We start from the raw sequence: 144,179 nt of genomic DNA on the forward strand, positions 1-144,179 counted from the left end.
CGGAAAGGGATGTTGACCACACGTGGGATGCGGGTAACCCGACGGGGACACCATATGGCTACAACGCGACGGGGTCGACGCAACGGGAGGGATATGCGGTATCAAGCTCCAGGAACACGAGAGCAGGCGGAAGTAGTTGGGAATCGGACCGGATGTACCACGGGCCATACATGCAGCCTGATAGGATACGCGATGCCCCCTATTTTCGCGAAGGAACTGCGAGGTACCCACCAGTTAAGCTGCCGGTGTTCACTGGTAAAGAAGACTGGGCCACCTGGCTGGCGCAGTTTGAAGCCATAGCCGGTCGTTTCCGCTGGTCCGAAGACGAGAGGCTTGATCAGCTACTGCCTAGGCTGGAGGGGGCAGCAGCACAATTTGTATTTTCCCAATTAAAGCCTAACACAGTGAATAACTACAAAGAACTTATTATTGAGCTAAATAGTAGGTTCAGGGCCGTAGAAACAGCCCGGTCAAATGCTGCTAAATTTAGCAGACGGACGCAACGACAGGGGGAGACAGTAGAGGAGTACGCATCGGACCTCAAATGCTGTACGACAAGGCCCACGGGTTTAGAGACCGGAAGACGAGGGACGAGGACCTCGTGCGGCGGTTCTTGGACGGGGTCACAGACGAGGAAATGCGGTTCGAGCTGGAGTTTAATAAAGAACCTAGGACGGTCGATGAGGCAGTTTACTTTGCAGTCAATTGGTTACAGATTCGGGGAAGAGATAGAGCTGACAGAAAAGGGCGTTATCAAGCAAGAAGAGCATACGAGCCGCAGTGGGACAAGCATAATGGTGACCATAGGGTACCCGAACGGCGAGACACCTCAAGACAGTTCAATGGACAGAGGAAAGAGAATGAACTAGGGACAGATCAAAAGCGAGATGAGCTGCAAAATAGTCTACTGAAAGAACTGATAAACCGGCTCGAGCGTTTGGAAGGTCACGTTAACGCTGACACAAAGAAATTAGACACCAAAAAGAAAGTTGAGTGTTATAACTGTCACAAGCAGGGTCATTACGCACGTGAATGTCCGGACCGGAAGGAGCGAAGGGTAAATACCAGCCGACCGCTGTCAAACCAAAATGAAAACCGTTTAAACGACCAGGGACCACCCCGAATGGCCTAGGGGAGGTCCACATCAGCAGTAAAGCAGGCCTTAAAGTTACAGCCATAACGCAGCAAGAAGACGGTGAGGGGACGACAGTGGGGAGTGAAAGGACCGTGAGGAGGAGCTCTATTGCAGACGGGGTATACGTACGAGGGTCTGTTAACGGAGTACCGGTCACGTTCACTGCGGACACTGGCGCCTCACGGACGATACTATCTACACGGGCGTACGAAGCTATACCAAAGGACAAGCGGCCGCCATTAGAAAGGGCGTACTGCTTAGTGGGTGCGGGGGGCAACCCGATTAAGAAGGCAGGTAAAGCCAAATTCAGCCTGAGTTTAGGGACTCTGGAGCTTGAACGAGAGGTTATTGTGGCCGAAGTTGAAGACGACGCTCTACTGGGGTATGACATCCTAAGGGGAGGGGAGAGCGGTCCCGCAGACATTCTGCTTAGCCAAAATAAAATACTCTTAGAGGGAGTTGATGTGCCAGTATTTCAGGTGGGGCGGGACAGGAAAACCAGACGGGTTACTGTAGCCGACGACATCAGCGTCCCTGGACTTGCAGAGTCGGTGATAAGTGTGTATGTAGAAAGGTACGAAGAAGATGACACCGTGCAGGCTGATTTTATTGTTGAACCAGTAGATAACTTTAGGGACAACTATCCATTACAAATGGCAGCTACTCTAGTGGATGTAAACCAGGGGCCAACTTGTAAAATCAGAATTCTCAACCCATTCCCAAGCGATTTCTTGTTGCGACAGAACGCCGAAATTGGGAGAGCCGAAAGGGTTGAACGAGTGGTCAGTGTGGTTGCGGCCGCTGAGGACGACGATGGTCAAGGGAATATGACGTCGGTGAGAAGAATTAGGCTAGGGGAGAGGTCTTCACCGGCCACTAACCAATTTACTAGGGCAACGGAAGCGGAGGTACCAAAACACCTCGTCGACTTGTACCGGAAGTCCACGGCAGGGAAGTCGGACTATGAAAAAGGCGTGGTTGCCGGTCTCCTCCAGAAGTACCAGCAGAGTTTTTCCACTGCCGAATGGGACCTGGGGCTTACGCATTTAGCCGAGCGCACAATTAAGACGGGCGACGCCCCGCCAATAAAGCAACGGCCGAGGCGCGTCCCACTTGCATACGCAGAGGAAGAGAAGAAGGCCATAGACGAACTGTTACAAAAGGGGGTTATCCAGAAAAGCACTTCACCATGGGCGTCGCCTATTGTTTTAGTTCGAAAGAAGAACGGTTCTGTAAGGCCATGTGTAGACTACCGACAGGTTAATGCGCTGGTAAAACCGGACGGTTTCCCGCTCCCGAGAATTCAAGACTGTTTAGACGCAGTCGCAGGAGCCACATACTTTAGCAGTTTCGATCTGACAAGTGGATACTTTCAGATACCACTCAAAGAAGAGGATGTCCCAAAGAGCGCTTTCTGTTGCAAATACGGGCACTTCGAAATGACACGTATGCCATTCGGTTTAAATAATTCAGCCAGTACCTTTCAGCGCACGATGGAGATTGCACTGCAGGGCCTCCAGTGGGAAACATGCTTGGTGTACATCGACGATATAATCGTCTACGGGACCACTTTTGAACAGCACATTCACAGGGTGGAGCAAGTACTAGATCGCATGAAACAGGCGGGGTTGAAGCTGAAACCCGAAAAATGTAACATGTTGCAGCACAAAGTCTTGTTTCTTGGTCACGTGGTTTCAAATGACGGAGTTCTCCCAGATCCGACCAACACCAGTAAGATAGTCGACTGGCCAGTACCTCAGAACACAAAACATGCGAAACAGTTTGTAGCCACGGCATCTTATTATCGAAGGTTCGTAAGGGACTTTGCCACCATGGCCCGACCCCTAACGGAACTTACCAAGAAGGACCGGAAGTTTGAGTGGGGAGATGCTTGTCAGACTGCCTTCGAGAATTTGAAAAGGGCACTGACTGGGCCGGAAGTAATGGGGTATCCATTGAATGAAGGGGGTATCTTCTACCTAGATACAGACGCCTCCGGGGTAGGGATAGGCGCGGTCTTGTCACAAATGCAGAAGGGGAGAGAAAGGGTGGTCGCCTACACCAGCAGAAGTACGAATAAGGCGGAAAGCAACTATTGTATAACCGAGCAAGAGTTGCTGGCCATAGTTTACTTTATGCAGTACTTCCGCCAGTATCTTCTAGGCCGCCATTTTGTGGTTCGCACAGATCACCAAGCTCTGGTCTGGCTGTTTAAGCTCAAGGAGCCCAACGGGAAGATTGCAAGGTGGTTGGAAATCCTGTCCCCCTATGACTTCGCTGTTGAGTATCGTAAAGGGCAACATCACGGCAACGCGGATGGGTTAAGCAGATGTGAAGACCCGAGGGAGTGCCATTGTCACATCGTGGACATGAGTGAGCCGCTCAAGTGTGGCCCCTGTGCAAAGTGTCGGCGACGGGCGGAAATCATGTGCCATTCCGAGATTCAATGCGAAGGACCGGAAGTGAGCGTGTCAGATGATTTGGAAGATGCATGTGTACTCATGGACGCTGACGTTGTGCCTAAAACTCCGACAGGAGAGACTGTCACTGCTAAGCGGACGCTTGACGAAGAAGACGTTCCGGAAGGTGCTACTGAAGGGGCCGGAGCTCTGTCGAAGCCTATTGTATTAAAAATTGAGACCCCGCTACCAGCCATAGCTCGAGCACTGACGGTCGATGACGAACAGGAACCATCTAATCAGGGTGACGAGATATCGCGGGCAAATTGGACACATTCGAATAGTCTTACTGAACTGGGAAGGATGCAAGATGAGGACGCGAGCATTGGGCCGGTTTTGAGGGCAAAGCGCGCCGGTGTGAAACCGAAACCGGAAGACATTGTTGCCATGTGTCCTGAGACGCGCCATTATTTCATGATTTGGGACAGTCTAAGGACCGTTGACGCCGTGGTCTACCGTAGCTTTTATAAACTAGACCAGACAGATAACTACACGCAGCTGATTGTGCCACGCGTACTGAGGGAGGAGGTTCTTAGAGGAGCCCATGAACCAGTCACTGCCGGACATATGGGGGTTAAACGAACCAAGGGTAAACTCGCACGGAATTATTACTGGTTCGAAATGAAACAAGATGTAGAACTGCACATAAGATGTTGCGACGTTTGCGAAGCCGATAAAAAACCACCAAAGACGCCCAGGGCTCCCATGGGACACGTTAGAACCGGTGCCCCGTGGGATATAATAGCCCTTGACTTCATGGGTCCATTTCCGGTGACGAGCAGGGGTAACCGCCATATATTAGTATTGACGGATCTCTTTACAAAATACATAGAAGTTGTCCCAGTACCGAGCCAGACCGCTGAACAATGTGCAAAAATAGTGGTTGACAACGTGGTTAACCGCTGGGGAACCCCATTGGTCATCCACTCTGACCAGGGAACGGCTTTCGAGAGCCGGCTCTTTAAGGAGCTTTGCGAATTATTGGCAGTGAAAAAGACCCGGACTAGCGCACGTAATCCACAGGGAAATGGTCAAGTGGAGAGAGCCAATCGGACTATTGTCAAGATGGTTAGAGCGTTCTTGTCCGAGGAGCAGGACGACTGGGATGTACATCTTGGTTGTATCGCCAACGCATACAGGGCAACGCCTCATCAGGCTACTAAACTTAGTCCAAACATGCTGGCCCTCGGTAGGGAGGTAAGACTTCCGGCGGATCTTCAGTACCCTACAGTAAGGGACAGTGATGAGCATATCCGTAGTGAGGCAGAATACATTGTTAGTTTAAGACAGACTATGCAGAGGGCCCACGAGGTAGCGAGAACACATCTAGGTAAGGAGGCCGAACGCAGTAAGGAGGTGTACGACCGGAGGTTAGCTTTCACGAAGTACAAGGTAGGCGACATAGTATGGTGCCTACACGAGACTCGTCGGGTTGGGGTAAATCCAAAGCTCCAGAAGGCTTTCGACGGGCCATTCGTTATAATAGAAAGTCGATCTGCGTTGAACCACGTGGTTCAATTGGACAAACGCGGCGCAAAACGTTTGCTCCACCATAATAAGCTTAAGTTGTATAGGGGAAAAACTGCACCGAAGTGGGCTAGCCAGTTGGCATCGCGGTTGCGGACCAAAGAGTAGCTATAACTTTACGCTTTTCGCTTCCCGGTCGTTTAACCGTACTTATTCTGGGCGACTGAGATACATTTGACTTCAAAAATGACGGACTTGTGGCTAGCCGTTGGCACAGCATTGGTAATATTTTAGGGGGCAAACCTTGCATTTTTATTTTATATTTTGTAGATGAAGGCATCCAACGGCGGTATTATGTGGCAGTGCGCCAGATGTGGCAAACAGGATAGGAAGAACCGGATGGCTGCACACATACTAAAAGACCACATACCTCTACATCAGGTGCCTTACCACTGCTTGCTGTGTCAGTTCAGATGCCAGGACAGTAGCACATTAAGAGACCATGTGAGCCGGTATTCACGGCATGTCAACCAGGAGAAAAACATGAGAAAGCCTATAAATTATGCGCAGTACCTGATCAAAGCAGAGCGACCCATCCACGTCACAAGCCATGACATGTTTCAGGTGGCCGATCGCTTGTCGATAGATCTCCTGAGGGATGATTCCGATGGGGAAAACCAACCACCGAGTATGTGGCCTTCCTGGATGGAGCCTGAATCACCGAGAAGCACGAGCGGACCAGTAGGCGCGAAGGGGGATGTGGTGAGCATACCAGACCTTGACCAGTTGATACGGGTGTTGGAGTATGGCGAGACATCAAACGTCGGTGGTTCGTTTCCCGAGCTACGCCCAGCCAACAGGACGAATAACACCACTTACGCGGAAAGACCGCCGACAGGAAACCCTGTTAAAACGACCCCGGGAAATGTCTTTTTTTGGGGGATTGGATGGCCCATCACCGTCAGTCGAAAGAATGGGAACACCCAATAGGGCCCATACATACTCCCGAATCCAGGGTTCTGCCAGGTCGACGGGCGGTAGTTGTGACCAGGTTATTGAGGACACGGCGGTCCTCCCAAGTGCAGAGGACCATCTCGATCTGCTATTTTGTGGGTTTGACGCTCTATCGCCAAGGACACCAGCGAAGACGCCGCCTCCGAAGTCACTGATGATGCCGAAGGGCCTAGGGGGAAGAGACCAAGCGACACAGGCAGGGTGCAGCCGAAAAGAAGACACATCAACACAAACAACCCTAGAAGACCGCCTGGCTAACGTATTTGAGGCCGGCATGAAGAGAATAACGCAAGCAATCGATGAGGGGATAAAAGCTGTGGTAGGGTCACAAAGAGCTGCAGAAGCGACCCTGCAGGAGGTGAAGCGTATTGAGAGGAACGTTGGCTACCTATACAGATCAGTCGCTAAAGATGAGGAGGAAGAAAACACCGAGGAGCCGAAAATCAAAAGCGTGGTGATGAAGCGCAAGTCTACCACAGAAGAAGATGATCGTAAACACAAGAAAACGCGATAGAAATGACATTTATAAGTGAAATAACAGTTAAAGTGTTCATCTAGTTGTAGTGTTATTTAAGTTTTTTTATCTCTATTGTTAACGTCAAGTGCAAAAGTGTTAAAATGATTATCATATGTATATCTCATACTATTGATCTCAATGTTATTAAAGGCAGCAGGAGCTTAGCCTCTATTTGGAGGGGGTATTGATAAACCCCGGCACGCGTTGCTCCATACTGCATTTATCTTTATTAATGTAAAATATATGTAATTCATACTTACCTTTGTCTATTCATGGAAAGATAGTTTGAAGTTTTCAAAACCTTGGCATTTTAGGCCAGTGCTTAGCGCCATCCTGATATTACAGACGGGCTAGCCCTGTGTCCATCATGCCAAGATCATTAATAGTCACTAAGTGTTGTTAGTAATATTATCCTGGATAAAGTCTATTTTTTCAAGCATTGTTCATGCAAAATATTTAATAAGTACCAAGTTATTCAGTAAATTATTGATGTACAGGTTTAACATTATTTGCATAACATGTACTGATCTCAAACCTGTTGTTTTATGGCACTAACACAGCAAAACGTAATAACTCTTGTCGGGAATTTCACAAAGTTCACATATTTTCTTTGTAATTCAGCGTGTACACCGCCATTTTACCTTTGAATCTTGGGTAATCCTGAGATAGTTTTTGACCTTTCAAGATTTCAAAACTTGACAAGTTATTCTTACTTGAGCGTTTGAATCATGTCGTTCCACAAGGTGATAATGTCTCTTAGTTAATAATCCATTATTCACATGAAATGCACTGATAATTTATTGTTGTAATCCAGTGTGATGCTTTAAATCCTTTTTCGGAAACTTCACGGTCATTTGACAGTTCGTCCGCCATCTTGAATATTTTACAATGGCTGTCAGCCAATCGGGTCATTTGACCCGATTCTGGGTCATTTTCGGTCGGGTCAATTTGGGTCAGGTCATTTTTGACCGAGATTTTCGAGTCATTTAACCATAGGAGTATATAAGGCCGTGAATTTTCAGTCTCAGGACAGTCGAATTTGGATCATTGAACAAGCTGCCTGCATATTATTCTTAAAAGGTTAAAATCAACCTGAATATTTAAATAGACAATAAATAAGTAAATAAACTACTTACAAGTAATAAATTAACAGGCATCGATTTTATATTGAGTTTGTAAACAACTTTATACTGATAATAATATTTTACTGTCTTACTTCGACGTGCTGTGCCAACGTTCATAAAAGCCAACGCGTTTTGCTGTGTACGGTGCCGCTGATTACTACCGTATATTATATCTGATGTTTGATGTCCTGATGCATATATTTATTTGCTCCAAAAATAAAACGTAAAACGTTCATTGCGTCGTCATTTTGGCTAGGTCGTCACAATTATTGCTTCAAATACTTGGTCACCCTAAAAGGGACGGTTGATAGCGTTGACGGACCACGGGGCTAGGTCGTAACATTTATTGCTTCAAATACTTGGTCACCCTAAAAGGGACAGTTGATAGCGTCGACGGACCACGGGGCTAGGTCGTAACAATATTCAGTATAATAAACTGTCTAAATCTGCCTGATCATAAATGATAGAGAAAGGCAACATAAGCATGCTAAGGCACGGCGTTACTGAATTTTCCAAGGCATGCTACGTCATGTAGATGATTGAACGATGCATAGCATACTATTACATGCTTTGACTGGGTGTTCAGTAAGCATGCTAGGGCAGAAAATGATAGGATGGTACGTTAACATGCTATGTCTGAACGTTAATACAGCAAGTATAGCAAACAAGGTAACATACAAATACAATTTAATCCAAAGTCAAGTTTGAGGGCCATGGCAGCAGGCATTGTCGAGTTATCACTTGGACAACATTTTACCATTCAATGTCGCTGTGACCTTGACCTTTGACCATTTGACTCGTTAAATTAATAAAGGTCATCTACTGGTCAGGCCCAACACCCAAGTTTGATGATTAAATGTTCAGGCATTGTTGAGATATCACTGGGAGAAGATTTGTTAACTCATTTGCGTTAAAGGTAACTGTGTTCTTGACCTTGGCCCGATGACCCCTAAAGTCGAAAGGGGTCATCTACTGGTCAGACCTGTTTATGTCAAGTTTGATGACCATATGTCCAGGAATTGTCGAGTTTGCTCTCAATGACACTATGACCTTGACCTTTGACCCCTTAAAATCAATGGTGTCATCTACTGGTCAGGTCCAACCTCCAAATCGAGTTTGAGGGCCATGGGTGCCGGCAATGATGAGTTATCACCAGGACAACTTTATCATTCAAGGTCACAATGACCTTGAACTTTGGCCCAATGACCCCTAAAATCAATAGGGGCCATCTACTGGTCAGGCCCAACCTCCAAGTCAAGTATGAGGGCCATAGGTGCATGCATTGTCGAGTTATCACTCGGACAAACTTTCACCATACAAGGTTACTATGACCTTGACTTTTGGCCCGAGGGTCTACTGGTCACGCCCAACTTCCATATAAAGTTTAATGACCACAGGTTTAGGCATTGTTGAGTTATCACTCGGACAAGCTTTTAAAATCATTAAACCATTTAAGGTCACTGTGACCTTGACCTTTGACCCGATGAGCTCTAAAATCAATAGGGGTTATCTACTGGTCAGGCCCAACCTTCATGATAACTTTCATGACCATACGTCAAGGAATTGTTGAGTTATCACTCGGACAAGCCTTGGTCTAATGACGGACCGACCGACCGACATGCATTTGCAAAACAATATAACCCTCTTCTTCGAAGGGGGGCATAAAAGTATATGTTTTTAGAGTTATATTCGTCATGAATGAATAAGTGATGTCAATAGTATATTGTGTCACAGTAACATCTCAAATGATAGCATGATGGATAATGGAACCGAATATGACTTGTTTATTTGTCGAATACAAAAATCAAACATGTTTTTCATGAAGACATAGAAAAAAACTTGATGATTATTGTTTCTTTTAGTGTAATATCGTTAACTATTTCATCAAGTAGGCACCAAAAGCTATTCGTTCATGAGTGGCATAGCTAAGGGTACACTTTCAATTTTGATGTTGACGTGGTACACTGAAACAAAAAAAAAATGTAGCATATAATCATCTAAGTGTAGTGTTATAATAAGTAAAGAACCAGGTGAAATGATAGGAATATGTCACTGCCGATAACAAACGGAAACAGGAGTTTTACATGGACATATACTTTGTGTTAACTACAATGTGTATAAGTCCTCTTTAATAAACACCAACCTTGTTTTGTCCCTGTTCTGATGTGAGGAAATCGTATTGCATCCGTCGGCTCCATAGACAGCCAGCATAGCATTAATAGCATTAGAGGTCCCATCTTCCACCCTCTTCATTATCTTGCTAATGGTGCTAATAGTATTTCAGAAAAATGGCAAGTGCCGTTTCACAGAATCTGGTATTCCTAGAGATCGCCTCGGTCTCGAAATATGTCTTCTTTCTGTTAAAACGAATAAGACTGCATATTCATGTGTTACAACAATTGAATATTTAGGAATAACAGAGAAAGTGAAAATTATAACTTTTTTTGTCAGCTTAAACAAGGTTTTCAAAACGTTAACACGGTTCAGAGTTTTGAAGATATTTAATAAATTCTCTTTCACGAAATAGAGCATAAGTGTTATGACTAAAATAAAATACTAACCGGTTAAAGCGTTATATTATTATAAATATATCAAAGCAATATCAAAGACCTTTAACCCATTCCAGCGCAAACTAAACATGACATTTTAAAACTTTACGTGACAACCGTATGACAACTGCATGAAAGCTTGATGAGAAATATCGATGATTATTAAAATAAGTTGCTTCGTTACTTTTATTTTTGGCCAGGAACTTGTCATTTGGCATTAAATATATCTATTAGTGCTTCTAGAGGTAAATAACACACCATAATATGAGAAAAAAAAACACTTACACCCTTCAAAACATATAAAAATATTATCACTAGCGATATATTAATGTATTTAATTATTACAATCACATTGCAAATATGCTGAAATGAAGCTGTAACTGGTATATTATAATAAAACGTGTTTTCATGAAACATAATTTTCACAATCTTGGTGCGATACTATTTTATAGACATCAAATCGGATTAGATCAGGAACATCCTTTCTAGATACATACATCTAACGAGATATTTTCTGACATGCACTGCACTTATCCTCAATAAGGAGACACAAACATGCAATTTGATATGATAACACATTACGTGCACGTCGTGTTTTATGGAATATAAACCTGCAAGGGAAGCTACACGTTCAAGTTTACGTGTACGTCGTGTTTTATGGAATATTTACCTGCATGGGAAGCTACACGTTCATGTTCACGTGCACATCGTGGTTCATGGACCATTTACCTTTAGTTGAAGCTACACGTAGAACGCATGTGCACGTTGAGTTTCATGGAACAATTATTTGCATGGGAAGCTACACGTTCATGTTCACGTGCACATCGTGGTTCATGGACCATTTACTTTTAGTTGAAGCTACACGTAGAATGCATGTGCACGTCGAGTTTCATGGAATAATTATTTGCACGGGAAGCTACACGTAAAAGTGCACGTGAATGTCATATTTCATGAAACATTTACCAAAACGGGCAACGCACGTACAAGCTCCGGTGCATGTCGCGTGTCATGGAACATTTACCTGCACGAAAAGCTACACGTAAAAGTTTAAGTGCACGTCGTGTTTCGCACCGTCTCTTAAACCGAATAAATACTTCAGACTGGGCATTCCGCGGTGTATCTTAGATCATTTTGTACAAATACATGTTATGTCTTCAAGCACGAGGCGAATCAAATTATTAAAGTTTCCCAAATCCAGGCACATATTGTGATCATTTATAGCTTCAGAAAAAATGTTGTCTAATAAAACAAATTGCTGTTTTATATAAGTTATTTGCCATGACGCAAATGAGCTTGATTTTTTGTTTTCCTTTGAAATCAAACATTTTAACCAAGATCATCAGATCATCAGTTGAATAAATAAATTTGAAAAAGTCTTCCATTTCTCATCATGTAAAACAAACATTTGTTCAGACTTAAGACTACACATAACTTTTATGACTCATTATTTTAATTTCGTATGAAATCGGTTTAAATGTTTTAAATTGATTTATTTAAATTTGGTATATACTAGTTTAGTATTAAAATAACATGTCAATATGTAGAAAACGGTCGTACGTACGTTCCTGTTCATATAAATTATTTTTTATCCTCTTGTATCCTGCAGACGAGTCAGAGAAATCAAAACGTGCTCATCACTCAAGTCGATTTTTTTGAAAATAAAGGCAAGGTGCTGTGTTAGTCATACTTGGGAGATATCGGGGATTTCCATTGTACATTAGGCCGTACTATATTAAGTTTATTGCTGTTAGCTTTCTGAAGGCTTAACATTATTTTGGATATTTATATGACTGTGAGGTAATACTGTCACATCAATACAACCAATCATCAGAAGCTTTTCAAAACGTGCTATACAAGTTTAGATCTGATACAATCAGAGCATGTTTGAATGTTTAATAACGCTTTGACAGATGTGTGTCCAAAATTTAACACTTTGACAGATGTTAGTCCAAAATTTAACACTTTGACAGATGTTTGTCCAAAATTTTACGCTTTGTCAGATTTTTGTCCAAAATTTAATACTTTGACAGATGTTTGTCCAAAATGTTTAAACTAAAGTATTGATTTCATGACAATTGTTAACAATGTGAATATTAATTACTCGTATAACTTTTTGAACCCCTGTTTTTCTGATCGGTCCAAAATGGAACCCCATTTTTTCAAATAAATGCATTGTATGCTAGTGTGTTTTTCAGGTTTGTTTTTATACGTTGTTTTGTCAGTGTCCGTTGGGCCAATGTTCGACTACTCGGCTTGTTGCAGTTCATTTGCTACACTTGCCTTCATCTTTTTCAATGTCAGTTTTACTTCATTTCTTTTTGGAACTGAATTAGTAAACCTGAGACCAAAGATGTTCTGTCAGCTATCGAGGAATATCACGCCTTAAGGCCTGCATATGTACGTTTTACAAGTTATAATTATTTATAGTTATTCTGTAGCAACGTGAAAAATAATGACCAATTAACGAAGAAATATTTCTTTTAGTGAATTTCAAAATGATGGACTTGAAAGATATTAAAATAATTATTCTATAAATCCTTCTTTTGACTTAAATGCGTTGTCCTTACTGTTATGGTTTATATTCATTGTTTTCCTTTTGGTTGAAAGGCATTTCCTGTATAATTATGACACTTTTTTCATTATATACGTCATATATATGGTAATGCAATTTATGAAGATGCATTCATTTGAAATTAAAAAAAAGTTTTAAAACATTGGCAGACATTATTTTGTTCACCTCTCATGGCATATTTTACTCTTCCAACATGTTACCGAATGCATTATGCAAAAAAGCTCTTTAATATGCGCATTGATTATGAGAGTTTAGAGTTATAAATTAAAATTAAAGAGTTGTCCTTAAACCAAATTTGAGTTACATGCGACGCATTTAATAAGTACTAGTGTTCTTTCTATTTCATGAAATTCAAAATGGGAACCAGTATTTTTGAAAATAAGATAAGAGTTTCAACATATATTTGGATTTTGCGTAAGATGTGTACAAACATGAACCTCTGAAATGATTGCCAAAGCTTGATTGTTGTTATTTTATAATACTTGAACTATATCCTGTAAAAGGGTTCTTTGTGTCGGCTTTGTTTGCCATTACAGATGTAACATAAATTGGATGGTTTATCTGCTTGATAAATATGTTTATAGGGAAAAGTTCTCAACTGAAACAAACATTGTTTTTCCCTTTGCCTAATGTTTTTTAGATGTTCTACTTACAAATTATGATGCAAAGAAATTATTACATAATGTATTGCGGTGATTTTCCCTGTTATCGTAATTGAATTAATTATCATATTTTAACCGTGATCATTCATAAATTATACTTACCGTGCATTAAGTAGCCTGAGTATACATAATTACAACATGTCACAGCACGCACTGTTTTTATTGCAGGACAAGTGACGATATGGTACAAAACAATCATACATTACTCGTTTTTTGTTAAGCTACACAGCTAAAATCACGTATTACATATGATGCACACATATTGTCTTAATATTTTGTATATCTTGTATGAGGATAAAGAATACTGATTAAATAACCAACAATCTAAGACGTTGTTTTGGTATTGAGGTTACAGAGTAGAAATATGTATGGTACTAGCTATCGTTTAAAGCTTCCCCTAACAACACTATCCAATAGTTTGTGTTCAATATTAACAAAAAGACATTTGGTACAATACTGTTTGTTAATTAGGTTATACAAATTCCACTATTGTTTTATAAATGTACAAATTGGTAGGTTCTAAAACACGGCTAATAAAATAACTGATGTATCTATGACACAAGCTCGTCCTAACAAAATATTGCCCACTATGTATGGTATGTTGTTTTAATCCCAAGGCTTAAAAAGGCTGAGTTAACTAGTCCTTAATTCATTTTGTATAGGTAAACATTAATCGTGACATGTCATATGTTTCAGCATAAATCATGACACGGTATATGTGTAAGCCTCAAACGTGACTTGTTATATGTGTAAGCCTCAAACGTGACTTGTTATATGTGAAAGCCTAAATCATGACGTAATATATGTGTAAGCCTGAACCATGTCATCCTATATTCGTTATCCTGAATCATACACTGCTATATGTGAAAGCCGGATTATGACCAGCTATATGTGTAGCCTGAATCATGACATGCTTAATGTGTAAGCCTGAATCAGGACATAATATATGTGTAAGCATGATTCATGACATGTTATATGCGTAAGCCTGAATCATGACGTGAAAGACTGAATAGTGAATGAAAGTCACAAAAGAGACCATGAAGAAAATAGATGGACACCATGAAGTACATATTCCATTGAAAGAAAACCAAAACTGCCAAATAACTGCGATATGGCACTTACGACATTGAAGTCAACTGAAAGAAAATAGCCATGAAGGAGTTGTATTGTAGAACAATAGACAAGTACTTGGAAAAGTGATATAAGTATATAATGGAAATAAAGGAAAAAGAACATGATCATGATTATCATGTGCGTTTGCTGTTCAATTTAGTTTCTTTATCTTAATAGTCAATCCTCGAAAACAGATTGGGTAATACACCCGTGTTCTCATTGGTTAATTGAACGGTTAAATGACTAGCGTGGTTACTGTATGTTTGTCGAATGCAAAAAGAAAAACACGTATAAAACATGTATGTGTAAGAGTTCAGTTTTGGCGGCCCCCTCCCTCCCACCCCTAGCAAAATAAAAGAGAGAAAGTTCCTCTGCCCGTAAATTTGGAAATTTTGTCCACACCAGGAATGTAGTAAACAACCGTTAATTTAAAGTTCTGAGATGACTTCATTTAGCATCGGTTCATGTCTGTCGTTTTGTCTGCAATATGTCATGCCTACATTTATAATGCAATTGTTACTATATTGATCAACCCAGAAGCCAAAACCTTTATAAAATCAAAGTGCTCAAAGCTTTGAATGGCTGTCGGCCCGCAACGTTTTTTGAGTATAGTCACGTAATTGTAAAACATAATTATTAACATAAACATCTAAAGATAGTATATGCTCGATCATAATTTCCTTCACCAAACACCTTTAGAGTTGTATGTTGATTCTCAATTAGATCATGTAGTATAAGTCACTTAAAATGTGAAATACGCCAAATAATTACTTATAAAGTATGGAGTTACTTCATAAATCAATCATCAACGTGATTTCAAGGATTTAAAGGTATGTGTTTTGTACGTATAATAATAATAATAATAATAATAATAATAATAATAATAATAATAATAATAATAATAATAATAATAATAATAACAATAATAATAATATGTAATAATAATAAATAATAATATTATTTTATATTGATAAATATAATGAATGATGAAAATAATGTTGTTGTTGTTTTTATAAATATCACCGTCGTTGTCATTCGATGTCGAAGACACATTATCTGCAACACATAATGAAAACAGACAAATAATGATAGTTTTCATTATGCTTGAAATAATGTCCCTACAATGTATTTATAAATGCTGCTATATTATGTGTTTATTATGTTAAAACGCTGTTTAAGTTAAAATGAAATACGATACGATATTGTACTTGAAAGGAATCATATTTGATTTCACTCAAGTATTTGTTATGACATCTCCGCTATTTAAGACGTGTTCGATGTACATTTTATTATACGATTACTTTGCAGTTCGAATTTCAATAGTGAATCGTTAGGACAATATTGTGTCAAATTAAACTAGGGCATTTAAAAGTAGAGTAAGTTCATCGCTACAGCATGTGTAAAATTAAACTAATATGATAACAAAAAAAATTCACTCAAACAATGCAAATATCTTTTCTGTTCAGTGACATAAAAGCTTTAGAAGTGTTTAGGTTAGAACTTAAAATGATGGCCGGTTTATCTTTCAAAACGCATGTTAACACTCACCACATTTATGTATATAAACACTGATAAACGCATGATGAAATTCATGTGTTGCTATGGAATGCAGGCCACTGATAAGATAGTTCAAACACAGGTATATGAGATATTGATATAAATAAAACCTTCATCGGATATGACAGTGCATTTTGTCAATTGAGGCTTTGATAAAGCGAAGCTGAGCGCCACACGTCTTTGTTTTAATAATTTCTTCCCGGTGCATTAACAACTCGAGCACGTTAATATGTCACGAGTCGCCATTTAAGTAATAGTTACTGCACTCACAACACGGTTTATAAGAAATAGATACGAGCGTTTCAGCGCGAGTGTGTGATATCGCTCATGGGTGTAGTGGGTGAAGTAACTGTTTAGCATAGACGTTGATGTATAGACGAAAAGCAAGGAAACAATTTCTAATATGGTACCGTACAGCACACAATTGTACCATTCTTGAGATTGTTTCTTTGTTTTCGTCAGTATGTTAACTCACATATGGGAACGGTAGTAAGCGAAGCTTAGACATTCAATGTGTAGCGTGCAAATGTATTACAACGTTTTTAACATAAACAGCACGCCAGTTATTGCACGTTGTCCGTGGCCGCATTGTACAAAACAGTTACGTCAATCAAATTGATGCCATCCAATTTTCAATAAATAAACAATTAATTTAACGATTAGGACAACGGCAGTTTTGACTGGTCGATAAGTAACTAATATGCGTCTATTCGTATTACAGGATAAAGTCACGACGAACTAAGTTTACTTTAAATATAACCGGGAGACAAAAATGAGCTTCGTTTGTAAGATGAGTACAATGCCTTACAAAAAGTGGCTACATTACACACTGACACGGTTAAGACATATAACACAACTTAGATATATGACCCCAGTAGCCCAGTCGACAAGCCTAATGAGGTACCGAGACAGAAATTTTAAACATTAACATAATTATATATGTCGGCCATTTTTCGTAACATCTTCAACAGCTGCATAGCAGATATGTTAACATTAATTTCACATCTACAAGTCTAGTAAAATGCGACTGCCGTGGCCGCCGGTTGTCTCTGACCCATTTAATGGACCGCCACGACCCGTATGTGCGATGTTTTTTTTGGAGAAATATTTAATACAAGCCTCTTGGCGCCGTAGTTGTTAAAAGGTGAATGTCAGGGAGACCGCCAATGTTGAATAATTGTGACATAGAATAGAATGTGTTATTTTATTTCTATATATCACGCCGAACATATGACGATAAAACAAACAATTATGAAGAACAACACAAGATGACACACAGGCCAGTCTACAACGTTTCTCACCTTGCTTATAAAGATGAGTTTGATTGTGTTATAACTAATGAGTTTTTTTGACTGCATTTATCTTGTCAGGACCTTACTCTCATGATTCAATGCACGTACAGTCACCTCGATTTTAGATTATTAAGCTTCCTGGTTTAGGAAGTGAGAAATATAATTTTTAGGACAGCCTTGAATGAAAGTATGAATGCGCTGGTATTGTAAATGGTTATACAAATCAATATCTTCATCCGACTATTGATAATGTTGATACACGTAAATGATATCGTATTTTACACCCGTTGTTTTATTCTCTAGTTTTTCATATAAATATTAAACATTCATTAAGCAAAAAATGTATAGATCTTTTCAATTTAAATGGTTTATTCAATAATAAAATGGTATAAAAATGCATTCCGCATTACTTAAAGAATACAGACGTGTCAATACTATTTAAATAATATAAAGGGCCTATTCGAAACTTCATATTTAACTATGACATTCTCCATGAGAGTGTTATAACTCTGTGTACCGTTACGACGCTGTTGGTCATGTAGTTACTGGAGATTTTAACTTAATTTGAAATAATTTACGAATAAAACACTTAATAAAGTACCAAACTATGAGAAAGATTATTGAATTAATTTCAATACATGTTCATGCCGTGGATTTATAACATATCTTACCTAATAGATAAGAATATTGAGATTTTAAGAAAAATCCATAAGCCCTCTCCATGAAGTTTATTGAGATAACCCTAAAAAAAATATGACTTCAAAAAAATGAATCTTTGTTTCAGCTGACAAGGCAGCAAAAACAATGTAATCATATATTGACGTTTATATTATGTTAACACTCGCGTTGATGATTAGCGATCTTCTAGAACTTACTTTCCTTCCCTACTCGATATGAATGGACTCGCTTACGTTTATTGACCAAAACTAGATTTCTCGATAATGCATCCTAATCACTAATTGTTTTATTTTGTAATTATTTTTGTCTATGATACCGAAATTCCAGCAATATACAAAAAAATATTAAAAATATGTTTTGGCTTTAGTTGGGTGCGAACACACGCCGGTAAAGTCAATAAAAGTGTAAAAATCTGACGCCTAAGCCACTAGACCACATGGACTTACAAAAGTATATTTTGACGTTGATAACCTAACGTGATATTGTCAATCAACTAATTACGACACAAATAATCGCTAAATCCCGTTAGTATCGGCATTCAAAATTGTAGTCGTCAAAGACGATACTTCAGCAATTATCAACATTTGTCGAACGGTTCCATTCAATATCTTAGTTTTAACTTAGTTTCGTTAAACATTTTTGTTTGTAACAATTGCTTACAAATCATGCGTGTGTCCCTTATACAAACCGATTGATTCCAATGTTAAGTTCAAGTTTTATTGAATGATGATCATAAAAACAGTTCAATTTCTTGTACTACATAACAGGTTTTATGTTGCTTAATCTCATTAACTGCGTTTAAAATGCATATGAAAAACATAGTAATACGTTTATGGCTCTGGAATTAATCTATTTTGGTCGATCAACGATTCTTTAGAAGTAGTTAATACTATTGAATAGACGATATGAAGCCTCTGTGTTGATACGCAGATTATCTGCTTCGACTTTATATTTTCAATACTTTGATATTTCAATGCTGTTCCTAGTAAGTACCTGTGTTGTTTCAGCATTAATTCATCACGTTTACAAAGGTCGTTTGAGAATAATATATGAGCATATATTTGGGTTTTAAAGCAATGATGACACTATTCAAACCGTGTTTACTTATGGCGAGGTTATCTCATAATTTTGCAATCTTTATTTGCATTATCAAAACCAAAAGAGATATTGAGTACACTTCGTCTTAATGTTTAACCTCGTTTCTCTGAGTACTTCGTTATACATTCTCCCGCTTATATATTAGCTTACAGTAAGATAAAGTGCCAGGATACTCCTTGAGATGTCATATTATGTAACTCATACCTCTATCAATCGTTTTAAAGCTGACACGTAGTGTTTAACTTACGAACATATTGAAGTATAATGAAAATGATTATGTATTGTTTGTCACACAAATTATTTGAATACAAGCGATTGAATTCATTTTTTATTCTCATCAAAGATCTCGGAAAAAAAGAATTAAATGTGACATTTGTTTTTGTTGCCGAAATTATTTAAATAATAGCTATGGAATCCATTTTCTCATCATTTTTTCCCTTTTTCCTTACATGAATGCTTGACAACAAAATAATTGAATGTACCATCTATTACAGAAGACAACTTATTAATGTAGCTCTTTTGTTACGAAAACTGCAGAGAATGGCTACTGGGCTTGTATTGGAAACTATCATTGCATTATTGTACAATAAAGACTAATTATTTTATTGTAACGTGTTTTCTAAACTCAAACCCCGGTTTAACTAGGTGATAAGGCCTTTATCCGTTAATATTATTAAACACAAGTTTCATAATCACAACTGACCTAAACATTTTTTAGCAAATTCTGTCCCTTAAAACACCTAAAGTAAGGGATTAATTCAAATGTTAATATATTTCTATAATAAATATATATCGGGTTTGTTGAGTCAGATTATCTACTATGAAATTTTGAACAAAGAAGTCTCTCATGTTTGCTATGAAAGTAACATAAAACTTGAGTATTCAAACACTCCTTGTGCAATCCACACATGGTAAAACCCCAAATTACGCAATATAGTTTTAACATGAACAGCCCAGTTTGTTTTGTTTGGATTATATATCAAAACAATTGAACCATTTCTTTTTTTCACAACTTCATATAAAAAAGTATAATTGAATTACGGACGTTTTAACGAATGTCCGTTTTTTCCCTTTGTAACTGTAGTGTTAAGAAAACATGCCAACAATTAACAAATCCGTTGTATTTGTAATTGGTGATGTCACATTTTTAAATGTTGTTAGGTTTCAGGTTTCCTAAATATGGCTTTTATGCTGCATTTATAATTTTGCCGTCACCCAAACACCATTTAACTTGATGTCATTTTTCCTGTCTTCTTATTTTTTTTAAATACCATGTGCGTTTGATGTTCGATTTTAGTTCATGATCTTAATAGTCAATTGCACCCATCCTCGAAAACAGATTGGGTAATACACCTGTGTCTTCATTGGTTAATTGAACGGTTTAATGACTAGCGTGTTCACTGTATGTTTGACGAATGCAAAAGAAAAACACGTATAAAGTATGTGTAACAGTTCAGTTTTGGCGACCCCCTCCCTCCCACCCTTAGGAAAATAAAAGAGAGAAAGTTCCTCTGCCCGTAAATTTGGAAAATTTGTCTACACAAAGATGCCAACACCAGTACAAAAAGGAATGTAGTAAACTACTTAATTTAAAATTCTCAGATGACCTCACTCAGCATCGGTTCATGTCTGCCGCTTTGTCTGCAATATGTCATGCCTACATCGATAATGCAATTGTTACTATATTGATCAACCCAGAAGCCAACATCTTTCTAAAATCAAAGCGCTTAAAGCGTTGATTGGCTTTCGGCCTGCAACGTTTTGCGAGTATAGTCATGTAATTGTACAACATAATTATTAGCATAAACATCTAAAGGTAGTATATGTTCGATCATAATTTCCTCCTCAAAACTTTTAGAGTTGTATGTTGATTCTTAATAAGATCATGTAGTATAAGTCGCTTGAAATGAGGAATACGCCAAATAGTTACTTATAAGGTATAGAGTAATTCTCAATATCATATGAAACCTTATCTGGAGCTTTGGTTTCATAAACAATACACTGCCACGGATAAAGCATTAGGATTTATTTTGTAAAATCTACTCTACACTTCAAACTTGACTTAGACGTATTTAATTTACTATCAGGCTATGCCAGGTAAACCAAATGCATCCCAACAAAATGCATTTGGCATATCAATAAGGTTTATGTTTAAGGCTTCTTTCTACAACGACAAATACCTCCGGATAGAAGCACCCACATACTATTTATCCCCTGTATGGTTGATATACATGTATCTTAATTAGGCCCTCGACCTATGTCACTCTTGGACAAAATAAACTGATATATATATATATCAGTGGTTATTAAATATGCATATGCATTATGCTACATGCTTAAGACTTGAGACTGATATTACTGAGGCCAACTGAGAATTATTCACACACTTCTCGTTTCATACGGCATTTCACGATTGTGATACTAAGTTTAGTAGGTCGATAGCGTGTCAATGCTTTACACGATTTGATTTTAATGGTAAAAGTGTATAATATTCATTAAGTAATGGTTAAACGGTTGTTAGTTTGTACTTACACAAAAGAGAATGGTTAATGCGACACACATTTTACAAATACAAGTACAAACTAACAATCTCAATAAAAAATGTCAAGGAAGAGCCGATTAAGGCAATTTCAAACATAGAAAATATACTTATGAAGGAACTACAATCACAAAAGAACTAATTGTAAGATAAAATGAAGTATTATTATTTTATTTGAAACATTATGTTTTGATATCTTACGCCTAATTAGCATTTAATTGCATCATAATACGATCCATATTTTTTCCGGGTTTTAACGAGTTCTCAGTTTTTATTTCCGGGGAATAAACCTGTCCGAATGCTATGACCCAAATAATATTCTTAACTACAATATACATGTAGTAACTATCGGTCCTCGACAGCCGCAAAGTTTAAACACAGGTATATAATACTATTTGCGAATTTTATTTTTTATATTGCGTTCTGTAGCTCGCCGATATTAAAATAATTGTTCTTTTTTACATTTTGAATTGCTTTATACTACGCAAAACGCTTATTCTAACTACGAGGGTCAGTCGTAAAGTTCCCTGATTGCAACACCACTTCCAAATGCATGTGTCGTAGTTTTGTATTATTTTCGTTTTAAAGTAAACAGTTTCTATATCAATAGTCTTTAATAACTTTACGACTGACACTCATACATTAACCGCAAACATAGATTGAAAACTCATTACAGCGCTACTTTCAGTAAGCTAATTTATATGCAGAACGCAGTCCGAAGCTATTAGCGCAGATTGCTTACTAGGTTATTTCGATGTAGATGTTAATGTAAATTAGGTCGTTGACCACTGCAGTTCTAACTATCTTAGGGGTTTAATACACCCGTGTGCGCATTAATTCGCCAAAAGTTAAAAATGTTTTGTCGATCGGTCGATGCGATTTCCGAGATACGGTTATAAAAAATTTGCGAATCGCCATACCTTATAAGAAACGCAAAGGTTAACTTGTAAGCCGTATATATTCGAAACCAGCATTAACTTCACTAAAGCGAGCATTCTTCACTCAGAATCGTGTTATTTAGGACTTTAAAATATTTGGAGTTTAATTCCATAGTAGGTTAAAACTCGTAGACCGGATTAACCTCCATGACAGTGATTTCGTCAGCCGTTGTAAATGGGTACCCTAATATCTTACCCTACTTCTACAAAGCATAACATTATTATCGAAAGTACTATTTTGTAATATTGCCATGACTTCTTGTTCTTTTCGAACGGAATGTGTTTAATGTCTTAAAATTGATGTCGACATCTAGTACATTGCACTATAACCATTTAAAACTTACTGTTTTAAACGTTATATGTCTATGTATGACGACTGGGTTAAAATAATTAAATGCACTCATTTTTGGCTTGAACAGTCAGATAAGGCTTGATGTGTATTTAATTTTAAACTAACGTATGTTGAAGGGGAAACTATATCATTAAACTACTTCAACATTAAGAGAGATTCAAACATCACTATATGGATATGGGTAACTTCATAAATTAAATCACAGCGTGATTTCAAGGGTTTAAAGGTATGTGTTTTGAACTTTTTTGAACTTAATATGACTTCAATGTATTTTTTACGGTCAAATGATAACAATAGTAATAATAATAATAATAATAATAATAATAATAATAACAATAATAATAATAATAATAATAATAATAATAATAATAATAATAATAATAATAATAATAATGATATTTATAATAATAATAATTATTATTATTAGTAGTAGTAGTGATAGTAGTAGTAGTAGTAGTAGTAGTAGTAGTAGTAGTAGTAGTAGTAGTAGTAGTAGTAGTACTAGTAGTAGTAGTAGTAGTAGTAGTAGTAGTAGTAGTAGTAGTAGTATAATATATTGATAATTATAATGATTGATGCAAATAATGTTGTATTTTTTATAAAATTCACGGTCGTTGTCTTTCGATGACACATTAGCTGTAACACATCATGAAAACAAACACAAATGATAGTTTTCATTATGCTTGAGATATTGTCCCTACACTGAATATATCCATGGTGCTATATTTTGTGTTCATTATGTTAAACTATGTTCATTTAAGTTCAAAAGAAACACGATACCATATTGCATTTGAAAGGATTCATATTTGAATTCACTCAAGTATTTGTTATGACATCTCTGCTATTTAAGACGTGTTCAATTTACATTTAATTATAGCATTACTTTGCAGTTCGAATTCCAACAGTGAATCGTTGGGACAATACTGTGTCAAATTAAACTAGGGCATTTAAAAGTAGAGTAAGTTCATCGCTACAGCATGTGTAAAATAAAACTAGTATATTAAAAAGTACATTCAAACAATGCAAATATCTTTTCTGTTCAGTGACATCAAAGCTTTATAGGTTTAAGGTTAAAACTTAAATTGATGGCCGGTTTATCTTTCAAAACGCAAGTTAACACTCACCACATTTATGTATATAAACACTGATAAACGCAAGATGACATGCAGCTGTTGTTCTGGAATACAGACCACTGATAAGATAGTTTAAACACAGGTATTTGAGATATTAATATAAATAAAACCTTCATCGGGTATGACAGTGCATTTTGTCAATCCTGGCTTTGATAAAGCGAAGCTGTGCGCCACACGTCTTTGTTAATTCCCCGTCACGGAGTGGGGAGGGGATGATAGGAATGCACTTCGTCCGTCTGTCAGTATGTCCGTCTGTCTGGCTGTAACATTTCGTATCCAGGCTATAACTTACCTATGCATTGATGGATTACCATATTACTTTGTACAAATGTTGTCCTTATTGAGACGATGTGCAGTGACCTTGACCTGGGTCCATACCTCTAATGTCAAGGTCACACGAGACATTTAAAGGTCAGAGTACACAAGAACGTGTCCGCGCTATAACTTACTTATGCATTGATTGAGTACCATATTACTTGGTACAACTGTTGTCCTCATTGAGACGATGTGCAGTGATCTTGACCCTGGTCCATACCTCAAAGGTCAAGGTCACACGAGACATGTTAAGGTCAGAATACACCTGCTCGTGTCGGCGCTATAACTTATTTATGCATTGATGGAGTACCATATTACTTGGTACAAATGTTGTCCTCATTGGGACGATATGAAGTGACCTTGACCCGAGTCCATACCTCAAAGGTCACGGTCACACGAGACATTTAAAGGTCAGAGTACACATGCTCGTGTCCGCGCTATAAATTACTTATGCATTGATGGAGTACCATATTACTTGGTAGAAATGTTTTCCTCATTGAGACGATGTGCAGTGACCTTGACCCGAGTCCATACTTCAAAGGTCAAGGTCCAACTAGACCTTTAAAGGTCAGAGTACACATGCTCGTGTCCGCGCTATAACTTACTTATGCATTGGTGGATCACCATACTACTTGGTGCATATGTTGTCCTCATTGAGACGATGTGCAGTGACCTTGACCCTGGTCCATACCTCAAAGGTCACGGTCACCCGAGAAATTTAAAGGTCAAAGTACACATGCTTGTGTCCGAGCTTTTTACATTTAGCAGTATAGGCATGTCAATTCCTACTGGACTTATTGACCTTATACATTTCATGTACTTTATGCAACAATAACTGAATTGATCCACGAACTCGAACCAATTGCAATTTGTGCAGTAATCCATCATTAAGTTTCGGGTCCATATTATTATGACAATGCTAAATAGAGGATAAGATATAAATGTTAATTGAAAGTGTTAAACAACGTGCACTGATTGATACTGAGCGCACTCTACCAAGCATTATCATTCTGTGCAACAAGTTTAATATTTAGAAAAAAACAATGGACACAAATGTGATTATATATTTATTACATGTGTTTTATCTTTAAAAGCAGTGAATCGATGTTATGACGTCACCACAATATATATGTATCACTTAATCGCAAATACTTGGTCAGGTTCAACGTACTAGTCAGGTTGCGAGAAAAACAAAATATACTTAAAAAAACAACGGCGGGGGATATAGCCGGCTTTTGTACTGCCAAGTTTTAATAATTTCCTCCCGGTGCATTAAGAACTCGAGCACAATAATATATCATGAGTCGCCATTTAAGTTATAGTAATTGAACCCACAACACGATTTATCAGAATTTGATAGGAGCGCTTCAGCGCGAGTGTGTGATATCACTCATGGGTGTAGTGGGTGAAGTAACTGTTTTGTATAGACGTTGATGTAAAGACGAAAAACAAGGAAACAATCTCTAACATGGTACAACTCAGCACACAATTGTACCATTCTTGAGATATTTTTGCGCTTTCTGCTATTGAATACCTGTTTACAATAATGTTATCAGTAATTAATATTTTCCATAAATGCATTATTTAGTAAGTAGTTTATCAGTCATATTTTATGTTTGTTATACATGTGTATGTATTGATTTTGAATAAAAGTGTCACATTAAATGAATAATGTATTTAACAATTAGGACAACGGCTGAATTGGCTGGTTGATAAGTAACTAATATGCGTATTCGTATTGAAGGATAAAGTCACGACAAAATAAGTTTAAAAACAACCGGGAGACGAACATGAGCTTCATTTGTAAGATAAGTACAATGCCTTACAAAGAGTGGCAACATTACACACTGACACGGTTAAGATATATAACACAACTTAGATATATAACACCACTAACCCAGTCGACAAGCCCAATGAGGTACCGAGACAGAAATTTTAAACATTTACATAATTATATATGTCGGCCATTTCTCATAACATCTTCAACAGCTGACTAGGAGATATATAAACATTAATTGCACATCTACAAGTCTAGGAAAGTTTGACTGCCGTGGCCGCCGGTTGTCTCTGCCCCAATAAAATGAACCGCCATGACCCATTGCGATGTGGTTTTGGAGAATTAATACAACCCTCTTGGCGCCGTAGTTGTTAAAAGGTGAATGTCAGGGAGACCGCCAATGTTGAATAATTGTGACATAGAATAGACTGTGTTATTTTATTTCTATATATCACGCCGAACATATGGCGATAAAACAAACAATAATGAAGAACAACACAAGATGACACACAGGCCAGTCTACAACGTTTCTCACCTTGCTTATAAAGATGAGTTTGATTGTGTAATAACTTTTGAGTTTTTAGACTGCATTTATCTTGTCAGGACCTTACTCTCATGATTCAATGCACGTACAGTCACCTCGATTTTAGATTATTAAGCTTCCTGGTTTAGGAAGTGAAAAATATAATTTTGAGGACAGCCTTGAATAAAAATATGAATGCGCTGGTATTGTAAATGGTTATACAAATCAATATCTTCATCCGACTATTGATAATGTTGATACGCGTAAATGATAAAGTATTTTACACCCGTAGTGTTTTTTGTATATGTAGTGTGTTGATTGTGGAGTTTTTTTTTGTTGTTGTTCCATGTATATGGCTTATGAATGTTTGTCTTAGTATTGTATGTCATTGGCGTTTACCCTTTACCATTGAACGTTTTTCTTTTGAACGTTTAAACTTGTGACTACTGGACTTGTTTCTGTAGTTTTTCATATAAATATTAAACATTCTTTTAGCAAAAAAGGGTATAGATCTTCTTAATTTAAATGGTTTATTCAATAATAAAATTAAATAAAAATGCATTCCGCACTACTTTAAGAACACAGAAGTGTCAATACTATGTTAAAATAAAACGGGCCTATTCGAAACTTCATATTTAACTATGACATTCTCCATGAGATTGTATAAACTGTGTGTACCGTTACCTCGCTGTTAGTCATATAGTTACTGGAGATTTTAACTTAATTTGAAATAATTTACGAATTAAACACTTAATAAAGTTCCAAAATATTAGAAAGATTCTTGAATTTTTTTCAATACATGTAATTAAGAATGGACAAAAACGTTATCTTAATATTGTACAAGCAGTTGTAAAAAAGAAAGGTTTGAACTAAGCACCTTCACGCCGTGGATTTATAACATATCTTACCTAATAGATAAGAACATTGAAATTTTAAGAATAATACATAAGCCCTCTCCATGAAGTTTATTGAGATAACCCTAAAAAAATATGGCTTCATAAAAAATAATCTTTGTTTCAGCTGACAAAGCGGCAAATATAATGTAATCATATGTTGACGTTTATATCATATTAACACTCTCGTTGATAAGTAGCGATCTTCTAGAACTTACTTTCCTTCCCTACTCGAAGAAAACAGTATCATGAATGGACTCGCTTACGGTTTTGGACCAAAATCAGATTTATCAATAATTCATCCGAAAACAATAATTGTTATATTTTATCATTTTTGTGTCTATGATACCGAATTTCCAGCAATAGTACAAAGAGAGAATTAAAACAATTTTATGGCTTTGGTGGGGTGCGTACTCAAGCCGGTAAAGTAAAAAAAAAGAGTAGAAAAACGACACCTTAGTCATTAAACCACATGTACTTAAATAAACATATTTTGATATTTTGACGTTGATAAAATAACGTGATAATTTCAATCAACTAATAACGCTACAAAGAATCGCTGAATCCCGTTAGTAACGGCATTCAAAATTGTAGTCGTCAAAGACGACATTTCAGCAAATATCAACATTTGTCGAAGGGTTCCATTCAGTATCTTACTTTTAACTTAGATTCGTTATACATTTTTGTTCGTAACACGTGCCTTTTACAAATCATGCGCGTGTCCCTCATATAATCCTATTGATTCCGATGTTAAGTTCAGTTTTCTTGAATGATGATCATAAAAACAATTCAACAATACCTGGGTTACTACCTAAAATGCATTAAAATCTATCAATCGAAATCTATAGATAAATAAATTTCTTGTACTACATAACAGATTTAATGTTGCCTACGTCTAACAAAGGCTTGGCTTATTAGCGAAAATTGAAAATACTTTATTAGTTATGATACGGTAAAAATCGAACTGGCCTATGAATTAGTTCTAGTATTGATAACCGATATGTTTGCCTAAGAATCCCACATTCTTTAATTGCAGGTGCCATTGAAGCTGCGCAATGAAGTTTCTTACATTGACAGTGCTGCTTAGTTTAAGCATTAGTGGTAAGTACAGTTGGAGAGTTGATATATAAAACTTAAGCTATGATACATTGTGCAAACATCATACTAGTAATGATAAACACAGCATTCATGCAAGAGCACGTATTTGTGAAACTCATTAAACGAATTCATATTCAATTGCATTGTAAACTCTTGAATGACTGAGGGCATTTTTGTTGGTAATAAACACTATTTCTTTTTATATTGGTTTCACAAACTGTGTATTTGTTGTGACAGTTTCAAATAGAATAAAACTCTCGAAACCGTTTGTCGGTTCGTTCTGCCCGAACACTATTTCACTTTGAAACAACAACATAGCGAACAGTGATACAACACGTGCGCTGAATCACCATTTAGATAAAACAGGCAAACAGCAATCTGTGGAATCTTAGAATTAATAGCTACATTCAGAAGCTCCATCATATTGTTGAAGCCGTTCAAGCTGTACACAAAACCTTGTATTTGTTACTTCAAGCAAAACTTCCGTAACATGTTTCCAAACCACCCAAACCCTTGAAGCAAAAACTGGAACTAGTTTTGAGAGTAATTGAGCACCGGTCGCCTTACTTTTATATATATCGGTTATTTCTGATATAATCATGTTTGTTTGAATGCTCGTTTCTTCATGTGGATCTTTATTGTAATCTTCGTACATTTTGAAAGTCGTTTGCATTGAATTGTTTGTATGTTCTTATATTTTCTAGTTTGATATACAAAAACGCCCTTGTTACCAATTCCAACAGGTATTTCATTAAAGGCAGTTTGGGTGTGTTTGCAGTTTATTGAATATATATTTTTACGCACACAGCTCTTAGCAATATGTTACAAAACTGATTTTAACCGCCTCTGATCAATTACTTCATACCAAAATGCTATACTTGAATGACAATTGCATTTCATATGTTTTTGTAATTTACATTCCAATTGATAAAACGAATCTTCGTTTGACGTTTGATACTCTAGGGTACCATCAAATGAAAATGTGTTTGTATCTGACAAACATAGATGATCATGTCTTCTGTGCACATTAATAGTTAAGCTGTATTATGTTAAACTGAACTTTTAAAGATAACCTTAGAGATAAATTAGCCTTTATCGCTGCTCCGTCTACTCTTAAGATCATTTCAAGTGCGTTTTAATAGTATCACACTGTTGATATTGCATGTATGTGAAAAGGAACTGTTTTATTACATGGCCGTATGATTTAATAAATCTGTATTAGCCACACTAAGGGTTAATGAGTGTGTACTGACGAGCGCTGGCGTGGGCAGGGGCTGTATTGGTGCTGCATTGGTAATTTTAATTAATTTAGTTCATACATCAAATATAGGCTAGTGGAAAATGTATTTTAGATTTAAGAATGTTAAAGTAATTCATTTGTCATTATGAAAAGCTACTTCAAATAGAAAGCGACATATTCTCTTTAGAAAAACATTACTTAACCATTTTATCCAAAAATATTTTAAGATCTCATTACAACACAAAATCAAAGATTTGAAAAACATACGATAAACGCTCATCTTATGAACTGTAAGATTTCGTATTCCGTTATAAAAATAGTAATCAATAAATCGTATTTACATAGACATTTCCCTTCATTCTGTAGAGAACATAAATATTCAGATGTCTTTGGATCGTATTCATTCTTGTCCATGTTACAATATCAACAAAATCATTAAGCCATTAAATTTAGATTTGACTTTATTAATAGCTGAGTGAAATAAAAACCAAAACGCATTTTATGAAAAGATTAATTACCGAAGACGTAAACATCACACTTTACATTTAAAGCAGCACATGGCAGTCCTGATTCCGACTTCCAGAAGGTTATCGATGACTATTGGGAGTGGCGACTGATGGAGGCCCCAGAATTCGCATCCAATATTGATGTGCACACTTACGATGACCGCGTGGAGCAATTTGGATTGGATGATTTGGATAGAAGATTTGTAAGTGGGCAAATGTGTGTGTATTAAATTCTTAAACAAAACTGCAGATTGAAAAGTGACAAGTTCTTCTATAAACCTTTAGGGAAGATCAGCGTCTTGATGGTTTGATGGTTTTGCACGTAGTAATAGACTGTGTTCTTTTCCTCTTACAGTATTATAGATAACAAGTCTATTTGTGCCATTTCATTTTAATCAACGTATGGTAACAATGCTTAAATATGGCCATAACGTTGTGCGTTTATAACTGTTTTGTAGAAACGACAAATACAATAACCCTGTACTGGGATTTATTGTCCAATTGTTTAGAATAATTTTAACTTGTATTGACAAGGATTGTTATCCCGGCATCTTATATCCGAAACCTTTGCTTTCTAGAATGAAGCAAACAAGTTTTTGAGCCAACTGTCCACGGTTCCTAGAGACCAACTCCCGAGTGAACGACAGGTCAGCTACGACATTCTGAATGACACCCTTGAAGTATTCACTGCAGGGTATAAATGGAAAAAGTAAGATTTATTTATAAACATCTGATTTTAAAGCTAGTCACTCAATATGAAAACTAAAATAAAACTTCTAATGAATGAAAGCAAAATTAATCACCATGCACTTTCTTGATTTTTATAAACAGATGAAACTTTGATATAGAAGGAGACATCTAACGTTTGGCTTTTAATCAGGGCTTTAATGGTAGCCCGAGTTTCTTTGTGGTCATAGAAGTTTGTCTCTGAGTTGTCTGGCATACATGGTAGTTCTAGTGTAATAAAAACAAATTTAAAGGGGTTCTATATGGCCTGCAAGTCAGTAAACGTCCTGGTAGGCCTGTTGTAGCAGCAACAGAGTGAAAAATGCTGCTGTTAGAGCTATATAGTGATATACATTCCCAAAAAAGGAAATAGTCTAGGCGTTGCAGAAAGACAGTCAATCATATTCTGACTTATTGGTTGAAACAAAAGACACTTTGTCTTAGATTGACCCCCACTGGATAAAAGGACAAGCGTTTCGATTGTGCGTAAAACTATTAAAAAATATAAAAATTAATCATGGTCTAGGGATAAACGTCGTGTTTTTGTTCTAAGCTCAAGCGACGAACAAACAATTGTGCAATCATGGTAATTCAAGGCAAATCAGACAAGAAGGTTTTATATGATTTCCAAGAATTTACATCTGTCAAGTAAGTTCTGAAATAAACGTCTAAGTTATGCTCGAAAGGCATACAGCTTTATATAGACAATGCTTCAGCCCACGTATGCACAGTGGTACATTCGTTCCTAGGACAACAAAAAGTTGTTTATAACCCTCGACAACCTTTCGCGCTAGGTTATAGAAGTGTTTTTGATTCTTCAAATGTTCTGTGTCTCAAAGGTATTCAAAAGGGAGACTACTTGCAGCATTTAGGTCACTGAGAACAATACTTAATAATAAGCTCATATCTGTACGGGGGAGAATACTATGCCGGATCGGAAAATTTCCGATGCCTTGCGTATTTTAAATATACGAAGACCAATAACAAGGCATAAGAGCTCTTTACTTCAGTTTAAAACAAGAAAACATCTCGTTTTATTGATGGAATCTAAACTTCCTCAACCGCCCAATAAGTATTGCCTCATATTAGTAAAACAAAAGTAAATAATAATTGTGTTCTTCAATTTGCAGTTATGGTCAGATGAACCCAGTGAACTTCCTGGAAGGCATGTGGACAGACATTAGCTATTTTGTGCCGACAAAATTCTCAACATACGAGGACTTTGTCAACTACTATACCAGGGTGTACGGCTGGGGTGATCAGGTAAAACTTTTACCTTATTTCTTTACAATTCTTTACTGCATTCAAGCTGATGTTGGCTCCGCATGCCATTGCTATTTATTTTATAAATGTTGAAACAAGTATTCGATTATACCTATGCACTAGTTAACATCCCTAGTGTACCCGGTGTCGCTGACAGTTCTATAGCAGTAACCCAAACATGTATTGATACAGATAGTTTGATGCATATGCATTTTAGAGGACGTGTTTCCAAGCATGGTGTTCCTTTAAACGTTTGAATGGTGGGCTTGGGCTTACCTAAGCCCTTGTGACGTTTTTGCGGAATATATTTTCTTTGACCGTTTATAACAGTAACCAAACGTAGATTGATAAAGATGAGAAAATTATTAGGTATGTGATTTCATTAAGATCTGCAACTAACAATACCTGACACCTTGCATGATATTGAAGTGCTTTTGTAAAATATAACATGTATGGCAAGGAATGCAAATTGCTATCAAAAGAGCAATGCTGATCCAAATTGCTGTATCTGTTACAAATAATCTGTTCTACTATCTGGCATTTTCAGAATTAGTTCAGCTATACATATTTTGTACATTTAATATGTCTAGGGTCATGATTACGAAGAAAACGGCAACTCTTCATTTCATGGTAACGTTTCTTCCAGTGAAGTTTGGATGATGAAACATGAGACTTCCCTAGTTTCTGAGCTTGTCCCAAAACTCAGACATAATTCTTCAAAGAAAAAGGGCCCAGATATTGATATGAAGTAAATTTAACGATGATGGAATCTACTAAAATATTTCGAGAAAAAAAATGTGTTTAATTGGTCACAGAAAGAATGATAAACATTAAAACAAAGAGTGTAAACATGCTCCAGTAGCATACATTTAACATTGTATTAAACCAAAATATTTGATTGTTTATATGATAGTCTCGAATTACCAGTATAAAATGCTTAAATTTTATAAGCTAAAAGAACTTTGTTCTAGAAATAATGTTATTTACCGATATCATTGAGTTGAAACATATAATCGATGTATCAACAACATGCATTTAAACTAGTTTTGAAATGCACTACATAAATTTATAACTGATCGCCATGCATATATGCAGAATATTCAATTTATAAATGATCAAGGGGGTCATCTTTGACTTATATCATTGTCTTTATTATGTGAACTGTTTTATACGAAATAAACTTTGTTCTGTTCTTCATTAATTTGATTCAAATCAAGCAAATCATATATCGGTTTTACGTATAAAGATCTCGAAAGTGATTCAAATAAAGTAAAACTTATTAAAGATTATATGCCTTATTTAATTTCATGCATGTTAGTTAAAGCTTCCCCAAATATTATTTTGGGTTGTTTTATAAAAAGAAATATATATCTTTATAGATGATGATGAATTTATAATTCAGCTTACGATCAAATTCCTAAATAGTTGTATTGAAATTATCCTTTTCATGAAAGAAAACATGTTTTAATAAAAAAGCAAATGTCGTTTCAGGCTCTGAACTACATCAGAAGAATGAGAGTGGCCATATCTAAGGGAACAACAAACCACTGGGTGTCTATGGTACTGAAATATTTCAGTGTATGGTATAAGTTGGGTCATTCTTAGATAACGTCTGTTTGCCGAGCCATTTCCCGTACGTACTTAGGTCGGGAACTATTTATTACTGAGGGGTATCTTAAGCTCTCGATAAAGTACTTTTAAGCCGGTTTAAGTGAGTTTTTCCTCACCTTTGACATACCGAGCAATGGCAGTTATTGAAACATTTACCAACAGCGATAGTTAGAGTTATGTGTCTTTGTTGTGTTTGGCATTGGTCCATTAGCCTTTCAATACAGGTTTGGTTTAAGTTAAGGCTACTAGGCTTATCATTGTAGTGTAAAACATTTAAAGGGGAACACTATGCTACACCAACATGAAGTACTCCCGAGAAAATTACCGTAGTCTCCCAAACAAGCTTAGTAGCAAAACGTTTAAACATAAAGCCGGTTAAGTGGCGTTGGGTAAACGCCAAAGACATAGAACATAAAATCACAAACAAGAAACATAGAAGAACAGCACAAAACTCACAAACAGCACAGTGCATGCATACTATATATAAAGAATAGGTATGTTTATCAAGAATTTTTAGGTACCGCCTTGGAACGGTCAGTAACAATGTAAATTTACTGGGATGGTTAAATGTGTAAAGTAGTTGATAATTCTTTAACACGGGAAGAGTTTATTTGAGTTGAAATTCCGCTTCAATCCAAATGAAAAATGCTTTAGACAAATTGAATATTTTTTTTTCAAATTTGTTCCGGACATTCCAATCAAGAATAACGTGTGGCTTATATGAGATATATTTTAAGAACAATTATGGTTTTGACTAAAATTCAGAACGTAGATAAACAAATGTTAAACATTATAGTAAAGTAACGGCTATGCTTTTGAACGCAAGTTTTTCTGACCGTAATTCTATACAAATCATGATTCGTAATGTTTGCTTAGCTTTAAAATACGCATTACTATATTTTGGCGATTTCCTTAAACATTATTTTTTATGATATAATAAAATATGTAGAGTATTGAAAAAAAGACGAATTGTCGAAATCTATGAAGTTCTATTTCATAATAATATAATTTTAACGGTATGCTTTGTCGTAAGAATGATAATAAACAATTGTTTTCCTTCTATTACAGAACGCTTCCATTGGACAAATCGAGGCTCTCATCGGCTCGTCCAATACAAACTGTCCATTGTATGCCCCTTTTAATGAAACCCTTGACAATGTTACATTACCAGAGAGTAATAAGTAAGTTTGCTTTATCATATTACTACTACTTCTACTACTACTACTAAATCAATAAATGGAAGCCAAAAACCTCTTTTCTGCATGATGATGATGTTGATGATGATGATGATGATGATGATGATGATGATGATGATGATGACGAGGACGTCGACAACGACGATTACAATGATGATGATGATGATGATTAAAAAGTGATATTCCAGTATATCAGTATTTAACTGTTAGATTAAAACTATAAAAAGGGGAAATTCAATTTTAACTTACTGTTATACAAACGCTTTTCATTATAAATCCGTTCTTACTAGTCAAATTAAGTCAATTTCCATATTTTCCATACTTTATTTCAATGGTTTACGTATTTTACAGAACAAATCTCAGAACCGCAGCTGAATCAGTTTTTACAGTGTTTCGTGATAACTTCACTGCACTCAAGACGTTCATTGAGACGGTAACTATCTTTTTACTTTTATTCGTAATACATACAATCCCTTTCCCAACCTTAAATACCAATCATTTAAGTCAAGAACAACGCTTAATAGGTATAATCATTAAGTGTAGTTCCCATTTAAAATGTTCACATTCATATGTTTAAGGCTGAAATGTCACATTTATTTCCTAGTATAGGATTTTGATTAGTACAAAAAGACCGCATTCTAAACATAGCATGTCCACAACGAAACGGAAACAATTGGCTTAGAGGTTTACTTGCACTCAACTAAATTGTTAAACCCTTAAATAATCCGAAAATTACACAAACCATTATAAAGATACATGAGTGAGCATGCCAATTATTGTTGAAATACGACAAAGAAAGGAGACTACTCAGAAATGTTACTAATTTGTTAATGTGTAGCCACATTTAAAGGTGCTTACCAAGACGGGTAAAGCCTTACCAACCGAACACTTTAACAAAAAAACAAATGCAGAAAAGAAGTAAACACCGATACACCATTAGTTGTGCTTAAAGTACTTATTTTTCTACTGACGTCATATACCCAGTAAATGACATGGCTGTTATAGAAAGGGCCTAGTAAGATATTTGTATAGTTGTGTATAAACAAAGCTTATGTTTATATGTGGCAATATTTTCGACAATTAACAGATATTGACATGACTTGACTTGTCCTTTTAAGTGTCTGACAGTTTTTGGTATGATATTAACCCTTAAGGTCCATGCACAAGTGCAAACATTAAGGGCATTCAATCTTAATATTGAAAACGATATGTATTTTACAGGAGTACAAAAATGCTTCTCGGACAGAATACGGCGTAAGCTCGCTGCCCAATGGGGAGGACTACTACCGTGCTTGTCTACGGTGGCACTTGTCCACGGACATTACCCCAGAAGAAGTACACACCCTTGGAGTTCAAGAAGTGGCTAGGATACATGGACAGATGATGCAGGTATGGTTTGAATTTTCCATTAACAAGCTTGTCCGTAGAATTGCATGATTGTTTATCCAAGGTTGGTTGTGTGTTTAAGATAAAAATGGTCTTATCATCAAACCACAAGCTATTAAATATTTAAATACATATTTTTGTGTTTAATTGGTATCTTTGATGAGCTGTTCGTATAAGTAGAAACTGACTGACATTACGCACCTTTTTAAAGTCCTTAATTTGAAAAACATCAAGAACTAAACAATTGTTCGGCGTTTTTACTTGAATAACTCATCGCATCGGCAGCATTTTAAGTTTGTCCATACCAATGGCATTACACTTTGATAAAACTTCGGACATGTCCATATCTTTTCCAATCAAACTCAATTTCAAATGATTTCCTAACCCTATATATTTTCCCTACTAATCGACAACAACAACTACATGAAGTATAACGAAGCTATTACAACTTCGTTAAAAACGACAGTGGGTTTATGAAGCTGCTCAAGGCAGAAGTACACTTAAGTAAATGGGAAAAAGGGAATACAATATAAAGCAAATAGTTAGTTTAGTATTGACAAAACGGTCTCACAAACATTTAAAAGGTTTCTCAAGTAAAATAGACTATCCCTGAAGTCTAATTGAATTATGAAATTATCAGAATTAACACTACTTTTCATACCATTAAGGCCAATTAATAGTGTTTTTTATCTTCGGCACATTAATGCAAGCCTAACAACTACATTCTCCGTTACTTTCAAACCATTACACTTGCTTAAGGAGAAGACATTTTTTTAAACACCAAGGCAACTCCAGCCTTTTCATTAGTAGTTCAACCGATCTGAAAACAACCAGAGCTCTAATAAGAGATACACGTTCGTCTGTTTTAGTTGTTCAAGTATTCGACAAATATATACGTCGGATGTATGGCCTATGCTATGTATATGTTTTGGTTTATGGCAACAGAAGTGTAATATATCATGTTGGTATTGTTAACCTTTTGTATGCAAAGCCAATGTAAATGTTTTTACACAATTCAACAGCAGACGATGCCAAGGCTCTGACAAAACCACTACTGGTTTTGTGACATGAGCTAAACTTATCGATAATTCATGTTAACTTGCTTAAGATAAATCATAACTCAAACAATGAAAATAATAACAATACCCTCCTCTTTGTATTTAAGGTTATGGCTAAACTGAAGTTCACGGGAACTGTGAAGGAATTTTTCCACATGCTGAACAACAACAGTACATTTATTATACAATCAAAGGTAAGCAGTTCAAAACAATAATGCAAAGAAATATGGCATTTTCGTTTTGCTGTGTAAATACTTATTTGCGAAAAGGCATAAAATCTAAACTATTTCTTATTTTGTTCATTTTTCAGGAGGAAACCATAAAAAAATATGAAGAGATCATACACGTTCGTATTAAACCTCAACTGGCAAAGTTGTTCAAAAATATTCCAAACAATCCTGTCCAGTAAGTCATCTTTAGCTTACAAACTTAGCTCGTTTGTTAAAATATCTGTTAGCTGATATGTATCACTCCCGAGTCCGTTTCTTAAATACAAACGAGGGCCGGTGAAATTTTAGGGAGGAGATGCCAACATGCCTCAGATGAAAAACGAGCCATCGACTCTGGAGTATGATGGGGAAATTTTTACACGTAAACTAGTCTCGTACAATTAGTTTTGATTAAGAAGTGTTATTTGTACTCCGTTTTGATTTGGAAGGCCGTGTTCCACTCGAGTGCATTATGTTTTAATTTGGAAGGCCGTGTTCCACTCGAGTGCATTATGCACATTCGGATTTCAGGAGGCGCTTTACGGATTAAAATCACTTAAAAGACGCATGCTTTCATAATTAATGTCATTTTAATGACGTACTTATATGCGTTCCACCTCATGTTAACATCTAACAATGAGGTAAATTATGACGCGAGGTAAGCGGGTAAATAGAAAATAAAAATTATAATAGAAATGTCATTCACATATACAGTTGTTGAACTTCACATTATTTGCAAATCATTAAGAATAGAAGTTAATATTCAATAAGGTATCCCGATTTCAAAAGAAAATGTTTATATTAAATTAAAATGTTTGCAAGGGAAACGGTAGAAAATGGTTGAATATACAACGCGAACATATTGATTTAAATGTGGTGGTCGAAACGCAGACATAAAATGAATGCAGATTTGCCGTATCCGGAATGCCAGAGTTGCCTGCCTTAAATGGCTGTAAATGTAAATAATGTAATGCATTAACAGATTGGAGAAAGCAAATTAAACCATCGTTAAATATTCCATACTCGTAACTCATCAGCCTTAATTCACCTCAAATACATCATCCCCGTTTTTCCTCAAACAGCCACTTCCTTCCCTCAATAGCTTGCTCGTGCGCGCGCACGCACGTACGCACTTTAGTTAATCATCAAATTAAGTAAGAATCGATCTACGTTAAATCAAAATACAGAAAATTTGAAAAAAAATCCTCGATATACTTGAAGCATGGTGTCTTATTCTAGCCTACAGCATAAACCTTGTACAGCCACCTTATTCATCAAAAAGTATATCGCAGAAGTGACATATTCCCTCATTTATTGTGTTTCATATAGCTCGAGTATTGCTGACGTTAAATTAATGTATGCGAATCGCGGGACATCAAAATACTGATAAAAGGCATAATTAAACACTTACATATGCGTTAAAAAGGTTTGTAATATACAAGCATGACCTTCTTAGTCATTGTATTATGCAAAAATCTTGCAAAAAAATTCAATTATTGTAAGACTTACCATCCCTTATTAGTAATCCTCACTTACCGATGCGACCACCTGTTTGAAATATGAGAAGTTATGATCTTTGCACAGCCCCATGAACAGAAATGTGTTAGTCAGAACGATGTATTGTTTCAGGGTGAAGGAAATGCCCTTTGATGGTCCAGGAGGGATGTATTTTTCTGGTTCACCAGACGGGACCCGTCCTGGTGTCTTTTACGCCAACGTCATGAAACCAGCAAACAAGTAAACGTCGAAATATGTTTAATGCATTCATAAGAGAACTAGTGTCTGTAAAATTGAAAAGTACTTATTGACTTGCGCACTTTGTTTGCCAAATAATGGTAAGAACTAAATACTCAACATTTCAAACACCATCTAATGAAATTATTGTTAAATAGATGTCTCATATTGAAGGTATCAGATTGTTGTCAAGGCAAAATTTATTAGCGGAAAAGACAAATTTACATTTAACGAGTCTGAGCAAATATTTAGTCATGTAATATATTCACATCTTGTAAACTCCAATGACCTTACACGCTAGTGTAACTAGGATACAGAAGGATACCTCTTGCAATGTCCATATTTTCAGAACAATGTCACTTTTATAAATAACGATATCGTGAATTATTTACAAACCAATTTGTTTTTGCATTCACAATTACTTTCTTCTGAAATATGTTCATCAACATTTATTTTGACTATTTTACTGCAAAACTTGTAATGTTTTTACCCCTTTTGCTTTAATATTGCAAAGTCAGGCATGTTTATAGAATTTCAAAGGAGAACTGATATGTTAGACATAATAAAAGGCAAACTTACATTACAGCATGTATATGTTAAACCTTTCATATATATATTACGTAGCCCGACGTACAGCATGGTAGCCCTCGCCTTGCACGAGGCAGACCCTGGCCACCACTTGCAGGTATGTGTTAATTTCTAATCTTGTAGGAGCTCAATTTAATACACACTTAGTCAGCAAATATTTCCCAACATATTTATAGATTTAGTCAAACAATTCGCTACCAAACGAAATATCTAATATCATTTCCGGTTTTGGAGCTTAAAATGTGTTTAAACTACTAGTAGCATACATAACATTTTCAAAAGCATATTTGATTATGGATATAATCGGACATTGTTTAACCGAACAAGACTAGCTTACATATTGTATGCTATATTAGTAACAACAATCGCCTGCACATGTGGACATTCTATTTAGTTTATGGTTTATATATTTTAATTTATTAAGCTCGATTTTGAAAAAGCTAACAGCTTATTGTCCGTTCCCTGTGTCGAAATCAATAATGGTGAATATCTTGAGAGGACATGAGAAGGAAGCCATGACGGGATCGAACTCACAACATCTTGTTAGAGCTGCGGATACTTATACCACCACTAATACCCTACTATGTATGCCCTTGTGTGAGAGGCGGTTACTTATACCATCACCAACACACTACTATGTATGCCTTCGTGTGAGAGGCGGTTACTTATACCACCACCAACACCCTACTACGTATACCCTTGTGTGAGAGGCGGATAATTATACCATCACTAGCACCCTACTGTGAAAACCCTTGTGTGAGAGGTGGATACTTATACCACCACTAACATGTATGCCTCTGTGTGAGAGGCGGATTATTATACCACCACTAACATGTATGCCCTTATGTGAGATGTGGATACTAATACCACCACTGACACACTACTTTGTATCCCCTTGTGTAAGAGGCAGATACTTATACCACCACTAACGCCCTATTATGTATGCTCTTGTGTGAAAGGCGACCACTTACACCCTACCGTGAATGCCCTTTTGTGAGAGGCGGATACTTAAACCATCAGTAGCATCCTTCTATGTATGCCCTTGTGTGAAAGGCGGCCAATTATACAACCACTAACACCCAACTGTTTATCCTCTTGTGTTAGAGGCGGACACTTATACCATCCCTAACACCCTATTATGTATGCCCTTGTGTGAGAGGCGGATACTTACACCATCACTAACACCCTAATATGTATGCCTTTATGTGAGAGGCGGATACTTACACCATCACTAACATCCTCCTGTGAATGCCCTTGTGTGAGAGGCGGACACTTATACCATCACTAGCACCCTACTGTGTATACCCGTGTGTGAAAGACGGACACTTATGCCACCACTAACCCCCCTACTATGTATGCCTTTGTGTGAGAGGCGGACACTTCTACCATCATTAACACCCTCTTATGTACACCCTAGTGTGAGAGGCGGACACTTATACCACCACTAACCCCCCTACTATATATGACCTTGTGTGAGAGGCGGATACTTATACCATCATTAACACCCTTATATGTTTACCCTAGTGTGAGAGGCGGACACTTATACCATCACTAACACTCTACTATGTATACCCTTTGTGTGAGAGGCGGACATTTATACCATCACTACTCACTACTATGCTTACCCTTGTGTGAGAGGCGGACACTTATACCATGACTACCCCCTACTATGCTTACCCTTGTGTGAGAGGCGGACACACTTATACCATCACTAAAATCCTGCTATGAATGCCCTTGTGTGAGAGGCGGACACCTATACGGTCACTAACACCCTTCTGTGTATACCCTTGTGTGAAAGGCGGACACTTATACCATCACTAGCCCCCTACTATGTTTTCCCTTTTGTGAGAGGCGGACACTTATACCACCACCAACACCCTACTATTTATACCCTTGTGTGAGAGGCGAACACCTATACCACCACTAACAACCCACGTTGTATGTCCGTGTGTGAGAGCCATAGTTGCGTGTTTTTTACGGCAATTGTATGCGCAATAGGAGGAAAGAGTTGCATTTTACTAAATTCATACAATACCGTCACATTGTATGAATACAGTTACATTTTCCATATTACCTTCAATTTGACATTCGATGTGACTGTATGAATTATATACTATAAAACATTCTCTATTTCCAGGATATCTACACCCAGGTTTCAACAGGGGTTGCTAATTTTCAGAGGTTTACCGACTACAGCAAATATTTCTCAGTGCCTTACCATTTCCCGTTTTACACAGCAAATAGTGAGGTAACCAAGACAGTGTATCCTATTCGTCTTATGCATACAATAATGAAACAGAAAACTAGGGATAAGCCTTTCTTGCACTTAACGTTTCCTGATACGTGTACATTCCTCAATTTATCACAGTTTATCATTATTGTCATTCATATTAAGCTCTTGAAACACGTCACATACGTTTTATTTAGCTCAAGAAATGCGTATAACCTACATATATTCATATAATCTGTTAGCACGGTTTGTGAACAATTTGATGCTATGTGATGCCTTTGGAAGATCAGCCCTAGAAAACCGGTTTCAACCATCGGCTTATTCAACAGCATTCGCTGACCTTTCAATGTGGCTATTTATATTGATTCTGTTAATACAACATTATGGACTTCGTTTAATTCTTTGTTGATTTGCTTGTTGTTTTTATTTAAATTTAAGTTTCAGAACTGCTTTCAGAACATGAATTAATTTAAGCGTTTATCCTTTCCCATTTAATTTCTATTTAATTCGTATGATACATTGCAGGGTTGGGGATTATACTCGGAATCACTGGGAGAAAAGGACTACCTCGATGTCTATAATGACGAATATGAACTGTAAGTTGTTGTGATGACATTAGATTTCAATATATTCAGTCTATATCATTGTGAAAACATAGCATAATGAATGCAAATATAAAATTGAAATAATAAATTGGAGATTGTGATATTTTATTTACGATGCTTAACTGACAGAAGAGTTGTGTTTTGTGTTCTTAAGAGACATATCAGCATTACGACGATTTAGCCACTAATAAATAAGTTTTTACTCAAAGACTTGATACTTCCTAATGCAATTATTGTTTTGAATTCATGTTTCAATTACAATTTATTTGTATTGCAGGATGGGACGCTACAGCTTCGAAATATTCCGTGCCTGTCGCCTGGTTGTGGACACAGGACTACATTATTTTAAGTGAGCTCGCAGAACTAACTGTTCTAAGCTGCTCATTTGTTTGAAATGGTTTACGGAAACCTCATGCATGTATATTGTATGATATACCATACACGATCAGAAAGAAGCAAACAAATTAAGCGATATTATTGATAATAATATGGACCCAAATAAGTTTATATTAAATCAAAATGCCATACCTTTTAAATTCAAAACTGCAGAATGTCGATTGGGTCAGCTGAAAACAGATATTACACGCACATTTAATTGTAGAATTCAGTTAATGTGTTATCAAAAACAATTGATGGGATACAAAATAAATTAATATGATGATTATTGATATTAAGCTTTGCTTAATTCTTATTTTAGTTGGACAAGAGACGATGCCATTGAATATGTACTGAACTACACGTCCTTATCCCGGTCGTCAACGGAGACAGAGATTGACCGTTATATCACCTGGCCTGGACAAGCCACGGCGTACAAGATTGGTGAAATCAAAATAAGGGAACTAAGGCAACGAGCGATGGATGAACTTGGTGGGTAGATTGGGAAAATCACAACACTGATTACAGTAGTCATTTGTTACAAAGGGATACGATATGACGTATCGATAATTTCGATGAATTTAAACGAGAATGATTCATTTCGATTTTTAAATCAACCCATATCCGGAAAAAAACTATTCAGCGAAACTAGCGACTTTAAACTACAGGCATATATTCTCATAATATAACATGGTGTATAAATATATACTGCTTCTCTTTTTTGTAGGTTCATTGTTTGATATTCGAGATTTTCACTCTATTTTCTTGGACTACGGGATTGCGCCTCTGTCTGTCATAGAGCGACTGGTGGAACAATGGATTCGAAAAGAAAAAGAATCGGGTAAAATGTGAAAACACTTTATCTTCCAAACGCCAAATAATAAGTGGACATATATGAAAGACACACTACAAACACACAAGATATTCTTGTTATAATTGTGAACAGCAGTCTCGATTTGATCTGGTAAAGCAGCAATGGACAGTAAAACACGTTCAAGGTCCCTTAGCAACCGCTCCTACTTCAGCGGTATTATATTTCCAAGAATAGCACTGTCCCAAAGTACCAGAAACATATAACTGAACTCAATATGTTTCAAACCTATATTTTGCGTCTTTTGAAGATTCATTTGAGAAGATCTCGAGCGAGTTCTGGGACTGGAGAATGTCTCAGTCACGTGAATTCTCCTCCTCACTCGGCGTGTACAAGTTCAACGACATTCTCGACTCGTATGCATATGCTAAGTTCGATGAAAACAAGGTAAATATAATAAGAATTTATCCGTTTCAATTCATTGTTAAAAGACTTGCAATTACCATCAACATGAGCTTTTTGAAATGCTTTAAATGGACATTGAACAGTAACTGGTGTCGTTTGAAATAAAATCCAATTAAAAAAATAGGTATTAGGAAACCTAGGCAATGCAATGTTTAATAAATTTGATCAGTCCATTAGCGTGCTGAAATGAACGACACCTAAGAAAGGCTTCGAAAACAGGTCGATGGGTGAATGCGAAAAGGTTCTAAGTGACTTTAAATAAAGAAGCAGATAGAACCTTTTCGCTTTTACCCCTCGAGGTGTGAGCTCTTATGAGTACCAATTTGGTGAAACCTAGACGATGCAACTATTAATTAGATACACCCTTTCATTGTTATATTACAGAAGACAGCGGATGACTTTTTGAAAAGGTTATCGTGGATAGATGGAAACAGATTCACTGGAGAAAAGAAAATTTCCTTTGATGTCTTGACAAATATTCTTGAGACTTTCGTAGCAGGCTACAAATGGAAAGAGTAGGTCACGCACTCTTCTCTGATGTTAAAAAAGATAAAATGAACTAGATTATTCTTTTACATTTTTTGAAAAATCATTTGCAGCGATGTTTTACAAGTCTGATGAAAATTTAATTCGTATTTGAATTTGCAGTGAGTCTTTAATCGACGGAGAACAATATACATCCAGTATGTAACTCATTTTACATTAAGTCTCAAACATTGGTGTACGAGGAAATTTAGTATTTAATGCAACTGAGCTCTTCTAGGAAATGAAATACATTTTACGTATGTTAATCTTTAGATACATATTTCTTTCATATAAACCACTTTAGTATGCATTACGATTCTAGAGTTTTCATTCAGAGTTCTCAGCTTTTTATTGTATTTTCAGCATGTTGTGGTTTGTTTAGTTATATATTAAGGGTATTTTATCAGACGTATAAGAGAAAACCTAACCACATTTTAGAAAACCCTTTAAATCTCCAATCCATTTTGATATTTTTTACGAGCATAGGAAATTAAGCTTTCAAACAAATCTGCAAAATGATGCTTTTGACAAGGAAATAAAGGTGCATCTAGACTCATACCCTAAAAGCTTATAGATTAATGTATTTTCTTTTGCTTTGTACAAATTATTTAAAAACAAAATATCCACATTTTCTCATAAAACGTATCGCCACTTTATCGAAATATGCAATGATTACAACATTGTCGTCGTTTCGGTTGCATTACATGCTGAAATTAACTTCCCTTTACCTCCTGGGGCTACAGCCCTAATATCGTCTGTCGTGTTTCTATATTTTAAACCTGCTTATGTATTTTCTTTCAAGCTATCAACCCCTCAACCCGATCAATTTTCAAGAGCTTTGGTTTGCTGGACTAGATTTGTTTGTCGATGGTAATGTTTTTGATACGGAAGGAGACTTCACAAACTATGTCAGAAGACTGGAACTTGCACCTATGCAGGTATAAAATCGACAAAGATATTTAAGCAATATTTTGTTGTTGCATAGCGATTGGCGTGTATATAAGAGTGGACATGAACTTATTTGTTCATTATATTATTTTGATTTTGTTATTATTTTAGTTGTTTTTATTATATTGGCTTAGAGGTTTATCCATCATAAAATAAAATTTTAGCTGATAAAATCTGAGCTACAATACCATTGATGGTAAGTAATCAGTAGACTTTAGATTAAAGTAAAACTAAAAAGTTGAACATGTTTCATAAGCGTTGATGGTTTGTTATTTCTGCACCTTTCACGAAACAGCTGATTGAAACAACAGAATAAAACTAAGAAATTTAATTGAAACTACAGGAATATCAGCTGATAAATTAGCCCAAAACGAACACGTTTCTTGTTAAATTGCAAAACATTCACCTTTGTGGCATGTCCATTGTTTTCCAGCTAGACGAGATGATCGAGCTGAGCAAGAGGGCAATTAAAAATGGCAATACAAACCATAACGCGTCTGTGGTATGTACGCATTAAAACCAGGATGAACAACTAAAAAATTAACATACAAAACAAAATTCAGTTGAAAGTAAACATTCAGATGTAAAACATATATTTATTCTTACTTAGCAGTTAGTATCCAAAACCAGTTTTCTTTAAGGCACTCCCTCGATGCGTTTTGATATCATCAGGACCTAAGTAAAGTGCACGACGGGGATATTTCTCGAAGTTTAACTGCATCCATTTAGTCTGAGATTTTTATCTTATTGTTACACTGCCATTCGAATAGAATAAATAAACATAACACTGCCATTCGAATAGAATAAATAAACACCATCAGTGAAACCTCACATGTTAAACAAATATTAACACATCTTTCGTCGAACATAATTAAAATATTCGCTTTTATGAGTCTGATACTGTTAACAAACGGATTAATGCTCAGAAAAGTAAAAATGAATATTACAGTATTTTTTTCTTTCTTGTGCATCCAAACTTTAAAGTACTTAAACCATATGGATGTGTTTTATGGCAAAATGTCTCGAACTATCGATTCAACAATGCCTTTGATTACAGATGACAAAAATATAAGCGATATTTTGGCTCTTTTTTAACTTGGAAATTTGTGGCCATCTAGCTATGAATTAAAAAAACAATGTAAATGCGAATGTTTTTTATCTTCACACAAATCATATGCATTTTGTTTCGATCATGAAAGATAAATGAGTAAACATACTAATTTATTCAAATAAAACAATCTTATATTGTGCCTCTTCAAACATTTCATGTCGGTTTCATTTATTTTAGTCTCGCGTTCCTAAAAACATCGATGAGATGGTTGTTTCACCAAATAAATCCGCTCTGTACCAGCCATTTCTTGACTCAGCAGAAAGAATATTTGGTAACAGGGCGTAAGTAGCGATTGTCTTTTGTTACGGAATATTGTGTGTTCAACATCAGAACGTTTTTCATGCAACATCAGTATAATCTATCACATACCGTTTAGATCAGTTCGCCTAAAGCCTACAGTTATGCCAAAAAAGAGGTACACTTCTTATTTTTTTGAGACACCTTTTTATTTAATTAACGAGGTGCATCTCTAATTATAATAATGCAGTTATAATGACGAAATAAAGGTGCTGCTACATATTTGAATTGTACCACGAATTTATGGTACTATGCTATAGAGGGGCACCTCTAAGAATGGAGCTGCCTCTCTGATGATGCAGGTGCATATTTGAATATAAAGTTGCTTCTATATTAAGATATTAGTGCCTCTCCAGAGATAATTGCGCCTCTTTAAATAGATAGAGGTTCTAAACCTCTATTTGTTATAGAGGTGCAATCTAGAGGTTCATTTCTTAATTTAGAGATGCAGCTGTATTTATGAGATAGAGGTTTTAAACATAGGTGTTACACTTCAAATAGAGAGGTACAGTAACTATATACATATATTGTTTTAACATAGCGGCAACCTTATAGGGGTGAACCCCTTAACATGAAGGTGCACTTCCGTCTATTGTAAAGGGCAAGTACAGTTGATAGAAATACAGGTGCACCTTCAAATAAAGAGTATGAGTATAATTGTATTGTTATGAAATAGAAGTGATTTACATTTAAGAGTTGTGCAGCTAGTTTAAGGTATGCAAACAGAGGTGTGCCTCTATTTTATACGAAATAATAAGCCGTAAAGCGAAATAGGACTCAAATAGTAGGTCATTTAAATCCGATTCTCTTTAAAATACTTTATCGTTGTGCGTCATTGTAGCATACCAAAATTGGAATGTTGACCAGTGTATAATTGTATTTTCATATAGATTTTGTTAGCAGCAGAACGTTATCATAGCATTCGTTAATCGCGGTGACTAACATCAAAAATGACAAGTACAAGAAACGTAACAATTGAATCTATATTGTATAAAGATGCATGCAATTAACAGAATGTGCTTCTTTCAGAATGTATGTTTCTTTTTAATTACAGAGACGCTTTTGAAAATCGGTTAATAGCTGCTATTGAATCTTTAAACAACAAATTGCTTGAAGTGAAACAATTTTTGATCGATGTAAGTATAAACATTAATTTTAATTGAAATAATGTGTATTATTCTTGTTTTCGTATTTACGAAAACATAAAACATTCAGATATTTGGTCATATTATGTTAAAATGAACAATAGAGGACAGACTCGCAATTTATTAGTAATGCAATGAAATAGCGTATTGTTTTGTTTATTTCTAGTTCCAAAAAAAACAAACAACAAATAACTTGTCTTTGAAAGTTTAGATCTTAAGTTCACGACCATCTTTGTACTCAAGAACTTTTATTGATCAAATTAATCAGTTGTTTTGAATTGAATTTGAATACTACATGAGGGATATTTGCAAGAATGGACTGAAGATAATCATAATAAAAAAGCTCTTTACAATGCAGTTTAGTTCCAGGATATACCGAGAGGTGTATTGGTTGTAAGATTATTTAAATATCTTGACATTTTCCACACGTCAAGGAATATATGCCAAGGACACGCCCCGGCCTGGGAATAGGGAGTCTTCCAAACGGCAAGGAAAACTACCAGGCGTGTTTGTATTTCCATTCGTCTGTTAATATGACCGCTGAAGAGGTTCATAACAAAGGATTGGAAGAGGTGGCGAGAATTGAAAAACTCATAAGACAGGTTAATTGGCTTCTATTTTATAGGCAATGGTATGCATCTAGTCCAGATCATTCACCAATACTTGAAGTTTACAATGATAACGGGGTTTCTATCTTGTTAGACTAGATATACTGTTTTCTTTTTTTGTACTTTTCGCGTATGCAATAAGACCAACGATCTGTTTATAATAATAACACAATAATGATAGCTGTTCTGTTTTCAAAACTTCTATGTTAAATAGCGTTTGGTATTTCGAAATTCCAAGAACAATTGCTCGTTAACACAGTTGAAACATAGTCCATTTCCATTATAAAATATATTTAGTACTACGTGGATGAAGTGACATTAAGTATTACCTAAATGTATACGCTAAAGAACTTTCAATATATTTTCTTTCCAAAAGGTGTTAACAATTACAGGAAAGTAACAATATAAAAAGTATACACACAAAATTAATACTAGTAGAAGTACATTATGCTAGTGATGTATTTTTGTTCTTGGAAATATTGTTTTTGTACACGATGAATATCATAATTTACTACATAACTGCATACTTATATGAAGAATTAATTTAAAAAAGTAAATCACGAAAAGAATGCAAAAAAAACCCAAAACATTTTTATAAAAAAGGGAATATTTCAATAAAAACAGCATTTTCAAGTAACGTACATGCTCTTACGGACGTTCCATGCTTTGCTTAACTCGAAACCAAACTATTAAGTAATGGAGCATTTTTATTATTTCATTTTCAGCTTGAAATACGAATGGTCATTTCGGTTTCCATATACATACGCATTTAAAGGAAAGATAGATAGAAAATAAGTTTGCAATAGTATTGCATGTACATAAAATTGAAAAATAGTCTTTTACAAAATTTCATTCTTTGTTTCAGAAAATGGCTAACGTTGGTTTTCCGGAAAGCACGAGTATAAAGGACATGTATGCAAATCTTACAAACGATCCAAAGTTTATCCTGCCATCGAAAGTAAGCTATTAAAATATCCTAAAAGAAAAAAAAAACAGTGTACCTTAGATTTAAATTCCTTTGGCAAAATTAGCTTTATCCTGCGTAATGCAATAAACACCCGAAGACAGTTGAAAATAAGTCAAGTCACTGGCACTTAAGTTTGCCTTGTATGGATATTAAAACGTCTATTTAAACTTGAAAACTCACAACATAACTTACAACCCAGACTCTTCAGTCCGTCAACTGCGTTCGACCCGCAATGTTCTTCGTTATTTTGTTTTTGTTTTTTATACGAAACCAAGGCTGAAATTTTATTTGTACAGTATATAATGAATTTTAACAGAATTTCATTAGTGTGTTTATATATGATAAAAAATTAAATTGAAGTCTTAAATTGAATTATAATTTTATTGAACGCTATAGTGCCCCGGAATTGTGTTTACACACGTTATTCGTATGAATTTCTTTACAAGTTAAACTGTGAGTATGTTTTAGCCCAGTATTCCCTTGTTTAAAAAACAATGTCTTGGTAAAACTACAGTTAAATAGAAAATGTGTGTCACACTAATTACATTCCTTATTGTTGAAGTTTATTTCACATATGTCATATTTGTCATTTAAAGAAATGTGCAAATGATGTATACTTTTATAATGTACCACTCCAACCACATCAGTACTATTGATAATTTATAAGAGTTTAATTGAAGAGTTGCGCTCCAAATTGGCGACATATTTTATTCGCGCAATTCTTGTCATAGAGTATGCTGAAAATAATGTACCTAACAATACTATTTAGTAAAATATTGCTAGTGCCCTAATGCGATCACTTTATATGTATGACCATTCATGTTTTCCATCTTCATAATTTTTAAACCATCAATTATATTAACTTCAAAGTTCCTACATTTCATCACAGTTATAATTTCATCTGATTTGGTAAATGACATACCTTTAACAGAATACTGTAACTAAAAGATATATGGCCCTTTGTAAACATCAATATTCCAAATTAACAATAAACAACATTGTTTTATTACCACTTAAAAACTTATGAAAATATTGAAGGAGACTTCAAACAACAAACTGCGAACGGGTGTTCAATACATGCACAATAACTCTGTGAGCCATTGTTACCCAATTGCCTCCCTTGATTTCAAAAAAGAATAATTCAGATAAAGTTAATGGAAAAACTTGTAAGATTGAATAATGGTGATACTATGTTGACATTTTGCACATTTCAGGAACCATTACGCTGTTGCCCATAGTTCCTAACTGTCTCAATTAACATGAAGCGTTTTAGCAGAACTTGAACACTTGAGCATGTTTAGAACAAAAACTGTGTGATATGTTATTCATATAAGCCTTCCTTGACAACCACGTATGTTTGAAAATTATTCAAGGAATTAATGAATATTAATCGGAAAACAGTTGATGGCAATAGGTTGATACCCATTTAATCAAAAGGTTACCCCACCCCACCCTACCCTACCTCTTTATATTTATAATGGTTTGACCTTACTAAACTTTTGTTCGAGCTGTATTGCTTAAAGCGGATGGCGGAATTTGTACACAGTGCAACAATTTAAACTTTTTGACAAATACTTTTAAAGATAAAATTTGTTGCTGATTAACTTTACTTGGTTTACAAAAAGATGTATATGAATCAATACAAGAAAAATACCACTTCAGAAGAAATGTTTATTATCAGTAAGCAACATTTTTTTGTGATTGACTCTTACTTGAATAGTCACATCTTTGGACTTAAAATAGCATGTGTCAAAGATACTTTCATTCGCAGCCCTTTAAACAAAAAACAAATTACCTGACAAGATGTGATACTATGTTTTATTTACAGGCTGAGATATTGGCAAGATTTAACGAGCTCATACACGGTAGGATCGAACCTCTGATACCGAAATATTTCAAACATGCTCCTTCTCTTCCTCTTGAGTAAGTGTTTAGCTTCTGTTTTATTTACTTACAAATACGATGCAGAGCTATAGATAACTTTTTTGCTTAAAGTGAACTTTACACCCTCATGCAATCTAGTATAGTGTATGGGACCCCCTGGGGCCATTCATTAATGTATAATGGCGAAGTGTACTAGTACATTAAATTACAGAATTGAATGACTTATTTTATTTAATGAACTTTTATAGTACATAATTATATTAGAACTTGCACAGCAAATTACAAGTCCTCATTAATTTAAACATCTTTACTACTCTCTTGCCTTATAGCCTTCTGTAAGTCATTTAGGATAGTGGATCGATTTTAACAAACCGGTTTAACATTTAGACAAAACGGCTAGTTAGAACGGTAAAAAATACTCGGAAGAACGTAACGCCCTAATCATTATTTTTAATCTTACCGGTAAGAACAGCTATTTGATCTTATGTCGTAATGGGCGATTTTTAAAGTGTATTTACGCCCATTACGACTCTTATCTGTAGCTCTGACGATGTTACGATTATTATATACACTTAACAAAACTGCTTAATACTCCATTTCATTTAAAAATAAAGACGCACATATGTGTGCAAATTGGCCACGCACTTTCTTTAACTTACATGTCATTTTGTGGTTTCCTAAAAATAATAATTCGTTTTTAGCCTTTAATTCAGATTCTGTTAATGGTGTTGCATAAATTAAACTACTTAACAATAGCGCCGCGGAGGCAACGCCAACACTCGTCAGTTTTGGGGTTTAAGCTAAATGGGATGTAACTTGAAAACTATAAGCTAAGAATGATACATACTCAACAATAAGTTTGTTTGTTTGTTTGTTTGCTTCCAATATAAGGCGTTACACAAAATGGTGGTTTCAGTAATATTGAATAGTATTTAACGCGTGTACGTTTTGGCCGCCTTTTATATCAGCACAGTTTTCGTAATAGTCTTAGATTTCCTGACAACAAAGTTGATGATCTTGTGAAACATTAGAATTTAAATTTTAAATGTGTTAAACATTTGAGACATGTTATTATTTGAAGCAATGTCACATCACTACCACCGTCAAAATCACCTTTGTAATGTGTATGCATAAAATTATTCAATCGTATGTTTCTTGTCTCTTTAGAGTGCGGGGAAGCAGTACGGACGGAACCAACGGGGAGTACTGGGTGGGGACACCGGATGGATCCCGTCCTGGATACTTCATGATCAACCTTTTTAGTCTCGAAAACAAGTATACATTCTACCTTCGCAACAGTTGTTTACATATGTAGTTCGACAATAATTGCGCCCAATACAATAATATGAATTATTTAGACACACATCGACAATATTTACGCGCAATTATGGAATCAAAAATCGAATATACTGACGATGCAAGTTAACTAGTTCAGCACAATTTGAGGACTTTACACAAATATGTCGACATAACACAACTCGACATGTCCAATTGAAAAAGTGATTAAGCCGATATAATCTCAACACTATGTCAGGACATAACTCATCTCAATTTGTCGACAAAACATAAGTCGACATGTCCAACTGAAAAGTGATTAAGCCGATATAATCTCGACGACATGTCAGGTCATAAATCAGCAAGTCGGTATACACAAGTTGACAAGATTACAGTTATGTTCGATCATTATATATATATGATATTATGCGCTTCCATAAATACACGTTATATATGTCTCGACTGTTAGACGTATGACAACAAACAAAGAGCGCCGTGTAAGCCCTTTTTTAAACTTGGTATGGTCTTTGTTTCATGTGCGAGACAATTTTCCAGTGATGACAATCAATTCATAACAATTCTGTTTATCCTATTTATGATGATATTAAGTATATTAACAGATAGTTAAAGCGCTGGTTATTCCAACAAGTCGCAAGAACATTGCGGGTTTACAACTCCATCTGAATTAAAATGCATCGAATGTAATGGCCTAACATTATCGTACATATTTAACAATCTCTCCATAAGTTCGCTGAAGTCCGGATAATGGACTTTACTCAGACCTTGTTGTTTGGCTAAAGTGCATGCAATGCGAACTTGTCCTTTATTAAGGCCGATGGAATTATTATAATTGGAAGTAAAAACATAAGTTAGAAAAATTGTTACAAATAGGATGATTGGATAACGCCGCGTGATCTTGAGTATTAAATCATAGCAGGGTTTTACATGTTATTAGAAGAAGACACGAAACATGTCGTTTAAGAAAAAGATGCTGTTTCTTTGAACTAATTGCCAAACCCTAATAACCGCGTTTTTACAAATAAGGAAATATCAACATTTGATTTTATAAACTTCGCCTCGGTCAATGTGACTTGCTGCCAGGGAGTATTGGATCTTATTCAATAACTTACTGGTCAATATTTTATGATATGAGCCCCATCGCACGATTTTGGGCCTTCGGACATAAATTTGCTTGTATGTTTTTATTGGTTATTTGAATTCAATAGCATTTAATGTTTTCCATAACATTATTAAAGAAAACAATGGTGATTCATATTTTGGTATTTTTAATCCATTGGGCCGTTTTAAACACAGACAAAGAATACCGTCAAACTAAATTTGGACAAAATCCGTGGTTCCTATGGAAACATGAGAAAACTAATGGTCATAAATAGTTGAGAAAATGATGCGCCAATGAAAATCCTTAATAAGAATGGAATTTGGAAGAAATTAATACATAGAATATTTTTTGCGGGGGGCATTTTTTATTTATGATTATTTTATTTGTAATGATTATGTCTGAAGGTCCATAACTGCGCGATGCGGCTCATATTATATCTGTATTGTCATTGTTTGATGCGTTTTTCTGAATATATTTGCAATTACCGAGAGGACGTTCATAAAAGGAATGGAAGTTGAAGTGTTAATATAATGCGTTGAAATGATTACAGGGAAACGTAGGAATTTAGCTGCTTCTGTATGTTATTATTGTTAAGAAAGCCAGTGAACTCAGTTATCAAGGATAGTTTTCGTTTTTGATACATGGCGACCCCGTGTACGATTTTGGTATCTCTTGAAAGGGTTTTATTGCTGATTTCTTGCAGTTATCATATAAGCTATTGATTTCAACTGAAATCAAACGTAATTTAAATTGTTGAATTTTGTTATCAATGAGTTGTGATGTGAAGATCATGAGTATAAGTATGGTTAAAACACAAACTCAAGAAGTATCATATATAATGCCTAGCCGATCACACTGGACAATGAAAAACCTTTTTATTTATATGTCATATAATATCACTTTCTATGCACCTGCGTGTCGCAATGATTAGACCAATGGTTACAGTTAATTACATATAGACATATGTTGAGCTGCACATTATATGTTCGGGGTAAGTAGGTGACCCGATATGGGATATACGCGGCAAAGGAAATCATAAAGGAGGATCACAAACCCCGTTACGGATATATCACGTCGAATACCTGTTTACATTTTGTAGTGTTTCATTTATTCATCGGAATACAAAATAGACGCCATTTTGGTACGATATAAATTTGGTGACCCAATATGGAAAAATATGGGGTCACCGCGTGACCAGTCCTGGACCAATGGCGTTGCGTCATTTATGTTGGAGGCGTGATTTATAGTTTTGCCGGCCTATGAAAGTTAATATCTCTTCTAAATGTATACCTGAACACTTGTCCTTTATTTTCAAAATCAAAATAGTGAATTGAGAAGAAAAGTTATTTTTGTTTTTACAGTATAGCGTTATTCATGTAAATGTGAAAGGGTCCACGCATACTTTACAGTATAAGCCTTGCTTTCAGTGATACTAAGCGATATTGTACAATTACAGACTGGTATTCAGACGCATATATAGTTTTGCCGACCTATGTAAGTGATAGGAGGGCAGCAAAACTGATATACGTACCTAAACACTAGTCTACACTTGGTCTATCGAATATATTCAAAAGGATGTTTGGGTTAGAGATACATTTCAAATCTACGATGAGATAAAAGGTTTACCGAGGTACACCAGCTCTGAGGAATATAAACTTTGGACTTTTGTTAATCTCGTTCCCACTGAGTAAAATTCGCACAATCGCATAAAGTGAACTGTATCTTTGTTTTGTTTTAGTCCAACGTTCAAGATGGTTTCCCTGAGTCTTCACGAGGCTCTTCCAGGACACCATCTAGCTGTATGTATGTTACTATAATGCAACCTACAGGAGCATTTTTAACTATGATCTTCGTAAATTTAATAATACAATAAAATCTACAGGGACTAGCTAGTATTCGAAAAGTAAAGAATAAATACATTAAGAGGCACAAGGTAAGGAAAAAACATTCTTAATATTGCGACATATGTCCATCTTGTACACGTATTTGGAAATGCAGAAAAAACATGCCAATAAAAGCATGCTTGTGTTCCATGATACCATCTTAAGTGTCTGACTTAATCGTATCGTGTTTAAATTAGCAATGTCTGTACAGACTAATATTAACACTGATTTTCCCGGTATGCTTTCGGTCTTATTTATTTTATTTTACAATCTGTGATAAACTAAAATAGGTATTATTACATTGTAGGAAAGTTACGGAATTCTCGCCGATATTCCTAAATACATGCAGAATTTTGAATGGATCAGCTACAGTGCTCCATACTTCTTTCCCTTTTACAACTCATTTGCCGAGGTACGTACCACTATATCCGCTCTACATCTTGTTCGCCGAGGTAGACACCGCTATATCCACTATACTACTTGTTTGCCGAGAGGAAGGTAGCATTGTATCTGCTCTACAACTCATTTGCCAAGGTAGGAAGCTCTATCTCCGCTCTACAACTCAGTCGCCGAGGTGGAAAGCACTATGTCCGGTCTACAACTTGCTCGCCAATGTACGTACCACTATATCCGCTCTACATCTCTTTTACCGGTGTAGAAATTACTATATCTGGCCTTCAACGCAGTCGCCGAGGTAGATAGCTCTGTATCCGCTCTACAACTCATTTGCCAAAATAGGTAGCTCTATATCCAAACTATAACTACGTCGCCGAGGTGTAAAGCATTATATCCGGTCTACAACTCCGTCGCCGATGTAGGTAGCACTATATCTGCCCTACAACTCATTTGCTATGATAGGAAGCTCTATATCCGGTCTACAACTCGCAGAGGTAGATAGCACTTTATCCGGTCTACAACAATTATCTTTAAGTCTGCTTTATTTCTTACAGGGCTGGGCGCTTTACGCTGAATATTTGGGTGAAGAAATGGGAATATACCAAAACGACTACGAAATGTAAGTGTACGATGTATAGTTTAAAAGTGGATTATAAATCAGATCTGTAAATCGCGCTTACTGTGGTGTCTACAAGTCCATTTAACATAACAACATGTTAACATTGATAGCAAAAAATTATGTATTTTTAATACATCAGATTCGAAACCGTAGCAAGTTTCTCACGATTTTGAAAATGCGTTTAATTCAAAATGCGTATGAGGATTTTTTTCATGCTTTTCGATGTCATATGGAACTTTTTCACAGGAATTTACTTAATTTCTGTATAATTCGTGAACATAGTAAGTAACTATATATTCACTCTTGGCTTTGCCATTGGCCAAACTATGTGTTTCTATGACACTCGTGAAATAAAATACAATCTTACACTGAGATCAACAAATATCATCTACATTTTTTTATATTCTAAATGCTTATCTAAAGTGTGGATTGCCCAGAAAATGCTTAATAAATCGGTAACCTGTAATGCCCTCCAACAATACATGGTCGGGGGAATATTAATAAATTTATATTAATAAATCTTATCAATTTTACTAGGTTGGGCCGTTACAGCGACGAAATGCTTCGGGCAGTTCGCCTTGTGATTGACACGGGCATTCACCATTACGGGTAGGGTTTTTATTTTTCTGGTACTTTGATACACAGTACATTTTTGCTGATAAATTAAACATATTTGTAGTGTGCAGTTTTTGTAGTAAAAGAAATAAGGAAATTAGATAATGAATGGAAAGGCAATACAAACTTGCAAATAACATATTGTATTTTCTTTCTCTATTATAATATACATGTTAAGCTAAGGATCCGAAAACAACGTATTCCAATTTTTTACTTGACTCCTAAACCTTACCTTATCTTGGCCATGCTCCTTCAAAAAGATACTACCCAAACTTCTCTTATAAGTTGAGTTCATAAGAAGTTTTTATGACTGTAGGTGGACAAGGGATAAAGCAATAAACTACATGCTCAACTACACGGCAGAAACTCAGAGTTCCACAGAAGCAGAGATAGATCGCTACTCTAACTGGCCAGGCCAGGCCGTTGGATACAAGATAGGTGAACTGAAGATAAAAGAGCTACGTCAACGAGCTACAACAGCTCTCGGTAAGTTGCTCAAAACGGCTCTTGTAGGCTCAATCGACCTTCATTGTATTTAATAGTTATTTTATGTTTTTCATAAAACTGACTGTTTATGTTTGTTTCTTGAATACAATACACGTGTATTTTATAATTGCGGGGCTTTATTTAAAAAATGGTATAATTAATAGGGGACAAGTTCGACCTTGCCGAATTCCACTACACGGTATTGAGGTACGGGGCTTTACCATTGGACGTTCTTGAACACGTGATTGACAAATGGATAGCCGATCAAAAGCAAGATGCCAATGGAATTGCAATGCCTGACTGCAAGAATCCAGTTAGTGGTGTCTCCAGGAACATTCCACATACATGGGTCGTTGCACTCTTCATCCTAATGCTAAATCTGTAGTTATATCTCGACGCAATGATGCTACTTAGTAGTTATATATGACGCCAAAGAATTACCACCGTATGCAAATGTTCTTTCCACAAATTTATTACGTGCCATTTTTCTTATTGTGTTTGTTGTAAACAAAGTATATCAATCAAATATTTATAATTATAAACATATTTTTTTTAACACTAATTCCTTTTTCATTCCTTTCGTTTTTATTTTCGCTCTCTCATTTGACGTTAATTTGAACTGAAATCGAAGCGGGCGCCAATCTAACACAGGGTGTCATAAATTTGAAATTAATAAACCTGTCAGTGGCGACAAAAGGAACATTACATGTGCATGGAAAGTTTCAGGAGCTTATTTCCTCGACAAAATGATGCTACTTAGAAATATGACGCGAATTAGTGCCTTATGCAAATTTCCTTTCAACAAACATATAACTAGCCATTTTTCTTATTTTGTGTGTTATTAACCAAGCGTATTAAACTTGCATATAATCAGTGCCTTATAGAAATGCCTTTCAAAAAACTAAATTACAATTCATTTTCTTATTCTGTGTACTGTAAACCGTGCGTGTTGAACATGTATATATTGCTAATACATTTTATATTTTTACATGCGTTCCTTTTTTACTTTTGTTTTATTTTCACACTGTCATTTTCAATGTAACACAATATCGAATCGGACGCGTTATTCCATTCCACGATCTAACTAAATTATGCCATTTCTCTGCGTGTTGACACCCCTTGAAGATGCAATCTTACTCCCAAATTAGATTTACTAAATTAATAATATTGTTTAAATATTCCAAAACGGATGAAAAATTGTCGAAAGCAATGGTTCTTTTGAAGGAATACGGGTTTAATTTGACAGAAATGAGCTTAAAACATGGCATTTCTACCTTATGAGACTATAGTACAACACAGTTAATCTTTTAGCATTCACCAATCATTTAATATGCTTTGTGCTTTCTGCTATTAAATACAGTGACGGTTACAATCTTGTGATCAGTAGTTAATATTTTCCATAAGGCATTATATAGTAAGTAGTTAAAAGTTTATCACTTACAATTTACGTGTGTTATATATGTGTAATTGCATTGAGTATCACTTTAAAATTGGCCAGAACGGTGAACTAAGGGCGTGAATACATCTCATATATTAATGTCGTACATTCCTGAAGACGCACCATTGGGGCGCTAAAGAAAGACATGAGTGATGTTAGATAAAGTAAGTGTTTTGCTCGAAACAATTATGTATTAACGTTAGAACTATTAAAATTACAGTGGTCATAGTTTAAATTCCCATTATAAACCGGAACAATAGCCGATTTATCTTGCATTGATCATCTTTGCAGCGTCAACGATAACAAAAGTACGCGTGTTGTCGGATATTATAAAAGTAATCTGATATTCAACATTTTTCCAAAAAAACACAAACACATTACAATTTTCTAAAGGAAGTGTATTTCAGTTTAACACGCACACCATTCAATGTTGAAAAGTATATTTATTTCAGAAATAGAAACACCAACTTAACTCCTTAGGGTTTTGTTAATATTACAAAGTCACGAAAAAAGAAAAATAATTGCTAGACTATGCAAATTATGTATATACCAGAATTGTCCCCTCAAGACAAAAAACGCAGCGACAAACTTATATTTGTCACAGAAATGCCGCTTTGAAAGTAGATTTTCGTTTCGTTCTGTGAAATGAAATTATCCTAAATGAGTTTTTATACACATTATATGTATATTATACTATATAATCTATGCCTTATAAGTTTAATTGGTCACGTGATATTTACATCCTGTCAGTTAATCACGTAACCAATTATGCTGACTCCTTTAAAAAGGCATATAATATATTAACAGTGCATAATTCCTTGAAAAAATTATATCTTCACTAAAATAGAGGCACCTTAATCCAAAAGAGTTAATCTTTTATTTTGATTTAAAAGGTCAATGTCGATATTTTGATGATGAATTATAAAAAAAAAATGTCAACATACACAGAGAAGAAAAATGCTTAAATGCGTTAATTCACCCCATGTATATATGTGTATACGTAATACGCGATTCTTAACCACGCTTATTTTACTAAATATATTTTTGTTTAAAGTTCCGTTACTTGATTTATTACCCCGGGCAGGTAATCCAAAAATGCCGACAATCAAATTCAAAATACGTGTAAATGTAAATGGACTATATTCTGCTGAACTGTACCAAGTATAATGATTTTAAAACATGCGAGTTACGTAAATTATTCTACGACGATCCATCTTGCATTAGGTTTGTCAAATTTGCCGATCAATTTTGATAGAAAACAAATATCTGACAGGATAAATATACTAACAGGTTAGTATCGTGGATTGGAAACGTTTATCTGTCTGGGATGCGGGATTTATCCAATGTAAATATAACTTCCCACGCATTGCAAGATAAATTGTCTCGCTTCATGACATTAACCTATTAGTCTCTATATGTTACATGAATCTTTGGTCAACGTAGACGACGCACAGAATATCCTCTGCATAACATATTTGCTGGACGTAGCAGCGGTAAGATGGGAGCGATTGAGCAACTCAACTTGTGTGTCATACAAAGCTCCAAAGTATCAATATCTACCCTAGGAGCTACTCATCAAATTGTTATAATAATGAAAATGTTTGCAAAAAGTGTGCGTTTTCTATACGGATCACCGTCGAGTGTTACTTTGTTATCGTAGCTATTCGAGAAAGGACAATTGTTCCGAAGGAGGACTTTTGATCTGGTTGAAAATCTGGTCAGTTTATAGAATAGTACATACCAGGAGAAGGAAACAATCAAGCGGTTGATATGTGATGAAAATGCGAAGCGGTTAGTATGGGATGAAAATGCAAAGCGGTTTGTATTCCCAAAGGTCATTTATTTCATACAGTTACCAAACGGATGTGTGGAAATTCAATGATAGGACTACAATGTAAAATTAAAACTAGATCCACCGATGAGGAGGAAAGCAAATCGCTATTGATTGCATTGTGTTCGGTTTTAAATTAGTGTGCGAATTGCAAAATTCGTCACAGTATTTTATGGCTGATAGACATTTCATATTTCTGGTACATCAGGTAGAAAACTCAGGTGTTTTTAAATGATAAATATGGCTATAGAGTCCGTGCCAAACATAGCATTCGGCGTGACGGAAGAGAAATAGGCAAGACTACCTTTATGTTTTATACTACGCTAACATGGTCTGACTGGAAAACGCGCTGATACTTTCATAAAAAAACAAAAACAGATAAAGGTCATGCGGGCATGTTAATGCCAGGATCACCACGAGGTTTACCCTATTTACTCATCATATTCCCAAAAGCGATCACAAATACGGAGGCACACATCTCGTATACGCAGCCATGCCAGGAATAAGGCTTCCGAGGGGACAAGTACCACACCATTTCCGAGCTATGTCAAAAATAATGTTCACATTAAAATTAAGACAGATGCATTGTTAGAAATGAACCCCTTCATTAAATGATAAACTGATGCATAAACACTATATCGGCCTTTCTTTGCCACCGCAGACCAGGGCTTAAACTGAATGGTAGACATAATGTAAAAAAAAATAACTTTGAAACCACCATAGTTTTATGTAAAGGAAGATAAGTTTGTAGAAAAACTGTATTGACTTACGGCACAGGAAGAAGCAAGCTTGTCAGTCAATCCAGATGCAGAGGATGAACTGTTTCTTTGTAATATACCTTGATCTTAATACTATTGCATGTACCAGATGACGTATCAAAAGTCTTCCTAGCAGCTGTAACACGACAGTTTAAACAGCAAAGTTGAAATGATCAGGTGATGACCATTTTCGGTTAGTCTTGACGATAGTCTACGTTTTGAACATTTCTTCCATGATGTTCAAAACGAGCAGGAACACGAAACCTTCCGGGAGAACACATGTATCTGTTCAAATTTACAGTACGACTAGAAAGAGCTGCAAAACTAAAACTAGTGAAATAAGGGTTGCACTTATGTAATGTTGTTTGTAACGCAGTATAAGAAACATGGCTTACAGGGAACTCAAAAGCAAGCATCTTAATAATATCTTGTTGTTTTGTGTACATGTGTCACAGATGGCTGCGTTTACTGTTCACATAGGCACCTTGTTAACTCCAGAAAGTATTATACAGTAGGTCCTGTCATAGCCAGCAATACGAATACGTGCACGAAATTTAAGATATTCAACATATTGACTGAAACATGATTGATATAAAAAACAATCATAATTTACATTTGATTTAATTATTTTTATTTTAGTTTCTTAAGTCCTTTTGCAGGTCTAACATGAATTTACTAAATGGTCATAAACTAAGTAGTTTCCTGAAGGCTCATGGCGTCAAAGCAATTATCTAATTGACGCTTTACAGTTGTGTTTTTACATTGGCGGGTAAGTAAGTCATCGTGTCAATTACCTCGATATGTCATTAATTTGTGCAAGAATGCGTTGACACCTCTGTACGAAAGCAGAAAGGAAACAACCGATATGCCATTGTCTTCAAATTCCAAATATATGAAATCCTTGTTTAATAAACTAATGGATAACACGAGAGTAACCTTGCACATGCTGTCAGCCCCGGTGAAACAGTCAACGCTACCTTTTTGCAACAATTGATATACTATTTAATAAATTATACAGAAATATTTATAGAGGCGAGAATAAGTAAAGGGACATTTCAAAATTCGGTAAGTTTTACTGACGTCGAAGTGCATTATTGTAAGGTTAAATCTATTACCCTTTTTGTGTCGCCTGAAAAGACGACATATAGGGGGTTACTTTTGTCGGCGGCGGCGGCGTCGGTGGCGGCGTCGGTGGCGGCGTCGGCGGCGGCGCCGTCCGCGTCCCATTTTCGCTTGTCCGGGCTATATCTTCTAAACTATTAATGGTATCAACTTGAAATTTCATATGTAGATAGATCTAATTGAGGGCAAGTGCACTGCACAAAAACCGTAACTCTTGCATCTATATGTTTAGAGTTATTGCCCTTTGTTAATTTTCAAGCTTAAATTTTGTCCGGGGCATTTCTCGACTAAAAGAATTATCGACTTGAAATTTTATAGATGGATAGATCTTATTGAAGGGGATCGCAGTTGACTTCAGTATTTATTGTGCTCATTTTGCTTATAAAACCAATTGCTTGCTCCTGGCTTAACTTTGTTACCTTCAGTTCAAATGCCACCTACACTTGAATGTTAAATGGCAACATCATTGTCTATAAATGAATAAAATGCCAATCTAACAGCTATAATGTTGACAGTAAATAATTCGTCAGGCGACACATCCGACTCGCGGAGTTCTAGTATAAAAAATACAACTAAAAATAATTTGTGGGGAGGCTTCAAAATGAAGCCAACCAAATTGGGGTGATTTCCCCAACGCCGTATTTGCAGATAAAACGGTCTGCCATTAATAGCACGAGAGTACAAGCAAACCGCGACTAAAACAATCTGATATATGTTACAGTCATTTACGTTCTAATATATGTTTCAGAAATTGTGAATGGGTTGTCCAAAAAGAATACAATAGGTTGTTAACAGTACCTCAGTCACTGCTGTTATCGCCTAAAACAAAGATATTTTACTGACCCTGACTCAGTCTGAGTCATTAATGTATAGCAACTTCAACATCAGGTTCACACCGTGCAGTGTCTTTGTCAATATCAATCGATTTACAGTGCGTGATAGACCGATATCCAAGGCGCCGAAATTTTGGACCAGTTATAAGACTCTGCAAATGCGCCAGTGTACAAATAATATTAATCATCATAACAAATACACAACTTGATTTTGATAAACCATGCAAATAAAACTCAAAATTATTCTTTCTATTTGTGCAAATACCTTTAGTTTGACAGCATTCACATCTTTGTCATATCAATGTTGAATAGGCCCGCTTTCCCCTTATTTTAAGCAAAAAAAGCTTGCGTAGCTTAGCATATTCGGCCGAATGTCTACTTAATCTTGAGCTAACTAAATCCAAATTGGTTTATCAATTACTATAAAGATGCTTTTCATTAAGAGGCCTAGTTTAGGCCTTATATAAGTGACCCCCCACACACACCTCCTTCCCCCCCAAAAAAAAAAACAACAAAAAAAAACCAAACAAACAAACGTGTACACAACATCTGCTAATTGATCTTAATCTTATTGCCTAATTGTCTTATCAGATCTGCAATCTGAGTATCCTGTTGTACAGTTGTCGATGTTTTATTATAAAAATGGTCCCTAAATGGCCCTGAGCCAATTAACGAATACACAGGAAATTGGCACCTACTGTGACACCAGTGCTATTAGCAGGAGATGCACAGCAGGCGATTATCATGCCAACCATTCCTTAAACTAGGCCTTTAAAGTCCACAATATAATGTAAACATTGCACCAATTATACCAAAACATAAGTAATGCGTTAAGCTTAATCCTGATGTAAGGGACTTAAGATGTGAATAAAAATTGAAGCCTTGTGCAAATGGCGTATTTGCCTGGTAGGTTCGATACAACGGTATTTGTTCTAGAATTGGTGTTATATCGGTTCTACCTTTTATAGACCAATGCGTATAACGATTTAAAATTGTTAAGGAATTGAAGAAGACCCATGGTGGACGCCTACTATGACGGTTCAATTAATAAAACAACGTTTTATAAATTAAAGAAGCCCTCCTCAACAAAATAACCCTTGCCTGGAGTTAATAAATAAAGGGGATTTCCTATGTATCTAACTGGTTTTAAGACAGAACAATGACATGTTGCCATAGGAAAATATAGAAGCGTGACATTTCTAGGAAAAGTAGATCTCATTTTTTCTTTGAAATGTCATTCTAAAACTGCAGAGGAATTAAAATATCCTATATACAGGGTCTCATTTAACCATTGCTAATTGTGTTAAACATGACCCCGTGCAATTTCTAAATGAATTAAAAAGGAAAGGCTTACTGATTGTTAATAATTACAAATAAATGCGAGAAAAGATTCTACAGATGGAGTTAATGCCCTTCGTGTTTTTGTTCTTTATTAAAGTTACTTATAATGAAATGTTTCAAGACCTAACTAGCGTGTTTTAAATATTTGTTCTGAATAAATAAGTTATATATTCTTACTATTAATACCTGTAAAACTCTTACTTTCTATGATTTCGTATTCCATTTAATTATCAATGCTCTAAGCTACGTTAATGTAAATATTTGAGAGTTCAGGATGAATTATGCCTTTTTCGCTCGTTTTGGTTTATAAGTATAAAGTTTGTACATTTAGCGTCTGGTGCATGTGAATCTGGTTCGTGGTCACCAAGCCGGAAAAGTGAGTATTCTTCTGGTACTCCGGTGTCTCCCACACTCTCATGTGACATCGTCACCAACGAAAGTGATGAATATTATGTTATAATACACATGTTACTATAAATAGTAACATTTTACTATTGAAATTCGTTCCCGGAATAATGATTATCGTCGCCGCCCGTGAGATTATCATGGCACGCCAGGGCGAGTATGGCATAATTGCCTGACGAAGACGAGAACGTGCACACTGTCGTCATGGTCACAAAATAAAAATGACCGCCGTATACTTGGAAGGCAAACATTTAAACATTATTAAAAGCTTTAAAGGGATATAAAAGGAATTATCGGTGCAATAATAGTGAAATTAGTTTTACCAATAATGATACCTTCCGTGTTTCAGTAACGAGTACTACCCGAAACCGTATCGGATGTTTACATTCGGTCAAGGTCATAAAGCAGTGAGACAAGGATTTTCTTTGTTGAAACGTTTTGTTTTTCTTTATTCGCTGACAAATGTTATTTTTTCCAGCGAAATGACTAGGGTCATTTAAGCCGAGATTCTTATAAAACTGCTCCTAGGCTTAATCGACCCTAGCTGTGCTCACCTAATGAAATGAACATCATAATTAGCCGATGTTAAACAGGTGATATTTGAAGAATGGAAAAATTGCAGGCTTAGTCTGAAAACTCGAACGAAAAGGTTTTCTATTTTGATTTCAAGTCACTTGTTATTTTTCGCAGCTAATGCTATTCAAAACCATTTTGTTATAATTATCTCATTTTTAAGATTTTCAGACTACATGCTAATTATATGACATATCCGTCATTATTCCACAAAATCATGGTTTTAAATCCATTTGAAATCATTGACAAATGACAAAACAAATGTATTATACAGAATAAAACATGGTTGACCATGGGGCAATTATCAACCAAAAGCCATTTTCAACCATGTATTATTCTATAAGTAATAACTTGTATCACAATTTTTGTGAAATAAATAAGTTGAAACTAACCCATCATTATACATGACTTTTGTTGTCGGTTTCTGCTTGAGAATTTACCACGATGAAAATAATCCAATTCAAACGTTGAGGAACATACATTAAATAAGAGGATTGTACATTATACTCATTCTCAGTTGAAAGCTGTTCCTGGTATTCATCATTGCCGATCGGATAACGTCAAACAAACCTTTTACTTTAAATGCTTATGAAGCTGGAATCTCGTTTGTAATAAATCCTCGTCTTATGAGATGAGTGAATGTTCATTAATCTTGTTTTGAAAATACAAACAGGTCACTTAAAGTTCTGAATCGGAAACACACATTTTCTCATAGTACAGCGCTTCCAATGGCAAAATCATTATATTTGATACACATAAGAGATCATTAATCCTTTATTATTAATAATGCAATTATTAATTAATGTTAAGATAAGTGTGAGGTCGGGCACCAATCTGTTAGTTTAAACCCCCAGTGAGCATCTGTTTCGAAGATCGTTCCTTGCCAGTGATACATTACGCACGAACATCACAGACCGAAAACGCATGTATCAACCTATTTTTAGAAATTACTTTTTAATGGTGAGGTTATCGCTTTGAACAAAAGCACCAACGAATCGTGTTTCAAACAATCAAATAACCGTATTCTGCCATTTTCAGGTTTCCAAAATAAAACGTATAGTATATGTTATATAATTGCACGAAAACAACACCACTCATTATGTTTGCGCTTTGTATAGTATGTTTGAAGAAAATTATTAATATACGCCCCTTTGATGAAGGTAAACGATGTTCTGTTCACACAATAACTAGAGAACGTTTCGAATTCGGACTATACAACTTCAGAGGCTGCCCTTAACCAGTATATGACCCTTATTGCTTTTCAGACAAGTAAGTAAAATCACACGTTTGACAGCTTTTAATGAACATGATCGTACGATTAAATGGTAATAGTTTGAACGAAGTCAGTGGTAGGTTGTTCATGACCGGTAAATGGCCCCTGTGTTTCTGACAAAGCATCGCAAAAAGGCATCTGTGTAGAGCATCAAGCTGTGTTATTGGTATTTGTTCTTTACTACCAATCTACCAAAAACTAAAAATATAACATTAGGATGATTTAAACACAACTATTTACGATCAAGACGCATAAAAGAAGTGACAGTAAGAACTTAAACGTGTGTTTAAATAAATATTGTCCTTCTGGAATTTCTGCCATATATATGTATTTCCTTCTACATACCTATAAGTTTTCACATTCGTAACATACTTTATTAATATATATATATATGCTTGGTTGCTGCTCGCCATTATGCAATATTCGTCCGAGGGAGTCCATGCTGGCTTGCAGAAACTAGTCTTTAATATTTTAAGATATGTATGTCCGTCCTTCCTTTTTCATGTTGTTTAACATGCGTATTTAAAAAGTATATACTTTGAATAAACTATTTTTGTATTGAAAAAGATCTCGGTGAACCTCGTTTCCGCAAAACACCCTACGTTTGGGTCGGAATGAGCCTATCTTTCACTCTCGGCCATGGAAGATACTGATAGTCTTCGATTAGATCAAACAAGTTGTATTTCCTGCAGTTGCAAGATTGTTTTACCGCATTATGACAGCCTTTGCACAGATTTATAAACTTGATATTAAGTGTTAAGGAGTTTAGACCAGATATTTCATCAATTTGACAACGACATAGGATCTAGTATTGAACACAACAGGTATGGAAGTAATTGTGTTATAGACACAAGTTGTTTAACCATAAAACAATTGCCAAAAACAACCAACGTTGTTGATTCGGCAAGAGACTTCTTTGATAGATATTTTTTTCCAGCCAAATGTGAGCAGTAATCTCATGCACTTATGATAGTAATTGTAACCGGCAATTCGTTGCCAGAAAATCTTGTCATTTCTTTGTCAAGAAAACCTACAGGGGCCGATTTCTCGAATCTACTTATGTCTGTTAAAACACGATTAAGCTAAACTTACTTTTTATGTCCTTCTATAATTTGTGAAATATTTGCTTTTTTGAAAGTATTTTCATTGTTAAATGAAGTTATCTATCTGATTATCACGAAAACCTCGGTTTTGTATCAAATTAAAGCAAGTAATTTTGCAAAACAAAATAAGCTATTAATGCCTGTTAGGCTTAAGAAGTTTCGAGAAATCAGCCCCAGAAGATTAAAGCACAAAATAAAGTTTTTTTTGTAATATTTGATATTTAGAAACATGTCATAAAAAGAAGATGTTTAGGCGTATTTAAACATGGACGCTATGTAGACGCTCAAGAATGTCTGTTTACAAATAAACTTGCATCTTTTATGCCCTACTTGTATTATATTATATGCTTATTATAATTACCTGAATCCGTATTGTCAAAACATAATCAATGTAAACTAAGTGATTCAGATGGGTCAAGTACACGATGGGTCGATATATACTACATATATGCGCGAAAGGCTATACGAACTATTTAAATATTGAGTGAACTTAAAGCACTAAATCGGTCAAAACAAAAACATAAGATAAATATCGCACAACGACACAGATATGGACTTGGCAAGACACAGGCTTAATCATTAATGGGATCAAAACACGATAATGTTAGCGTTCCAGAGAGGGACTTGATTTCGGTATTATTTGCGTAATATTCCTTTTTTCAAGAAATTTAAGACTTTTAAGGGGAATTCTTTTAATGAAAATAACAAAATAACGTGTTGTTATTTTGTTCCACACATTTTCAGTTAGTATTTAAGCTTAATAAAATTAGATACTTTTAAAGCTTTTGTTGTCTTTCAGTACCTTCACCCAAACAAAAATCATTTATTTAAATTTATGAAACAACAACACATACAAAGTGTATGCACGTCATGCAGCAGTATATTTCATTATTATATACAATCTGTCATAGGTTTCATGATATACTAAAGCAAAATACCGCATTAGATAATGGCTGTTGTGTCATGTTTTGGACCAATGTATAGTTTTCCTGCTTATGCATCTGAAGACACTTATTGTATTTAAAGTCAAAATTTCAGAAAAAATACAATTACAACGCCGGAAAATTTTAGAAAAGTAGAGACCCGAATTCTCAGCCACTACGATCACAAGGACTTATACAGATGAATAATATGATATTTTAACAATACATTGATGCCATCACGTAATAATGTCATTTAACCAATCACGCAACAACAAATCGCTAAAACCCGTTGGTAACGCTAATTCTTCAAAAACGATATTAAATCAAAACTAACATTTGCTTAATGGTTACAGCTGTCACTCCTTGTGATTTGTCACTCTTCATTTTGTAATCAAAAAGTGCATTTTACCGACCATGAGCGAGTCACTGTGATGCATTAGGCAGCATCCTCTCATATGAAGAAACGATACAAAATCGCTCAGTCTGAAAGTAGAAACACAAGTTCAAATATGTTAATGCAAATATTATACATTGAATTAACTTTAATCTAGTTTTTTCTGAATTTTAACATTGCGGTCTCCAAATGATTTTGGAAATATACCATTAGATCTGTTATCTTAACATTGATGTTATGTAATAAAGGTCGGATGGGTGGGAATTTCAAAACTAATCTTTCTTGATGACGAACATCGAATGGCAGGTGATGATGGTGTGTAAGTTTGTTTATACTCGCACTCGGGTCAATGGTTTATTTAAGAACCTTTATCAAAGCGTAAATTATTTATATATTAATCCTTAATCAGCGAATAAAACAACAGCACATACATACGTGTATATCCGTCATGCTGTAGTATCAGACCGCAGTGTAAAAGTCCGGGAATGAAAAAAAAACAACTAAATTATGGTACTAATTAAAAACCTCCAAACGATCGACTACAAATTTTAATTTTGATCTTCTCAACTTTATTAAACCTGAAAAGCCCACAGAACCCTTAGAAATGACATAGCCACGAATGGTTCATTCATGAGATTATCATAATTTCCAAACGTTCCAACAAATGTTCAAGCTTCCATTTCTGTCATAGGTTCTTTTACTCTTTGATGTTATCTGTGCTTCATGCCATCTTCAACATTTTTTACAATACGGAAGTGCATTTTATCTCAAAATCCGCCAACTTTATATGCATAAGAAGTTCCCCTATTAACTGAAATCACTTTTTGAGAAAAAACATTGCTTTTTAAGATGCAAACGAATATTCGAATATTCGAATATTCGATCGAACGTTTGGTATTCGAATGTCAAAATAGGTATTCGAATATTCGATGTTTTTGTTGAATTAATAAATTAATAAACTTTTTGCCTAAAACTGTCATCTTCGTCTGTCTTGTTTTTACAACGATGGACCCCTAATGCCATAGGTGTGAACTTAATGACACTATACACGCGTCATATCGGATATATCGCCGGGAACTATAAACGGTCCCCGTAATTTTGCATTTATTGGATGTTAGACAAGTGAAATAAAACACATTCCAATTATTTTTAGTACATTTAAATGACCATGCCAATTAAGGGTTTAAGAGATCGGCCTTTATACCAATGTTTTGTCTTCACTGCTAATCAAGCTTGGCGATATTGCTCAAATCGCCTTGATGATATGAAGGACATGTGCTAGTTATGTGCATTAAACTGTTTCCATGTTTTCAATATAACGCTCTTGCGTACAAAAATTAACTGTATGGTTTGACGTTTAAGGATATATGTCCTGTATTGTTGTACAATACCTAAGGCAAAAGCGACGTTTACACATGGTGTCGTTTTCTATAAATATATTTCGTAAACATCAATCCCAGAACGAGGCTGCAAGTCCCACGTTGGCGCATATCGACATTTAACCGGGAAAAACACAATTCCCTGATCTTATTTTGCATTGTTTACAAAAATGAACGCAGAGGAATTGGTACAATTCGTTTGTTTTTTTTGTTAAAGATATATCGCTTTTTCTTGGGATATATTTTGAAAATGGGGAAATTCAGAGGCTAATTTGTGGAATTATAAGGGTCCGCCGCGTGTACCGAATACGACCAGGAAGTGTAACAGGGCTCCCGCTATTACGTTAGTGAATAATAATAGTTTACTACAATTCTTAAAGGTTCATTTTGGTGTTCGAATATTCGATCGAAAGAATTACCGAATATTCGAATATCACTTTTGCCATTCGTTTGCATCCGTACTTTTTAAGCAAAACAAATAAAATGCTACAGTATAGTCATCGGATGGAACTGCATTAAACGGGGTTTTCTTACACCATATACAATATGCCATAATATATGAAATATACGTTTTAAGTACTCTCTGATTTAGACTTGTAACATAAAGTTTGTATTTGTTGTGATACTTTTCCAATTTCGTATCAACTTGAATTGAATCTATATTCTTCCAAACTCCGATATCAAATGCATCTATGAAACGTAAAATAAAAGGAAGAAAATGCTAGCTTTAAATCTTAAATTAAGTGTATATATAAATACTATCGTAAGTTTATTAACAGTTTTAACACTACCATTTATCAATGGCAGAGATATTTACTGCATTCTGTAGTAGAATGCGGACGGCAGGGTAGCCTTCCGCAGTACACAACACTGATTCCGCATTTAACACTCCATTCCGCAGCAAACAAACCTGCAGCCTACAGAAAGAAACTGAAGAATTAAAGCAAAAATCTGGATTCCGCAGATAAATAAGAAACCAGTCTACTGATAATCCACCTCAGATTTCATTACTTTCCGTAGTTTATTAACCACGGTACTTCTACCTCCTGAATGTCTTGAAATGAACTGCAACGAGTCATTCTTACCGCCTTAAACGTCATGGAATGAAAGAACTCATTTTGCAGACGGCCAGCTTTACTTGTATGTAGCCTGACCTTGTATTGAGTATCATACAATAAGGAAGAACCAACCAGTTATAAGAAAATGACAAAAATTGTGTGAAACAATTCACAGCTTCTGATTCGTTTTCAGTTCGTCTCTGAATCAGTTTTGTATTGGCGTGAGGAGCAAAACGGTCTATGTCATTCGGACCCCACAAAACGTCGAGCAAGAATATCTAGTTTCTATACTTTCGTATAAATACAAGTCAACAATCTAACCAAATCGCCAGATAGGGGTTTCATAGATATTGTTTTCCGCTCACTTGTGGCGAAATTTCTATCAGATATCGCATTTTTATGTTTGGTAACATATTTGAGAGTAGATTTGAGCATTCAGCAATTTTCCTATTTGGAATGAAAATACAAAATCATACACTATCCCATATAGTCCCTAGTCATTCTAATTCCTGCGCAGGACCCAACCCAGCTGGTATCACAAAACCAGCATTTATCAAAATTAATTTTCACAAACTCAGAATCTGCAAGAGTTCTGTCATAACCTTTGTTCGTACGCCTTTAATCATCCAAAAATGTAGTTAGCTTAATTCCGTCTAAACTCCTAGAGACATTAACTTCACACAAAAGGGGCAGAACTCAAACCAAAATGTAAGACTGAGAAACAATAGTAATATCCCTTTGCAGCGAAACCAAGAAATGAATGTACTGACTGTTCCATGGTAATCCTTGATAAATACCCCTAGTATTATATGATATATTTGAAGTGTGTTGTTTGTGGACTTTCGTGTTGTTTTTCAGTGTTTCAGGTTTGTGAACTTTTTTGTTTGTTTCTGTTCTATGTCCTCGGCGTCTAACCTGTGCCATTGGAGTTTATGTTAAAACTTTCGACCACTAGACTTGTTTCGGTAGTTTTTCATATAAATATGTGATGGAAATAAATCAATATGATAAAAAAACTTGACAGTGATCAAACTTGAAATCAACTGACCCACATTCAAATACTCTCAGCCTAATTTCCAGTCCTCGAAAATAAAACTTTTCTTTTCATATATACTTGATTTTCGTTAATCTTAAATGAGGCGTTTTTTGCCATGTTTGTTAATGGCACTTAGTGGTTTGACAATATTTGGAACAATTTTAGTTCCTACTTCGCTTTATTTGAGTATTATTCAAACAGAACTCTCTACAAAATCTGAATGTTCTTCTGCCGATCTATTACTTTTGGAAAAAGATTTATCTGGAATGTGTAACCATGTTTTAAAACGTCAATAATTTCATAATTTGTTCCTATACTTTCCACCTTTCACATTTTTTTACAATCTTGTGAAACATCTGGAATGAAGTTCATTTCTTCAATCTCAAACAATACAGTTTTATTGTAGACAACAAAGTCATCAAAAAAACTCCTTATTTATCTCTTGGGCGATGGCTGTACTTTCCGCTTGGGTAGGGGATTCGTCTGCCGTACCAAGGTCTTTGTCACGACATTCCCACCGGAAGTGTCCTCGCTAGCCACACCCGAATCATACGTCCCATGCTCGGCAAACCCTCTGGCCACGAAAAGCTGCTGGACAGGGACTCCAAACTGGGTCTGGGTCCTCCAAGTGAATTGGTCCCCAAAACTGTTCCCATTCTTGTGCTTTCGGGCCTCGCAATAGGAACAGTACGTTGGAAAGGATGAAAATGATTAATTGAACACTGGGAAGAGCTTGCTTTTATTTTCTTGACAGCGCCTGCTTCCGCTTGGCGAATACATTGGTTTATCATATCCGTTGACTGTTAACCGGCCCCCAGGGGAATGGTCTGCTACTTGCATAAGCTTATTTCTATGCTTAACATTCGTCAACATTTTGTCTACAATAGCACTCGCACCATCTGCCAATCTTTGCAACTCTACTAAGTCTTCCTGCAAACTCGTATTGAAATTTAACTGTGTCTTGTTAGCCTCTTTCTTTAACCCTAGTGCCTTCCTTTATTTACATTTAATCTTATATAAATCATTTTTGAAATATTTTAATATTCACTAATAGTTCATAATTCCTTTCAAGGATGGAACTTGAGATTAACCTCATAAGGTAAAGGGTTTTAAACGTTTTAAATGTATAAGACGGATACTCGATTGTAATATGAATGTTATAAATATTTATTTCGGTCAGACTTAGGCCAAACAAAATAATAAGTATGGTTCCGAAGACCCAATCAACCCTAAATTTTACCGACCAACCCTACTCGTTTTTCGTTATTCTGCGTTACGTTTGTATGTCGCATCTTTATTCTCATAGGTGGACGGAAATGTTCGGAAATAAAAAAAAACAAAAGCTAGGTTTCCTTATATATGTCTTCGTTGAGGTTGTTTCCGGCAATGATGTTAAAGGTGTCAACTGTTTCTAGCAACGACCGAAGACCTCCTGCTAACGTTCAATGACGTACCAAAACTTTACAGGAAATGGGATCATACCCAATAACTGGATATTTATTGTTTCACAACTTTAATCCACCTTCAATCATCAATTCAACTGTCAGGACAACGGTGTCAACGTCCGTGAATGGGGATAATCCTACGAGTTTTTATTTTTATTTGTTTATAACAATAATGTCAGAACATTGAAAGCAGTTTTGAGGGTGTACTATTAATGACGAAACCGACCTACCCTATTTTTTCCTTCTTGTTTCAGGAACCATTCATATTATTTCATTTGGCCTATATAATTAGACACAGGTCAAGTTTAACACTAGTTTATATAATGTGAACATTGAAATAGGATTGAAGACGATTATGAAATAAGTATATAATAAAAGGGTTATTGGTACTGCGTTTTAAAGCTCACCTGGATTCAAACAAGCTTCTCTTTTAAAGGTGTAAAGAGACTTTTTCTTGCAACCGTATGGTATATGTCTCAGTTTTCTACAATTAAAGTTATATAGATAGTTGACAAAAATGTTTCCTTTTTTCTTTACTTTTTCTTGCAAATGTATGACGAAACATTTGTCGCAGATTTCTGCTTCTACTTAATTAATGATCCATTGGGTTTAAATCTATCATCAGAAATTGGAGATTCCAAAGCGAGGGTTAGAAAGCTCGCAACTTTTTCTGTGGAAAACCAAAATGATTTCTAAGTTTTCTCACTTATTTTACTTACTAGCTCGGCCCTCTATGAAGTCACGTGGTATTTTGGCGCGAAAGTTAAATCACACAGGCCTTACAGAAATTGAGTGGCGCGCTTTGATAAAATGTCACGGCTTTTTGAATATTACATAAAAGCAAATCAAATCAAATCAATCAAATTTTTTGTTAAAACCAACAAATTGTAAATATTTGGATTATTTGTACCTCGGTTCCTTTGCATAGTACCGTTATCGGGGTTACTTTGATAATTTTATCAATTACGCTATTCTGAGTTCTATAATATCAGAAAAATGCACATTTTGGTAGTGAACAAAGCTTGTTTGCTTGTACATTAGCAAAAGCATAATAAAGGAGCATAAAATGGAACGTAAACGCTTAATTTTTTTATTTGATTGTTGTCACATTAATTATTTAAATTAATACTGAATAGTTGTCAATACGATTTGATACCTGATAATATTTCTATTTTAAATTCGGGTTTGTTATGTAAGCTTCAACTGCCACCAAACTACGGCACCCTCAGCTGTCAGTCATAGTTACTTAGAATGTGCAGAGGGAACAGTGATATATGGAAAAGAGATGAAACTGTACCATATTATGTAGACTGACAAAATAATATCTACAAAAATAAATGTTTGCATTCACCATCAAATTCGCTTTATATGATATGGAGCTACAGTAAATGGGGTAAATCCTGGATTGTCATTGGCCCACAAATATGGGCGAACACCAATTTGATTTGGATAATCAAGGCATCATTACCAATCAAATGCATTGCTTGCAGTGAACAAACAAAATACAAATGCATGTTTATAACTTCAATGAGTTTTTGAGAGAAACATTTTCTGGCCTGGTCACTGTACGCTAACGCCTCGGTCCATAAACACCTTCGGGGGCTAACTGGCCACTCCTTAATCCTTATAATGTCATATGATCCTCAGTATTGAGTAATATGTCTTATTTTTTCTAATAAATTTATTGCTTAATTATGTTTTATAGTTTTTGGGTTAATATTTGATTAAGTGTTAAAGAAATAAAAAGAAAACTTGAAAACATATATCCTATCGTTTTATAAAGGCGCACAATGAAGGCTAATGCAAAGCATTGCCTTCTTTTAAATTGAATGCATTATCATGTTAAACTTATTGGATTTAAATGATCATAACATGCAGGTGTATATGATTTAAGAACAGATAAAACAAGATTAGCGATATTTTGGCGCTATTTTAAATGGGGAATTTATGGCCACGTTGCTAATAATTCAAGAATTCAAAACGGTTTACATTTGTTTTTATCTTTTCCTTAATCATATATTTGTTATCATTAAATTCAAACGAGTTAAGCATAATACTGCATTAAAGCTGCACTCTCGCAGATTGAACGTTTTGACAAATTTTTGTTTTAATTTTTTTTTGTCTTGAAACGAGCCAATTTTGCGAAAATCTATAGAGACTAGTGATATTAGACTGCTGACAAAATATTAGATCGCATATTTTTATATTTAAGTTCAAAAATTAATGTTTTATGCATTTTTCTTCAACATAAAACATTAATTTTCGAACAGAAATATGCAAATTTGCGATCTGATCTTTTGTCAGCAATCTTTTATTATTAGTTTGCAGATATTTACGCAAATACTTGCTCTTTCCAAAACAAAAAATAGAAAAAAAGTTGTAAAAAAGAGCAATTCTGTGATAGTGCAGCTTTAAAAAAGAAAAGTGCATCAAACTATATTGTGCGCCTTTAAAGCTAAATGTTGATATTGTTAGTTAGTAATCAATATTTAATCATTATTTTTTTTACTTATTTTATTAAATGCATATTGGAAAGTTAAAATCAAGTTAGCGATTTGTTACACAGTCCCTGAAGTTCGGTTTCGTAATGAGGTGAGCGATTCAGGCACTCAGCTCTCTTGTCGGCTTTAAAAGACGGGTCTCTGTAGCGATAAAATGCAGTTCCGTTTTGGCGTCATTGGTCGAAGGTAAACATTTGAATTATTTATTAAAAATATTAATAGGTATGAACATTATTATTTAATAATCATTTTTTTATGAAACTACTATTTATTTAAGCAGATTATTTAACCATGTAATACGATCTGGATTATAAGTTATGATGATAATGATTATGATGATAATGATGATGATAATAACAATAAAAAATAAATAAGAAAAAATAATAATAATTTTAATAATATTAATAATAATAAATAATAATAAATAATAATAATACAAAGAAAAATAATTATAATTATATATTGATAATTTTAATGAATTATGAAAATAGAAATCACCGTCGTTGTCTTTTGATGTTGAAGACACATAATATGAAAACACATCATGAAAACAAAACAAACAAAAAATGATAGTTTTCATTATAATGATGATAATGAAGATGATGATGACATTAATTGCAGTTTTTTCCTTCCGGTCATTAGTTGCCATGGCAGCCTCACAGACGTTGTTTGCCCTCGTTTGTGTTTTCGCCACCGTTTCCGCACGTAGGACTTTTACCTTTTTTTTAGAATAAAACAATTATATTATTAATACGAGTATATAGTTTATAAATATGTGTTTCCTAACACATTGTAATAATTAACAATATAATATAATTACTTATCTAATTTTGATTAAAATATCGACTAAAAGTAATTGTGTTTCGGCAGAAGTATAACGATTCAAAATGTTATTTCTTTGTATTTCAGAGAATAACTGTAGAAGTTTGCAGATAGCTGCGAAAGGCGCGCTTTCAAGCGGGGCATACACTGTACAAAACAGCGCAGGTCAATCGTTCCGTATTTATTGCCTCTTCAAAAATGGATACGGCTACACATTTCTCTCCAAAAACACAAACGTCGCGGTGGACATGGGATCTCTCTACGATGACAAAACGCACGTGTTGGTTCGTTTCACCAAGTCCAATAAGCAGTACGATTCTACCCTTGCTCAAATGAACTCCTTCGCTTCGGTTCCTATTTCGATACAATACAATAGCTACACCAGCTACACTGTGCCACACAACGCTGGGATGACGCCGTATGTATACGTCGGATTTATTCCGGCATCATCCATCAATAAAGGTACGCAACAAGGCTGGAAAACGAACGGAGTGGAACAGTTTTTTTCAAACTGCGATGCCAACCCGAACAGCTACTTCATGTTTATGTTCAACCAGGGGAATAAAGGCTACACATCTTATGTAGGTTCCAAGAATTCGTTGATGTACAAATGGTATGACGAGGGAACGCAGGTCTCGTCGTCCGATTACATTCCAGACGAGTTTCTCACGAGCTACCACGAGATTCATCATGGCGGCTGTGGCGGTTATAGTCGTGGCAGTAACGTTCCAACTAATGCCAATGCTGGCATGAAATTCAGTGAGTAGTTCAATTTATTCGTCTAATAAAACTCGTGGTGTTTCTTAAAACTTCACTTTGCTCCGCCATACAATTATAACTTATCATGCCTATCGCCTAATTAATAAAATATTTTCTTGGTTATATTTATAATTTCTTTTGTATTAGATGTGCAGAGAGTAGTGTTACAGTAATTTATTGCCTAAACTATGTTTTAAGATGAGTATTTCCCGTTTTAAAAACTTTACCCATGCCAATTTAATTCACGCTTATGTTGATGCTTCCTTATTATTTGAATTAAAAATGTATCAGAACTAAACTATACACCAAACCAATGAGATTTATACTGACAATGAAAGTTTCTTATTCAACATATAGCTGCGCAATGCGCGGCGCCAGACACGCCCTCCGGAGCCACCGTAACGTACACGGGAACAGCCATCGGGAGTACAGCCAAATTTGTGTGCAATTCGGGATACGAGCAGACAGGGGGTGACGCTGATAGGAGTTGTGGGGGTTCCGGTCAGTGGCTTGGTACAGACATCGTTTGTACCAGTAAGTTGGAGGAGAACATAGATTAGATCACTAAGATTCGATAATTATATATATTATTATATAATAACACATGATAAGAATCGTTTCGGGTGATTTATGTTAATTGCCCCGGCAGTATTAAGAATATCTTCATTTCAACGTTAAATAACGAAACCTGGGAAGCGTTGTACCATGTCACATATTGATTATGTATAACTGTATTTTGTATTTTAATTTGTGTTGAACTGAATAATTATCAACCACATTAATTTGCATATATAAATATTGAACAGCTCCAACATGTACTATACACATTATTATATAATATCATTGTATATGTTTATCAATTGTAAATACCTTTTGCTCTTCATAATTAAATAAAATAAAATATATATACATTTGTGCCAAATACAACAGCTATAAGAATGAACTCTTATGCCATATTTGCTGTGTTGCAACATAAATATGGATATTTATGTAGATATATATCTACCAAGAACATTAAAGTACCTAAGTGTGTCTCCACCAAAACTTCTCTTTATCTACATGAATTCAGCAAACATGACTTCTGCTAGTGACGTTTTATTTTCGAATTAATTTCTTCAGACGAAGATAACTGCGTGTCGCATAGTTGCCTCAACAATGCCCAATGTGTGGACGGTATCAACGCGTACACGTGCAGTTGTGCTGCCGGGTATGAAGGAACCTTCTGTGCGACAAGTGAGCAAGAATTGATTGATGGTTTATATAGGAAATGATAAGCCTGATTTCACTTCTGCGTTTTTGTTTACAGTTCTACGAAATATATTTCAAATATGTAATGCCATCATTTTAATACCTTAAATAGAGAAAAAATTATTAAAGTTCACAAAATATTTTCACTGATCCTGGTATTCGTAAAATTTGGAACACACTAGTTGAGCACTGTTTAAATCCAACAACACGCTCAACACACCCTCGAGTTCTTTCTCACAAACTCTTTTACAATCGTTTTTATTTTAAAATTCCTATACATGGAATAGATATAAAATTGTAGAACATGTAATTAAATTCTAGGGAAAAACATAGATTACTAAATAAATGTAGGTCACCAAACATTATTATTGTTTAAAAATGAACTAAGGATTTTAAAATACATATTCATGGAACACGATACCTTCATTTGAAATAATTCGTCTTAAAAAAACAGTTGTCGTGCCTTTCCCGACTATGTTATAACCCGTATAACCCTGAGACGCTGATATTTGAGAAACTACACAATCATGGTCATGAGTAACTATCCATTGAGGATCTTCTTGTTAATTTATTCAAGCGATATGGCGGATTTTGATACTTTCTTAACTATTCTTTAAAAATGAGATTAAGATAACATTTAACGGTTATTTTAGAGAAAAGATTAGGAAACGATATGAGTAGAACATTACCTTTATGTTTAACACCGATTGGAATTTAATTTCTTTTTGTATCAAATGTATATTTGCATGTGGTAATAAAATTGCTCTGTAGAAAAACACTCCTTTACCGACATATAGCATTGATTTTTTCAACGCCAATTGTAGACATTTAAAAGCTTAAAGAACTTTTTCATCTGCATTCAAAACATCTGTTTCCATATTTCATATTCTTTGTTTTGTTTCACAAAGATATCGACGAGTGTGCCTCCAATGACTGCGTAAACGGTGCGTGTGTAGATGGCGTCAACGGGTACACGTGCGATTGTGAGGCAGGATATGACGGCACCTTCTGTAGCAATGGTAAGAGGATTTGATACAATATTGCTGGGCTTATAGCCTATGTTCGTATTGAAAATGTTTGTGCATATGTGATGTCGTCCGTGAAAATGAGCCCTCTTTATGTAAGTAAACTCGTTAACAATTAAAGCAAATTTTAAACAAGAGATAGAAGAACAAAACAAACATAAACAAAATGTTACCTTTAATTAAGAAACCTACTCAAAAAATTATCTATGAACATCTGCTTTTGAGGCACCAAAGACATGCTATTACATATTGTACTTTCAGTTTGATTTCAGGCATCTTTCGAATATTCCCTTTTCTTTCTATCCCAGATATCGACGAGTGTGCATCCCACCAGTGTGAACACAATGCAGAATGTGTGGATGGCATCGACGGGTACACGTGTACCTGTGTCGCAGGATACAACGGCGTCTACTGTGGAAATGGTGATAACATTCGTGATGAATTATATGAATAGTTCACGTGTCTTTGAGTGCGTACGTTATATGTCTTCATCGGATAATCTAGTGTCCATGCTCTATTCCTTTATAGAGTAACGAGAATGTCTTCCGTCTTTGTTGACATTAAAAACGTAACTACTTGTTGACTCGTAAATCTAATGCATTTGCTCGTTAACATAACCTACGACTGAATACACTTCTCCGTCCGGGGGACCTCGTGGGATTCAAAAATCACAATCTTAGTTTCGTGTTCGTGTTCTTACTCTCTGTTGTCATTTTAAGCACCACGTCGCGTAATAACAATACTTTCTTAAGTAAGTATATGTCTCTTTGTAGATATCGACGAATGTGCCTCTAACGACTGTGAAAACGGTGCGTGTGTAGATGGTGTCAATGGATACACATGCGATTGTCAGGCAGGATATGATGGCACTTTCTGCGGAAGCGGTAACTATAGTATTTAAAACGACATCAATATGAAAAGGTTACACCTAGTCCACAGTGGCAGAATTCCATGTCAAATGTGTTGCTTAAAATTATATATATATTGATCTGACACATATCGTTCGCATGTTCAATGACCTTCCTAATCAAATTTAAATTTCACTGTTTTTGTCTGTCTTTAAAAAAACAGTGTATGAGTTGTTGCGTTGAGTCGAGTTATTTTAACATTCCTTGACAAGGAGCCGTTGTCAAATGAATTTCCTTCAAATGCATTGTTTCCTTATAAAAGTATAGTTGATTTGCATGGCTTAGCTGAACTACTCTATTAATTTATATTTCAGATATTGACGAATGCGCTTCTAACCCATGCCAGAACGGTGCCACTTGCGAAGACGGTGTCAACGGCTTCACATGCGCATGCGTCCCCGGATATGACGGGACTCTCTGTGCAAACGGTTTGTAACGTTTAGAAACAAAGCGTTCTTTGCGAAAATAATGTGGGACTTTCAGTAAAGCATGCGATTAAGAAAGAATACATTGTTTCCAACCGAATCGAAAGCAAGTATATTGGTTAATAGGTAATTTGAAACAAAAATGTTAAGAGGCATGTTTAGTCTTCGAAATAAGCCACAAATATTTGTTTCGCGTGTTTCAACGTGGCAAAATAAAATATATTATCTCATTTTAAAATTCTTGAAATTCATAAATGCTTGCGTTATGTGTTATTATGTTTTATGTTTATTTGCCGATCGCTTGTTATTAACATTTTTAGTTTCCTATAAAAACAATATTCATTTTGTACACTCCAAGTAAGACTGCTAGTATTTAGGTGAGCCTCTGCGTTTCATGTTAATATTTATTTAATGTTCTTCTATTTTTGCCAATCCGCTGATAATAAACAATTTATGTTTCATATAAAACAATATTCATTTTGTATACTAGATATTGACGAGTGTAGCTCTAACGACTGTGAAAACGGCGCGTGTGTTGACGGCGTTAACGGGTACTCGTGTGACTGTCAGGCCGGCTATGATGGAGCCTTCTGCGGAAACGGTAACTTGATTTATGTAATCAAACATTGATACACAAAAAAAAACGTTTATATCAACCACACTTTAACTAACCGCGCACAGCCCAAGAGTCACATATGATAAAAACATGTACATTTTCATAAACATTTCCGGTATATCAAATTAGAAAGAGGTTTTATGCCTATACAATATACACTGCTATTCGTTTGAGTATGAAATATAATTAAGACAAACATAATTTATATACTTTGCCCTCGCAGATATTGACGAATGTGCCTCCCATTCCTGTGAGAATGGTGCCGCGTGTGTGGATGGTGTCAATGGTTACACATGTGACTGTGTAGCAGGGTATGACGGAACATTCTGTGACAACAGTAAGTGCGTACAAATAAATATAATGAATTAATGTTTTTATATATTTCACTTTCAGTTTTATCTCGGGCATCTCTCGTATATTTCTATTTCTTCTAACCCAGATATCGACGAGTGTGCTTCCCACCAATGTGAACACGGTGCAAAATGTGTGGATGGCATTAACGGGTACACGTGCACCTGTGTCGCAGGATACGACGGCGTCTACTGTGGAAATGGTGATAACATTTTTGATAATTTATATGAATAGTTCAAGGTGTTTGCGTGCACACATTATATGTCATCATCGAATAAACTATGCGTTATTTCTATATGGAGTAACGCGAAATTCTTCCATCCTTGTCGACATTGAATACGTAAATACTTGTTGATTTCATATGCGACTCGTATATCGAATCTATTTGCTCGTTGACATTACCCTGGATACATTTCACCGTCATGAGGACCTTCTAGGATTCAAAAATCACAATAGTTTCTTATTTGTCTTTTTATTATCTGTTGTTATTTCAGCATCATGTCACGAAAAAATAATACTTTCTTAAGTTATTATATGTCTATCTGTAGATATCGACGAATGTGCTTCTAACGACTGTGAAAACGGTGCGTGTGTAGATGGTGTCAATGGATACACATGCGATTGTCAGGCAGGATATGATGGCACTTTCTGCGGAAGCGGTAACTATAGTATTTAAAACGACATCAATATGGAAAGGTTACACCTAGTCCACAGTGGCAGAATTCCATGTTAAATGTGTTGCTTAAAATTATATATATATTGATTTGACACATATCGTTCGCATGTTCAATGACCTTCCTAATCAAATTTAAATTTCACTGTTTTTGTCTGTCTTTAAAAAAACAGTGTATGAGTTGTTGCGTTGAGTCGAGTTATTTTAACATTCCTTGACAAGGAGCCGTTGTCAAATGAATTTCCTTCAAATGCATTGTTTCCTTATAAAAGTATAGTTGAGTTGCATGGCTTAGCTGAACTACTCTATTAATTTATGTTTAAGATATTGACGAATGCGCTTCTAACCCATGCCAGAACGGTGCCACTTGCGAAGACGGTGTCAACGGCTTCACATGCGCATGCGTCCCCGGATATGACGGGACTCTCTGTGCAAACGGTTTGTAACGTTTAGAAACAATGCGTTCTTTGCGTAAATAATGGCGGGACTTTTAGTACAGCATGCGATATAGAAAAAATACATTATTTTTAACTGAACTGAAAGCAGGTGTATTGGTTATTTTTAACAGAAACGAAATGTTAAAGTTAATTTAAAGGCATTTTATTCTTCGAAATACGCTACAAATGTTTTTTGACGTGTTTCAACGTGGCAAAATTAAATATATCACCTCATATTGAAATTCTAGAAATTGATAAGCGCTTGCGTTACGTGTTATTATCTGTTTATGTTGTTCTAGTTTTGCCGATTCGCTTGTAATAAACAAGTTTTGTTTCATATAAAAACAATATCAATTTTGTAAACCCCAAGTTAGACTGCGTTACATGTTTATTGAATGTTCTTTTATTTTTACCAATTCGCTGATAATAAACAATTTATGTTTCATATAAAACAATATTCATTTTGTATACTAGATATTGACGAGTGTAGCTCTAACGACTGTGAAAACGGCGCGTGTGTTGACGGCGTTAACGGGTACTCGTGTGACTGTCAGGCCGGCTATGATGGAGCCTTCTGCGGAAACGGTAACTTCAATTATGTAATCAAACATTGATACACAAAAAGTCGTTTATATGAACCACTATAACTAAACGCGCACAGGCCAAGAGTCAATTATGATTAAAACACGTACATTATCATAAACATTTCCGGTATATCAAATTAAAGTGTTTTTTTATGCCTAAACAAAGTACATTTCAAACTGTTTGAGTTTGAAATATAATTTAGACAAACATGATTTTTATACTTTGTTTACAAATCACTTTTTTGGATTAATGCCTTCGCAGATATTGACGAATGTGCCTCCCATTTCTGTGAGAATGGTGCCGCGTGTGTGGATGGTGTCAATGGTTACACATGTGACTGTATAGCCGGGTATGACGGAACATTCTGTGACAACAGTAAGTGCGAACAAGTATTTTACTTTCTTCTTAAAGCTGCACTTTCACAGATATACCATTTTTACAAACTTTTATATTTTTTGTTTCGGAAAGAGCATTTTTGGCGTAAATATCTGCAAACCACTGATAAAAGATTGCTGACAAAAGATCAGATCGAAGATTTCTACATTTCCGTTCGAAAATTTATGTTTTATGGATTAAACCGTAACTAATGGTTTAAGAAAAATGCATAAAACATCAATTTTTGAACAAAAATATTATGATAATCTGCGATCTTATTTTTTGTCAGCAGTCTTATATACCTGGTTTCCATGGATTTTCGCAAAAAATTGGCTCGTTCCTTGACAAAAAAATAAAAAGGTGTCAAAACGTTCAATCTGTGAGAGTGCAGCCTTAAACCGTCATTTTAAATGGGCAATATTGAACTGGGTGTTGATATACTGAGCACTGAATATGCTTACTTTATAAATGTACAATAAGTCACGGAGGAAGTGTTTAATATTAATCCTCGAATATCCACTCATTGGGTTGTCAGGTTTGAGATCTTATTCTAAAATAATACTCGTATGGGTATGGGACAGTTTGCCATCTATCTTGCTATGATAAGTTTTTATGATGCATGTCTTTAAGTCGTATATTTTCAAGACAACCTTGGCTTCTTAACTTACGTAAAACCTAGATCGTTGAATGACCAAAATAGCATCTTTCAGACATCAACGAATGTGCTGGCGGTCCTTGTGCAAATGGCGGTACATGTGTGGACGGGATTAACAGTTACACGTGCAACTGCGTCGCCGGATATGCAGGGAACGACTGCGAGACTAGTATGTTTTGTCAGCGTATTCATTTGCGTGTTTATATTCAATCTGGTTTCTATGCATTGAACACGTTACGGTAAAATGCAAACTTTTTATAGTGGAGTTTTGTCTATATTAAATACAGTTTAAATTTCAGTAATCATGTTGAAGAGTGAGAGTGTTCTAGTGGTAAAGTTGTCCGCCGTTACCCAAAGATGTTGTAGTGGTATAGTTGTCCGCCTCTCATCCAAGAGGCTGTGCGTTCTCTCCCCACCAGTGTAAGTGTGTTCTAGCGGTATAGTTATCCGCCTTTCACCCAAAAGGCTATGGTTCCATCCTCACCAGAGACAGAGAGTAGTTCCAGTGTTAAAGCTAAAGCTAGCCGCCTCTCGCCCAAAGCCGCCTCTCGCCCACGATGTTATGGGCTCCATCCTTACCAGAGACAGAGAGTAGTTCCAGTGTTAAAGCTAAAGCTAGCCGCCTCTCGCCCATGATGTTATGGGCTCCATCCTCACCAGAGACAGAAAGTAGTTCCAGTGTTAAAGCTAAAGCTAGCCGCCTCTCGCCCACGATGTTATGGGCTCCATTCTCACCAGAGACAGAGAGTAGTTCCAGTGTTAAAGCTAAAGCTAGCCGCCTCTCGCCCATGATGTTATGGGCTCCATCCTCACCAGAAACAGAGAGTAGTTCCAGTGTTAAAGCTAAAGCTAGCCGCCTCTCGCCCATGATGTTATGGGCTCCATTCTCACCAGAGACAGAGAGTAGTTCCAGTGTTAAAGCTAAAGCTAGCCGCCTCTCGCCCATGATGTTATGGGCTCCATCCTCACCAGAGACAGAGAGTAGTTCCAGTGTTAAAGCTAAAGCTAGCCGTCTCTCGCCCATGATGTTATGGGCTCCATCCTTACCAGAGACAGAGAGTAGTTCCAGTGTTCAAGCTAAAGCTAGCCGCCTCTCGCCCACGATGTTATGGGTTCCATCCTCACCAGAGACAGCGAGTAGTTCCAGTGTTCAAGCTAAAGCTAGCCGTCTCTCGCCCACGATGTTATGGGCTCCATCCTCACCAGAGACAGAGAGTAGTTCCAGTGTTAAAGCTAAAGCTAGCCGCCTCTCGCCCACGATGTTATGGGCTCCATCCTTACCAGAGACAGAGAGTAGTTCCAGTGTTAAAGCTAAAGCTAGCCGCCTCTCGCCCACGATGTTATGGGCTCCATCCTTACCAGAGACAGAGAGTAGTTCCAGTGTTAAAGCTAAAGCTAGCCGCCTCTCGCCCACGATGTTATGGGCTCCATCCTCACCAGAGACAGAGAGTAGTTCCAGTGTTAAAGCTAAAGCTAGCCGCCTCTCGCCCACGATGTTATGGGCTCCATCCTCACCAGAGACAGAGAGTAGTTCCAGTGTTAAAGCTAAAGCTAGCCGCCTCTCGCCCACGATGTTATGGGTTCCATTCTCACCAGAGACAGCGAGTAGTTCCAGTGTTAAAGCTAAAGCTAGCCGCCTCTCGCCGACGATGTTATGGGCTCCATTCTCACCAGAGACAGAGAGTAGTTTCAGTGTTAAAGCTAAAGCTAGCCGCCTCTCGCCCACGATGTTATGGGTTCCATCCCCACCAGAGACAGAGAGTAGTTCCAGTGTTAAAGCTAAAGCTAGCCGCCTCTCGCCCACGATGTTATGGGTTCCATCCCCACCAGAGACAGATAGTTTTCTAGCGCTATAGTTATCCGCCTTTCACCCAAGATATTACAGGTTCCCTTCCCGCCAAGTGGATATTTCCCAAAATTTACACGAGTATTGGTTTCTGCACAGAAGACATACTCAAGAGTGATTCCATAAGCTTTGACATTTTAACCTTCACAATCGAGCTAAAGGAAATATATTAACTATAAACTAATCGCGGGTATTGTGTTATTCAACATTTAAAACTAATATGTATTCTTTGAAGTTCTAAAGTTGTTTTAAAAACGAATTGTTATTAATTTGGATCGAATGACTTCAGGTATGCTACACACAAGGTCAAAATGTTCATAAGGCTAAAATTTAGTGGTTAAACGACTTTGATTTTTTTCTCACAAATGTGTTTTTCTTGTGTATTTTACGCCGATTAGGTATAAATGAACTTTACTACTGTCTTAATTAAAAAGTCGCTCACCAAAGTCAAACTCACCTATGAGTGACATAGTAACTAAGACCTAATGAAGAAGACGGCAGCGTGGTAACATTTATTGAAGATAATTAACATAAGATGTGATCGTATAGATTTAAGTGTATAGAAGCCCGCTCGTCTCAGGCCGGAGCGACCTTATATACGACAAAGCCTGGTGTTGTATAATACTATTGACACCAATTCCACGCCAAAACCAAATATGGGTAATTAGTTCAAACAAGAGTGAACACCTTATTCCAAAAACCTGACCGACGTATACCCGGCCCTAATATCACGAAAATACTTAAGTCAACTCTCAAACTCAGTCTCAACTCATTTCACCATATCAAAGCATAATATTCTTCAAAATACTGCATGGTTTTATACTTTTTGAAAACATATTTTCTCATTGAATGTGTTGATAAAAAGATTTTGTCAATATTTCAAAGAAAACTAATTCTAGAGCAAAAATTATACTTGAGTATTTAATAAAGAAAACAGAGTTGTACTCAAATACATTTTTGGCTGTTGAATATATTTACCTTGGAATTCGACCAAAGGTTTTTATCAGCATATTCTATGATAGAATGCGCTTATAAAACTGTAAAAAATATATATGATTTTTAAATTTTTTACTGCTATGTGATATTATCGTCATATTGGGGCCCGGTCATCATTATGTTGCATAAGTACCTTCGTACTGAACTACGTTCCATGAGTCGCCAAGAACAACAAAACGTCTTATTAATTAGGCTGTATCAGTATTTTGTTCAACATATGTTGCACATTGTATTCGAATATTGTAGATATTGATGAGTGTGACCCGAACCCGTGCCAAAACAGTGGAGTCTGTACTGATGGCGTCAACTCGTACTCCTGTGCATGTGTTGGCGTCTGGACTGGACCACAGTGTGCAGATGGTATGCTGGACTAGTTGAATATTGTAAATAATCTAATTGTTGTTGCTAAATATTCAAATAAGTCGTAAACAAGACATTACTATACGCCATTCACAACTCCTTTAAGAGTTTAATATACCCGATGTATGGTATAAAATAATAACTCGTTATAAATATACTTTATCTTAAACGTTTGCGTATGGATTACTTTTTATTCCGTAATGTGTGTTAATCCGTTTAACCGTTTAATAAACTTATTATGCCGAGTGCGCGAGGCTTAGTGCAATCGAAAATCCCTTTAAATCCGACAGACTATGTGTCAGTTTTGAGTTGAACAGTTTAATACTACTATATTTAATCAGGTGTACGACTTTCAATTCCGATTTGTAAGTATTAAACGTGAAATAAGGGCAAGTTTCATTTTTATTCAATGAATTAAGTAATAGTTCAAGGTTGCTAGTATGTTCTATAATGTTATTAATTAGGTGATTTCATATTGGCCGAGTTATTTGTCAGGTCAGCTGTATTTGCCCGAGCCTAAAGGGCGAGGGCAAGTAAATCTGACCGTGGAAAAATGACTCGGCTATATTGAAATCAGATAATTTATAAGTATTTTATTAATTAACTATTACGTATGGTACGCAATGTTGGTTATAAAATTCAAATAACTTACCTTAAGTTCACATTGAAGCCGTATTTATCTCTTATTCATCCATGGTACCTGCTTTTCAAGACTTGACTTTTGCTGATTCTGACATACATCCTTTTAATGACATAGCACATATTTATGAATAAAGCACTTTGCAGTCTAAGAAAGCATGTCTTTACGTCTTAATTTCGTTAATCGTTTGCCAAAACGTCAAAATTGTCACCTTCGTCGTCCATTTTGTTGGTGTAAAAAAACATAAAAGTAGCCAATCAATCATGGGTTAAATACAGCAGTTACTGTAATAATAATAATAATAATAATAATAATAACAACTTTATTTAACGAAGGTAACATACTAAGTGTACAATCATTACAGACATACTACTTATTTCCAGCATGGCCTTCACACAAAAAGTATTACAAAAACACATGTACTATACATATTAAGCAACATACAAAACATACAATCACACTATCACTATCATACATTTCTTCGACAAACACAACTCAGTTTAATATGATGATTATAAATTACAATAATTTCATACTGTAAATAATGTAGATATATTCAGTAAAACCACATTCAATCAATATATTTACATATTTGGTAGTATCCATTACAAGTTGTTGCAAGAATGTCATATACGTACATTAACACAATTCATGTAAACAATGAACTATTTATTATAATGTGATTTAAATAAAGTGTCAAGATTTTTTGTTCATGTGATAAAATTATTTTGCCAATAAGTAGCCTTTTAATGCATGTTTAAAGGCTGGTAGCTTATCTTGACATTTTATGTATGTAGGAAGATTATTCCAAATTTTCATTGCTTTATAGGCAAATGCATTTTTGATATAGTTTGTTCTAGGTTTTACAACAAAAAGATCCTTGTTTTCTGAAGAACGCAAGTTATAGTGCTCATTTTTGGCAAATGTTAACAATTCTGTGAAGTACGAAGGAGTCAAACAATTCATGCTTTTGAAAACAAGTAATGAGAGATGATAATAGCACCTGTCTTCAAAAGATAGCAATATACTGTAATATCAAACCGTAAAAAGTGGTTGAAGTATTTAATAGGCTAGTGATTCCAAAAAGTTTTTTTTAAACGAAGCACACTTTCCAAAACAGTCGGAAAATGAAAAACAAAATGGCTACCTATTGAAATAATTTCGGGCATATTTCTCATATAAGGCGAGTTTCTACAGCCAATGAAAATGGTCCATTTCTTAAATCCTAAATTATGCTAGATTTATAGCCAATAAAAACGAAGGAAACTCATATTGGCCGATCATATTTTGTCGATATTGGCCGAGTTTGGTCAATATTGTGCGAGCTTCGGCATATTTTGTCTTCATTTGTCTGGTATTTGTACCGCGATTGTCCCCGTATCGCGTCAAATACGGGATAGTTGATTAATAATTAAAGAAATAAATGAGTTGATACGACGCAGTTACATAACCATTCGTTATGTGTGAGTACATACATCCTTAAACCTATTAGTGATCTACATACCATTGTTTAAAGTACCCACTTAGTGGGCCAGTCTATTCAGTTTAATTAAATAGCTTGATTTCCTCCTTAAAGAAGATATAAAAATGTATGTACATGTATAATCATTGAGTCAATATATTTACAACAAATTCGATTAGCATATTAAATTTATGTTTTCATTGAGCTTGGATAGTCACGTAGGACGAACCTATCTTTGATTGAAGAAAAACAGAAAGTTTATGAATTTAACAAGCAGTCAGAAATAAATCGAAGTGACGTCAACAAAATTCAGTGTTCGCTCCAAATTGAATTATTGGATGTTATGATACACCCAAGGGTAACTCTGGTGAATATCCTATACCATAGTGCATAATAGTATGCACCAGTGAACTGTAACCACGGCCCCACCAGGTCCGGGGAATAGCGGGGACTTGACTTTCGGTCCAACCAACCCCGGGTAAAATCTCCGCTCTGCGGGGACAAAGTGCTGGTAAAATCCCCGCCAAATGCCCCCGCACCTCAGGGACCCTAAGTAAGGCCCATTCCTCGCTATTTTTGCGCGAAGACAAATCCACCGCATTCACCCGGCACTGCGGGGGCACCTGGAAGGTAAAAACACGGCCCATTTCCCTGGTTATCCACGGTATACCCCCGGACCTGGGGGCCGTGGTTACAATTGACTGGTGCATTACTTATACATATAGTCCGTAAAATTGCTGTCGCCACACACTCACTTAACAAATGAGCAACTTTATCAGGTGCACAGGTATAACAGTGTTGACAGATTTGCATTCTCATTAGACAAATAAATATGTTGACCACTAAAATGTATGCGATACCTCTGGCCGTTTCAATAAAGGGTTTCAGTAGTAACTTATACTGGGCGAGTACCTAAATCGGAACACTTTCGGCACTATTTTTGAAATATTTTTAGTTAGTTTTGCACAACAACTACAACATTTTCCATCTGCATATTAGGACTCAAGACAAATTGGTTGATATAAATGGCATTTTTCAAGATACTACCAATCTGCACGAACATTACTTTATTAACCGCACAATTAAGGATTGCCATTTTCGTCCTCGAAGTACCTAAATATGGAACAGTTTTTACTCGTTATTTATTTTTATGTTTTCTTTTAAAATTATTGCGATTTTTTATATTTTTGAACTTGTATCTGAGGCAAGCGTCTCTATTGATTAAAATCGTAAATAAACCGATCGCGATCGGAAAACGCCTTTATAACGGGTGTTCCATATTTAGGTACTGTTCCGATTTAGATACCGTTCCGATTTAGGTACTCACCCAGTAATCATAAACGTCACAAACGGCAATACATGGATATTTGCTATTTTCTCCACTTTGTGTTCATTTTTCATATTGGTTAAAGTTCAATTCACCCAAAAACGTTCCAAAATATATGACACCAAGGTTATTTCAATTTTGCGACTTCAATAAACTAAGATCTTTATTGAAATTGTCCCAAGGTAGATTTCCGCTATGGCGACCTTAGTACTTTACACAGAACGTTCCATAGTGCTGAAGGTTAACATATTTGATATCATGGAATAATAGTTGTGTCTGTTTTCTGTTGGTGTAGTTGTTTCAACATGTAGGTTTGTCTGTCTTAAGACAATAAAACACGCTAGTTTAATTGCTAGTTTAGTTCATTAATCGGTCGTTATGAAGAATGACGTGTTAAAGGGATTGGTTCACAAATGGGCGAAAATGGCCCCGTCTTTGTGATGTTTAACTGCTTCTTGTTTTGAAAGAACAACCAATAGCATTTACAAATTGAAACTGTGTTGTGCTATTTGATCATTATTTTGGTTGTTATGGCAACAATTCAATCGATGGGTATTTTTTCAATAATATTGTATAATTCACAAAATATTAAACACTGAATGAAGAAAGGCGCAGAAAACACGGTATTTCTACCTTATAAAACGATAGTTGATCATTGTAAATCTTTAAAGACCCATTGGTCAATTAATATGTGTGCGTTTTATGCTATGAAATACACGGTAACGATCTTGTTATCAGTAATTATTATTTTCATTAATATATTATTTAGTAGTTAGTTAAAGATTTACCACTCAAACTTTATTATACATGTGTATGTCTTGATTTTAAACACGAGTATAACTTTAAGGTTTATCATATCGGATTTATTTTGCTCCCCTTACGATAAATACAACAATGAAATAAAACTACAGGGCATATTCAAATTGCCGGGAAAGGCCGCCAGATTTTGTAAAAACTTGTGCCCAAGCCTTTTTCTCTTATTGTTCTTAATCGCGTCTCTAGGGATACATGTTTACAATTTCCAATGGGACTGTGGTCAATTATTTAGATAGTAACACTTGAATATTAATCAATAACTCATTTCTTTTTCGTTTCTTTCAACTTTTCATAAACTATGTTGTAATGAAACTGTTGGAACTTTGTCAGGAATAGTCTAAACACTGTTATGGCTCAAGACCACAGTTATCTGCCCCCCGTTGACCAAGATCCGGAGTTTAATACAGAATAAAGAGTGCTTGTTTTCAAGTGTCAATATTTTATTAAAATTGAATGAAACAGAAGCAAAAATGTTCTTTTTGCAGAGAACTTGACTGAATTTGACACTCTATTGCAGAAATTGATAGTTTTCAGTGTAAATATTGGAAAAACCATAGCTTGTGGAAGTCTGAAAATTAGTTGTTTGTAGCCGATTGACTCCTTGCCGGTAGGGTTATGTATTTCTACTCAATTTTGACAACCGGGTCAATGGTCAACGTGGTGTTTTCATGTGATTATATTTTGTATCTTGAATTGTTTTAGAGATTCCATGTCCTTGTTTTTCAATTGGGATGTGTATTAAGTCAAAAGCCAGGTTGGTGTCTATATGAAACATATAGTAAAAATAACTGTGGTCTCACGCCTTATGAAATATGTTTTTAAAAAGGATGTTAGCCAGTTAGCTAGTGAAAAACAACAAACTTTTTTTCGAATCCTTTTTATTTAGACTGGATACTGGTTACTGGTCAGACGCAGTGGTTATTTCCCATTGACAAGGGAACGCACTGTGCTTGAAAATCTCTACATATTCACGCGCATACCGGTCAAAAGTTTTAACTTTGAACAACCTATTCAGCCGCGTTTTTGATGTCTTGCATCAAATTTCATATTGTTTTACTTCTTGTATATTATGTAAAATTGTTATGGAACAAATTAATGAGTTTTTAACAACACATTTTCCAAATATATTCCAGTGCACGGAATTTGGTCCCAATGGTCTGACTGGAACGCCTGCCCCGTCACGTGCGCAAACAGCACGATCACGCGCACAAGAACGTGCACAGACCCCGCGCCCGTTGGGGACGGTATGCTCTGCGATGGCGATGACACGGAAACGGATACGTGTGTACTGGATCCCTGCCCCAGTAAGTGCATGATTCCTGCATGATTTGTGCAAACACTCATTGATAATACACTTTCAGTAAATTAATTAAGACAGACTATCTGTGTCTGCGCAAATGAGTCCTGCAGGGGCGGTAGAAAACTGACATTTTTATTTTTTGCCAGGTTTCGTAAGTCATAAGCAGGCAATTAGTAGTATTTAATAGATTTACTTATTGTAGAAATTGTTAAACGTTTCTTTTGCTATCCTACCTCTTGATTAAAATTGTATATTTGTTTTGTTATTAAGGTGACTATCTCAACCGGTCTCATTTTTGTATGAATATAATATGTATATACACATGTCTACCATTGATTGTTATAAATCCGCAATGTCTTTTTCCGCAATTGTTTTCATTTGCAGGGTATCACATTTTACATATTCGTGTAAAATTGGTAAAGTAAAACTTCGCAATTTCTTTTAGTTTCGGATCTTTTCTTATATGGGCTTCAAAGTTGCACCCTCACGGATATACCATTTTTTTACAAATTTCCCATTTTTTGTCTTGGAAAGAGCAATTTTTTGCAGATTGCTGACAAAAATCAGATCGAAGATGTTCATATTTCCGTTCGAAAATTATTTTTTATGGCATAAATCGTTACTAACGGTTTAAGAAAAATGCTTAAAACACCCATTTTAGAACTTATATATAAAAATCTGCGATCTATTTTTTATCAGCAGTCTAATATAACTGGTTTCCATGGATTTTCTTATAAATTGGCTCGTTCCAAGACAAAAAAATTAAAGATTTGGCAAAACGTTATATCTGTGAGAGTGCAGCTTTAATCGACAATGTGTAAGACTTTGTGAGAGGAATATTTTGAATGCATTATTTTCATTTTTAAATCACCTTAAGTCGATGGTCAGTGGGGCGAATGGGCGCGTTACGGCGAGTGCAGTGTCACGTGTGAAGGCGGTACACGCGTGCGCACACGTGAGTGCAGTGACCCGGAACCGCAGTGGGGAGGAGCGGATTGCGTTGGGTCACCGACCGAGACGGGGACATGCAACGAAAACGATTGCAACGGTGTGCAGTGCTTAAGAATACCGTAGTACTTGCAATAAATGCATTGTTTTGCCTGAGAATTGGTTGTATAGCTTTAAAAATATGTTATGAATTTTAAGTAAGATGGTTTTAAGCCAGTCAGAAATTAACAAACTATTATGTCCACGTACACTAAATTGCTAAGTAAGGATCATATTCTCAGATTAAACTTTACTGATGTAGTTATATTGGTTAATTTGTACGATTTTATCATCGCTGACCCGTTAGGAGAACGGCTGTAATTCAGCGTAACGTCTGTGATGAAGTTGTAGTTTTTGACCCGCGAGCTGTGTCTTTTTGGACAACTGTCTTTCACTTTAGTAATACCACCGCAAGACGGAAACTGGGGTACGTGGCAGGAATGGCAGGGATGCTCTGTAACATGTGACACGGGCGTACAACGCCGCTACCGCCAGTGTGACGATCCAGCTCCGGACTTTGGAGGCGAGCCGTGCACGGGCCTACAGTTCGAGGAGCAAGCATGCAGCGGAGGGACAGTCTGTCCTGGTTTGTTGTCAGTTATTTTGACATTTTCATAGTAGTTTTGTTACAGGGGTACAACATAGGTTGATGCTTAACGTAATTGTTTTAATTGTAATGAATTATTATCTTTAACTCATTTGCAAAGAGTTGTGTAAAGCTAATAAAAAATATTAGCCTTTATAAAAAACAATAGTAAATTGGCCACAAATTCCCCAAAAAGCGCCAAAATATCGATAATGTTTTTGTGTCTGTATTTTTTTATTTACGTCAAATGAGTTTTAACATTATTATGCGTTAACATTGAAACATTGTTTTCATCTTTTAAGTTATCCCTATATTGTAATATTTTAAATGTCTAGGTATGTTAGAATTGTTTCCATTGTATGAAGTGGTCGGACTGTTGCTCTGACTTTGTAACCCTCGCGTTGGAGGGTCCAGTTCCAGTAGAAGGGAATAATCAAGTCCATATATGTTGACACTTGGTTTACTTGTTGGACACAAGTGATGTAAAGTATCAGGAAGTGTGGTGTTTGATTTGCTGACTCTGATGTAACAGCACCTTCCACACATATTTTGCCAGACGTGTGGTTCTGCGCAATACCAAAAAAAAAAAAAGTGCAGCGACATATCAGTCCCTCCCGGTTTGTTGCTGATATGTCCTTCTATTAGCAGACGATACTACGGATATATGCCCCGGCCACGAACTCGTTTCGAAACGATTTGAGCGACAAATACTAGCATTTGTCTCTTAAACAAGTACTGAGCTATGACCGTAGTCAGTAAAAACACTTTTTATTTACGGTAGATCTTTGAGATTGTTTCATTACTTATCAGTCGCTATTGATGGCGCGTGGGGAGAATGGTCAGAGAATGGATGCAGCGCCACATGCGGCTCCGGGCGCTCCACGAAGGTGCGCGTATGTGACAATCCGGCTCCAAGTAACGGCGGGAATGTGTGCACGGGCGACACGATGATCGTGGAGTCATGTATCATAAGAGAATGCACGGCGGAAGAATCGTCTGATTCCTTTGGATATGGAGCGGGCTACCTGAATGTAAGTTAATTTTTTAGTGTTTATACTTGGACGCTAAAAGTTCTAAGTGAGTTTGTTTTTTAATGTCATTGACAACCATCAGCTTCTAGATGTTCATCCTTCTTTTGAAAGTTGTGAGAGAGTTGAAGTGTAGCACATACTGGTGCATGTTTGTCATAGTTTGAGTGACAAATACCACCGGTTTATATCTGCATTATGGTTTTTGTTTTGCATATAAAGTTTAGATTAGTTAGGCATCTGTAATAAAAAAAAAATTATTAAAATAAAATTTTTAAATATTTTTTCAATTAGAAATTAATGTAAAATACATTTTTCTTGTGACAACCCGTCTAAAAGCTATGATTTACCAAGCAAAACGTCCCAAAGTCATATCGACCCGACATTTCAGTCATGCCCTGATGGTTTTTTCACGTGCTACTCGGGACGTGTCACCTGCATTGACGAGGAGTTCCGGTGTGATTGTGAGGAAGATTGTTATGACGGAAGTGACGAGAACGAGCTGTGGGCTGGATGTGAGGTTCTTTGCCGCAACGCTGCCTCAGGTATGCAATCATTTGGTGTCATTTTGCAATATAATTCTCCGGAAAAAAAATAGTATTTAAAGCTGCACTCTCACAGATTGAACGTTTTGACAACTTTTTTATCTTTTGTCTTGGAACGAGCCAATTTTTGCGAAAATCCATAGAAACCAGTGACATAAGACTGCTTACAAAAAATCAGATCGCAGATTCTTATATTTAAGTTCAACAATTTATGTTTTATGCATTTTTCGTAAACCCTTAGTAACGGTTTAAGCCATAAAACATTGATTTTCGAACGTAAATATGAAAATCTGTGATCTGATCTTTTGTCAGCAATCTTTTATCATTGGTTTGCAGATATCTACGCAAACTTTTGCTCTTCCCAAAACAAAAAATAAAAAAGTTGTATAAACGGTAAATATGTGAGAGTGCAGCTTTAAACTGGGAACGTTGTAAATTATCTTAATGTCATTTGAACCCAAACATATTGCTCTTTCTTCAGTTCGATAACTATATGATAAATAAACGTATATATAAATATACCTCATTTAAAACTATGATATTGTTTTTATTTCAGCCGTACACATGAGCCTGCTAACACTTGTTCTTGTGGCGTTCACTCTGATGATCAAAGCCAGTACCTTTTAGCAGTTATGTCTACATGTAAAGTTACTTCCGGAAGATACGTTCTCTTGGACTCTCTTATTCTTTGTTCTGTTGTCACCCTATTATAACACAATTTGCAACCACTTGTATACATCTTTGACCCCTGCTTGTTTACGTGTTATCTTTATGCTAGTTTGAACGTTTTTTGTCAGGAGAAATACTTATTGTTTACCGATGACATCTTATGCAATGCTATATAGTGTGGCTGTCTTAAATATACAAATCATTGATTGACCTATATTCGGATGATGCTATACTTTAATGTTTGTTTTATTAGAACGTTGTTTAATTTAGTGAAATGTGTAATTTCTTATAGCGTTGTTTCAAGTTTGATGTGTGTTTTCTTGTAGTGTGATGCCTCTTGTTTGGTGTTGGATGGACTGGGCTGTCCCTGTAGTAGCCATTGTTTTACTAGTGTTCTACTTCTGCTATTATTGTTGATTATATATGTGTCTAATAACTCGTAATAAATACCTTGTTGACATAGTATTGTTTAATATTAACAATAGAGATTAATAATAATAATAATAATAATAATAATAATAATAATAATAACAATAACAAGAACAATAATAATGATAACAATAATAATAATAATAATAATAATAATAATAATAATTATAATAATAATAATAATAATAATAATAATAATAATAATAATAACAACAATAATACTAATAATAATGATAAGTATAATAAGTATAATTATAGTATGTGAAATGAAATAGATGAAATTAAAAAAAAAAAAAAAAAATCAAAAAATGTATTTCAAGAAAATGACAGATGTAGAATATGTAAATACATAAATATATGCTTGAACTCTGATAAAACTATAATTGCTTTGAGAATAATCATTAAAACACAATTGACAGACAGAAGTTTCGCCTCAGTTTATATTCCCTATACTTATTGCCTTACAGGATTTCACATGTCCATAATTGAATTATCGGTAACAGAAATATGATGTTTGGCGCACGATGAATGTTTTATAATTGGTTTACAAAAAGCTGATGGAAGAGCTTTCGGTAAACGTGTTGTTAAAAGGATACGGCCGTGCCCCTAATAGCTACCTTCCTCCTGGTGTGGTACTTCCTGTCTCGTAGAGAGACACATCAGACTTTTCTGAACTTTCAATATTTCTTCGGTCAATAAAAGTAAAAAGCTTGCAGAGCTATTTTCAGCATGCATGTATTACATTACAAATAACAGACATTTCTACGTAATTTGTGCTAAAAACAGAGCGCTATTCCACTCGAATGCTAGGTTTATATACAACTCGATGGCAAGAACAGCACGTCGCAGCAATAAGCTGAACGATCCATTATGAAATAATTATGACATTTGGTGGCCAGCTTGATGGATGAGGCACGTTTTACTTCGGTATAAATGACATGATTCCAATTAACCAAGTTTCTATTCAAAATATCTAATTTTAAAGAAATTGCCCGCATCGAAAGAAAATCGGCCTTGGATTAATTATGATAACTATAAAGAATCAAATTATTTACAAATCATCAAAAATCTAAGTAATCGAATGCATTTAAAAAAAATATTGGATCTGAATTGAGTTCAATTGCCGACTCTATCATATATTTGAATGATTGTTTTATTTTTCATCATTTAATTTTTCTCGATGGGTAATTATGATTATATGACATAGCTTGTTAAACAAAGGTTATCTTGAAGGTGAAATGCACTGAACTTTCAAAGTATCATCTTTTACTTTTGTTCATTTAACTACAAAACAGCAACTAATAAAAATTAATATACTTTTTCAGCAAACTTAATCTTAACCGATTAACTATTTAAAGTTATTGAACGGGCTTTTCTAAAAGACAACAAAAATACCATCGATGCAAAGCATCCATGGGCGCCATAGTTTGTAAAGTTAACGAATTAGTTGCAAATGAATGACAAATGAATTATAGACATAGTGTTTCATTTTGAATACTCTTTTATTGGTTTCACCACGTGACGGCTCTCGTTCAGTCGGTGTGTATAAATAGAGTTGTAATGTTACGCCGAAAAACGGGCGGATATGAGGTCTAGTGGTAACACGCTTGACTATCAATCCCGGGGTCGTAGGTTCGATTCCCCGTCGCATCACTAAAAAAATACTAATCGTCTTCCGGGATGGACGTTAAATGGGGGTCCCATGTGACAGTGCTATACACTGGTGCACGTTAAAGAACCAGGGTACCTCTAACCAGGGTTTCATTCTGTCTGTGCACTATGCTCCAACAAAACTAAAATGACTAACAATCTTTACAGAGCACTCGCCGAGTGCGAGTATAAATATGCTTACACACACACTCGGAAAAACGGATCGCGATGTATATTGCGATACACTATATCCGTATCTCGATATAAAAGTTTTTTAAATGTTCTTTTATCAATTAAAAACACCACGTGACTACGCTCGTCCAGCCAATGTCTATATCACGCCTCCAACATAAATGACGCAACGCCATTGGTCCAGGACTGGTCACGTGGTGACCCCATATTTTTCCCTATTGGGTCACCAAATTTATATCGTGCCAAAATGGCGTCAATAAAATCACTGCACAGCGTGTTGACGAAACGTCGTCTATTCAAACATACCACTGATATTAATATTGTAAGTTACGGGGTTAGTAGGTGACCCGATATAGGATATATGGGGCAAAGAAACCATATCAGGTGAGAGCGAAGCTCGAACCCAAATATGGTTTCCTGCGCCCCGTATATCCCATATCGGGCCACGTACTAACCCCATAACGCATATATCACGTCGACAACCTGTTTACATGTTTAAATGTTTCATTTCTTCATCGGAATCGGAAAATAGACGCCATTTTGGTTCGATGTAAAATTGGTGACCCAATATGGAAAAATATTGGGTCACCGCGTGACCAATCCTGGACCAATGGCGTTGCGTCATTCATGTTGGAGGCGTGATATATTTATGTATTGTCCATGGTCAAGGTATTAAGTCACAGGCCAATCAATCAATCAATCAATCAATCAAACTCTTTATTTCCTCCTAAAAGGAGATATGCATACATATGTACAAATATATTTATATCTAATTTCGACAGCTGCGACACCATAGTTTTGCAACCTCATGCATAGTGTTTCTCTGAGCAGCACGACAAGGCGTCCTGTACACAATTGACGGAGAGATAGTTGGTTGTAAAATTCTGAAGCGAGCAAAGTCAGTCTGCCATACTTCTGCATCTCAACATGTATGTCTCGTATGCATATACTAATTGCTTGACAGTTCTTTTCCATACATACTTACTCGGCAATGTTGTCGGATCTACTAAAACATTGTTGATAACAGAATGAATATCATATTTACAGAGTGTGTTACACACACACGCACGCACGCACGCACGCACGCACGCACGCACGCACGCACGCACACACACACACACACACACACACACACACATATATATATAGTTTTAAATAGTTTATTATTACGTACAACAAGGCCTCCAGCCCAAAATACACAGTATCACGTTTGTTATATAGATGACATATTCATAATTTAAATAATAAATAGACATGCACATGCATGTATAGTAACACATAGAGTGGTTATGAAACGATAACATTGGTGCATAAATAAGTATATAGGCAATATTTAAACATGTTTGTAACATATAATTATGTTCGTAATTGAATGTTGTTTAAACTTGAATAGTTGCATCTCTTAAAGAAAATGCTTTTAGTAAAAAGTTTGACAAACGAGTGTTACAAGATATGAATGACATATATCTGCGTATAAAAATATTTCGACATGTACTTTTACAATCAATGCTTAATATCTTGTGTAAAAACACATGTTTCCTAATAATCACATCGCAGGTAAGCTTTTGCAGTCCAACCATTACTTCACACATATCTGATCTTGTCGAAATATGAAAACGCTGTGTTTTTTAACAATGAAATGCTGAAATTAGTCAATAGTATACATGTTATGCGTATTTAGGTTACACCATAATTCACAACCATAAAGAGCTATAGGCTTGATTAATTTCTTGTTAAGATCAGCGCTTACTAAAGGGTTCACTCCGAAAGGGTGGACACCCTGTGCAGCCATAGAAAAAATGCATTTTTAGCCTTTTGTAGTCTTTCCTGAATTCTTAAGGAAATTTTTTAATTGGAATCCTATCTAATTCCTAAGTGGTTTACATTGTCTGATTGTTCTATACATATATCTCTGGTATCGTCTTTTTCTTTGAAATGCCACAACGTTTCATTTGGCTAGGCTAATACCCATTTTCCAGTCTTTGCAATAAACGTACACAATGTCTATTAACTTCTGGAGGTAAAGAGGGTAACTGCAATCAGCGCTATATCGTCTGTGATAGATTAATTGATTGATTGATGTGTACAATTACATTTCCCGAAGTACATATCTGGGTGGACCAATCCGCCACGAGGGGAATCCTCCGCCACCACACTGTGTGTACTGTACGTATAAAACATTATTTATCTTTTTGTTAATATCCCTGTATACTGTAAATAATTTGGATAATGTGTAATTGCTAATCCATATATTTATGTTTGATTGTTCCTCTATTATTTTGCATACTTGTATTCATGTTTAATAGTTGGTGGAAATACAGAATATTGAATTGAATTATTGAATTGAACGGAATTAAATTAGATAAAGAATGTCCAATAATACACGCCAAAATCAAACTTTTGAAACTTTTGCTAAACCATTATGTCTAAAACGTATACCACCATTTAATATTGTCAGTAAACACATCACATATCATAAATCTTTGTGTATATTGCCGAGACAATAGGACCGCTGATAATCAAAGAAACCTAAAACTAATAGGATACAGTCTAGGTGAATTTCTAGATAATGTTAACAGACTAGAACAATTATAGTTAGTAATGAAGAATGTAGATACAACTGGACTTAAAATATCCTTGGTCGTCTCAAGCCTTCTATTCCATCAGACTGATGCACATTTTGCATGAAACTTTACCGGCAAAAATCATGTGCTTATTAACTTGACAGAGACGGCTCAAGCGAGTGTTGGCGCAAAGCACGAAATACATTGGGAATAATTCCCCGATGTTGATTGTCAATACAGCAGTTGGCCCTTCAACCAGGTTTGATTGTATTTACAAATCGCATCATTCTAGCAATATACATTTACTTCGCCAAGCATTGAGACGTAATCCTGCATAATTGTTCTAGAAACTGTAATTTTCTATAATCAATGATGACTTAAATGTGTGTTTAAACTTCATGAAATAAATACTGAGTTGGTGCTTCGATAAGGTTTCGAATATATTTCACATTGAACCGACGGGCTCGTTCACGGCGAATAATATCTTTTTATGAGTATAGTGTCCACGTATTTCATCCATATAAAGCCATTCGAATCACAACTGTTTTATATAATGTCAAAGTCAGCAGGGATGATGACGTGGGATGGGAACCGCTATTTTATATAATTATTTAAAAGCGCTCCCCTAAATTTACAAGTACAAAATTGCTGTAGGAGACAGCAAAAAAGGCTCGCTCTCAAACGATCCCTAGCAATGTACAGATAGTGTTTTGTGAAATGGGCGGTTTCAGTACTGACACATGGAAATTTTAATCAGCCTAGGTTCGTTTTATAACATATATACAATGCAAACATGAATGAGTTCACAAATCGTATTCAAATAATGCAGGACATCTTTCAAGCTTTATTATAAGACATATTTGAGCAATATACATTGAAACGGCCATGACCGAAGTGCTCCGATTGTTGTAAAACTGTGAACTGCAGCCTTGCGTTATGTTTTAACAGAATGAAATGAAGAAAACCCCATCAAACTCATAATTATTCGTTGGATATTTATCTTTTGTGTTTTTATGATATTTTTGGACGCAATATGCTTTAACCCGGAATCCCGATCGGAACATCTACCCACTTCTGGTACAAAATAATTTGCACATGAAGGATTTGCCATATCAAAAATCGTAAAATAAATCCGTCAACGTACAATTATTTGGACTAGGCTCAGTCAGTACGACGCTTGACTGCAATTTTGGCGACGCGGGTTCGAACCCGGTCTCCGACACAATTTTTTTTTACATTTTGGTACCTTTTTTACAATTATGATATCAAAGCGTAACACCTTCTGTTAAATAATTGTCCTGCGATTTGTTACAAAATAAAACACCTTTTTGGTGCCAATCTGGTGTACAGTCCCTTCAAATGAATAGTTTGAAATGGGATAAATGGATGTTTACATATGTACATACTTATATACAACAAAGCACAACACAGTGAAGCAGTCTTTAGAAGAGTCCAATACAAAATGCAGGATTGGTTTTGAGAAATAAAGATTAAAGTACATTTGTTTTTAAGATGAAGAATTTTAACAACAACATACAAATAGATGATTTCAAAATTCTAAAAAGAAATGCAAAACAAACGTTGGTATTTTTTTTAATGTGAATAACATTAACATACAAATGCATGCTTTCAAAGGGTAAAAGAGCAGAACAATTTGTAGGAACAATTTTATGAAATGAACATTTGTTGCAAATGTGCAAGGTATTTACATTTTATTCTAGCAATTCGATGATAACGAATGGGAATGATCATGTCAGAATTTTCACAGGAATAGGAAAGGATTATTGAAAAGTCTTATAAATGGAATAAATTTAGTTGTTTCCACAAATTAATGTTATCATTGTGTAACAAAAGTTCAACGGATAGGCTGGTATACAATAGAGTGACATTATGAGCATTCATTAAGAGAACAAAAAAGCAACTTTATACACAGTTTTATACATTGGCAAATAGTTATTGAAAACTAAAGAAAATGTTTAAAAAGGACATGTAAGAAAATGAATATGTGAAATGATCATATTCGAAGAACACGAAGAAACATGCAACAGCTATTACAGTAAAACATATATCTCACAAGGGAAAAACAATTATTATAATAGTACATGAATATGTGTGTTTGTTCGGTAATTTGACCTTAAAAGGGTAAAATTGCTTCTGCAGTATAAAGAAACAGGAATTAACAGCATGTAAATCAAACTGCGGTCTTCAATCGTCAGACATTATACAACAGTTTGGCCAAAGTGCTGTTGGAGACCGATACTGAAAAGCAGTTAACAATAACATGCAAATCAAACTGCGACCTTCAACCGTCAGACATTATACAACAGTTTAGCCAAATAACTGTAAGAGATCAATACTGAAAAGTAGTTAACAATAGCATGTAAATAAACTTCGGCCTTCAATCGTCAGTGATTATACAACAGTTTGGCCAAATTACTGTAAGAGATCAATACTGAAACGTTGTTAACAACAGCATGTAAATCAAATTGCGGCCTTCAATCGTCAGACATTATACAACAGTGTGGCCAAATAACTGTGGGAGATCAATATTGAAGAGTAGTTAACAATAGCATGTAAATCAAACTTTGGCCTTCAACCGTCAGTGATAATACAACAGTTTGGCCAAATTTCTGTAAAATATCAATACTGAGAAGTAGTTAACAACAGCATGTAAATCAAACTGCGGCCTTCAACCGTCAGCCATTATACAAGTATAAGTGTGGCCAAATTATCAGTTAACAATAACATGTAAATTGAACTGCTGCCTTTAACTGTCAAGACTGGACTACAATTTGGCAAAATTTTACTGGTGATCAATATTAAGAAATCAGCAACAATAGCATGTATATCAAATTAACATTTCAAATGATCTTTATATTGATACTGCTTTTTTACAAAAAGAAATGAAACATAATTGTACATAGTTAGCTACATATTTACCGATTGTGTTTAAATTCACACATAAAAAGTTAAAATAATGTCCATTAAATAACATGTATTTAAAAGCAATCTGTGTATTAATCTGCACATCGTGTTAATACTGGTGTCAACATGCAGAAAGTTTAAATATATGGAGTGCAAAAGTTGTTGTGTCAATGGTTGATAAAGTAGATTAAAATGCATCTGTTCAAAGTTTGTTCAACATGTTCAAAAGTTAAAATACTAAAATGAGCAAAAGTTGGTGTGTCAATAGTTATTATTTAAAGAGTGATTAGCTCCTGTGCAAAGTATTTGTTCGCAAAAATCGAAACTTCAAATACAAAGTTGTGCAAAAGTGGTTGAGTCAATAGCCATTATGAGGGATTTGCACTTATGCAGAGTATTTCTTAGAAAAAAACGAACGTTCAAATACTTAGGTGTGCAAAATTTGGTGATTTGCACCTGTGGGAAGTATTTGTAAACAAAAAGCGAAAGTTCAAATACTACGATTTACAAAAGCTGCAATGTCAATAGCCGTAAGAAGTGATTTGCACCTGTGGGAAGTATTTAAAAACAAAAAGCGAAAGTTCAAATACTAAGGTTTGCAAAAGTTGCAATGTCAATATATAGCCGTAAGAAGTGACTTGCACCTGTGGAAATTGCTCTAACTTCTTCATATTTTGACCAATTTCGATAAAATTTGAAATATAAACCCTTTATGAGGCACTTTCCAATATATATACAAAAAAGTAAAATTATTAATTAAAATAAATGAATTATGAGTGGAATTTCACTTCTCGAAATCTGGATTTCACCTCGATTTCCTATCTATTTTCGAAAAATAATCGGAAAAATATATAAATGAGTTAATTTTATGAGTGGATTTCACTTCTCGAAATCTGGATTTCACCTCGATTTCCGGATCTATTCATGAAAAAATGCTCTAACTTCTTTATTTTTTTAACAATTTCAATAAAATTTGAAATATAAACCCTTTATGGGGCACTTTCCAAAATATATACAAAAAAATAAAATTATTAATTAAAATAAATGAGTTAATTTTATGAGTGGAATTTCACTTCTCGAAATCTGGATTTCACCTCGATTTCCTATCTATTTTCGAAAAATAATCGAGAAATTGCTCTAACTTCTTCATATTTTGACAGATTTCAATAAAATTTGAATCATATACCCTTCATGGGGCGCTTTCCAAAATATATACAATAAAAATAATTTATTAATTAAAGTTATTAATGGATGTCACGTTTTGAGTGATTTCACGAAATCCACTGGATTTCTGTATCACCCGCACCGCATGCGTAGAATGACTTTTGCGTATGCTCAAGAATTGAAAGGAGTTATTGACCTCAGGGCCCTTGTTTATACGCCTCGAAATAGACAAATCACATCATTTCGTTACACTTTTTACCAATTAGGTAAAAGAAAAAAAGATAAATAGAAATCACTCCAACAGTAGTCAAAATAATATCATTCTCTTATTCTAAATTTCAACAACACTTTTCTGTGCATACACTAACAATCGAAAGGCTAAAATCATTCACTTCCGTCTCCAGTGCGATTTCAAAACCCAATCACTAAGAAAGGCTCGCTCTGTGGAGCGAGCCTAATAACAAATTGCTTTCATAGAGTCTCTAGCCCTGCATACATGAAATGTCGACGACATTAAACTTTCAGAATTGAATGAACTATAAAGCTCAGTACATAGTTGCGTCTAATACAGAGGACTTGTCAGTGCCGTAGATAGAGACATAATAAAGCCGAGGCAGTCCAGGGGGTCCGGGCATGCTCTCTGGAATATTATTTTCTATGACTTCTCTTGTTCGTCCTTGACTACACTTCGGCCATGTTATACCACCATAAACTGCATAATAATTAGTATTGGCACTATAAATACATTTTTATTTTTAACAAGCGAGCGAGATGAAACAAGCTTCATAGATCTGTATATTAGTAGTATGATCCGATGACAAGCTATCCGAAATAAATTGGGGTCACATTGATTTTCAACAATTTCTCGTTTTTGCAAGACAAATTAAGTAGGCAAACACGGAGTTAAATACACCAGATATATTTTCAATTAATTTTGTTTCTCTGAATCAAAAGCTTAAACTATCAGTTATGTTTGGGAAAATCCCACAATCGGAATGTTTCTTATGAACAAACATTGAACCAAAGCATTAAGACGAGAGTATATCATAGTTGATCGTGTCCAAGTCGTAAGTATTATTTAAGCGCTGAAACTGCGTTCTCGAGAATAGGTACACACAGGTATACTCAAAATTAACTGAAAATTGTATTTTTTTTGGAGAAGGAGTTTTCGTCACACATTTCAATCCTTCTTTGAGAGACACATTTTGTTGTTTTTCAATAGAATGTAACCATCTTATAACTTCGGTTTCTAATTGGCTTATCATAGGGAGTGCGTCTTCAATGCTACACGTAAAGTGGCAATGATTTCCAGGTTACAAATGCAGGACAACGAGAAGTAAGGTGCTGTATTACATGGTCTTAAAATAAAAAGAAGTGATGAAGCTTATAATGGTCCATGACTGATATATTATCACCGACATTCGCCCAGTGATATTGTCTACCAACGATCCGTCGTTTCCCTGGCACTATATTTATTTGTACAGCTATTTTCACTGACCTCATTTTTTTCTTCAAACTACTTGTAGTTGGATTTGGCTCTTAGAGTATATTAGCAAGGTTGTTAGCTACAATGTGGGCCCGTAACAAGTCACAATCATTTGCTTGCAAGTCTACAGACAGTGGTCTTATAAATACCAATATACATTGCGTCAAACATGCCACAACAAAGCTTTTCATTGACGTCAAATAACTTGACGCATCAGAAGCTGACTGACCAGATGATTCGACAACAATATCACTCAGTGCGTCGTATATATATTCATAGGGTGCTAATGAAATCTATCCTTTATAACAATCTCGTATCTGAGATTATAGAGAGAGTTTGTCGTTTTGAACCCACTGAAACATGACATATTTGTTATCCTCCTCTCACTCTGGTGCATCGACTAAAAGATCGGACACTGCGCTTTAACCTAACATGTATCTATTTAAAATACTATTCCCTTTAGCTATAAAAAAGATAGTAAGTTGTTGAAATGTGTTCATAAAATTGCGAATTCGTGCAACCTTAGTGCATGATGAAAGAACTATGGTTAAAACAATGACTCTTACAATGCGTAAAAACATTAGCATGTTGATTAAGGTCAGTTATCCTAGCCTGAACGCAACTTACTTCGTCACTCATTGGCGATGCACCGTCAAACCCTTTCCATAGAAACTTCGTTAGGCCTATGATTTAGGCATCCAATAAGCTTAATAGTAATAGTTTCTTCATAAGTCCCTGGCAGTTCTACAACACCAATGAAATATTCACGGATATCCTTACCCACAATATACCGTACACAAAAACTCATCTATTCTGTAACACTTATATCAGTCATTTCGTCTGCTATAATGCTAAAACAATGGAGATTTAGAAACATCACGTACACGTATATACGCATTTAAAAATTGCAGCGATGTTAACTTTATTTTTGACTACTTTTCTGATGTTTAAAACGACTTTCATCATATGTGCTTATCCGGTCACGAGAAGTTAAATTGCTGTCCTCGCGGTATTGGTCTTTGAACAAACTCCCTTTGAAAGTAATTCATCGTGATAAAAGTTTAAATAAAACTTCAATTTGGCCATAAGAACAGGTATGTCTTCATTTATTTTATCGGAGTAAGCTGTGCTCAACGAAGCATTTATTGATTCTGCATTCGCTGTTCAAACTCTATTGACCTTAGTAGGCAACATTCATGCGGAATCATTTGAACAATACGGAGATCCATTCCATACATTCAGTGCGCGAACAAAGCAGCTCTGCCAACATTCTGTACGGAGTCCCGACAGTGCTAATGACAGAGGATGGTGCCTCGGTTTGCCTCCGTGTCTGTTGCTACGGTAGTTTTGAATAATCAAATGAAGCATTGTAGCAGGGCGCAGCATACATCAATACGTAAACATATTGAATAAACTTGGTGAAAATTGGTCTCTTTGCTTTAATGAATGTTAAGGGTATTAACCTCTTTAATACATATGTTTGTTTTTCTTATTTTGTAAGTTTGAAGATTTCTTTTGAAAGTTTACCTGCAATCCAGTTGTGCATTCTTATTTTCCATCTGGCTTGACTACGATTAATTAACTCACTCTCAAATTAAATTAAGTTTTTGAGAGTCAGCCAAAAGGCAAACAATATCTTGTTGTCATTTCATGTTCCCATCAATTTCAATTGTTCATCTTCAAAGATCCAAAACGTCTATCCGAATTTTCTTAGTACGAATCACTGTCATCTGTCGTTTTATGTCTTGAATGTAAAAATTCAATTAAATAAACATGAACACGTAGCAAGTAGAACGATTGTTTGTACTTAAACAAAAAATACATCGTAATATTAATTCCAACATGTATGTGCATTTGTTGTTTTCAAGTAGATTTTAAATTCAATTTTACCGTTCCTTTGATTTGTTTTTATAATTGTCAACAGACAACACTGTATAAAAACGCCGCCGTATATTCCACACTGGTTATCAAACACAAGCATATTTCACGTTTGTCTCCCTTTAGGATTTACTAATGAGTATGCTCAGGCAGATCAATAAATTGTGATTATTTAGTTGAGACATTATTTTACAATCGCCAAATTGGATTTAAAGACGAAAATTGAAATCACATGCGTACGTTCTACGGGCCCCAAAATGATCATCAATAATTGGCCAAGGCCGCAAAACTGATAATGGCTGAGTCATGCAAATAATCGCGGAATCCCAGCAATCCAAAGGCGCATTTCTTTAACAAATAAAGAAACAATGCAAACGATAATTAAACAAAACTATTTTTTGTTATAAAGGGTAATATTTAAAAAAATAATATGGGTCATTTGCGTTTTATTTTGAAGGAATCGGTTCCAGTTCTATATTAGATTTTAATGACTGTGCAAAGAATGACGAAATTACCAGCTATGCATGTTCCTCTAAACTTCAAGATAACATGAAGCAACTTTTATAATTCGAGCTGTTTATAAACAATGTTCTGCAGTAATTTGAGACACTTCAAGTTCCGTGACACACGCTCGTCGTTCAGCTAGTTCTCGTGTCACAGAGTTGGAACCCCGTACTTTTCCTCAGAATAATTCCGTGGAACGATGATGGAACATTCTCTCTTCCGAAAATAGAATTATTTTACTGATTTAATAACTCAATCTTCCACTGGTAATTTAAAAGCTTACAAATCACCTGATTCTATTATTCAATGCAGTGTACTTGGTAGCCTCCAGATTTTAATAGTTTTTAGTTGCAGCTCCCGCCTATAGAACAACTGGCCATTTCTGAACCGTTAGTATTACCCTAATACCAGGGTTCTAATAAAGAATTAAAATTTAAATATATCTACTTTACTGTCATTATTTTGTTTTTCGTGTTGGTGTTTCTACAAGTAACGCCACTACGACTTTAAAATTTCAATCATTAATTGGAAGCTAACAAGCTTCTGCACTTCCGTTTTACTTTCATCTTTTGGTAGATAATTTATATTTCGACAAGTGTTTGTTGATTGTAGTAACGCCCCTGGTTTATATGAAAAAAGCCACACTTTAATACTGGGCAGTATCAGAAGAAAGGAAGTTGAAGTTACCTGGATGACTTTATATTTGCGGGCCCAGGGAAGCAATTATTTGTAATACAAAATTTATATTGGTTGAATGTTTTCCTAGTTCTTGTTAACATTTGGGGGTTCCAATTGTGGAAGAAAAATCCGCCGGTCCTACGACTTGTTTATCATTACTGGGTCATAAAATCGACATTATCGTCATTGACAATTCGTGTACCGCGGGAAAATAAAAATGCGGGAGATACAATCACTTGCTTAGATATTGAGCTTTGCCTGTCAAGTCGGGCATTAATTTAGTTTCAAGGGTGATGTGTGTATATTTTTAAATAGTTTTAACGGCGTCGCATTTATTTGTCAGTCTTTCTTGTTTTCAAATAATACACTAGAATGGTAAAATGATAACGCCGGTGCTGGTGGTTTAGGGTCAGCATGTGATATGCAAGTGCACTAGGTGTTCTTTCAATGGCCAACAGACGGACGGTATTTTAAAAAATATGACCTTCCTAGAGTTAATTCTGATAACTGTAATGCTTGAGGCCCCAAGGCTGTCTGCAAATAACTTAATATTCAGTGTGATAACCAGAGCCTCGTCGATATACAAAGTAAACAATCCTCAAAGTCAAAGCGGGTGATGCACCTACTCCTCCCCCTCATTCTGTGCATAAAGTCTGGTATAGTATTTCGGGTGCGTTAACATTGAAACAAGTGGATAAATTGCAAGAGGTGTTGCCAGAGGAATTCCTCATCCTCATTTTCTCGCCGGAGCTGAAAGACATCTACACTCGTCTATAGCATCGAATACAATGCAAGCATATGCACAATGACTGGAAAAGTTTTCAGAATTTCTCATAATTTAGGTGTAGCTTGGCCTCCCCAGATTGACCACTAAGTATTATTTATCCGATTTGTATAACACCAGTCATTTGAACCATCCTTGTCCCTGTAATACATGTAAGCAATTGGTAACAAGTGCAAATTGATAGGAGTGTCTGATCCGTCTTCTCAGTGTATAATTTGTATATTATTAAACGGCTACATTCACCAACGTCCAGGAAAGGACATACAAATACCCATAACACAATGAACCTTAAAGTCCGCCCTTTCAAATATACCAACCATGTGCATTAATAAATACGAATCTGTTCGTCTCTGCTTATACCATTGCGTTGTTCGGTTGTGAAGGATTGAGAAGCTCATTGTTATCAAAGGCGAATCAATCGACAAAATTATTTCGATAAATGCAATCGCCCCTGAGAAAGCATCGTTACATTACGTCATTCGAAGATATACCAAACTGGGCGATCACGAACGTATTGTTATCAAACTATCTACAGACCAGATCAGTAAATTCCGGATCCTCGTACAGTACCTGCACATGCATCCTATATGACGGGAACCGTTGGTTTGCCACTTCGATGGCCCAACGGTTACAAGGTATAAATTTATCTCAGTATTTAACACGGCATTATGTCTGCCAGTTTAAACATCACGCGACTGAGTTCTCATAGCTTTTGCATAGGTTCTGCTACCACAGCCACCTAAAATGGTATCCCGGCATACAAGATACAATAGGTCGGCCACTGCCGTTCGAAGTTATATCCGCTTAAGTCTCTAGCTTTCCAGACTTAATATAAAAACGGAAGAGTCTGGCCATTAGGCACCAATGGCTGGTTGGTGCTAGATTGTTTGAGGTAACCCAACTTTCACGTTTTGAAGGGTTTTGCCATTTGCTGTCAAGGTCCTACTTGTCTTACATTGGTAGTCAGGAATACTCATAATTCACCTGCCACACGACGCTATACCAATTCATAGTTATATATGTTTTGTCGTTGTTCAATCATAAATATAAGCAGCTTTAACATTACTTTAAATTGCCTTCGAACTATTTCATTTCAGTCTGGTGTCGGCGTATGTAAAGCACATCCTCCCAAGGGCATTGGCTCGGCAATTCTTAATCTCCATCTGAAGAATGTAGAAATAGAATGACAGGGACACGCAGGCTTCACTCTCAAACGCGTTCATTAAGTTGTAGGAATTCCCTCACTATCATCTAGTGCACTGTGGGGCAAAAACATTGGTAGGTTCTGTACCAGGGGTGAGTTTGATAAACGTTTACAGTTCACTTGTCAGCAAATGCCAAACAATCAATTCTTTGAGTCGCCAAGATTTCCCCATAATATTGATATCAAACCCATAAAGGCAGCTCGCGGACGGGTCAACAGTCACATGCAAAATAGGACACAGAAATCAATCGGTTCAAGAAGCTTCCAGACCTCCATTTGCACTTCTTATGGGGTCCATCTCACTGACATGAGCGCAGACCCATTCCTTAACGAAGTCTGAGCTACCTTGATTTGTGTCATACATCTTGGAATCCTCGTAAACGTCTTAAACTTTGTTTTTCTGATATGTTAATTTCGATTCGTTATTAAAAATATTAGTTGCTACTTTCTCTTTATGTCAATAAGTAGATGCATGCCTTCTTTTGGCATATCGGCCGCCCAAAAAAAGGAAACATTACAGTGTCAAAATTTAATCAAGTACTTACATATAAATATAAATATATAGTAGGCCTTTAATAAACCTGATTTTAGCGGTGGATCAATTATGATTCTATATTGCGGCATTTGTTGTGCAAAATATTGCACATAGTTAACAGCCGTACGCAGTCCGGCACTACTGAACGATAGGCAACATGTGAAATTAACATTGTGTGAAAAGTATGAAATGTTGGAATCGTGTGAAACATTGTATAGTTTGTTAACATTGTGAAAAGGGACGAAATGCGCTGCCAAATGTAATGACCCCGTCTCCCGCTGTCATTAAGCCGTGCATTTTCTGCCAAACCTCAATAATCATTGTTATCAGTATAAAAGAAATAATAAATACATGTAGCCTTTATAATACGTATCATTTGCTGCAAATCGTTTTGTTATATAATAAAGAATTGTAAGAGGAATTTTACTGTTAAGTCGTCCGAGAGAAGCCATTGTCATGTTGAACAAAGTATGTGACAGCTTTGAAACATACTATGGCCCTATAATAATTACTAGGTCTGTCGCTAATGCCTTGTCATCACTGTCTGGTTTACCTCTAAGGAAATGTACGCATTCTCAACAGTGTCAATTGGAACAAAAGTCTTACCGCTTGAGTATGGAATAATGATATTTAATGGATACTTCACAGTTGTCATAATACCAGTCTCTAAAGCACATATCTCACTGCATTATCAAATCAGCACTTTCCTCCATACATAACATTATTAAATAAAATACCATCTTCCATATAAGAACATGACGAATTTACAGTTTCCAGAACTGAGTGTTGTTTGTCTAAGCATATATATTTTATTGTATGTCGAGCGATTTGACGTAGGTCTTAAAACTGTGACAATGGAAACGTCTCATATTGCGTTGGGCGACTTTAATATCCGAGAATGTATCACATTGCCACCCCGCTGGTCACCATTTTTCACAACGTTCCCAAGTCAACTGGTGAGCGCGTGACAATTGGGATGAAGGAGGCTTTTGAAATGTTTTACTGGAGAACATCTGCTTGCACTGATTTTTACGCTTTTAATGAGTGGTTCATATTTGTAAAAATGTGTCTCAGTCTCAGCCATAACACATAAATAGTTAACACCTGATTAATGTTTATTATAATTCCCTTTATCGATCCTGTATATTTTCATCCAATTAATACATTTAACTTAAATAAACACCCATCAGTTTCAACACAAATTTTAATACAACAAAGTATAGCTCTATGTCGTGAAACGTTCAATGCCAAGTCATCGTCACTTTCACAAAGCAAAATTAAATCTGATCATTATACATGTATGCAAACAAAATCAACCATCGATGTATGAAATGTACGTATTTTACGGACCAGGACAAGATACTTGACAACTGACAACACACAAATGACAGTCATATAGGGTTTTTTTATGAACGTTCTAACACGTGAATTCCATTGAGGATTATTAGTTCTAGCATTGAAGTCAGCCATAAAAACAGGAATGCCCTTATCACAATACGAATAGTATGTACAAAACATTTGTTCACTGTAGGCATTTTACACATCTATAGCATGATTCACGGCAAACATAACTGAAAAAAATGAATGAATTGGTTTGGCTCAAGTTGCAGTTGTATACCAATTATTCGGTCATCATCTTATACCAGCGGTACAATAAAATTGTCTTATTTCTTATTCCAGAATAAAGCATCCCTACTTTGCCTTATCTGCACCGGTCCTTATCACACACTGTATGGTAATTGTATTCCGAAGAGAATGAATCTAGAAAAAAAAATGTCATCAGGTAACAGCTGCCAGAAATACCAATATAATCTTCCTTAAGAATGTCGCTTATGTATCTCATGATCTCACAGACGCATGGTAACGTTCTCCGGACGATTCCCTCTGGGTTTGGAATCTCGAACGGTAATTCACGAGAGAGCCAGGCCTTACAAGTAATGTAACAAGGCCAAAAAGCCCTATCTAGAACAAGATCTGAATCTTCATTGTCTATCAAGTAAAGTTTCAGAAATACCTTTTTACTGTTGGATCGTAGTGGAAATATGCATATGCTGGAAACCCCGGATTCCTTGGTTTGCATCTCTTCTCGGGAAAACGCGAACGGGAATTTGAATACCCGCAAGCCTGTAATCCACCGTCAGTTTGAAGTTCGGAGTCAATGATGACTGGATGTTTGTCAACAATAAGGATGCGAGGTGCGGCCGCTAAATACTCCCACGACTGAGTAGAACACATGCAGTATGGTTTACAGAATCTGGAGGATGTAAATGAAGAGTTCATGTGCGCCGCGGGGTTATCATCACTATTATACTGTCGGCTTCCGCATAAAATAAATTACGTTTGCCCCCTTGGCCAATGGGAGGTTATGTCTCCAATTGTTTTCTCTATTCGTATTATATTTACAGAAACAAATTAACTCTGGTATATATATATATATTGTTGATATTGTATTGATCATGCTGTTAATTGTAGATGATAATTATGGCCATTTTAGGCAAATCACCTGAATAAATTAAATACATTTACAAACGAAATTACAGGAAAAATATGTGTTCCTTGTTTATTATATTTACAGAAACAAATTAACTCTGGTATATATACATATATATATTGTTGATATTGTATTGATCATGCTGTTAATTGTAGATGATAATTATGGCCATTTTAGGCAAATCACCTGAATAAATTAAATACATTTACAAACGAAATTACAGGAAAAATATGTGTTCCTTGTTTATGATGGAATAACCGCTAGGTGGCGTTTAATAAGCAAGAGTGATTTTTACGCACGAGAATTCTGATAAGTTCATATCGACTGAATTGATTAGTAAATTTTATAAGCAAATGTTTATTGTGAAAGTTTTCTGTTATTATGCAATTTCAAAGCAGCAAAATGTACTTGAGAAAATACTCTGTATATACAAATTGCTACCAAGAATACGGGAGATTTGTTTATTTTAGTACAGAAGTTTTATCTTCTTGCTACGAACTCATTTTATTAAAATGAATTGTGAACTTGAAGACATTAAAACGCAATGTTTTTTGCATTTTTCCATACATGGCTAGATAACGCTCAAAAATAAATTTAATATTTAGAGTTTGTTCCGGTTCGTTATGAGTCACGCAGGCCATTTATCACGCAATTTTCAGAGATCTACTCATTAAATACCGAGCGCAAGTCAAGGGAACTACTGTAACCATATGTACCTTTCGGTTTGATGCAGCCGGGGTTTAATGAACCCTAAACCTTCCACACTAGAAGCAAACGCTCTACTACTTAGCTATCGGGCGGTATGACCAATGGATAAAACATATAATAAGTACACTTTACAAACGTGACAAGTGAACCGAATGACCAATGACAACAACTTACATTTCAGAACATCCGCGAAAACGGTGAACGGTAACCGGAATTATTTCGCGTTACTTCATTGATAACTGTCGGCATGAGATATTGTAATGGAAGATATAACGCTCTATATTTAAATCCGGATGAAGGAAGAAGGATACCATTGAATGTGAGTTGTACCAAATTTGCGAAACACTACTTGTACGGGTACGGATACGTGTAAGCTACTTTTTGCGTACTACATCATCTAAAATATGACATTGATTCCATTAATTTATTTTAGCTTGATTGTGAAAACAGCTGAAAGCTGATATGAATAGTCTCCAGTAAGATTTCTTGGTAGAAACCACTACTTTGTCTTTTTTACAACCTAAGAGAACATGTCCCTGGTGGGTATAAACCGCGGGACCTCTGTGGTGATAGGCGGACATCTATACGTCTATACCACTCTCAAACTTAACAGGACAGTGTACTAGTTAAGAAAGGCATGTAGGTCATCACGAGGAAAGTGGTTGATGTGAGTATCAGACAGCAAATATTCAGTTAAATTTCGTAAACGACTTTCTGACTTCACTGTGACATTAACGTGTACTTAAATGTATACGTACAGTACACGTAACATTTCACAACCACTCCAATAACTAGTTTTGTTGTGTTTGTACTGCGACGTGTCCTACGTATAAATCCATATAAATCCAAGGACATGGCGGTACTCTAATAACCTACGAATTTTTAAAGAACGTCTGCACTATGTACTTAACAAATCATAAAAATGTTCGTTAAGTACCTGTATGAGAACAAAGAAATCACACATTTTCACCTTTTACAGTGCAAAAAAGTGTCATGAGAAGCTGAAAAACTTGAACTTGGCATAAACACACTTGGTTATCAAACTCTCAACCTCTTTGGTGAAAGGCTGACACGTATAACATCAGACCCCTTTCACCCTTATTGTTGCATAGTTTGGATTAGAAACAACAGAATGAATTATTTTTGTTGTCTGTTCAGTCTGAGGGTCTTATTTTCTTCTGGTGTTGCTTAGTGACACAAAATTAGAACTTTCTAAAATGTTCAATCATTGCAAAATCATACTGGTACTTTTTATGTGCTGGCCAACTGTAATCCAAAATGTGGGCCGTAATTTTGTCTGGTTAAGTTAAGAGACACAAAATTAAAAAAAGTGTCTAAACATTAAAAAATCAGAATGTTACTTACTTTGTGCTGTCAAACGGTAATCAAGAGTGTTGGTTTGTATATTTATGCACCACTAAAATGTTACCACGGTCTCTAGGTCCGTGGAATAGCGGGGACTTTGACTTTGGGTCCAGTCAATCCAAGGTAAATTCCCCGCTCCACAGGGACAAACTGCTGCTAAAATACCCCCGCACCCCGGGGACATCATAGGTCCATGCTCCGCTATTTTCGGCGCGAAAACAAAACCACCGCATTCACTCGGCACTGCAGGGCCACCTGGAAGGTAAGAACACGGCCCATTTCGCCCGCTATCTCCGGTATACATTTGAGGGGTGTATTATATGCACATAATACACATGTTACTATAAATAGTAACATTTTACTATAGAAATTCGTTCCCGCAATAATAATTATCGTCTCCGCCCGTGAGATTATCACCGCACTTCATAGCGATTATAGCATAATTGCCTGACGAAGACAAAAACGTGCACACTGACGTCATTTTTACGAAAATAAAAATGGCCGCCATATACTTGGTAGGCAAACATTTAAACATTAAAAGCGTTAAAGGGATTATTTAAATGCAACTATCGGTGCAACAATAGTGAAACTAGTTTTACCAATAATGACACATTCCGTGTTTCAGTAACGAGTACTACCCGAAACCGTACCGGATATTTACCTTCGATAAAGGTCATAAAGCAGTGAGACAAGGAAATGTTTTGTTGAAACGTTTTGTTGTACTTTATTTGCTGAGAAATGTTAATTATTCCAGCGAAATGGCTAGGGTCATTCAAGCCGAGATTCTTATGAAACTGCTCCTAGGCTTGATCGACCCTAGCTGTGCCCACCTTATGAAATAAACATCACACTCAGCCGATGTAAAACAGGAAATATTTGAAGAATTGAAAAATTGCAGGCTAATTCTAAAAACACGTACGAAAAGGTTTGTTATTTTGATTTTCAGTCACTCGCTATTTTTCGCAGCTAATGCCATCCGAAACCATTTTTTATCTCAGTTTTAAGACTTTTAGACTGCATATCCTAATTATATGACATATCCTTTATTATTCCGCAAAATTATGGTTTTAAATCTGTTTGAAATAATTGACAAATGACAAAACATATGTATTATACAGGATAATACATGGTTGACCATGGCTTTTGGTTGAAAATTGCCCCAGTGAAAATAATTGCCCTCGGGCGATTATTCCATCCACTGGGGCAACTATCAACCAAAAGCCATGGTCAATCATGTATTATTCTATAACTAAAAGGGTTTCGTATAGATTTAGATTCAGGGGCCATGATTACGGACAGTCTCAAGTCTCGGTTTAGTCTCAAGACTCGACAATGCAAATCTGCATTGCAATGTAGCTTTCCTTCTAGTTAAGTTTTGATTAAGAAATTTGCAGAATTATATTAGTATTTGATCTATCATTTATTTTCGTAAAACTGATGAAATAAAGATAATAACTTAAATCATAATACATATGGTTCCATAGCTCAGTGGCTAGAGCGCCTGTCTAGTAAACAGGAGGTCGTGGGTTCGATCCCCACTGGAGCCTTTTGAATCAATTTTGAGATATGGGTTGGATGTTATAATATATATATTTAGTATGGGACATTTGTTACAAAGTCATGTCGATATTTTTAAGACAAAGCGTTCGTTTCAAACTCGAGATTGAGTTAAGATTGTCAACTGATTCATAGTTGTTCTTTTCATGTGCGGTTTAAGCTTTGTTTATCTGATCTAGATGGGTAACGAATTTAGTTTTGAGCAAATATGTTTGCACTATAAATTAACGACAATTTTATGACCAATATGTACAATATTTGACTGCTATCATTCAAACAATTAAGAGACACATTACGTTTAAATTGTATCTTGATGTAAATAATGATATATTTAGTATAGCACAACCATACAATATCAACTCCAATGACCAGTAGGTTTATCATATCATACACACCAGAGAAAACAAAATAAAAGCAAGAAATAAGAAACAAACAGAATGACCTGAAATGTATGCTTATCATTGCTGCAGACAGATGAACTATTTAATACATAGAAATATATTTTTTATGTAATTTTCTTTGGCATCTGTTAATAATAAATTGTTTCTAACAACAATACATTTCCGACAATGTATTTTTGCATATTTTCATTATAATTACAAAACACTTGGTATGATATACTATTTGTGTTATAATTCTGCCAACCATTCATCATGGCAGCAGTATTTGATGTCAAAATGTGAAAAAAAGCAATCAGTTATTATCAGGAAGTAAAATAGTTCTGATAAAATGAACAGGGCTTTAAAAAGACGATACAGAAACATTCTTCAAATGACATAACGACAAGTAAAAATAACATTTAACATGCTTAGTTGCTTATTTATTACGAGTGTTACAATTGAAAATTAAACATTGTATACATAATTTTTGATTATATTTTTTTTTCAAAAGTAGGATAAGCCAAATTTTTTGATTTTCCACTAATTTAGATATTCTTTGTTGGATGTGTACATCCCCTCCGAACATCTAAATAAATAAGGGTTTACCTCTTTTTTTCTCTATGAAGTCCCTTTTATTTCACGTATGCACGTATCTCCCGGGTCGGAGAAATCCATTGTTGACACGTCAGCGTTTTAGGCATGAATATATATATATATATATACAAAAAGCTACAGAAACATGCTCAGTAGCAAAAAGTTTAAACATAAACCCGGTTTAGTGGCAATGGGCAAACGCCAAAGTCATAGAACATAAATTCACAAACAAGAAACATAGAACAGCACAAAACTCTACAAACAGCACAGTGTATAAATACTATACTATATATAAATAATTGGTATGTTTATCAAGAATTGTTAGGTACCGCCTTGGAACGGTCAGTAAAATGCAAATTTACTGGGGGTTTAAACCAGTTTATGTGCACAAACCTCACTATGAGACAATAAGTATGCACTTAATAAAATATTTGGAGAGCAATAAGCTCAATATACAAACAAGTTATGTACTACTCAGCGATTAAGTTTGACAATAATTGTATAATTTAAGCTTTTCAAAATAAATAGATATTGCACTTAATAAGCATGCTTTAGTTTTGGAGATACTATTCTATTAAAGGGGGTTATACACACGTGCGTTGAAAATGCACAAACAGTTTATCTTAACATCTAGTGTGGTCTTATCGTGTCGAGCAAAATCATTATTTGGATTTGGTTTCTGGTTTAATCGTTGTCTGACATAAGAGAATTGTTAATGATGAAAATAGCATAAAATATGATACATTTTACATATATTGCTGTTGTTCATCATTCAACATCTACAGTACATTGTTGGTATCAGATTCTATACAGTTGAATCGTACAAATGCCATCCGGTTTCGCCATGGCGAGGATGAAATAACATGCCATACAATCTGAATTTAAATTGATTGACATCAAGACTGTTAATTACATAATAACTGATAAATTGAATAACAATATAACTCGTTTGTTATAAATGGCTAAGTGTTTTTGGACCACACACAAAATTGCTTCGTGTTTTTTTAACTTCCATCCACCATGGCCATGGTATCGTGCAGCAAATGCACGGCTCTGATACCGACAATAATCCTAACCGTACTTCTAGAGGGCCGTGGGAGGAGAGGGGGGGGGGTGTCTTTTCTGTTATTCTGAAAGAAATATAACTTACTGTACATATGTAAATAGTTTAAATGATAGTTACACAGGATACGTCCCAAACAGTTTTAAGTGTTCTTTTAGTTCTGGAATATGTTCTGACAGTTCAGTTATTATTGACCTTGATAATGTCATTTATGGATCAGTTGTAAATAAGTTGAAAGTTTAGTAAGCAAAGGCTAAGTCCAATTAACTGCATATGCAGATTATCTTGTTATTTCCAGATATAAAAGTTGTTACAGATGTTGTTTTTTTCTAAACTATTAAATTGTTATGTCCACAGAAATGAATATAGTATCAATGGATATATAAACTTTACTGTAAGAGTGAATGAACACTCTAGGGGTATTTTTATTTGTGTGAAGTAATTTTGTTCTGGTTACTCTTGCCAGATATTAATGCTCTAATTTTAATGAATCATTTTGATAAAAACTGAGTATTAATTAATCTGAGGAAATAATAATAAGAGCCATATACAACAGCTCAAATTCTCCTGATAAAAAAGAAGTGACCTTTAACATAGATAAATAGAAAACACCATGACTGTTTCCTCCACCAACATGTACATAGTATTTCCCAATAACCTTATGGATATAATGCTAGTTTACTGGATCTCGGTATCACAAGTGACGCAGACAATATTGAACACGTGCCGCCAGCGATCACAGTAGTTTAAATTTTAATATTTTATCCGGTCTATAAACAAATAAACAATACAAACAGAACATGTTTTCGCTAGAATATCACTCCACTCCTATTTTGACTTGTACAAATGAAGTACTTTAAAGTAAGATATTTGTTGTACTTATTTGTATCATAAACCTAAACATTGATGTGTTGATAATTGTATTCCTCCCGATTCAACGAAAGGGAAATTTAACTTATCCACATCAATCAATTGATATGTACTATTTCAGGGCGGTGAAAACGTAAAGCCATGTTTGGAAAAAAATAATTATAAAGACTATAATAGGTATTGTTAACTCAGAAACAATATGATTTAAAGGACATAATTGGCAATTAAGTGACTGAAATGCAGAAAATCAAACGTTTTTAATTGCATTTCACATTTGCTTATACTGCTGCCTGACCCCCGATCAGAAACATCACAAACAATATCTCGGTGAAATTATATTACTTGAAACATATTCGCTATCTAGACCGTTACAAAGCTTGCGGCCCTGGAAACTGTCATCCGAAGCTGTCACAGCCACTTCCTGTCATATCCAGATTAAACTCAAGAAAATAAAGTTCCAAACGATTGAAAGCAAAAGCAAATCTTACAAGTATACACAAGTAAGGATGTGCAATCGAACCTGGTAATTATCACACGGCGTCGTCGACATCAGTAGTAGACATGCGCCAGACTTGACAACGTTTAATTTGATAAATGTATATTAACAAACACTATCATACATTATTTTACTACTAACGTTTTCTCCTATGTTTGTTCCTCCTCTCTACAATGTTTTAGTCGTTTGTCAACTTTTAGTCTCGTAGTTTTAAACAATCTTAAAGTCGAACGTTATATTGGAGAAGTCAACACTTGATCACCTATTCTTTGATATCCATTTGTCGTCTGCATCCGGTAGTTTAGACCTTATTGACATTGAATATTTATTTTAAATTAATACTTTTAACCAAAAGTATTCGCTCTCTGCGGTTGAAGACAGACTTTTTCTTATTGAAGTACATTACGGAAAGGAACATTTTCCGAAAACACAGACCACGCCGAAGCCATTAATTTCAAACATTTTAGAGACAAATTTAATAACCCCAATAGACCAGACATTAATATCTACTCTGTGGAACATGTACGATGCTGTGTACACACGCTTGTTTTGCATATTATCCCTTGTTATTCCTTAATGTTATTGACAATTTATCCTGAACAGAAATAGGATTTAATTTATTTGATCAAAGTAAACGTGTTACCATTTTTTGAGACATTCTGTTAGCAAATATAATTTTTCTTTAATATGAGCGATCGAAAAAATAGAACCATGTCAACAATTATTCGAAATCCGTTTCTACTTTAGTACAAGCACCTGAAGTATTGCCACTTGACACTGAAATAATTGATAGTTTCGTAATAGTGACAGCTTACTAAGTTGAAAAACGACGTCATCAAAGACAAGCTCTCAGCTTTCATAAACATAACCTGCATGGTACAACCTTTGAATAACGTATTGTTTGCGCTCTGCGATGCATTCAAAATACTTTCATTCAAACTAGGCACAAAGCACATGGCGAGTCTATCTACATATTTTTAAAGAACGTCTGCAATATGTACTTTCCAAATCATAAACAAAATAGTTGCTTAGTACGTCAATGTTACTAAAGGGCGAGTACAAAAATGTATCACATTTTACAGTACAAATAGAATACTATAAGAAGCTGAAAAGCCTCCACCATGGCTTTAACCCCCTTGGTGAGCAAACTGGGTGCTGGCCAACTGTAATGGAAAATGTGGGCCTTAATTTCGTCTGGTCAAGTCTAGGGACACAAAAATAAAACTTTCTAAAGTGTCTAAACCTTACTGAATCGAAACGGTAATTATTATGCTCTGTCCAACGGTAATTCAGAATGTTTGTTTGTTTATTTATATGCACTTAAAAGGGTTTCGTATAGATGGAGATTCAGGGACCATGATTACGACCAGTCTCAAGTCTCAGTTCCGTTTTAAGACTCGACAATGCAAATCTGCATTGCAAATGTAACTTTCCTTCTATTTGAGTATTGATTAAGAATATTTGTATTATATTTCTGCTCCCCAGTCGCCATGACAGCAGTATTTGATGTCAAAAAGTGAAAGAAAGCAATCAGTTATTATCAGGAAGTAATACTGGTAAATCAACAGGTCTTTAAAAGGACGATGCAGAAATATTCTTCAAATGACATTACGAAAAGTGAATATAACATTTTAACATGTCGTTACAAATTTAACCTGTCGTAATGTTTAAACATGTTCCCAAAACAGTCATCTAAACCTCGATTGCTTTGGCGCTCATTTATTACGAGTATTACAATTGAGAATTAAATATAGGATATATATACCTTTAAACAAGATATTTTTCAAAAGTAGGATAAGCCAAATGTTGTGAATTCCCACTAGTGTAGTTATTTTTCGTTGGCTATGTAATACTTTAAGAAACCAGACAAAACACCTCAAAAAAATAAATCAATGCCCGAACCCCCCCCCCCCACTCTTCAACAAAATAAAATACCGTTCGACCTTGCACCCTCCGAACATCTAAACAATTAGGGATCTACCTCTTTTTTCTATGAAGACCCTTTTTATTTCCCCTATACACGTGTTTCCCGGGGTCGGAGGCATCCTCTGTTGACACGTCCGGGTTTTGATCATAAGAAAATAATTGCATGCATAAACAATTATCAATGCACTTAATATTATTTTTGGAGAGCAATCAGCTCAATGTACAAACAAGTTCTGTTTCGTATTTTTTGCTTATCGGCGTTTGGTTTGACAATAATTGTATAAGATAAGCTTTAGTTTTGGAGATTATTTTCTATTTAAGGGGGATTATTCACATGTGTGTTGGAAATGAACACAATTTGTTTCTTTACATCTAGTTCGACTTTATTGTGTCAACCAAAATAATTAGTTTTGGATCTAATTTCAGTTTTAATCGTTGTCTTACATAAGAGAACAATTTTAAAAGTAATTATAAAATATATTATAATTTTCACATATATTGTTGGTCTGCATCACTCAACATCTTCAGTTATTTGTTGGAATCAGATTCTTTACAGTTAAATCGTACAAATGACTACCGGTTCCGCCTTGACGAGGAGGAAATAGCATGCCATCACACCTGAATAAAATTGAGTGACATTTAGACTTTAAATGAGTAAACTATATAAGAACTGATAAATTGATTATCCAGATAAATCGTTTGTTATTAATGATTAAGTATTTTTGGACCACAGACCAGATTGCTTCGTGTTCTATTTGTATTCCATCCATAACGGGCGACATATCGCATGAAAGGCTTTCCGACGTCACAAGTACACCAAGACCCCGGTTCGCTACTTCTTATAGAGTACCTTGTAGTGAACAAACTAAGGACTGCTCTGTGTATTGAACAGAACAGTAAAAACATCAGTTGCGATCTCTTTGACCCCTGAGATTGCTTAATATGCACAAATTTGAAAGAAAGTTTTTTTTGTAAACTTGCAAACATAGCACAATTTCTATGTTTTATATCATCGCTATTTTCAGATTTTTTTTAAATTTCGATTTCAGAATATCGAAAAGGAGTGCTAATATATTGATGACGCTGAAGCAATTCGTGACATATATCATGAATGACGTAATTTGACTGAGGAAAGGGAGGTGGAAACGGAAATTAATTGTACATTACTTGATTGAGAACAAGAACGACACTAAGTAAGAAAGGGAATAAAATTACCTTGACCAGCTAGAAAACCTTTTCAATGATAAATTGAACTGTCAAATTACTTAAGTAATTACATAAATATCAGAGATAACGGATATTATTTGCTAATAGGGCAAATGCAAGACCGGTTCGTATCACTGTTTTGACTGCAGGAGTATTATTTTTTCCAATGCGAGGCTTCTAAATTGACATTATCCCAGACATGACACAGAAACAAACTAAGGGAGAAATCCAACTACGCGAAAACAAGTGTCTCACTCAAACGACTGGTGGGACGAATTTTAACATAAGAAAGGGTGGTATCGTGCAGCAAAAGCAGGGCTCTGATCACGACCATACTCCTTACCACACACTGACAATGGATGAGGGGGGCATATCAGTAATTCTGAAACAGATTGAACTGACTGTACATAATTATGTAACAGTTTAAATGATAGCTACACTGAAAACAATACAAACAGAACAAGTTCTTCGCTAGAATATCACTCCCTTGTTGACTTGCACTAATGAAAGACTTTGAAGTAAGAGATTTGTTGAACTTTATTCATTAACCTAAACATTACTGTGTTTATTCCACTCAATTCCAACGAAAGGGATTTTAAACAAATACACATGGATCGATAGATTTTTATTAATTCAGGGCGGTGAAAAGGTAATGCCTTGGTTAGAAAAGATTATGAGTATTGTTTACTTGTTGACATTACAAAAATACACATTACTTGAAACATCTTCAGCAAATGGATCCTTATAATACTTGCGGCCCTGAAAATTGTCACCCTTGGCTTTCAAGGAATGTACTAATGGCATTTTATATCCACTCTTTGGTAATGTTGGTAAATCTATCACAGAAAATAGAATTCCAGACTATCGGAAACATGCAATGTTACATTGTTCACAGTGTCGTTGACATCAAGTAGACATGCGCCAGACCTCTCTTCGATCCTCCTTCATAGAACAAAGCTTTAGTCATTTTACAACTCTTTTGATTTCGCATGTTTAAACCATTTTTAAGGCGAACGTTATCTTGGTGGAGTCAACACTTGATGATTAGTTTGTTGCTATTTGATGTCTGTACCCGGTATTTAAGACCTTGGTGACAGTGTATATTCATTTTAAATAAAAAAGTACTTGTTCCCTGCGATTGTAGATTTTCTTTCTGATTTAAGAACATCATGGAAAGGAACATTTTCCGAAAGCACAACCCGCGCCGAGGCCATTGATTTCAAACATTTTTAAAGAACGTCTGCAATATGTACTTTCCAAATCATAAACAAATTCCTTGCTTAGTACGTCAATGTTACTAAATGGTGTGAAAAAAACAAATCTCACATTTTACTGTACAAATAGAGTACTATGATAAGCTGAAAAGCCTCAACCATGGCATAAACCCTCTTGGTGATCAAACTCGCAACCTCTTTGGTTAAAGGCTGACACGTTTACCATAAGACCACTTTTACCCTTACTGTTTCATAGTTTGGTTGAAAAAAATGCAATTATTTTCTGTTGTCTGGTCAGCCTGAGTGACCTACTTTTTTCTGTTGTAGTTTAGAGACGCAAAATTAGAACTTTCTAAAATGTCCAATCATTGCAAAATCATAATGATACTTCTTATGTGCTGGCCAACTGTAATCCAAAATGTAGGCCTTATTTTGTCTATTTAGTTTAGGGACACAAAATTAAAACTTTCTAAAGTGTCTAAACCATACTGTATCAGAATGGCAATTATTATGCGCTGTTCAACGGTAATCCAGAATGTTTGTTTGTTTATTTATATGCATTTAAAGGCGTTGCATATAGATGGAGATTCAAGAGCCATGCTTACGACCAGTCTCAAGTCTTAGTTCTGTCTCAAGATTCGACAATGCAAATCTGCATTGCAATTGTTACTTTTCTTCTATTTAAGTATTGATTAAGAAATTTGCAAAATTATTACTATTTATATTCGTAAAACTGATATAATAAAGATGATATTTTATTAATTAAGTGATATTTCAAAGATATCGCTACGTAGCTCAGCGGCTAGAGCGCCTGTCTAGTAAACAGTCGTGGGTTCGATCCCCACTGGAGCCTTTTTGAATCAATTTTGAAATACGGTTTGTATATTTTAATATATATATATATATATATATATATATATATATATATATATATATATATATATATATATATATATATATATATATATATTTAATACGGAACATTTGTTTCAAAGCCATGACAATAGTTTTGGACAAAGCGTTCGTTACAAACTTTAGATTGGGTTTAGATTATTTACTGATTCATAGTAGTTCTTTTCATGTGGGGTTTAAGAGCTTTGTTTGTATCTGGTCTAGATATGTAGCGAATTTAGTTTGAGCAAATATGTGTTGTATTATGGAAATAAGGACTTTATGACCAAAATGTTCAATATTGAACTGATACCTTTCAATAATTGAAGAGGCACATTAACGTTTAAATAGTATCTTGATGTAAATATGAATGATCAATTTAGCATTGCATCATCTAGATAACGATTATGAGACTGTTCGTAATCAGAGTTCGCGGGGCGGGTCTCGGATACCTCACTCATGCTTTTTATACTTTCCATATATTACAGATGTTCCCAGTTTTAAGTTTACCCTCAATGAACCATACAATATACAACACATATAACCAGTATGTTTATCATATCATACATACAAAGAACAGAAATAAGGAACAAACTGAATGCATGAAATGCGAACGTGTCTCTGGTGGAGACAGATAACCTATATAAGACGTAAGTTAGTTAGATAGGAGCTAGATAAGGTGATTAGTTTCTTCAAGCACTTCGACAAACCTGTTTCCAAAAACAATGTTTTGACAGTGCTCCGTCAGACGGCCGTATTGAGAAAAGGTTTGTCGAAGTATTTTAAGAAACTAACCTTTTACTTTTGTTTTAAGTCTTCATTCGAAGCAAAATATTGCCTACCGATATAGCATTTATGACGAAATTTATCACGTAGTATACACAAACTGACTATTATCAATGCACTAAATAAAATATTTGGAGAGCTCTGAGCTCAATGTACTGTCAAGTTTTGTTTCGTAATCTTGGTACTCAGCGATTTAGTTTGACAATAATTGTATAAGTTAAGCTTTTCAACATAAATAGTTATTGCAATTATAGTTACACTGAATATGTCCCTAACAGTTTTAAAAGTTTAGTTATTTTTGAAATATATTTTGACAATTCTAGTTATATTGACCTTGAAAGTCCATTTATGGATCAGATTGATATGATTTGTTAGTTATGTTAAACAGTGCTTAGTTGAATTAACTGCAGATCTGCAGGTGCAGATTAACATGTTAGTTCCATATATATTAGATGTCTATCTAAAATATGACATTGTTTTAAATATCAACACAAATGAATATAGCATCAATGGATATACGAACTCCATTGGAAGATTAAATAACCACTCTAGGGATGATGTTATATATACTCTTGTTACTGCTGCCAGATATTGAATTTAAATCAATCGTTTTGATGTTGATCGAAGATTAATAAATCTGTGAAAATATTGATAGGAGCCATATGTAAGAGCCCAAATTCTTTTGCTGAGATTGAAGAGAACTTGCTTCAAGTTTTAAGACTTAGTGAGAGCCACATTTCATATACAGTCGAAACTCGTTATGTCGACTTTGTCGGGACCTTGGGAAAAAAGTCGAGATTCGAACATTCGACACATTCGAATTACAAAAAAGTATCACCAATACCAACACATATACATTGGATATATATCCGACATCCGACTTCTGCAATTGAACTTTCTTATTACGGTCGTGGAAACAGCAAACGTATTATTTGAAAATAAAGTGATTTTTTTTTATTTCTACCAACTTTATTTAATTCGCGTTTAAGGATTACACAAATCAGATATAAAACCATAATCACATACACTTTTATATTTTTACAAAACGGTAAAGCACATCTGACAACAAGTTAAAATAGTATATTCGTTACGACTGTTTTGTACATGTAGTGTATAGCAATTACTTCGTCACGTAACTTTCAATGTTGTCGAATTTTCCGATGATGTCATCGTCGACCTAAATTGTGCGCTTCAATGTATAGCTTGATCAATAAAAGACTCTTTAATCAAAAACATAAACTTTAATTATTCACACTTACCAATTAACCTCCAATCATGCCAGTTTGTTATTTTGACACGCACGGTAATTTAGCGACATGCCGCAAACCTTCATGACAATTTTCGCACTTACATCTCCAAGTTTCCAAGTTTATTTAACATCACTCATGTCATAAGTACATGACAAAAAGAGCATGGGTACTTATACAATACAACATTATGAGGCGTTACAAAATATATTGGACATAATAATACAGATTTTCTAAATATGAATATTTTTTTATGGTATTGACACTTTAATATCAAACATATATAAATATATGTGGAGGAGAACATAGTGTTACATTCTTATACTTAATTTGTTAACAATACACTTGAGGAATTTACATAATTTTATGAATTTTATATCATCATTGGGATTGATATTCATAATATCTATTAATTTCAAAACATTTGGATATCGGTATAATTGTCTGTCAATAAATCTTATTCTATATTCGGCAAAATAGCTACATTCTAATAAATAATGAAATTCATCACCAATACTGTTTTATCTACAGTTCGACATAAGAACCAAGGAAAATGTGTGAAATTCGACCACTGGGACTGAAAAAAGAAGGTTGACGATAGCGAAAAAATCGAGATAGAAAAACGACACAAGCAGATTTATTAGACGCGGCCTGAAGGCCGCGTGTATAGGGATACATGTTTGCAAATTTCAGTTACGTTTATTATCATCATGTTTCCGTTTCGATGGTTTTTGCATTTGTATCATTTCTATAAGTTAAGATTAATTATGCTTTTAGGTCGACAAAACATAATATTTATATCATCTTATATCTAAAAAGCACGAGCTTGTACAAGATATCTTGCAAACATATTTCAGAGGCCTTATCTTTGCAACTTGGTCAATTAAGGGAACCCGAGCTGGACCTCAAGTAGCAGTGGCACCCAACCAGGCACCATGACTGTATAATTCTTCCCATAATATCCAATCCTTGGTTTCGTCGATATCAGGAGCAGTGCAATTTGCATAAATTGGCATTAATTCTTATCTCAGAGAAATCAGTTGGTCATTTTTTTTCGCAAAGGTTTAGAGAAGGTTTTATATTACAGTGGAACGTGCTCTTTATTGAGGGGTTTATAGTCTTTGTATGACAAAAATTATCCTAGTACATGTATAATTAAAGTTATCTTTGAAAAACCTTCTAGAATCGAGACCCGATCTTTACATTTTTTGCCATGCATTTGACCAATAAGTCACGTGGGTTCTCCAACGTGCTGGCTTTCTATCAGAATTCCACACATGCAAGGAAGTATTTCACGTACAGGTGTGTAAGCGACCCGGTTGCTAAGCGATAGAGCACTTGCCTCGTTAGCGAGGGGTCCCAAATTAGAGTCCGCGTCTGACTTCACATCTTTCTTACTGTATTTACTTATGGACTTTTATTTCATAAAAAACCCATCTTCGGATTGTCAGACAGTACAAACACTATGGAACGCTTTAAATAACATATTTATGAATATCGTTAATACAAAAGAAATAGCTTTTTGGTATCCATATCGAAACTGAACTAATCCTTATATGTACTTTTCGTATTTAAGACTTTTAAGAAACTTTCTGTTCAATTTTGTTTAATAAGCTTCTTTCATCGTTAAATTTATCTCTGCATTATGTAAGACTACGAAGTATAGTTGTAACAATTTAGTCATGATTATATAGAGAGCATTTTTGCCATTATCGTAATGGTTAAACAATATACTTAACAAAGAGAGGGAGACGCGGGGGAGGATAAGAGAAATAAATGAAAGTTCATGAAAATATTGAGTTGCAAAATAATTTTAATAATCATAATAATAATCATAATAATAATAATAATAATAATAATAATAATAATAATAATAATAATAATAATAATAATAATAATAATAATAATATTTTGAAATTCCGTTAATTCGGCATAAAACAACACACAAAAGGAGTGTTGAACTTCATACCAGAAGTCAAATATAGTTCATTAAAAAGCCCCATACATGTTGATTGATGAAGGACACAACAAGTACAGAAACTGTTCTAGACAAGTGATACTTTTTTCTTGTGAGTTGTTCGATGCATGACATAAACTGAAGGAAGGTTTTATCAGATGTCAACATTTTCCAGACACCTTCAACGGCCATTCATATGGCAATTACCAAACAAAGTGTATGTTCGCTATCATTGCATAAAACATAATAACAAGTGACCGTACACCAGACACAAATGTATATGATACAAACATTCACAAACAATAGTTTATTTACTGGCTTGTGAGCTTGTTTCTGTAGTTAGCATATAAATATTGTTTATAATTATAAGATTATATCAGATTAGTGCGCCAAGGTGTAGGCTGCAAAAAAATGTGCTCTGTAAATTTTTAATCATTTTAACAAGAAATACTTGAAGGATTACTGTGAAATTTGTCCCAGTGTCTATGAATGTGTCATGATTGGATATATATACTTTTTGTGTGGAATAACTTTGTGGTTTTATGGAAATTTGGAATCTATGAACATAACTTATATATCATTTGAAGTTTCAAAAATGTGTATCTTGCCTAAGGCGGATTTTTTAGCTGATCAGTGTTTACCAAGGATTATCCAATATAATAGCTGTAGCCTACACAGTATAAGGCAATTATCACCAGCAAGACTTAATCCATGTGTACTAGAAACACTGAAACAGTTAGATATATTACATCAACATAGGGGTACTAGAGGAGGTCGGGTCAATGAAAGACGAATATGGGACACAAATGATGGAGTTCACCTTACTAATATTCGTATCTTACCTCAGAATATATCAACACATATAACAACATCAATAACAAATACTGAACATAGACAAAATACCAATATAAACAGTGTTAATCCCCACAACTTGAGAAAGATCACACTTGAACCACTGTCTGTTCGTAAAGGGCAAACTAAAATCAAAATATGTTGTCACAATTCGAGATCAGTGAAAAAACAATACTTTAGCCTTTTCTGATTATATCACTTCCAACGACTTTGACATTGTGGCTGTGACAGAAACATGGCTTGGTGGTCCAGGAGACAAAGCATGTATTGCCGAGTTAGTGCCTAGTGGATACAAAATCGCCCATGTTCCTCGCCAAGGTCGTGGTGGTGGGGTAGCGGTCATCCACAAGGCACCCCTAAAACTTTCCATGCTTGCATCCAGTCACAATACCAATGTTACTTCTTTTGAATATATGGACTGCAACATCACTATAAAAAACTTTTCTCTGCGATTAGCTGTGGTATATAGGCCGCCTCCAAATAAACAAAATGGCATTAAGACTACGACATTTATTGATGACGAATGGCCAACATTTCTTGCAAACTTTACGACTGCTGAGAACGATATTATTGTGGTTGGTGATGTTAATTTTCACCTGGACAATCGGTCAAACCCTAACACGTCAAAATACAACAGCGTTTTGGAAGCGTGTGGTATGAGACAGCACGTCACTGAGCCTACTCATGTAGCAGGCCACATACTAGATGTGCTTATTACCAGAGATACAGGCACAACGGTATCAAATGTAGAAATATCTGATCCCGGACTCCCGGACAACAACGGCAATACATCTCGTGATCACTTTGCTGTGGTTTTCGATGCTAGTGCGTCCAAACCACCACCAGTACGCAAAACTGTGACTTACAGAAAGATAAAGTCTATAGATGTTGATGAGTTTAAAACCGATATTTTGGAATCAGATATTTTAAATAGTGTAAACGATAGTCTCAATGTTGATGAACTAGTTGATGCTTACAACGATGGTCTCTATTCCCTTCTTGACAAACATGCGCCTCTTAAGTCCAAGACCGTTGTACTAAGACCAATGAATCCGTGGTATTCCCAAGAACTTCATGATGCTAAACATTTAAGACGTCAGTTAGAGCGAAAGTGGCGGTTGACTGGATTGACAATAGATCACGCAATCTACAGAAACCAATGTGCTGTAACTAACAAGCTTCTAAATGTGTCCAAAGTCAATTACTACAGTGAGAAAGTAGAGTCTTGCGGTCGTGACATGAAAGGCCTTACCAAAGTAACCCAACATTTGATGGGTAATACCAAAGATGCAGTGCTGCCATCTGGTAAATCTGCAAAAGTTCTAGCACAAGACTTTAGTGACTTCTTTGTAGATAAGGTTGAATGCATACGTAGTGATATAGCCTGGACCAAGTCTCACCAACAAATAGACACTGTTGTTCCTGAAGCACTTTTTAATGAAGAGCAATTTTCAAACTTTTCAGTAGTCTCTGATATGGACATCTCAAAGATTATTCGCAATTCTCCTAACAAATCCTGTGAACTAGACCCCATTCCAACATGGCTGTTGAAAGATTGTTTAGGTGAACTATTACCATTGATCACCAAAATCATTAACACTTCACTTGAAAGGGCATATGTACCACCAGCTTTTAAAAGCTCAAGAGTAAGACCTTTAATCAAGAAGACAGGATTAGATCAAGAGGTACTGAAAAACTACCGGCCTGTATCGAATTTACCGTTTTTGTCAAAGGTTCTCGAGAAAGCTGTCGATTCCCAACTTGATAGACACCTATCTGCACATAACCTTCATGAAGAACGCCAGTCTGCTTATAAGCAATTTCATTCAACAGAATCTGCTTTATTATGTGTACAAAATGACATCCTCCGCTCACTTGATCAGAATGAGGCTACGGTGCTAGTCATGTTGGACTTATCTGCTGCTTTTGATACGATTGACCACAGTACCCTGCCGACTTGAACAACACTTTGGCATAGTAGGCAAACCTCTACAATGGATGAAATCGTATCTATCCGAGCGTCATCAAACAGTCTGTATCGATGGAGAACTGTCAAAACCTGTATGTTTGACATTTTCTGTGCCACAAGGGTCTGTTCTCTGCCCCAAGAATTACATCATGTACACCAAACCTGTGGGTGCGATTTGTCGGAAGCATGAACTTCAATATCATTTCTACGCTGACGATTCGCAATTGTACATGGCGTTTAAACCAGAGGAAGCTGTTTCACGCAATGAGACTCTGCAACGGATTGAATCGTGCCTAAATGACATCGTACTGTGGATGAACAATAACTTTCTAAAACTCAATGCTGACAAAACTGAAATGATTGTCTTTGTACCAAAACGTAGTAAAGTTGAAGACCTTACTATACGAGTAGGTGATTCTGTTATAAAACCATCGACAACAGTTCGAAACCTTGGTGCCGTACTAGACTCTCACTTAGACATGGAACAACATGTAAACTCTGTCTCTCGTTCATGCTTCATGCAAATTCGACAAATAGGTCAAATCCGGAAATACCTGACCGTTGACTCAACCAGAACCCTGATAAACACGTTAGTGACATCAAGGCTGGATTATTGTAATTCGCTGCTTTGTGGATCTCCAAAGTACGTTCTCAATAAACTCCAAAATGTTCAAAATACGGCTGCTCGGGTTATCACCAGGACACCACGTAACAGCCACATAACCCCTGTGTTAAAGGAACTACATTGGCTCCCGGTGCACATCCGAGTTGAGTACAAAATCCTCACTACTGTGTTTAAAGCGCTTCACGGACAGGCCCCTACTTACATACGCAACATGCTAGACATTTATATCCCATCCAGACAACTTAGGTCCCAAAATGATTGTTTAACACTGGTTGTACCGCGTAGTAGGACTGTGACTTATGGTGATCGTGCATTCATGACGGCAGCCCCTAAACTCTGGAATGCCCTACCTAGAACACTTAGAAGCTGTGAAACTCTGCCAGTGTCTAAAAGAGCACTTAAAACTCACTTTTTTAAGAAGTTTTATCTGGACTAATTACTTTGATAACCTTGTCGCTTTAGAGTCTTGAGTCTTATCTGTATCTTATTTTTATGTGTGTCTTTTTAACTCTTATTTTACATTTGAATCAAATCTGTGACTTGAGTAATATTGATGTTTTAATTTTTTAAATATTTTTATTTTTATCTTTTTAAATATTGTAACATTCTAGTAATTCTGTACAGTACTTTTGAACGTGTTAATGTACATGAAAAAAGTGCTTGAGAAGTCTGGTAAATAATAATAATAATAATAATAATAATAATAATAATAATAATAATAATAATTAACCAAATTGTTGCCTTAATTTTAAAGAATTATTACAATGCATTGAAATGCTGGGTAATTGAGACATAAAATGAACTGTAAGATGCTTGTTCGTTACTTTAGAGATCATTACATATGATGGTTAATTCTTATTTGAGACAAGCTTCTCAAAAATAATAACTAAGAATTTAACGCTTGGAATATTTACACCCAAATGCGCGTTAAACACTCGGCGAGGGTATGCATGTGTAAAACAAAAACGGATGTGAATAATACACGTTTCTACCATTAACCCTAAATGTTGATGGTTAACACACACATATACATAACCGACCGAAATGGGACGGATTGTGACATAATACGTTGTAGAAGGAATCATGCAATTAACAGTTTATGTTTAAGTTGTTTTGTTGTTGTTATTGTTGTTTAATATCAGCTTGACCCTCGACTTATTCTCAATCGAGATGTCTTAAAACAGAGTTGACCTTATTTAGTCCTCGTTGCTGGGAATGACCTTCGTTGGTATAGAGTCGCCAGGTGAGGAAATATACCAAAAATATATAAGTATATGATTGGGCGTGTGATTAAGATCTACCCTTTTGATTGCGATAGAGAAGCTAAGGCGACCACAGTTTTTTGTTTGATAATATTTTAACAACCGACAACAAAATCTAGTCAAGCAGCAGTCAAGGCTCACTGTCATCCAAGTCATGTGACATATACTGCATTCAGCAATACCGTTAGGTCGAAACTATGAACCTCAGGTTGTAATTTATAGTTATCTATAGTGAATTCTTGTCGCTGTGAAATCATCAATTGCACCAAAGGGAACGGGTTTTTTGACATGTGTCATGAGATTGCTGTCTATTAGAAGCACCAGTCATGAGAACTTGCCCTTTGTGTAACAGATAGACGATACAGACGTGGTGGAGACGCAAAGGATTGTCCCAAAAACCGTTTCCTTCAAACAAAACTGTTCTCCGTGAACAATTAGTACTGTATGGCAAGAGGAGTACACTCCTTCACAAGTTAAAACAAGAGCAATGTTTTGCACACGAAGTGCACACGAAGTGGTTTCATCAACGTTGCAATACCAGGCGAATTCACAAATTATGTGGTTTGAGGGCTTCAACGAAACCAACGTGGGTTGGAAATGCCAACACTATAAACAGTTCAACAATAATGTTGTGTTTTTGTTTGTTTGGAGGAACACTATTCCTAAGGAATAATACGTACATTCTTTGCAACATGTTTTGGAGTTATAAGGAGTTGAGCAAGTATTTTGACACTATAAATATGTGTTTGAACAATTCGGACAACCCAATGAGAAATGTTTGGTAGCTTTCTGATGATGTTTATTTTCAAATAAGAAAGATATTAAATCACACAGTGAAAACAGTTTCTTTAATTCAATTCCTGGTTAACAATATGCAAACGTCTTTTTTTAAATAGAAGCAATGGAAACAAAGTCACAACACACTGATGAGAAGATATTGACAAACACCTGAAACAATTCAAAATATTGAACTTCTTTTTTTGCATAACAAGGCAAATGCTTTATCGACTCAAATCTGGATAATGATCCTAACATTTGCAAAGCTTTCAATCCACATACACAAGTATGAAAGGACTCATGCATGATTTCAGCCACTATTATAATTCTGTTTCTTGTCATACTGTTAATTGACTAACATTTCGGTTATGTCATGATCTGAAACACATGCAAGTTTGTCTTGGTAATACGATTCTGAAATGGTAATTAACAAATTGTTTCATATGAAGAAATGCACTAGACACACAATTTGTATTTAGTCGATTAAAGATAATTTACCTTAAAAGCATTGTTAAACACTCAATTCGACTTTAATATTTTTGAGATTTAAAGTAAGAAAGCCCGATATTGCAAGGGCAACATAGGCAATTTAAATCACGCCATTAACGCTGCAGCAAATCTCAATAGGTTGTCCTTTTAATGGAATAAATAAAAAAATCCAAGCACTATATTCCTATTTGTTCACATGACATTGCTAGTTTGTACTATTATTTCGATGCAATGTTAAAGGTGCTAGATACTAGATGATACAAAAGCAAGAGAATAGGAAATTGTCAAAAACTTACCAAAAAATGATATCGTTGTATACAACGCTTTGATTCTAACTGACTGATGTATCACATCACTCACGACACATGTATCCTTCCTAATCGGAATTTATTGGGTAAGTCTACCAGTAAATTTAAAAATAGCGTCGGTATATGTATTACGTGACTTTCAAATTTCGAAATATACACACTATAATCTAGGAAAACAATATGCGCTATTTTTAAACGGGTAAACTCAACTTAGAAAGCGACAGAATAGTACTTTCGTTAAATAAAATTATGTATTATCTGCCTTATACTAGATCGTTGTTGACACTTCTAGGCTTATTTTGTTATGACGACCGGTTTAAGCCCCCAGTGAGGTATTACTTAGTGTGCACTGTATTTTCACAATATTGTCGAACGTTTACCAGATACTTTTTGGACACATGCGTCGGTTAAAAGTGCAAATGCATTAATGCACAGCACGATTTTCTTTTATGTTAGGCATTTATATTCCTAGCGAGATGCAATTGTATTACTGTAAAACATCTCTCTTTTTTTCTGAGACATTTTTGGAATTCCGATTGCAACAAGGATCACATGAATTGCGAATACAAACAACGCAACGAAATTAATATTAAGTTGAAACATGATAATATTTTTTTAAACAGAATATTTTGTTATTACGAAAATATATGATCTGTCACGAGTCGTCATATAATGCAAAATTATATTCAAAAAAAGTAGGAAGATTGTTATTAAGCGAATATTTGGCGAACTTACTTCACTTATTCCATAACGAGTTGAATAAAATTGTGTATTCAATGATGACGAGTGTAAGATTTTTTCACATGCCTTTTTCCGATAAAAGTAACAAAAAGGGCTTTCTTATTTCACCAGCACCGAAGATGAGCCAGCTACCACAAACTGACCAAGCAACGCCATTTCCCGCGCTGTATGCCCTGCTAAAATGTAGTAACCGAAATAATTTACATCCAAATATATATCCGGTCGTTTTAATCCCGTTTAAAAGTAGAATGAATAGTGATACTGTATTTAGTAACTTAAGCAAAAAAAAAGGAGCACACACACTTTACTTTGAACGAGATTTGTTTCCTTTAAATGATGACGTCACATTCTGTAAGATTACGTCATAATATCCTAATATGTACATGGTGTTAATCCCTGCTTTAATACAAAAAGTGTCAAATGTTTTGAACATGTTTTCTTCATGAAATCAAGAGGAAATATTACGTTTTCCTATTATGATTTAAATGGAAACTTTATTCAACTATATTTTCATGATAAAACAATATATACGAACGTTAATTCAATATGAAACAGCACACGAAACGAGCGTTGAACTTAATTACAGAAGACCAAAAATACGGAACAGCAAAATAACAGCAACCGTTCTAGACAAGTGATACTTAATTCTCTGCTCATTAGTTGTTCAATGTATAACATTATCAGAAGTCACGTACTTTCTTATGTCAACATTTTACAGATACCTTTAACGGTCATGCAGATGGTAATGATCAAACAAAGTGTATTTTTGCTATAAGTGCATATAATTTAAGTAAGAATGAATCTGCATTGACCAGACCCTAATGTAATGATAATAACATGCAAACTATTAGTTTATTTATACATAACCTGAAAAAACAAGTACCTGCGTAACGCGATTTTATATTTATTTCATTATCGTTTGGTTAAGCGCCTGAAACGACAAAAACCATCAAATGGGTTTCATTTTTGGATTGTTTTAAGTTCAATTTCGCGTGATATACAGAAACAGTTGGATTTCGTTGGAATAAAAATGGAAAACGACTAACGATTTTTTTTTTTATCTCAGTAATTAATCGTTCGTTGGTGAGTATGTTTATTATAAATTTAAATGTTGCCTTAACGATAAAGAAATTCTACTAGATCTTGATTAAATGCTAGATAATTGTGACATTAAATAAACTGTTAGATGCTCGTTCGTTACTATTGAGATCATTTATTGTATAAAAGTGGGGGGAAATGAGGAAACGAAATATCTTGTTGTCGTCTTTAAGGTGCCTACAGATCCATATCATGAGGTTCACGACTACAATCCTGGAATTGAACGGGCGCCTGGGGTCGTTTCAATAAATGACTTAAGCCGTGCTTTTATCTTAATCTATATTAACGTCACATGTCAATATATTGATTTCCCCCAACTTCGCGTTCCTTTTCAACATTGGCTCAATTCACTCAAAAATGTAGCAAAACAATGAAACAATAGCACTAACTTTTACGATTAAAAATGGAAGATAACTTTATTGAAATGGACCAATTAACATTAACCAAGAAGTCGGAGCCTAACCAGACAGTAAGGAGGGTGCAGAAAATTACTACGATATATGGTTGATTTAAATCGGAAAATATATATGTGTTTTTATAATATATGTTCCATGAAGAATCGGTACCGATGGTTAGGACATTTTCAATGACAAGATAATATGAATTTATTCGTTATAATTCCTAGAAGATGCATTTTTGTTGCAAAACGTTTCGCAATTTGAGTGTGGAACAAATACGGGACATTCTCGATTAAAAATAGAATGGTTAATGCAATACGTTACCCACTGGGAATTGTCAGTGGTATTACATAAATAATAATCTCAAAGAAATATGAGAGACAAGATTTCTATATTAATATCTAATGGGGTTACGGAAAAGCCTTGGAAAACAAATATCGATATGTACAATTCAGTAGATTTATGTTTAAAATCCAGTCTGCCAGCAGGCATCAATTTAATTGCGCGAACCGACAACGTTATAATATCTATTTTCTTACATTGCATTTTCATGGAAACTACGATAATATGACAAAAAACAAACGACACGTATTTCGTCCGAAATACTTGTTTTTACTTTGGTTATAATGAAAGGTGATTTTGTTATAACGAGATAATGGAATAAGTATTTCGTTGTAACAAAAATCATGTTTTTTAAACGGAAACTTTCTCATGACGAAGAAATTGTACCTGCCACAAAAACGCCAGACGTTAAGATACAATATTAGATCTAGAAAACGAAGACATCAATGAAGGGATATTTTAAAAACAAATGTTTTAGTAAGCTCTTAACAATGTCAAACGTCTGAGGTTTGATTATGATGTTGTTCATTTAAGGAATGAATTGCGGGATTGTTGTCATTATTGGGGTATGAACACACTCTAATTAGGCTGGTCAACGTGTGTGGAGTCCGAAGGAGCCCATCTGCGTTCATAACCCCGACCATGACATCAAACCCGCAATCCATTACTTATAGTTACACCAATCGTTCATTATTTCATTCAATAATTGCTTAAAATACTTCATTTCATTTAAGAAATTCTTTCAGTGATCCATTCTTACCCATTCTATGAATAGAACGACGGGACTGTAACCGGAAACATTTTTTTTCAAATGACGTCACAATAAAGCGGGAAAAGATTTCCTCATACAAAAAAATTGTAATAAATATATACAAGTGTTATTAAGGTCATTGATTTACACGTCATGTGAAGTAAATACAAAATTCTGAAGCAAGCATATGATAAAACAAATATATCGAAATTATATGAAAAAAAATAAAAAGTGTATACAAATGCATGACAACCATTAAATAATATCTTACAGAATATGCAT

At 35.4% G+C, this 144,179-nt stretch overlaps 1 protein-coding gene, 1 long non-coding RNA gene and 1 other non-coding gene across 5 annotated transcripts; 2 read left to right on the plus strand and 1 right to left on the minus strand.

The window, feature by feature from the left end:
- Positions 1-9,491: 9,491 nt before the first annotated feature.
- LOC128219702 (uncharacterized) lies at positions 9,492-11,987 on the minus strand. The gene is made up of 3 exons (XR_008258630.1): positions 11,827-11,987; positions 9,860-10,073; positions 9,492-9,680 (listed from the first exon to the last, which is right to left on the minus strand). It is a non-coding gene; the product is annotated as an uncharacterized LOC128219702 (long non-coding RNA).
- A 3,331-nt stretch (positions 11,988-15,318) lies between these two features.
- On the plus strand, positions 15,319-59,675 carry LOC128219701 (uncharacterized). 3 transcript variants are annotated; one of them, XM_052927627.1, is made up of 34 exons: positions 15,319-15,442; positions 28,744-28,808; positions 30,597-30,754; positions 31,130-31,260; positions 32,408-32,540; positions 34,032-34,100; positions 35,220-35,332; positions 35,699-35,780; positions 36,569-36,736; positions 37,899-37,985; positions 38,102-38,196; positions 39,630-39,737; positions 40,359-40,419; positions 42,460-42,570; positions 43,078-43,148; positions 43,435-43,506; positions 43,855-44,024; positions 44,260-44,373; positions 44,654-44,790; positions 45,193-45,323; positions 46,136-46,271; positions 46,715-46,783; positions 47,570-47,673; positions 48,744-48,825; positions 49,269-49,436; positions 50,308-50,400; positions 52,238-52,332; positions 53,461-53,568; positions 56,427-56,487; positions 56,879-56,983; positions 57,522-57,586; positions 58,124-58,195; positions 58,518-58,687; positions 58,852-59,675. In XM_052927627.1, the coding sequence occupies exons 2-34, from the start codon at positions 28,763-28,765 to the stop codon at positions 59,070-59,072; spliced, it is 3,606 nt and encodes a 1,201-aa protein (XP_052783587.1). In that variant the 5' UTR covers positions 15,319-15,442; positions 28,744-28,762; the 3' UTR covers positions 59,073-59,675. The 3 variants fall into 3 exon arrangements, with proteins under 3 accessions (XP_052783587.1, XP_052783589.1, XP_052783588.1); XM_052927629.1 differs by having other exon boundaries at positions 30,600-30,754; XM_052927628.1 differs by lacking the exon at positions 15,319-15,442 and adding an exon at positions 23,212-23,292.
- A 61,897-nt stretch (positions 59,676-121,572) lies between these two features.
- Positions 121,573-121,645, plus strand: Trnat-agu (transfer RNA threonine (anticodon AGU)). Its single transcript has one exon. It is a non-coding gene; the product is annotated as a tRNA-Thr (tRNA).
- The last annotated feature ends 22,534 nt before the right edge of the window (positions 121,646-144,179 follow it).

The sequence above is a fragment of the Mya arenaria genome, chromosome 15, assembly GCF_026914265.1.
Source record: "Mya arenaria isolate MELC-2E11 chromosome 15, ASM2691426v1".
Taxonomy (NCBI): Eukaryota; Metazoa; Mollusca; class Bivalvia; order Myida; family Myidae; genus Mya; species Mya arenaria.

Coding starts and splice junctions, on each gene's coding strand:
- LOC128219701 (XM_052927627.1), top strand. CDS start 28,763: ATGAAGTTTCTTACATTGACAGTGCTGCTTAGTTTAAGCATTAGTG. Junction 36,737..37,898: donor TACATGGACAGATGATGCAG/GTATGGTTTGAA, acceptor TTTGTATTTAAG/GTTATGGCTAAACTGAAGTT. Junction 44,025..44,259: donor ACGAGCGATGGATGAACTTG/GTGGGTAGATTG, acceptor TCTTTTTTGTAG/GTTCATTGTTTGATATTCGA.